The sequence below is a fragment of the Falco punctatus genome (genome assembly GCF_963210335.1).
Source record: "Falco punctatus genome assembly, chromosome: 10".
In the NCBI taxonomy this organism is placed as follows: domain Eukaryota; kingdom Metazoa; phylum Chordata; class Aves; order Falconiformes; family Falconidae; genus Falco; species Falco punctatus.
In genome coordinates, this window is record NC_137590.1 from 2,294,964 (window position 1) to 2,399,561 (window position 104,598).

Genomic DNA, 104,598 nt, shown 5'->3' on the forward strand with positions numbered 1-104,598 from the left:
CTATTACCAGTTTATCCACTTTTGCCAACAAGCCCGCTCCTCTCCTTTGCCATCAAACATCAGCTGATGGTTTTCTTACTAGAAACACGAGAGCCACAACCCAGCCCCGAGCCCATCCGAGGTGAAAGCCAGGCAGTTATGTAAAGTAAGGCACGCTGGGGCACAGCACAGCAGGCTTTGTTAAGCTCCCTACTCAGAAGGGCAAGGAGGGACAGGAGAAGCTCCCTGCATCCCCAAATCGCAGCTGGATCCACCCAGCTCATAAAGTACCTGCACAGGATTTATTCCGCAGACCAGAGTTTGCACCATGGGACTGCTTGCACCACGGGACTGCTTGCACCACAGCCTCTTCATAGCCCTCCTGCCTTCTGGGGGGCATAAATTGTACTGCCATTGCCAGCGTGGGAGAGAAAAGCTTTGGACTGTGACTTCCCTGCAATAAATAACCACGTTTAAAATTTTATCTCCATGTCATTGCTGGTCAGGTAGAGCCGAGACCTGACCCTCCCTGGCACGGGTGACCGCAGGAGCTGGGAAAGGTTGCACCAAACCCCAGAGCATCGCCCTGGTGTGGTACCCTGACAGGCTGGGGAGGCAAAGAGCAGCTGCTCAGGCTGGAGGATGGCTCTGCAAAGGAGGGATTGCACGGCTCAGCCTCACAAATGGCTCTTGCACCTTGGAGGTGATAAAGCTGATGGGGGAAGGACAGGAGGAACGTGGACACCCTTGGCCAAGTGCCCCAAAAGCTGCCGGCCCTGGCCAGGAGAGGCCCCAGGTGAGACTGCAGAGACTTCAGGGCAGCAGCCACGCAGCCATCAGCCAAGTTCCTGCCAACAACCCCCTTCGAAACAGGAGCCGTTAATAAATGGTGACATGTCTCACCAGCAGCTGATCTCACGTGTTCATTCAGCCCCGCAGGGGGCTGAGCTCGGCAGTGGGGACCTGCCCAGGGCTTTGCTCCCTGACGGCCAAGGGAAAAGACTGAGGACAGTTCACCCCAGCTGTTTTCATACCAGTGAGCAGTCTTCTGATTCCAGCCCCAAACGCCAGAGCCAGTAACACTTTCTCCATAATTGATGCCAGAGGAGGTGTCCAATTTATAATGAAGACAGGGTGTATTTTATTTATGATTAAACTGGTCTCCTTGTTCTGATTTTTTTTTTTTGAAGAACAAGGCAAAGTTCTTCCCTGGAAGCCAAAGAAGTGCAATCTTGGAAAATGCAAAGCAGGAGCACAGCTGGGGTCTCCTGGTTTGGGGACAAAGCTGTGCTTACGGCAGCCTTCAGAACAGCAGCTTTCCTGGCAGGGTGAAATAAAAGATGTGAGTGTAGAGAGCTGATCCGCTGAGCTGATCCCTGCTTCTGCAGGGAACGGCTGCAGGATGATGAACGCCTCTGCGGTGTCCAGAGCAGCATTGCTCTCTAGCTGCAGGCTCGGATCGCCTCCTCCTTCAGCTGGCTGCAAATTTTCTCCAGCTCTTGTTCTGTTAATAGAGACTAAAGAGACCACTGCGTGCTGCTGCTTCATGAAGCAACAGCGCAAGGCAAAGCAAGGATGCCAAAGCATCAGTGGCCCCTGGGAAGGTGCCGCATCTCTGGCTGGGTGCCCGTGTCGGTGCCCGGGAGCTGCAGCCGGCCCTGCAAGGGATGGAGGTGGTTGTGCTGCCAAAACCTTACCGGTCCAGAAGAAGAAAACATCCATGCTCCCTGAACCCAATGCTGCTGTCACTGGATGTGACTCTGTCACCTCCAGAGGTGACCAGAGCAGGAAAACTCAAGTTGCTTTTCCAGCATACCTTGGTGGGAGAGAGCGGGATCTCTGGAGCCGCAGAGGACGCTGTGATCCAGGCTGAGCAAGGGACACCTGGCGAGCTGCAGGTGCAGTTACTTGAAAAAGAGCATTCAACTTTTTCGCAGGATCTGATACATCCCTGCACAGCCAAGCCGCCACGTTACTGCCCATCAGATGAGCCACAAGAATAAGTCGTGCAACCATCCAGGCACCCTGGGCTTCCCTGGTTATGGTAACGATATTCTAGTCTTCAAGTTCCTACTTCCACCCTATTACATCCAGCTGCTGCTTTTTAGGGGGTTTTGTGCAAAAGTGCTCCATGCCACGTGTGTTTGGTGTAACCCCACTGCATTTTGCCTTGTAATCAGATTTTCCCCTTCCCCTACTATGCTCACAAGCAACTCAGCTCCCACCAGCCCCACACACATCCCACCTGTGTGAGCACAAGCACTCCTTGCCTCCCCAGTTGGCATCGGCATCGAGGGGAGCAGCAGCATTTGTCACTGCCTGCTGGAAGGATGCCATTGTCTGGTGCACACCCCCTGCTAGGATGCCTGCAGCCACGCAAAGCCAAAGCCCATGTTTCTCCCTGTTCTCCGGAGGGTTTGAAGAGCGCTGTGAGTTGCCTCCCGACTGCTCTGCCTTGCCCTCAGGGGAACGGGCCAGCAGCAAGGCCCAAGCTTCGAAAGCATTCGGAACATTCAGCATCACCCAGGGGTTGGCCCACCCTGATCCAGTGGCCATGGCCCACGATGGCCCTGCATGGGCAGGGGGCAGGTGGGACGGGCAGGTGCTGGGCAGTCCTGAGCCGCCTGTCCCAGCAAGAAGGTGCCCACCTGCCTGCTCAGGGACCTTGAAAGGGCCAGGGGGGCTGCGGTCCCAGCATCCAGAACCTCCCCGCCTTGCTGGACCAGCTGCGGTTTAACACCTACTGAAATCTGCAGCGGCACTGCCCTCTGCTGGCAATCCCGCCCGCACGGCCCTTCCCGCACCGCGTCTCCCCCAGATACCTCGGGGAGCAGCTCGGCTGCCTCTGGCTGCTCCTCTGGGCACCCACAGCATCCCCAGGGCCGAATCCCGGTGGCACCACTGGCCTCAGCTGGAGGGACTGGGCGAGGAAGACCTTCCTCCAAGGCTGGGCTGCGGGCTCCGGCAGGCTGCTGTGTGCCCAGGAAAGCAGCCGAGGGACTGGAAAAGGGGACTGGTGCCTTCCAGGGGCTGTGCTTCACCCTTGGGGAAACAAGGAGCTGAAAATTAAGGTGGGGGGAAAAAAACAGTTTTCATTAACAGTTGGCAGCTAGTGACCCTGTCGCAACATTAAAATGACGATCTCTAGAAGTTTAACACAGATCAGGAGAGAGACACAGAAATTATTTTATGGTGGGAAACCTCGTTGGGAGATGCTTTCCAGAGGAGAGGGACACCTGGCTGACGGGCCACTGCTGCTTTTGGTGCTGGGGTGCCGCTGGCAGGGTGCAGGTGATGCTGCTGAGGGCACCCTGCCACCTCCTGCCCCAAATCTCAAGTGAAGAGCCAGGAAGGGTCGGCAGGATCCCCCCGCCCTGCCCCCCGGCTGTGCCAGCAGCCCGGCCCCGGGGCCGCACAGCGCAGCGCCCTGTCAGCGACTGTCCAGAAATGCAGTTTTGCCTCCAAGTGTCCAAGCAGGATATTGCACAGGGCCCTCGCCCCCTGCACAGCCTGCAAGCTGCGTTTGCGTCGTCTCTGCATGAGGCTGAACCGATGTGGAGAAGGGGGGTGCGTGTGCACACACGTGTGTGCATGTGCATGTGCAGGCACAGCAGAGCGGCGGGACAATCCAGGGCAGCAGGACAAGATTTTTGGTTGTGGCTCTGTGCTTGATAGCCCAGACCAAACCCCACCAGTGCCTGGGACATGTGAGATCCTCAAGCTGGGGTGCTGCCTACCCAGGACCCCAAAAAGCTCTACAAGTCTCAATTCCACCTAACCCCAAAGCCACCTTCTCCCTCCCCTGGGACCAGCTGCCCCCAGCTGGGGACAGAAACTGGGAAGTTAGCTGATTTTAGAGAACTCCTGGTGGCAGATCTGTCCGAGGCATTTGGCCCTGCACATCGTGCGAGCTTCCACGCGTCAGCTGAGCAGGCAACAAGAACAGGGGCAGGGGTGCAGGCAAACAGCCGAGCAAATAGCAAAAGGCCAGAGAAACCCCAAGAACAGCAGGAGGTGATGTGAGCAGGCCAGAAGGGCAGCACGAGCTGGCCCCAGACCCAGCTGGCCCCAGCCAACCATCCCCCCTTCACACCCATGGGATGGTGGCACCGGATGGTCCCAGCCACAGCTTTGAGATGACATGAAAGGGAACATCACCTAGTTCCCATAGTGCAGGCAAGACAAGGGGAAACCTCCAATAATGCCCTAAAACGTGACCTAAAATCCTGCCAGCTGACCAGCCCAGGAGATGTCCCACAGGGAGCCAGGGGACGGAGGGATAGGCTGCCAAGAGCCGCAAGATCTAGAGAGCATCACTTTGATTTAATGGATCTTGATGTTTGGAAATTAAGTCAAGAGAGCTCTTTTATTTGCCACAGTGCTGAGGATAAGCTGAATGCAAGCAGGATTTAGAGGGGGGAGAGCTTTCCAGATGAGCAAAGTGCAATTTTGTCAAAGGCGCCAAAATAATGACAAAAATAACTAGCAGGGGAGAAAGGGAGTGTTAAGCGTGGCATACAAATGTCAAACTCCGGATGCTCTCAGCAGAGCCATAATAAGAGGGTTTAAGCTATTATATCGATTAGCAGTATTACACCTCTTGAGTGAGAAGAAACTCATTCTTACAGGCAGGCCCGTTTCATAAATATGCTGCATTCGGAGGCTTCAACAGGCTGATTGGTTTCAATGGAAGAGCGGGGATTTAAATATGTCTGCAAAAGGGATCAGAGTTGCAACTGGTGATGGCATCTCCAGGGATGAAGCCACACTGCCATAGTAACCCAAAGGCTGTCACAGCCAGGGGTACCTGCAGAGGCGCGGAGAAGCCCACGTGCTTCCCAGGGCACCAGCACCCCAGGGGAGCCACGCAGGGCCGGGCTGCCCAGGGAGACACCCCGCAGCCACGCAGCCCTGGTGCAGCCCTCCAGCCCGCTCCGCTTTTCAACTGCCCCGTGCTGTTAAACGCTCACCTGGCACCAGCGATGCACGGGATGATGGAGGTGGCCTCGGACCCCGGCAGGTGATGTCCCACAGGGATTGTGCCTGGGGATGCAGCAACTGCAGCATCACTGGAGCATCCGATGGGTTTCCATGGTGGGGTTTAACAGAGGATGTAGGCAGGGTAGGTCCAAGGTAGAGAAGAGGAGGAAGAATGGAGAAGCACAAGTGGCTCAGCCCAGGCTGTGACCTCCAGGCCAGAGGACAGCAATTCTTCAGTGCCAAAGGAGAGCTGCAGCCCCAGCCTCCCCCCAGAGCACGGCCGGGGCTCCCAGCTGTAGCCCAGCGCACACCTCATAGCACCCACATCGGCTGCTCCCAAGGGGCCCGGCCTGGTGGCACCCATCCGCCCCACGAGAAAGCCCAGCAGCGAGACATGCACAGGAGTCCAGGGCTTGAGGGTCAAGTTTAGGGCTGGGAAAACTGGGTGCAGAAGCAATGAGACAATTGACAACATGGGGCAAAGACAGAGCCAGGGAATTGTGACATGTTGCTGTGAGAACTGGAAACAGGGTTTATTTGGCAGTGAAGTACAGTCAGTGGTCCCCAGATCAGGACCAGGTCCCCACAGGGGATCCAGCTCTACAGGCAAAGTACGATGCCGTGGGAAGGGGGAGTGCGACAGAGGTAGGGGGGCGGCCAGCAGCAGACAGGGAAAAGGAAGTCCCCAGGCAAGCGTGGCAGCTGATTTATGCCACTAAGTGACAGCCATGAGCTCTCACTCCTAAATGAAATGCCATGCCCTGTGCACGCACAGGGTGCACCAGCTCCTGAAGAGCTAGGGAAGCATCCCTGCTCCCTCCCATCGCAGCACCCACAAACATGGCCAAGATGGCACCTCCGCCCCTTTGTAAAAGGTCTCCTGCCTCCCACCGCTTCCATGTTCACCTTCTTAAGCTGAGGACGCAGGTTCTCCACGTCTGCAATCTCCATCCACCGCTGAAGCAACCACACTAACAAACTGGCACCCCAAGGGCGCTGCTCTGAGTTCAGCCTTGCCCACGCTGTGAAAGTGAACCACAGCCACACGCAGGCACTTGACTGCTGACCTCCACTGGTGCTGAGCACGGGCAGAGCCAGGCTCTGGCACAACTGCAGGAACCAGCACCCAGACCCGTATGCCCCTTTTCCACCCCTGTGGCTGGCGTTGAAGGCGCACCTGACCCACCACTACAGACAGTGGCCATGCACGGCAGGAACTTCCCCAGACACAGCTTTGCCAGTCAATGCGCAGCACTTCATGCATGCTGGAGGTGAAACACTCCAACCGCAGCAGGTGGAGAAAACAAACAGAACTTCCTTCTCTCAGCACTGGAGCCATTTTCCTCGCTGACACAAAGTAGGCCATTTAGCCATGAGCAGTAAAAGAAGACCTATGAATGCAAGAACCGCTGCAGCATAGCCAGCACCAAAGCCTTGGTCCACAGGAGGTCCATTAGGGACAGCCAGCCAGGGTACAGCACTCACTCCTGGGGAGCAAAGACACCACTCCGATGACTTTTTCTGGAGAAGTCACACTTTCGCTCGAGTGTTTCAGGCACCAAAAAACAGTGAGCACAGTGCCCCCCCCCCCCAACCCAAGACGGCTCCTGCTGTGCTGGGCACCCAACTGCTCCCACACGACGCGCTGCTCTGCTCCTGCTGCACCTGGACCTGTGTGTGAGGCTGAAGGCTCCCAGCGAGCTCCTCTCACTCACGCCAGGGAAGTCCCATGAAGTGCCTGCCAAGAGCCTGTTACTAATGCGCGTTAACTAACAAGCAAAGTTGCTTATGACTCATCAGTTAAAGCAACTGGAGAGTGCTTTGCCACACCAGTGGCTAATGGAGCCCCTCATATTTCCTGCCCATGTAACAACACACTAAAAGTTCTCACAGTTAAACGTCCCTGTCTTAAAACGGTCCCAGAAAGAGCATCTCTTGGCAAAAAGACCAGGAAAGGCACACAGAAAAGCCCTTTATACATCTGGAAAGGTAAAGATACAACAACACTGAAGATCTATTTCATAGAAAGCAGTACTGGGCAGAGTTACGGATTTCCATCATTCCTGGTAGGGAACGACCCCCCCACCTGCTGAAACATACAAGTGCTCTCCAGCCCCAGGGCACGACATCTGCTGAAGTTTACAATCAGCAGCACTGGAAGCAAGACCATCTCAGTCACTCTCTAGTACAGACTTCGCAAGTGCTCTTTGTGCAATCACCCCGTTCTAAAGGTACAAAAGCAGACACTTGCTGTGAGTGAAATCCTGAGCCTTTGAGCAGCCACCATGCAGCGACCTGTCCCCTGACTCCCCCAACCCAAATGTCCAGCATAAATACAAAACGCTTCCCTGCCACTCCTGGCAAAAGCATTGTGCTCCCCTAGGGTCAAACTACAAATGCAATGTCCTGGTTTCTCCACCTGCACAGCAGAGTAAAAGACTGAAAGCTTTCTAAGGGAAAAGCAGTAATGAGGTCCATCAGCCCAGACTATATTTTTGTCCTGCTTTAAATGTGTCTGTCTATACATGCATGCAACATCGACAATCATTTTCACTCTCCCTGTAGGAAAACCACAAACTGGAAATACCTGGATCCCAGTTTTCTGCTTGCCTCCTTCAACATATAACAGCAGCTCTACAAGAAAATGCTGACGCAGCTGCAAATTAGGTTGCCCAATGACAGCAAGTTAATCGAGAAGATTCTCCTAGCAGGAACTAGACTGCCTTTCCTACAAAAGGGAAATCCTGGGCGTTGAGTGCACAGCTACACAAAGCCTGCTGGCAGGTGATAGCTGCTGCCTTTCACACTGCATCTTGGTGCTCTTTACAGGTAACTTCTGCCCACAGAATGAGTCTGAGCAAGACAGAAAAGCGTTTTACTCTAAGCACTTTAGCTATTCACCAATATTATGCAATATATAGAGGAATTCAGTGCTATTAAAAGCCAAAAGGTGATCAGTTCTCAGACATACTACTGAATTGTAGGATTAAAAAACCATCCCATCATTTATTAAAATAATCAAGAAGAAATAGGTGGTAAGAAACAAGGTTGTCCTAGCCGTCTGGCTAAAAGTAAACAGGAATCATGACACACACGCTCATTATTGCATTTTCTTCTTGCTGTGCAGACTAGGTTCTTCCTTTAGTTAAAGCAATTGGCTAAATGAACAGGAAAGAAAACATAACCCAGGAAACAGCTGGGTTGCCAGGTGGTGCCTCTGTCACTTACAGTTTCTGAGTTTCTACATCAGTAACCTTAAAAGCATTAACAGCACTTATGGGATTTCTTTTTTCTCTCCCAGCTACACCTGAACACTTCTATTAAGACACTCCACTGCACTTGAGATACTCACCCATAACTCCTATAATACTACTGCTGTAAAAGACATTATTTGTTAGCACAGTGTACAACAGATATCACTTCTATGACAACAAATATAAAGCCAAGGCTCCCAAGTCTGTCCCTAAACTTGCTGCTGCTGCTGTTAATTCAACTTTGATTTCCCCTTTAGTGTGGCGATTTCGACACGGTGGACCAGAGTATCATTGCAATAAGAAAACAGCTACAGCAGCCCTCCAGCAATTTTGCTTAGCCAAGACTGTAGTTTTATACAACTAAGCTGCAGTCATACAACCAAAGTTCAGCTAACTTTAAGCTGTATGTCACCCATGCAGAAAGAGGCCAAACTGCATGTCAGTCATAGCCAGATTACTTAAACATCACAAAAAACTGACAACAGTAGCCACAGATGAAAATTAATCAAGATATTTAATACAGTGCAATCCATAGTAGTTTCCTAATTAAAATAATTGTGTGCATGTACCTGAATGGGTTATCAATTATCACAAAAAAGCAATAACCATTGTAGTGCTATGTAGAAAAACATACAACTGAAATTTAAATCTTCCCTACTTCCAAGATGGCAGCTGTCAATTGCAAATCATTATCACCAATTAAAATGGGAACAGTGACTATGTTGTTGCGGTGACAAACACGAGGCTGGCCACACAGCAGTCAAGGGATATAAATAGAACTTGCGAAGAACTAAAAACCTAAAGCATTCTTGCACCTAAACACAATAAGAAGCCGATGGTGGCTTACGACTCTTCCTGTTTTTTAAATGCTTTACAAGACTTCTAGACACACTTAAACTGACTTATTAAAATTACAGAGTGTTTTTCAGCCTGTTTCAATTCAATATGGCCCAAACTTTGAAAATGAAGATCCAGCAGTGGCAGTCGCACAGTCCAAAAGCTGAATGTTTGATTTTGCAAATACCTTTTTACAGAAATTCAATCGTATGAACTGCAGGCAATTCCCCCTGCTCCCCTCTCTTTCCTTGTACAGACCATGCTATGCAGAAAAGAGCAATGCAGTTCCCACTGCCTTGGGTTAAAATTAAAGATAAAGACATTTTGCTTATGCTTTCTCCTCAACACAACACATTTGCACCCATAATAGGTAATCAGAGTCTTTTTCCAGCCAGTTACTGCTGTGGTTACATGGTTCCTGCCCAAGCTTCCAGCTCTTTCATGTCATCATCCTCTTCTTCCTCTTTCTTCTTGGCTGCAAAATATTAAAGAAAACAAATGAGGGGGAATCTTGACAGGACCTCGCCTCAATTCTTTGCAAGGGAAAAGCCTCTGTGTGTCACTGACTAAACCAACAGATGAAGCAACAAATATCACTAAAGGAAAAAAACCAAACCTTTTAGAACTGAAGTAAAAGGTGCCTTCTGAAAAAGCCAGCAGGGCTAAACTTCCTGGTATTACCACTTCAAGTGGAAAAGACAGTTACTCACATGGGAAGAATGCAAAGGTGCACGAAGGTTAAGATGTGTGCACCAGTGGTGTTTTGTCATTTTCCATCATCACCAAGCCTCCAAGCAGAAGACCCCAAGCCTTTGGCTTCTGAGCCTCTCTGAGAGACATATTCTTACAGAAATTCGTCAGGCATCTCCAGTACTACAGCCTCTCTCCCATAGAAAAATAAATTCCTTATTCCATCATTAAGTCCTCAAAGTGCAATAAATGAGGCTGTTGTGTTTTGGTCTAGCCAGGTACAGAATTTGGAGATCTCCAACTCTTGTGTCTGTCTGAGCTCTTCCAGAGGCTGAAGAGCTAACTAGCACTGGGTACATGCTGCTCCCCTCCTCTTGCCACGCTCACTAGTAATTGGTTGGATGTGGACATTAAGCAGCAGGCTACACACTGCCTTGTTATTATTTTTGGTCCTTCCAGAGGAGTAAATGGTGCTATTTGTCATAATGTGACAAGTCCAGTTTCTGGAGTTGAAAACCATTAACTCAGCAAAAGGTTTTAACACAAAAATAGCTGCAATAATTTTGGAAAACATCAGAAAAAGATGTCATTTCCTCAGACAGTGTTTTGCTTCAAAGGAAGAAAGAAAAAAAAAAAAAAAAAAAAAAAAAAGAGTCAAATAATTCATACTCAAAATGGTTTGTGTCAATGAAATGTTTCCAAATGAAACATTTACGTAACAGAGAATTGAGTCAGCTTTAAGTCAAACTCAAGACCTATTATTTGTACAAGTCTGGAATTTGTTTTTCTATATTAAGCTCTTCCGGTCTCCATCAAAAAAGAACAGCTTTTGCCTGAATTTCTCGTGACAGCAACTTAGCTGACAGGCAACAGCAAAAAATTCTTACTCAGACTGATTAAGTCAAAATCCAGACAGCTCCTAAGAACTGGAAAAGCAGGAAAGCTCACAGTCATTTTCCATTCAGTGAATAAAGAGGAAGTAATAAAGCAGCTCTACCACAGAAGACACATTAGTTATTTCCAAAGACACATTAAGCATGTACCTGCATTGTTAGGTAAAGCAGTCCCTTCGAAAGTCTGACCCATGATGACCAGAAGGAAACTTTTAATCCCAGTGTGTATTAAATCAATTTTAAGTAAAAAACAATTTAGGTTAAAAAAAAAAAAAAAAAAAAAAAAACAGAAACAAAGAACACCACAAAAACCCCACACACCACCACCCCAGAAACCCAAGGTTTCCCAAATGCTGGTCTTGGAGGCAGTTTTATTTAAATAAAAGGTAGCACGCCATTTGAATACATCAATGGAATTCTAATTTCTATCCAAAAGCAGCTTAACATAAATCCTATAAAACAGTGAGTTTTATACTCACAGTTTTTACTACAAAAACATTCATGATTTTTATTATTTGGGAAGTGCTACGTCTATAGAAGTCTTATGCTGTGCTGTATAGTTACTTAAATATGTGCACAATTACAATGCCTTTTACTAGTGCATTATATATACCTAATATAATGCAAAAAGTATATTTGGGTCCAAGCCAGTATGTTTTAACATCCATACCCAAAGAATATTTAGAGAACAGACCTTCTTAAATCAGCTAGAAAATAAAAAGATAATGTACACGCTTATTTAATGTATTTCTCCTGCTGTTGGACCTGAATCTAGATAAAGTCTCAAATTTAAGACACTTCCATAGAACTCACTCCCTTCTCATCAACACCTGTCAGCAATTCTGCCTAGCAAAACAGCACTAGAAAAACACAAAATCAGTTACGTCAAAATAGAAGAACTGTAACGCACAAGGAGCAAACTTCATAGCGTGCCACCTAAAACAGACTTGTTGTTTGGCAGTATCTGCTACTTCCCCAGTCATTTTAAGCCTGGAAAGGCAGCAACATAATTATAGACAGACCGACCAACTGGGACTATTTTCATCCACTAGCATTTTTTCCTAAGTAAGCACATGAAATAGAGCCGCAAAGTCTACAAATTACTCATAACAGATTAAGGCAGATTCAGCAAAATTGGCTAGTAAAGCTTCACACCCCATTAATGCATGCCAGAGGTATTCCAACTCAACTATATTTCATGAGGTATCACTTCTATCTATCACAGAAGACTGATCAGTTCAGATTTAACAGCAGCTCTGAATTGTCTGTGTAAATAAGACTATTTCTTGCCTGTTCTCCACATAAAATCACCACACTAACTAAAATTTCCTGGATGTATGTGCTCTAAACCTGGGATGACCATAAGTCTGGTACTGTCTGGCTTGAGTACGTGCAGACCTCAGAGGAGGCAACAGCTGTCCCCAAAGAGGGGACTATGAGGTTAGTTCCTCCCAAAAGCCGGAAAAGCAGGGATCAAGTTAGAAAACACAGCAGCAGGGAGCATGGTCCAGTGCGGGACTCTGAACCAGCCTGGACTAATTCCAAGAGCAAATTTACTCTCCACTCCCTTTTACAGCCTTGGTATGTTTGCCAAGATAACTTCCCTGTTAGGCCAGCAGCACCTAGTAGAAGGCTTCCTTTGTCCACATCTCCACTCTACCCTGAGCGTCATCCACACTGTAGATAAACCGGTAGCACTAGAATAGATAATAACTGTTCCTGTGATCGCTATTAATTTTTGTGTTTCTTACAAAAGGCAGGCTACCCCCATGGAGAAACGGCACCTAGATTTAATTTGTGATTCATTAAACAATTTCAAGCAAAATGTCCGTGTTGCCTGCAGCTAGATCTCTCAACAATGAGGAGCTGGCCATTAAATAAGCACACTTTTTAACAATCCAAGATGTTTCTGGTAAAGGTCCACACATACCTGGCTTTGATGGTATTGATATTGAGGGCACATTTGGTAGTGGTACTGTCTCGGGACCACTTATTTCCAGCAAGTTTTTGTCTAGTTCTTCTTGTTCTAGTTCCTCTAGTTCTGCCATGAGTTCATCCTAGGTTTTAAAGGAGAAAAATAAAAAGTAAGGAACTTTTAAGTCATGTTTATTATCAAGTAGCTGATCATCTTATGAAAGAGAAAACCATCTCAGAGCAAACTGAGGAGATGAGGAATCTGATTCTTCATCTGAATTCCTGTACATGATATCTCTTGGAGGGTGAGGAGGGTGAGGAAAGCAGTGAAGAGAAGAAATTAAGTGAAAACATTCTCGGATCAGGCCATCCAGACCATTCCTAGCATTGTCAGGGTCACAGCTGCTGCATGCATTGGTAGCAACAGCTAGTAACAAGTTTTAGGAGAGACTTTATACCCTAGTAGTGCACCTAGACACATGACATATGCAGATCTTAAAAAGAAAGATCTTTTATGAGTCAGCATGCCTGGAGGTATTTAAAAGACAGGTAGACATGGTTTAGTGGTGAACTTGGTAGTGTTCGGTAACAGGTGGACTCAATGATCTTAAGGCTCATTTCCAACATAAATGATTCTATGATTTTATGACATAAACAGAGGCAAATTTAAAGCATACCTCATCAAATTCCTCCCCAAATCCTACTGGCTTTGAGATGGCTGTTGAAATCTCATCTGCCAGCTCCTGCTGTTCTGCAATGTCCTGCATTAATTCATCTACTTTATCAATATCCCTGTAAAAGAAAGGAAGGAGTTCAATATAATCAGGCACTTTCCCAACGAACGCTTAAGACTGTATTTCATGTTTTTGTAGAAATGCCACGCCAGTGACATTTACAAGGTCCTTTCCCAAAATATACTTTGCATGCAAATCTGAATTTTATCCCCCTGGTCTCAACAAAATTATGCACGTGTTTTTTTACTTTTCCCTAAGAGTTAGCTCACAGCAGTTATACACTGGGACTTCATATGAAGAGGTTTTGTTCTGCACTGCTGGTATTAATAATAATTTGCTCTGCTCCCTGATCCAGCATTATTACATCTACAGTATTTGCTTTTAGAGCAAGTACAACATTCCCATAATGCAGTTTACCTTTAATTATTGCTACATACACAAACTCCACTGCACAGAAAAGAAGTTTAAGTCTTCCCCTGAGGCTTAAAATTCTTGCTGCTACTAGGTGGATCTGTAACTGGTACACCTCCCATTTGCTTTAGACTACACTGGTGCCAGCCTCCTCCTTTTGGACAAAGGCAGCGGCTTTGTACCATATAAAATGCCAAACTAAGAAAGCATTCATACTTGCATATTTGTTCAATATGAAAGTATATCTAGTATTTTAGTTTAAGTTAGAGCCTTTTAAAAGAAGATTTTGCTACTCTAGCTCTACCTTTGGTTATGAAACACCAGGTATTTAGCAGATCAAACAAACGACAAACTAAAATTCCTATGGAAAGATGCAGAAAGGAATAACTTACATGTTGTCATGAGCAGCTTTCATCGCTTTGGCGGCAAAACCCATATTCTTAAGCACTTCAGTGTTAGTGTTGGCATTCTCAAGGGCTTCCCTCTGAAATTCAATCGTTGATAACGTGCCATCTATCTGTGCAAGCTGCTTCTCATACCTCTTCTTACGCTTCAGTGCCTGAAGAGCAGCTGAACAACAGAGAGGAGGGTAGAATTTGTGAGATTTATGTTCAAAACAGCCATTTGCTTTTTGTACCAAATACCACTCGGTACAGAGAAATATTTAGCATATTCTATTGTTTGTTGTCCACTTTTCTTCCTAGATAAACTAAGTTGCCTAACCCTTGTGTTCACCTCCTTCAACAAAATTGTTTACAGGTGGCCAGATGCCAACCATCCATCACCTGTCACACAAAGGACACAAGCTGAGAAGCAACTCAAGGATCTGTAGTCTGGTCACTCTTAACACACCATAGATCAGAGACTACGCTACAACAAACAGCACGCCTCAATATGCAAGCTGACTCACTTAAAAACATCTTTGCTCACCACCACCCCGATACATCAAGGCCCAGCTGTTGGTGTAGCTCCTGTCAGATGAGGTTATGATGCTGCTGCAGGTCCCCACCGGCCAGCTGAACTCCTGTCCAGCTGCTGGGAGAAGCAGCTCATCCAACTACAAAGCAAGCCAAATGCTTTTTCAGCTTTGTTACTCAAGGCTGTGAAATACATATGCACATATATAGAAATATTTATATATAAACAAACTTTGTGCACGTTTCATATTACTCCTACTACAAGGTACTATCCACACAACAGTCTCTACTGAGAGACGTGAGGAGATGCCACCACTTAAATCTGGTTTGAGCGATCTGCTGCTGGGAAGCACTTGTACAGTGCCTGCTCGTGCAAGCGGAGCCCACCCATGACCACACCATCACAGAGCTCCACACCCACAGGGATCAACAGACGCAGCATAAGGACTGGTCCAACTTGCTGCACAGCTCGGCTTCTCCAGCTCCTTGTGCAATGCCCAGCTCCACCCCAGCCAGCAGGTATGCACCCAGCAGGTGACAACAGTCAGCTCGCTCTTCCCGAGACACCCGCACAGACAACAGGTGCATGTCCAAACCCCAAAGACTGACAGCGAACACAAGCTAGTTACATATAGTAACCATGCCTGTATGTGGCTAAAACTTTTGATAGGACCTGCAGCATGGGCAAGACCCACTAAGCACTGTCAGATGACGAACAACCACCAAGTATCACGTGGAGTAAGACAGGAGTACAGCTTCCCTTCATGGCATTCCTGCTTCCCCTTCTGATATGAACAGACTTATCTGACACATGACAGACTTGGTCATATAATACACCCATGTACTTTAAAAACTCAGCTTGGACACAAGCTGCTGCCCTAACAGCCTTACTCCCAGTTTCTGAACTCAGCCACACACACCCCACATTTCTCCAGTGCTCTAATCTCCGTGAGACTCACAGCAGGAAACAGTCAACACGACACACAATCTGCTCTGCTAAAAATCAACATCCTGGACCTCACAGTAGCTCAGTCACATGCAGCAGGAATGGTGGCAAACAAAGGCTTTAAATCTTTAAATCTCTAAAAGACGTTATTTTAAACCTTTACAGGTTTTTTGGAGGGTAGTAGAAAACAAGGAGTAGGAAATCCTGAGAGCAGACAGCTTCCCTTATCTCCCCTATGGTAACTTTGTGACATGATGAGTGTGTTCCTCCAACAGACACAAAAAGTAGCTCCTCTCCTGTAAGGTGATTAAGCCTGCAGGCACCCACATTGTCAGATGTCATCTTGAGAAGCTTGACAGTCCTTAAAGATAACATCCTGGTACCCAGCAGCCCTACATATACCTTCAGTTCTACAAGAGGTTATGATAATGCTGTATTTGATTGCTTTCAAATTGCACTAATGCATTAAAGAATAAAAAAGCACTTTGTGAAGGTACAGCTAAGGTTGCCAAGCATGCAAAGTAGCACAGGTTGATTTTGTAGAAGCAATCAAAACCACAACGGCACATGTCAGGTTGGCTGTTCCAACAAAAGCCAGACCCCAAACAAGCACCTTCACTGACTTTTTCACGCCAATGACCAGTTAATCTCCCCACTGGTCTGGGGCCAGTCCAACATCCATTCCCATTTGCCAGGAGTGGGAACAGGACTGGGTTTTCATGTAACACAAAGGACAATGTTTGCTCTGCAGAACCAAGCACAACACAAATATCATCTGAAACATTCCAGTTTTATGCCAGATCATAAAGTGATGAACACCACATTACTGGTATATTTAGTCTAGTTAATTTTGTGCTAATGGTTTAATTAAGGATATAGAAAGTTTTCTTACTCAGAAAGATAAAACTGTTAATAGGCTGTGTTTATATAGCGACAGATGCTGGGGAAGTGTCAGATAGTGATAGGACATTCTTTATTGAGGATTTTGTGCATCATGGCGAATTATTGGCAAAACCAGAGACTTTATAACATTACACAAACGCAAGTAAAGTACTACAGTTTACGTACAGTTCCCCACTATAACTTTCTCTGAGAATAGCTACAGTTTATCTGCATTTCATGCTTATGTACTTTTAAAATAAGCTGTTCAGTCACCAAACATTGCAAGCATCATTGTAAAAGAGCTGGTGATGAGTTTTTATCAGGACTGTTGGGTAACCCTATCCCTCCCGTTCCCAAGCATGCCAGTTCAGTGTACCAGAACTGCACTCCCCAGCCTTCACCCCGTTTTATAAATCCTTTCCTTAACTAATTTCTCACTTGTATGTACAGATCAAGGCTCCCGCTTTTACAAAAGCATGATACATAACCTTTTAGCCTGCAGAACTGAGTTGGGATCCCCCCACAAGAACTGGAAGATGGCACATATCTCCCACTTGGGTGCAGGTCCCAGTCCTGCAACTTGCTGGGTTACTGCTGAACCTCTTCCAGTTCCTGCTGGTGTCTCAGCCAAGCACCAACCACGCTCAGATCCACTGTGGTCAAAAGCCTGGCACACAGACCCCTGCCTAGGAAAGGGAATATAAACATGCATGTTTTTTAAAACTTCCCTTGTTTCAAGTGAAAACTTAAAATGGATTTGTGGTATTTTCTAGAAACATTTACAATTCCTTCAGACCAGGAGTGACCAAGGAAGATATTTGTATTTTCCCCTCTCTTCCAGACAACCTATGCAAGGATGAAGCCTCCTATGGCCACAGTGCCCACCTGTACCTTCTCGAAGACTGACTGGTACAAATGCCTGTTTCAGCAGCCTAAAAGGAATGAAGACTGATACACAGCCCCAGCAATAAACACAGGGCCATGCATAAAGCTTCCATGTCTGGACAATTCAGCACAAATATTTAGCACAGGTCAATTAACATCAAAGTGATAAATGAGTTTCTGCAATGAAGAAAATCTTACTCAAGAGACTGCAATTTTTTTGCCACTAGAAGCCGTAAGGAATGCAGAACAAGGTATTTAGCAACTCAAATTAGATGATCGCAACTTCCTGCAACTTATTTTCTTCTGTGTTTCCTTGCTTAACTATCTTTTAATGTAAAGTCCTCGTCTATAACTAGAAGATTTTATTAGGCTGAGAAGTTAAGAAAACACCAAGTTAATTTGTCACTCGCATTCATTTCATCCTGCAAGTTTTAGCAATTAATTTCCCATATTCCTCCCCCCACAGAAGAGGATTTACATTTTACATTCAGGATTCTCCTTGCTGCAATTAGCAGCACAGTCCTTTCACAGTGCCTCTTTCACAAATGTCCCCAGGCACCAGCACCTGGGCACAAACGCAACTCAGAACACAACTCGGAAGGAATCTCTATGCCATGTTCCTGTGTGCCTGCCCTCTGCACAAGGTGGCAGAGGCTGCTGGGATCTGGTGTAGACCTTTCTAATCGCTATTGGTCTCAACTAGAAAACAGATCACTAAATGATCATTTCTCTGCATCTAATTTTATCAAAAAGCTAATAAAAATGCCTTTTCTACTGGAAAAATACTTACAATCATGTTTATTTGTTAAGACCATTACAGATAAATTGGTTTTCCATCTCTCAGGACTGATTTCCCAATTTTCAGGTATTTCTGGACAAGCACACCACATCCATACACACAGCTCAGAGCTCACAAGGAATTTCTAGAGTAAGGGTTCGTCTGGAGGCAAAAATGGGAGCCAAGGGGTTTACCCAACCAGGCACAGGCAAGGAAGAAGAGCCACAAACTCCTGCTTGAAATGCAGGACCAGCAGTAGTCTTTACTAGCATGAATAACCGGGCTGCAAACTTTCCATATGTTGTTATCATACGTTACAGAGTGGTGGTACCTGACAGAGGTATAGGTCCAAGGAGGTGATTCTGTTTTGATCTACAGCTGCTTTATCTTTACACTCCTATTTAAGCATCAGCTACTGAAAACTGATGAGCAGTTGTGCTGCTTTCTTCCTGCAGAAGTCTTTACCATCTGCATGAATACCTACCAAAATCTTAAGTACTGCCAGAGTAACACATTTTTATTGTCTTCATTTAAGTCAAAGCTATAAAAATCTGAAGGGAGTGACATCGGCTCTTTTTCTCACAAAAAAAAGTTTCCAGAATTTGAAATAAATATGAAACAGAAGACTACAAATATGTCCTCTAGCATTATACACATGAAAAAAAAAAATGGATGTGTGTTTGAAGTTGAAGTGTAACGTTGGGCAGCCGTGGAAGAAGCAGCCCACAGGACCCACACCCCTAATTATGCCTTTACTGCTTCCAAGATAGTAATCACATCGGCAGGCAAAGTAATTTAATACCCAGCTTTAACTGCTGTGGAACTGCTTCAGCAGGACCTGCAACCATATATTAAGTTTAAAGCATTTATTCCCTAGCCTAGCCAGACAAGAGTTTGCCTGTGACCAGAACCTGTTGCTAGAAAGATGACCAGCACATTTTTCTAGAAATGGCTGATCTAAGGTTTCCAGCAGTGCAACCATTTCCTTATCTTGGAGTAAAAAGCTGTAAGATTACAGATCGCTGCACCAGACTCACAGCAGCATCTGCAAAGTGCCTGATATTCAGAGGCTCAAAACAAGTTAAGGGCTGACGCTTAGCCTCACCATGTTGTGCCTGTGTATTTCTTAGCCTTTATATAGAATAAAGCACAGAAAGATCCCAACTACGATCTCTACATATTACTAATTACTTAAGCACAGCTGGTAAATCCAGTCTGTTGCAGGCAATGAGTACGGGGCAAGGCACAGTTCTTGCAGGATCGCTTGGCATGGCACTACTCTTGCTCAAAGCTGAAGGAAACAGTTCTGTATGAAAATTGTCCCCAGCTCCTCAGCATGGGACTTGCAACAAAGGATGCCAGGAACAGTCACAGAAGAATGACAGGCGGTGTCCCTGACCAGCTCCCACTGTCCCACGGGCAGCCTTCCCTCGGTAAGAAGTGACACTCCAGCGAAGTCACTCAGTAACACAAGTCCCACAACACCCTGCCTTTGGGTGTGGGTTAACTTACTCTTGAAATTTCCCTATTACATATAAAAAGAGGGGTACCAGTTCACATCACCAGCTGGTTTAGGAGGGGATTTTTTTCTTGCCCCACGCCCACACACCGCTTTTTTTTTATATTTTTAGCTGAAATCTCCCACAGGTTGCACGTCAGGAAAAGACAGTAGTTGCTGAACCATTTTACAACAGACAGATTACCCTCCTGACCTACAAAACAGCCATGGGTTAGATAAACTGATGCGAGAAAACTGTTGGTAGACTTAGAATTTACAATTACAAAAAAATATAATATTTAAGATAACTTTCACTTAATGAATCAACACAGACCCAATGACAGCAAAAATATTTGATCATTACATGGGAAGTTAAGTTTCCACCAGACCACAGCAAGAACTTGCCAATAAACACTCAGTAAGACAACCTTTACAATCCATATCTTACCCTTAACAGGCACAGTGTTATGAACTGCATGCACTTAAAAATATCCTCTAAAAAAAAAAAAAACCCAGCAGATAACAAAACTTAGTTGCACTTTATTTGAATTTTAGTGACTTTTTCAACAGAATACATAAAGAAGTATGCACTGAGGAAAAAGCAGTTATATCTATATTATTACAATTAAATTAAAGTTTTAAATGTATTACCTAACTGGGTGACTCCTGTCATCCATCAGGAGACGGTCAGCAGGCTCAAAATTATCTTCTCCATATGACATTTTGATATATTCATTGCCTTTAATATCAGCTACAACTGGGCCGTTGAAGCCAATTTTTATTCATAAAAATATCACCACAGAGCTCTGACCAGTTAAAATTGATATAAATAGTTTATGACCTCTTTTTCATTGGCAAAGTAATATAGTATGTCTCAGTGTTAATGAGCATCAGACTATAATCTCTCCAGCTCCTTTCTACACAGAAATTCTCACTAAGAGATCGGCTTCCAGAGAGGGGGGCAAGTCCAGTAAAACAGCAGCTGAGTCAAAAGCTGTTTGATCTGGACTGACTGCTTCAATTACTTGAACATAAAAACACGTACAAAAGTACATTTGAAGAACATCTCTCAGCCTTTTCAAGAACTCAGACTTTTTCATACAGAAAAAGCTATTCCCTCACCTGGGGTTGTTTGTTTGTGTTGGTTTGTTTGGTTTTTTGGTGGGGTATGCTTTTGTTGTTGGGGTTTTATTTATTTACAGTCTCCAACTGATTAGCTGCAAAATACTATTTTTTATTTCCTATTTATTTGCATTTCTGTGATAGCCACCCCCTAGAAATTCCAGCAGAAGTTTCTCACTTACTGTTTGACCACAGTGAATAACAAGAAGCCGAGGCTTTCATTATTATGCCTACCACGGCAGCACCCAGCTCCCCAGCACAACTGATAAGCAGGAACTCATGTTTCGGTATTCAGTCACAACTCCCAACTAACAAACACTCAAAAATGAAGGGTTGAGTCATTTAGCCAGATTATCCTCCTCTGTCAGCACTCACAGTCTGAAAAGCGTAACTGCTCACCCAAATAATTTTACTTTGTTCTCAAGAAATGTTCTCAAGAAATGCCATCTCTAAGAATTTAATTTTGTGTATTTTAAAAGTATTTCAACCTGTATATAAGCAAATTATTAACAGTAAGTCTTAAGACTTTCCTTGCAGTATTTACAGCAGTTTGTTAGTGAAATAAGAAAAATGTTCACTGTGGTAAGTTAGCAGGATAATAAAAATACAATGGTACTACATGGTACCACATTCAGAGAGGAAAAATTGACTATGAACACATCAGTGATTTCATTAAAAATCAACAGCCCTCCTGCAAGTACATACTGCTTATACACTTGTAAGACAAGTAATGTTAATGGAATATTTATGCATACAGCAAGTCTACTGAATTAATGCTTTTAAGTATCATTAGCAGAAAAGTATAGATTAGTAGATTAAAAACAAAGACTCAAGAATCTTTTTCTACATACTTGCAACTCCGTATTTTGCTAGCAAAAACACGTCTCAACTTGAAAGGAACAGGAGGACCAGGTACTTCAAAGAGTACTGAGAACAACTGAAAATGCAGTTCAAGAGTTCCATCAAATTCAAAGCCACACTTGTACCAAGGTCCAAGCATTTGTGAACCCAGAGAATGTGTCCCGACTGGTGGCTCACAACATGCATTTCCTGCCTATCCGACTCCTGCCTCTGCAAAAATCTGCTAAAAATTACATCAATACCTAGAATAGAAAAGGCTTCTCATCCAGACGAAGACACATGGGTTAATAGCTCTGATTGCTCCAACTAAGGGGAAAAAAAATAAGTTAATCTCACACCAAATTCTTACAGTCTGTCTAGCAAGCAGCAGACACACCACTGCAGGACACCAGCTGTATTAATATGGGATGCAAAAGTTCCGCAGCAGCCTCAAAAATAATGTACACCAAATTTCAACCACGCCAAAATAAATTGTGCAAGATAGCTGCAGAGGAGCTTCCCAAATGGGGGTCTCTTGGCCCCTCTAGCAGAAAGCTCAGACACTAGAGATGATTGAGATAATCAACTTAATATTGGGTGACTGTCTTGCACATTATACTGTGTATCCATCTATAATTTGCTCAACAAAAGAAGTGTCATTATTTTTGCTGCTTCTGAAAATACCATTCCATCTTCCTGGCCCTTGCCTCGGCAAATTTAATCACAAAGAACATCCTTGCTGTCCTTGAAATGGGACAAACAAGAGGCACCGATAGGTGTAAGTAATTGGCTGTCTTGCCTACAGTAGCATAGCTTAATCTTAGGCAGCAACTGGTCATCTCTCATTCCATTGAGAGTCAGCAAACTGCCTACAATACCTCAAAAAAAATCCTAAGAAGCAAAAAGGTAATTTAAAGCAATTCGCAAAATATCCTCCAATGCTACAAGCAGATAAAAATCTGTAGATATAAATCCCACTACAGTCTTACTACACTTCTTTCACACCATTGAGTCTAGCCTTGAAAAAATACCTTTCTACAGGGATTTTCTGGGTCAAGGAACAGTTAACTAGCAGAAGAATGTTTGTGTTGGTTCAAACCAAACCTGGCAAAAAAGCATCCAGGCTGTATCTTGCCACAACAGTCTGCAGTACCTACCAAGAAATGCTTGGCCCAGACCAGGCAAGTCTAACAAGATGCAGAAGCAGGTGACACTTAATTCTCTATTCAGGGTCCTAGAGATCAGATCTTTTCAGGGTGTTTCAAAAAATTTTCAGAGTATTTCCAAAACCATGTAACTCCTCTAGATATAACAGCTAGAAACCACCCTTGTCCTGCAAGCTTCTGCCTGAGTATTTTTGTTTTGGTGCTGTTTCCAGTTCTGGAAATATTTCCTACCCATCCCGTGCTCCAGCAGAGATTTGCCTACATCCTGCATGTTAGCGAGCTTTCTCTACATGAAAAGAAACGTAAAGCCTTTAGAGCCAGTAGCATAAAGGCTTCACACAAGGGGACTAAAGAAGAAGAAAGAAAGGATGGCTGTGAAACCGATACATAACCATATTCCTAACTGGTTTTCCATTAGATACCCAGGTACGCTAAGTCAAGCAGATGGCACAGCACAAAATGTCAAGAGGTCCAAGAAGTCAGGTTTGATTTTAAGCATCATGGTGTGAAAGCAAATGGGAGACAGAAGTACCAAAGCATGGTTAAAAATAAATGTACATCAACTCCAAGGCTAATACAGTGCAAAGCAGCACAACTTCCTCTCCCGTGAGGATCACCTACTGAGATCTGATGTCCAGAAGGTACCTACAGGCCTAGGAAGTCGCTTTATGCTGAATGCCTGGCCCCCAATGCAGGGCCTAATGTCTTCAGCATGGTTTCCAGAAAGCAGCTCACAAGTGCTTGTGGCAGCCTCCTGTGCCTTTCTTTTGGGGGATGCTGCGCTTTTAGCAGGGAATCATGAGCAGAGTTCAGTCTTGGTCCTCCACTTATCCTTCTGTGTCTGTCTACTAAACATCTAATAAAGTTCCCAAACCATATCCTCAAATGAAGGCAACTATTCCCAGCTCACAGATGAAGTGACTGATTATAACTACTCAAATAAAGCATAGAAACCCAGGCAGAGAATACAAGAAGGTTTCTGTCCTATCTGTATTTAAAAAACAAGGTTACAACTTCCCCTTGAGCAAAGCACTGCCAGAACATTTAGTCTCTCATGCAAGAGGTTAAACAATAAGCAGTCCTGGTCTAAGAAATATAAACACACAAAGGCAAAAAAAAAAAAAAAAAAAAAAAAAGATAATGAAGTATTGCGTACAACATCAAAGAGAGCATTAATACACACAATACCCAAACAGAACAGCAACCACCACCTTCAAGGCATCGCCAACCACAGCACTGCTCAGTGCTCCAGCAAGCATCGACTCAGTCTTTGTGCCAGTAGTTGCTGATGTTGTTCCACATCCCATAGCTGAGCCGTAAGGCAGCTATACTTGAAGCGTTAACACACTTCCTCGTCACACTCCCTTACGAGTGATTAGTCACAAGCAGCCATTTTCACAAGGAGTGCAGAAAGTGTGTTTCCAAAGGTCAGAATCCATGATTACAGTGCTCTTTATTCCTGAAACCACGAGTAATTCACACCAGCTGAAAGTTACAGATGGAAACATATTGCAGTGCTGGATGCAGAACCGGCATGCCGAGTAACCCCCACCAGGCCTGGCCACAACAGAGGTGGATAGTCCAGAAAGCAAGCACCATGGGCAACCCAACATGCATCTTCCAGCTCTGGGCAATTATTGTTAGAGTATTGCCAAGTCTAAGAATTTCGTCGAGGCTGTCATAATATTGACAATTTCTCTTAACATCTCATCTGGTGAAGTTACGCTATTTTGAGATGTGAAAAATTACTTTTTTCATGAATACTCAGATTCCAACAGTAACGACTAAGGGGGAAAAAGCTGAAAACATAAACCTTTAGAAACACAAAACTTAGCAAGCAAAATAAATTTATTTTAAAAAAGCTTTGTACTTCTTGAATCAACCACCAAACACTTAGCTGGTAACACTGCAGCACGCCTCTTGAGGCCAGAACCAAATTGCATTTCTTAATGGCAAGCCCACACTCTTAGGCAGTGACCAGCTCCAGGAGCCAGGTTTAGCAATAAGTAATTACTGCAGCCCTCACATCACAAGTTGATGGTGCTGCCAGGAAAACACTTACCAGAAGAGGCTTTCTACCACTCCGTTTCCCCCCAGGACATTGCACGTGCTGAGCATGGGGATGCTGGCAAGACATCTTATTACGGTACTACCTTCGGGGGAGATGCAATGACTGTGCACAGTTCCTATCTGGCCTGTTACGAAGTTTGTTTTAGATAAACTTACTTTCTTTCAAAACTCACAAAAATCACCTATAAGTTTCTGAATATCATCAGCTGATGTTCCTGTCACCCAGGCATCTGTTTCTTTTTAGTTCCACTACATCCAAGCAACCTCTGTGCAGACACCTGGAAGTAAACATGACATCCTTAAACCTGAACAAGCTCCTGCCAGGCCATGAACAGCACACACAATATGGATGTTTGGTAACACGTAACACACCACCACATCAGTGAAACAGCCAGCATAGCTGATCACAGCCTTATCAGGAAGGGAGACTCCAAAAGACAAGTTTCACAGTGAAAGACATTACAAGTCTTTGCATGCATGGAGTAACCTGGCAGCAGGTATTCAAATGAGCTTAAGATGCAACTACATGGGCAAATTGCAGTCACTATCACAGAACCCCAGAGGGGTCGGGGTGGGAAGGGACCCCTGGAGAGCACCCAGCCCAAGCCCTGCTGAAGCAGGGTCACCTCGGGCTGGCTGCACAGGCGCGTCCAGGCGCGTTTGGAATGTCCCAGGGAAGGAGACTCCGCAGCCCCTCCGGGCAGCCTGTCCCAGCGCTCTGGCACCCGCACATCAAGACGTTTTTCCTCGTATGCGGATGGAACCTCCTGTCCTGCAGCTTGTGCCCGTTGCCCCGTGTCCTGTCGCTGGGCACTGCTGAGAAGAGCCTGGCCCCGTCCTCTTGGCACTCGCCCTGAAGGGATCTGTAGGCATTGATAAGGTCTCCTTTCAGTCCTCCCCAGGCTGAACAGCTCCAGCTGTCTCAGCCTTTCCTCACAGGGGAGATGCTCCATCCCCTCATCATCTTTGTAGCCTCCACTGGCCCCTCTCCAGTAGCTCCCTCTGGAACTGGGGAGCCCAGCACCAGACACAGCACTCCAGATGCAGCCTCCCCAGGGCAGAGCAGAAGGGGAGGATCACCTCCCCCGACCTGCTGGCCACGCTCCTCCTCATGCACCCCAGGGTGCCACTGGCCCCTTGGCCACGAGGGCACACTGCTGGCCCATGGGCAACTTGCTGCCCACCAGCACTCCCAGTACCTTCTCCACAGAGCTGCCGCCCAGCAGGTCAGTCCATCCTGTGCCGGTGCGTGGGGCTTTCCCTCCCCAGGGACAGGACCCTGCACTTGCCTCTGTTGAACTCTGTGAGATTCCTCTCCAGCCTGTCCAGGCCTTGCTGAACGGCAGGTTTCCCTTCTGGCAGGGATTGACAGAGAACAGGAACAGAGGAAGGATGTATTGCATCAAATACAGTTACCCAACACATCTGGCAGAACCCCAGGTTTTTGCTTTTATTTATGCCACTTTATAAAGCTGTTTTAAAAGGTGTTTGTGAATCCCCTCCATCCCTCCCAAACTTCTATACTACAGCAATCTTGTCTCCAAGAGCCTCTGTTAAACACAGGGAGGGTAGAATTACAAACAGGAAGTTTCCTCTTGTTTTTAAACATTATTTTAAAAGAGTAATTATCACACTTTTCCCAAGCCAAATGATTAATTCTCAACTCATTAATCTCAGGTGAGACGAAGGACTCAGGCCAGTACTCCTATCAGTACTCTTGCACTGAAGTCATGGTTTACAGTTAAGCACCTGAAACTTAAAGATGCATTTTATATTAGACTATGACTTAAAACATTGAAAAGGGAGACAAGTACCACAAGAAGGGCTGGATAGTGTTTGCTGTAGGACTCGTGCTTCCCCTACATCAGCATCTTACAACCCACAGAAACAAAACCAGGCTCCTGTTACTTGGTTCTGTGAGCAGAGATCACTTTTCTTGTCAAATGTCAAGCAGGACCTTAAAAACACATTCACAAGCAACACATTAATGTCTAAGACCTGACACACAGAGTCACAGGTCATTTGAGTCTTTGCCCATACCCAGGCCTGAGGTTGCAGCTTTTCCTGCCTTGAATTCCAGATCATCACAACATTTTGAACAACTCAAACTTCTAAACAAAATTGTCTACGCCATCATGCAGGCATGCTTCCACTTTTTAATTAATGATCAACTGACTTCTTTGCTGGGAGACTGCACGTCACCCTCAGATTTTATCACAATTAGTACCTGTAAGCTGACCAAGCAGAGAGCTGTTGCCAGGAGAGGCAGAATTGCCCTCCTCCTCCCAGTCACACTCCTAACTCTCTCTCCTGCCAGCTCTAGCATTTCTGTGGTTAAGTGGGAAAAACAACCTTTTGTTTGTTTGTTTGGTAGTTTTTTGGGGGTTTGATGGGGTTTTTTTTATAACAGTTAGGTTTTGGCTGGATCAGCAAACTAATCCAATTCATGCACTCACACAAATGCTAACGCCAGCACAAGAGGTACAGGCCGAACAAGGCACTACCACTTCTGGCAGCCATATCACTTGAGATCAACTGGCACTTGAGTTCCACAGCCACATCACCCCACACCAGTTGTAGGTTTCAGCCAGGTTAACTAACCTGGTACTGAAAGAAGCAATTCTGTCTCTGTTCTGGTGCCAGACACAGTAACCCTCCAGCAACAAGCAAATCAGATCAGCAGACTGATGTGACATTAAGAAAAGGTAAGGTGACAGTAAACAGTTAATTTTCCACCAGATCAGCCAGCTGAACTGACTTACCTGTGGCAGCACTGTGATCTATTGCAAGCCGGAGGTGGGCACAAAATCATGACTTCTGGCTTCAGCCTACACCCAGCTTCCTTGTTCATTTGGTTTTGGTGTGAGGTGGAGAATAGGAGTGTGCTCTTTCCAGGAAAAGCCTGAATTACACAGCAGGAATATAGTTGTGGTTTTGCATCTATTTTGTGCACTTGGTCACCAGTGCTGAAAAAAACCCGCGTTATATTTATTTACAGTGAAAGCGAAATTTTGACATCAGAGGAGAAAAAACACCAGCTAACCAAAATCAGAGTTGATAGAAAATCCATGAAACGTCAGTCTCCTGCTAAAGTCTGAATGAATTTACTGTATATTGGCACAGTATTAGCTTTTCACCCACTATGGTGTCTGTGGACCTAGTGTTCATTCACAAGAAGGTAAAATCCAGTAGCAGGCAGGAACATAACTGCATTGATTCATCCTAGATCTAAACTCTAGAGTGGACTACTTATAGAAGTGGCACCCTAGGACAGCATCAGGTTTCTCTCCCTACTATAATCTTCACACTGAGACACAGCTTGAGCTTTGGGTTTCCACGAGAAACAGATTCTGGAATCATTATAACCATAGTAGTCAGAGATCAAGGAATTAACCCATTGCTTCTCTGTGTGTGCGTGCTATTTCTCTGGCAGCTTGGCTTTGCGTGACCAGACAACAGCCACAAAGAAAGGAATAAAACAGTAAGAATGGAGCAGCAGTAGGTGATTAAGATCAGCTTGAGCTATCCTGAAACTGAATAAAGTCCCAGAACTTCATAACCTTTGGCAAGATCTAGCAGTTTGGTTTGTTTCATCAAGTTTGAGTGCCTGATAAAACATCCCAGACTTGATGAAACAACTCTATATTGACAAACTGGAGTGGAATAAAAGGATGCAGCAGCAGCACAGTACTTACAAACTTTCAAGCTCACAGCTTCACACTTCTTTTGTTACAGCAAAATTTATTTTCAGGACAGACTTAAAATCCAGTAAGATACTGGCTGACTGGTGTTCAAACTACGCCATATTACTGCTGCTTCCATTAACTTCAGGGAGAGCAGTAAGTCTACTACTGATGAGCTAAAAGCAAAAGTTTTGAAGAGCCTCTACAGGGGAGGAGGGGAAAAAAAACCACCAGAACACACGCTATTTTCAAAACAGTAGGCTGAATGTTTCCATAAGAACACAAAACAAAACACAAGTATAACCCAAGTTCTTCCCAGAAGAAGGAATATTAGCTTGCACCTTTTCAAGAAACCCATCTAAAGATGATCAGTCTTCTAAGCAGTTCTTCACCCCATGGACAAAAAAAATGACATGCACATTAAAGCTGTAACTGCTGGTCTCCCTAACACGCTCTAGAAGCGGCACAGGTGCCTTCGCACCAACATAACACTTGAGACTGTTGCCTGCCCCCAGCAACTATTTTGATACTGTGGACTAATGAGAAGGAATTGGTAGAGTGAAAGCAAAAAAAAAAAAAAAATTACTAAAGTTACTACACTTGAGTTACTTCAGGAAGCACACTGATGATAAATCTGCCACGTCTGTGCAGCCAGAAAGGAACAAAAAGGCCCTGAAAAAAGGAACTTCTAATAAAAGTTGAAAGCCTCCCATGCCAATAAACAACAGATTAAAGAAATGTGTACCAGGTAGTTACTCATTTTAACTTCAAAATTTCATGAGGAGTTGTCTGATTATATAGCCTGGATATCCTAAATGCGTATTATGAAAAATATAGACTCACAGGAAGTTCCTAAATTAATAAAAACCTGCATGTGCTTGGGGCAGGCACAGGAACCAGGAGGCCTGTAAGTTTCTGGGCTTTTCTTAGACTCCAGAAGCGCCGTAGGAATTAGTCAATGAGCCTTTAGAAACCCCGCTCGCTTGGCACCGGAACAATCGCACAGTGTGCTGGAGAGCAGAGAACGTATCCTTTTGTTACCCCAAGTGTGCCAGACACCCATCTTTCCTCTGAGAAAACAAAAGCATCATTCCAGGTTTTCCAAGGTGGCTTTAAGCTTTCAGGTAAGCTCCCTGCCCCTGCTGCAGACACGTCTATTCTTCTGCCAGCTTTACCCCAACAGCTTCCATTAATGTCAGCACAACCGTCCAGCTGAGCATTACGCATATGTACCAGCCACAGTACGCTTCTCTATGAATAGCAGGGATATACAGACATCTCCAGAGTAAAATGCTTAGGTCTTGGAGGACTAAGAAAGCTTAAGGATTTATCAAGTTATATTTTTTAAAGTCAATCTAACACTTCAAAAGAAAAAATCTCTAGTTATGTAGCTTTCATTAGTTTTACGTAAAACATCTCAACTATATCAATGTATTTCCATTAAAAAAGACAGGCTTTCATATATAAAACCAACATATTTTTCTTTTCACTTAAATTATGGATTTAAGTGACTTTGCATCAAGATTATCTAACTTCTGGATTATAAAACCACCTGAGGTCAGAGAAGGAAAAATCCAAACAACCGCATATAATAAAAATGCAATTTGTTGGAGCTCAGCTGATGACTGGCATCTTGAACCCTGAACAAATGAGCAGTGCCTTAGCGTGTCCTGAGGGGAACTCACATCCCAGCAAGCTAATAGGTAATCAGCTGTCTTTATTAGCAGCCCAATAATAAAAGTTGGCCTCTTAGTTTCAAAAGTCCTCTGGAAAAAAAAAGGTTGTTGTCCATCAGAAAACCATCCCCAGCCCTTCTCCTTTTCACAGCTCCTTAATTACTCATCAGGATCCTGTCCTTCTTCAAGACCTCATTAGTCTGACCCAGAATCCTGCTAGTGAATGGGCAGGTTTTTCTCCTTCCTCCACCTCCAAAGAAATTTAATCCCTCCACTACCCAAAGCGCTCCAGAGCACACTGGAGGGCAGCAACAGAAAGGCACGGAGAGAAGTGGCATTACAGTAGAGCAAGACAAAGACCTGAACTGTCAGCGGCAGAAAGAGAAGTTTAGAAGTTAAACAGGAGTGCTGTGACCTGCAGAAGAGGAAGGCTAGAAAGAGATTTATTTTAGCTCTCCTTTTAAGCTTATTGCTAAAGTTGCCCAAAAACTGCACCAGAAACTCAACTTATTAAAACCGTTGCAATTAATTTGATTTAGAAACTTCATTAAGCCTGAAGTCACGCTCTGTTGAGGCCCTTCAGAAGACACCTGGGGCTGCAGAAGTGAGGCCTCTGCCACGCTGTCGCTGCCTACAAACCCCGTGAGCACTCGTGAGCTTGCTCCATTGGCACTATCACTCAAACACAGTGCCAAGTGAGAAGTTCTAATGCAGCACACTATTCTGAAGTTTGAAAGTAGGCTTAAAATGCTGACTAAAGCAGCTATAGGGAGCAGAAACTGTTATTAGTAATTACTGTAAATTAACCCCTTGCTACCTGGCCAACAGTCATGTGTTAGCAACTCTGGGTGCCAGAGGGGGCAGCGCCTCCTGCTTCAAACCCTGCAGTGCTGCTGTAACCCCGCACAAAATGAGCAGTGTCAACACAAAAATCGAAATATGCTTTCCTGAAAACACTGCTTTTAGTGACCACTGTAAAACAAGCAAGCTCATCAGAGTACCAAAATACATAAGCTGACAAGCCACTTCTCATCTTCAGGCTGACAGACCATTAACGCATATCAAGCGCTGCCTACAAGTATGTAGCTACACCTCCCCAGGGGGGGCAAGTTCCACCTGGTAAATAAACATGGATTGCTAATATCCATTTATAAGCCACCTATAGCTTTAGATACCCTGACAACAATAACAATATATTTAACCAAATCCTCAGATTAACCAGTGTGAAGAGTTTTGCTGGTTAGAAGAAAACCCACCAGCACAGCAAAGCAAGGCCTCACTCCAGGCTGATGAAGGAGCTTTTCCAGCTACTTCAAAGCTACCCCTGTACGCAGCCAGCTTCTGCTTTGCAACGTTTTACCAACCTCCGCCTAAAGCGTCACACAAACTGAACAGAGAGCAAGGCTCGCAGCGCCGTGACACCATCACGCGGGAGTGACGCGGCCCCCACGTCAGGCAGCGCCACAGACCACGGGCTGCCCTCCCGAGCGGGAGAAGCCTGCTCCAGCACCAGCCCCCGGGGGAAGGGCGACAGGCCCCGCAGGGAGGGCTGCGCGGCTCCCGCTACACCGGGCGGCAATAAGCTGCCCCAGGCAGCTCCACCGGGACGGCCGCGCTGCCCCCCGAGCACAGCCCGCGGCCTCACGGGCCGCCCCGGCGGCCCACGGCAGCCGGGCCTGGCCGACCTGTTGCCCGGGGCAGGGGCGGCCCGGTCCGGCCTCCCCCGGCCCGGCGGCTCACCGCGCTTGTTCTTGGTGCCGTGCTTGCGGGCGGCCGCCAGCTCCTGCTCGATCTTCTTCTCCAGGAACTCCTGCTTCTTACTGAGCATCTCCTCCGTGTCACGGAGCCGCTGGATCGCCTCCTGCGGGGACGGGCCCTTCCCGGCGGCCTTTCCTCCAGGGCCCGTCCCGAAAAGCTTCCCCAGGAGCCCCGACATGGCTGCGCCAGGCCGCCGAGGCCGCGGTGTGAGGCCGGGGGGGCGACGACAGCCGTGGAGCACCGGTACCGCTCCCCTCACTCCGCGCCCCCCGCACGGACCGTCCGTCGGGCCGCCGGAGCCGCTCAGACCGCCACTAGCTCGCTCCCTGCGCTCCCGCACCCCGCCCGGCCCGGCCCCGCCTCGGCCCGCCGCCCCCGCGCCGCGCACGGCTCCCGGCGTGCCCCGCGCTCCCGCGGGCTGCTGGGACACGTAGGCGCGGCCGGGCCGGGGCGCGGGGCACGCCGGGAGTGCGCGGCCGTCAGGCGTGGTGCGGGAGCGCAGCGGCTGGTCTGGCCTTGCCGCAGCCTGGCGGGCTCTGGGGAGGGAGAGCCGCCGCCTCGGCCTCCCCCGCGGGTCTGCCCGGACCCCAGGGGCATTCGGGCCCGTGTGCTGCTCTGGCGGGGAACGCGGGAGGAGTGTGACGAGATGGGGAAGGTGGCGCTGAAGGCGCGGCCTAGCGCTCTGCAGAAACCGGGCACACGGGGCCGCGGTTGAAGAAATTGCCGTGGGAGCCTGCCCTGCACGCTGCGGGGCGGTAACAGAGCCCCCTGGGCCTGGCCGCGGCCCGGCGTGCCGCCGGCTCCTCGCACTAGTGCCCACGGCATGGCATGGCATGGGCACAGCACCGCGTGGTATGGTACGGCGTGCTGCAGAGCGGTACAGCCCTTAATGAGCCGCTTGAACCCTGCCACTTGCCCACAGCCCACCGCGGTGTCGAGATAATGTGAATTTCTTGTTTTAAACTTTCTCAACTTGCCAACTTTACAAAATCAAGTATTTAAAGCCAGAGCCACGGTTGCCCAGTCGGTGGTGAGTAGTTGCCACTGACCTGAGGCACACATTCTGGTTCACGGAGGCAGTATGGGCCTAATTCCATGCTGTGTGATCACGGTACCTACATACAGCATCCAAAGTCCAATAAAGAAATGACGCTTTAAGTGCCTCAGCCTGATACCAACCTTTATGGGTACTTTCGATTCTTTGTGCTTGGCCTCTAACGTGTAAAAGTAATAAACACCCCCCTCTCCAGTCACAGTGGTGTTGTAAAAACAAGTTAATTAATAACAGACTCGGACAATAATAGTGTTTACCACTGGAAATCACCCCAAAAAATTAATCATTGCTTTTGAGCAGGGCTGGGCTAGTTTGTGCTCTTTAAAGCAGCCTGGGATATACCCACTAAATGGCCAAGAGGAAAAATGAGCCAAACAACTGCTTATTGAGCAAGAGAGCTTTTTCATGCCCTCAGCAAGTGGGAAAGCACACTGCACTGGTAATACAAAGACAGCCTCCTTAGGTACAAGGTGGGAGTTAGGCAACGAAGCTGTATAATGGATCCTGCCGCATTGTACCTTGCTAATGTCGTAGCAGCAGATAACGTAACAAAGGCAAAATACAGAAGAAAAATCCACTGAGGCTTACAGAAATTACTCACTCCCAGGGCAGGAAAGCTTCCCAGCTGACAACACTGGGAATCTGTACTGAGATCTGCATGTAACTCACACTGTCTCAGTGACAGCATTTAGCTTTCTAACTGAATTCTCTTTTCCACAGTATTTATCTCTATGACAAGCTTTAATCTGCAGGCAGTATGGCTACAGTGGAGAGGGTGTTTGTTTTAAATAACCGTATTATTTTTCCTTTCCACACAAAGGGCAGCGAGGCACCAGGAGCACCCACCCGGCTCTGCAGGGGCTGCCAGGACCTGCTGTTGCTCCTGTGCAGCCAGCCCAGCTGGGAAGCAGGGGTCAGGGGCCACCACACTTGCAGGCAGTCACCCATCCCTTTACTCTGCCAGTGCCCCTGGGGCTGCAATATCTGTCAGACATGCATAGGACTCGCATCCACAGAGTCTCCAAAGGCAAGAGCCACACAACCATCCAGCCCAGCTTTGCTTCTGATCAGGGACCTCTGTTACACTATCTTACACACAGTTGCTCTGAGGTTTACTTTGAAACAACAATCATTATGCTCATGATAAAACTTGTTCCAGCTCAACACTACCATGCACGCAAATGGCTATCAAGCAAACAAGGTGGCATCTTTCATCCCTCGTGCCCCACAGTCACATACAAGGCTGTTTTGCGGCTCTGCTTCCACTCCTTGAATTACACTCAGCGTTAGCCAGTGGAAACCAGCTTCCAACATCTCGCTCAGACTGACCGGCCTGTGCATAGAGCTGGTGGAAACTGGGGACAGGAAGGAAAGGCCAGGCCTGCAGACAGTGCCTCTGAGCTGCACCCACACATCGTTGTCTCAAAACAGACCTGACTGCAGCACCGCAGCAGGCACCAGAGACCACATAATGACACTGTACAGTGGGGTATGGAGGGGAGGAAAACAGGAAAAGTATGTTTAGCAAACTACTTCCCGATACCGTTCCCCTCCTGTGAGAGCTAAGTATTTAAAATAAACATTGTGGGCAAATAAACTCTGCCCTTCAAACCAGACAAGACATTTCACAGAAGCACATAGGTAGGAAGGGCCACCTGGACGTCTCCAGCCCAGCCACCTCCTCTCAAGCTCATCCACTCAGAGCAGGGTGCTCTGTCAAATTCAGTACTGACTTAGGGCCTCTCTGCAGCCTCATTACTTTGACTACCCTCTTGGCAGAATTTTCTTTGTATGGAGTCAGAAGTTGCCATGTTCCAGCACGTTCCTGTTGCCTGTCATCCCATCCCTGTGCACCTCTGAAGAGCCTGGCTTCACCTTCTCCACTCCTCCTGTTAGGCAGCTGTAGGCAGCAGCAAGACCTCTCCTTAACCTTTTCTAAAGCCCAAACAACACCCCTTCTCCCAGCCTCCCCTTGTAAGCCCTGTACTCCATTTCCTAACACCTGCCAACAGCAGGAGGTACAGAAGCATCACAAAAAAAGGAAAAGGGCAAAAAGTGGGTTAGGGAAGTGAGTAAGCAAAGCAAACTGGTGGTGGCACCCATCCTGACAGGAACCATATGAGAGTCCTCCAGGGGTGACAGGGTAATCCATTGTTAAATCAGGTGCCGTCTAGGAGCACATGCCACTAGGAGGAGACACCACAACGCATATGGCACAAACACGCTGTCTCTGCAAGCTACTATTTTTAAGGTTTTAAGATTTTTAAGATTTGAGCAAGGAGCCAGGAAGAACACCACAAAGTCAAGCAATGGGCTGGAGTTCAGGCAGGCTGCAGGCAGGCATCAGCCTCAGGCCGGTCAGATCAGTAACGCTGCGCTGACTGCTCCAGTGGCCAGAACACCCACCACTTCCCAGACAGCAAGGCAGGGGACTCCGCAGCCAGAATTTTGGTACCCAGGACTGACTGAACCCACCTCTGCTCTGGACCACCTCCAGAGAAACAGGCTGGAAATACAGCATTTTGCATCTACACACAACTTAGCAGCTCATCACACAAATTTACCAGGGAAAGCTCAGCTCGGCTCACCTACACATGGAACAGGAAGAAAGTACGGGAGAGTAGCACAAGGGGACAGCATGTCTCAGGAGGAGCTGGAGGCAGCAGTGACGTTGTTTAGGTCTGAGTCAAGTTCCCTTTCCCAATGGCCAGGGCATCCTGTGGCAGCATAAAACCAGAGGCTGGGCACAGTACAGGAAGGAAGATGAAGCCTGGCAGGGCAGTGGGGAAGGGAACAGCACGCTTGCCTGCTCTTCTACCTACGCTGGGCTCCAGACCTGCTCGAGCAGCTCCTTTACCAACACTGCACAATGGGAATTTTCAGTTCCTGGGTTTGGTGTTCCCATGTTGGCTTTGGGACTCTACTTAGGAAATCAGAGAGGAGAAGCCAAGTGGACAACAGAAATTGTCCCAGTCACCTAACCCCACCAACTCCCCACCTGCCAGTGACCCACTGAAACTACTAACAACTGGCCCACAGAACTGAGCTAAAGGAATGCACAGGCTGGGAAGCAGCTGACAGAGAAGTACACAGAAGTACCCTGCAGCTCCTACTCCAAAGCTGATACTAGAAAACTGGCTTGCAGATGCATCACAAGTTTCCTGTGTGACCTGGGGGACATATCACTTCAGCCAGGCCTTAGTCTCCCCTGCTGTACACAAAAGGTGTCACATTTAACTGTCACAAGGATTGACTCGTTGATGTCTAAGGCACTTGGAGATCCTTGGATATGGAGAAAAACCATGAAAAGAACAAACACTGTGGAGAGAATACCAACCAGAGAACAGCCAACACACACACATGCTCCCACCCACTGACTCCTCACAGCAAATGAGGTCCATGGTGTTTATAACACATGTAGTACAGACAAGGTGATCTTTCTACTGATAGAGACAGAGAGGAGAAAGATACCAGAGATAAGTCTATCAGGGTATTTCTGAACAGTGTTCCCAAAGGATCTCAGGATGAACTTGCTTCCACTAGGAAGGATCAATTGTTTGCTCTCGGAAAGGCCACCCAAATACTGGGCAATACAGCTTTTAGGCCAGAAAAACCACAGATGGGACAGGCTGTGATTTGCAAAGCCACCTGATTTCAGCAGCTGTTTGTTGCAAGTTTGCATGCTCCTTCTTCTTACCCTGATTCAGGGATCTTAGTCTTTCTTGCCCTAGGCTGACCAGTGATGCAGAGGGACAAGAAATAACGGAGCCATTCTCTTCAGTGCCTTGTAGCCATCGGTGGCTTCCAAGCAGGCCTCTGCCCAAGGATGGGAAGAACAAGTGGAGATGGAAGGCATTCTCTCCCATATCCATCTACCTCCCCGCAAGACCTTTGGTCTTTTCCAATGGGATACATTTCAGCACTGAGTCTGACAGCCCCAGCAGCAGCCCTCAGCCACACAGTGGCTCTAACGTTATCACTCTGTCGTTTGGATGTAAACAGGGACAGCCAGCATGGTGCAGGGGCCGTCTGAGGCAGTCTGCAGTTCTGCCAGGGCCAAATTGGATGTGAGGCTGTTGGGCTGGCCAGGAACGACGAGGTCTGAGTCAGCAGCTCCTGACCCACCAACCACAATGGACAGGACTGCATCCGACTCCTGGAACGGTTCTTTGTTAGGGCCACCTTCAGGGGGGCTTTCCCCAGCAGCACTGTCCTTCAGCTCTGCCAGACCCAGCTGGTTGGGGAGGGAAAGGCCAGCCTTGCGCCCCCGTGCCACCCGCTTCTTCTGGGGCTTCCTGAGCTGCAGGTCTTTGTCCTTGGGTGAGCCCAGCCGGCACTTGTGGTCCTTCATGTACTTGTGGCGCGTGAAACCTTTGCTACAGGTGGGGCAGCGGTATTTGTAGTTACCGGTGTGCGAGCGCTGATGCTCTATCATGTGGGCTCGTCGGCTGAAGGACTTGTTACAGTACTGGCACTTGTGGATCTTCATCCCTGCAGAGAGCATAGGAGGAGAGAGAGCTCCGTTAGAGACCCTGCATCCCAATGCAGATCTTCAGGAAAATCTGCACCGCACCAAGGGAGCACATGACAACTTCACCTCCTCTTCCAAGCAGATGTTCCCTGATACAAGGGAGGAGACATTGTGCCAGGCAAATCTGCAGTCAGAAAAGGGTGAGTGCCTACAACTTGAATGTCTGTGTTTATAAAGGGCTAAAACAATAACTCTTGCCTCAAATAACACAATTAGAATATCACCAGAAAAAAATGTCAGGTTCTTGTGATGAAAATGCAAAACGTTGGGGTTTTTTTTCAAGTGTATTTGATAAAGTAAAGACATTTTCACTTTTTATTTTTTCCTCCCAAGTATGGGAGTGTGCAGTCTGAAACAAACCATCCACAGCCCTGTCAGCCCAGGCCCATCTGATCACACTCTGCAGGGCTTTGGACATGACAGGCACAAGACTTGCAGTTTCACCCCAAAAGACAAAAGTCTGAACATTCCCTAGGCCATAGGAATAAATTATCTCTATTAGGAGTGGGAGCATTATTTTTGGAACACAGAGAGAAGGGAATCAAAACCCAAGAGATCTCCTTTTGAATGTGAAATGATATTGGGGAGCAGCAGACAGAGCAGTCTGGATATTCATTTGATAGTAAACATTCTGAGTAACCCAGCTCTGCTTCTAAGTCTTGCCAGCAGGCCCTGCCTTCAGATTTATACTGCCTTAGAAAACAGCCCAAAGCTTAGACACAGCTCTAAATGCAAGCTCAGTTAAACAGGTCTGCAGCAACAAAGAAAAAAATCTAAACCTAATAAATTATATTAAGAATTTAGGCCTATATCTGGGAAACACTGTACCACACACAGTGGAAAATTCTCCCACAAGAAACCACACTGTAGCTGTGTTAGTTGAGCGGTGGGTGGAGGGACACCATAGAGAACCTCCTATGCTTCTGAGGGTATAAAGCAGAAGCACTTTCACAATTTGTTTTCTCTTATTTCTCAGGTTTACCCCTTCTGTAATGTGCTCCCACAGCACTGCAGTGAATCCCAGCCACTTCATTCCCAACCACTGGCAGCATGGGCAGAGCTGCACTTACCCGAATGGGACAGTATGTGAGCCTTCAGCTTGTCAGGCCTGTTGAACTCTTTATTGCAGCCTGTGTGGCTTCTGTAACAATAACAAATGCTGGTGAGCAGCATGAATCAACTGAGGATCAAAGTATAAACAGAACCTGGACCATAAGGAGATCCGCAACCCTTCACCTTAGCAGCACCCGGATGAGTCCCTCGGTGCAGTCTCAGTAGGAGCTCCACTATTTCAGCCCTTTTGGAGAGGGGCAAGAAATAAACAGGCTGCTACAGGGACATGTGGCTTCTGCTAGATGACACATGGTCTGTGTCTCACTATGAATGCTCCTAAAAGCCACAGGTTCAAGATCCCAGCTGGAGACAGAAGTATTTTGGAAGGAGCTACAAGGTGGTTGGAGCAGAGAGAAGCCAGTCAGTCTTGGCTATCTCAGAAGGCCCAAGGCTGTGCCATGGATTTGGGGATGCACCTTCTAAAGCTGCATTTCTCTGGCTCATACATTAGCTTCTACATTGCCACGTGCTTTTTGAGACATGGCAGTCAGGGAGAGCCCATCATTCAGGCAACCTTACGCTTTGTGGTCCAATAATATGCCTTCTCTTCCCCCGTGCTTCCCAGATGCAACCCTCCAAGCCTCCCATGAAGGCAGGCATTATTTTACAGGGCTTGATGAACTGAGATGAAATTACGTGGCCACACAGGAAGTCAATAACAAAGGACTGGGACTTTTGGGTTCCCAGTTCAACAGCACACAGCATTCCTACCTCCCCAAGAAGCAGTAGATTGGTAGATGCCACACATGTACCCTAGGGTACATGCAGGAGATGTTCCTTCCATCCTAAACCCCATCCCAATCCCATTAAGACATGCTGCCATGCCAGAGAGACGCACTACGTACGAGAAGGGACATTTATATTTCTTAAAAGGCTCATGGATCAGCATATGTCGCTTGAGTTTGTCTTTCCGATTGAAAGCTGCATCACACACTGAGCACTTAAAGGGCTTTTCACCTGGAAAAAAAGAAGAAACCGAGAGTCAGGGAAAGTCCAGTCACACAGGGCTGCTCTAGTCACGTACAGGATTCACTATAGCAGCTGTACCGCTTTGCCTCTCTATAAACTTCCCCAAGCTTCACTACCCTGCCTGATGAGTAAATGGATGGATACAATCCACACTGTGCCCTGCGCTCCTGCTCTCCAGGGCCGGCTTCCTTAGCTTCTGCAACCACAGGCAGTAGGGTAGCCACCTCTGTGCCCCACTTCTAACTGGTGCAGTACTGGGCATGAGGCTGAACCAGTACCGTACCCCAAACCCATGTTACTAAAAATGACTTGTACAGTCAGCTGTGTTACTCTGGTTGTCAGGAAAATAGCCAGGGTATGAGAGGGGGCAGCACGGACTACAGTATAGAGATATAATGAGCACTGCAGTGCCGTGGGAGCCCATACCCGAGTGGATGTGGGCGTGCAGCTTGAGGTAGTGCTCCCGGCGAAAGAACTTCTTGCAGATCTGGCACTTGAACTTGCTGCCCCCACCGTGCGTGGGGATGTGGCGGCGCAGGTACCTCTCACAGGGGAACACCTGTTAATACACAAAAACAAGGCTAAGAGCTGGCAGCACACAAGGGACATCACTGAGCCTGCATGGGCATGGGAGGTGTAGCCTGTGCAGAAAGCCTAAGCAGCTCATGGTGACTGCTTTCTCAGACAGGACACACTGAGAAAACCTTCAGGTTTGTATAAGGAAAATACAGATAGAGCTTTAAAAAAATACAACAAACCTACAACGTAAGCTTCTTATCCTTAAGAAATGAGTAAGCTGAAACCTGGCTGCTAAATTTTGTAACAGTGTTAACTTCAGTTTCTACTTCCCAGTAATGGATGAGTGGTTCCTTTGGCTAATGGGGATTCTGGAAATACCCAGGCTAAGTGAATTTCTAATGAGCATGCTGCAGGCACACACCTGAGGGGGGCACAGGAGAGCCAATAGTTCTGGTACCCAGGGCTGTGCTCTCGTTTCTCCAGAAAACAGCAATATTAGTAAGAATACAAACAAAAGTAAAAAATATCGCTGTGGATAATGGGCTTTCAAATTGCTATGCTGCAGGCTGAAAGTCCCACACAGGCTCAGAAGGGCATCTGTCAGCTGGTGGGGGAAGTGGAGAGAAGACAGGTAAGAAAGATGGGTTACTAACCATGGCAAGAGTGCATTTCCCCTTCCTGAGCTACCTCAGTACAGAGTGGTCACTCCTTTGAGATTGTCCCTGCCCTCATTGCAGGATTTTCATTTCCTTTGCTATAAACAGAGGAGCAAGGGTCCAAATTTTAGTCTGGATTTTAAAAAATAATTTATTAGAATTAAAACCCCACAAAATTCTGCCCCTCAAACCCCCTCAGGGGCTGTGCTGAAGAGAGTATTTCCAGCCAAAACCTACCCAGGCATTGTTCCAGTCCTAGTCACATCACTCAAGACAGGTTTCTCTTTGCCAAGGACACAAAGCACTCATCCAAAAGAGAGGAATGAGGGGGAACCTAGAGACTTCTGCTGCAACAGGAGATAAGGACAGCAATGGAGGTGTACAAGCTTCTGTAGGGCCCAGGGCTTTCCATGCCCAACCCTTCCAGCCAGAGGTAGCAGTCAAAGGCACTCTTAAGACTTCCCAAAACCAGCCTCACTCCTCCTGGTATACTTGCTTTAAGAAATAAGGACAGCAGCCTGGTGTGCAGTCCTGTGCTGTCATGGGAATAAGGGACCTCCCCTGACAAATTCTGCTCAGCAAACAGGTCCAGGAGAAAAGCCAGCACTGCAGGGAGGAACATACTCTGCATGAGAGGCCAGAGAGCTGGAGGCCAGGGATGCAATCTCTGAAAAGTATCTCATGAGCCTGCCAGTCTGTACTGAGGTAGGAAGGGAGAGGAAAGGGAGCTGAAGGGTTCCTGTCCCCCTCAGAGCCCTAGCTATGAGTCCAGGACCGGCTCAGGCAGTGGTCACCCACCCACCTTCTGGCAGTGAGGGCAGGGAAAGTTGTGCGTTGCTGTCTGCAGATGGTGCTCCAGGGCTTCCGGGGTGGAGTACTTATTTACACACTTCACACATCTGAATGTAGAGAGAAAGGACAGAGCCTGTGATCAAGGCTACCACCAGCAAACCCCACGCTGCAAGCAGACCCCAGCCAGGACTGCCCAGCCCATTCACCAGCCACCTTCCAGGGTGATTTCTGACAGGGTCGGCTTGATACAGACAATAACAAAACCACCCAGGTGCCCTGAAACCTCGGCAACCCACATAGCCAAATCACACTCACGTTCAGCATCCTTCTTCACAAGGGGAAGATGCTAGAAAATTGGGTGAAGAAGCCTTTAAACTGCTAGTGCTCTTCCACGCAGACTCCCATAGGAGCACTCAGACCTGAGCACATACTTCCACACTGCTTCCTCATGGAGGAAAGCCCTAAGTAATGATTTCACATTATTTAAAACACTTTCCATCCTCAATACACAAATACAGCAGCTCCCAATGAAGTAGCTGAGAGTGGGGTCACAGCATGACAGCACTGTTACCCATGGCCAGGACAGCCACAAAGCAACACGCTTCCATGTGGGGTCTCTGGCATCTAACAACACTGGCTTACACTGCCACCTCTCCGAAACCACCTGAGCCCTCTCCACCTATCTCAACCGTTCTCACATATCCATATTTCTGCCAGAGACCTCTGCCAAAGCTGACTGCTGACAATGGGCAATGGGGGCATGCATCACCGACAATAAATACAGAGGCACTCACGCTGTATCTGCTGTGTAACTATTTCTCCGTAGATCAGACTAAAGCCTCCTCAAACATAAGCAGGGCCCTGATCTCAAAGATCCCCGCTAGCAAGCTGCAGGATGAAGCTCCACAGTGCAAAGATAACTAGAAATCATGGTCTGTGTAAGAAGCAGCAGACATTTATTCCATGAAGCTCCTAGGTGACTTCAGTATCTTCTGGGCTTCCTGCTCTTCATGTATATCTCTACAGGCATTTCAAAAGCTCCAGAGAGCTCTTCGTGGAACTCCTCACCCCTTCTCTCTGCACTAGTAGAAAGGCCTTCCCAGGTAATAGACCCTTTTGCAGCAAAAGGATATGAGATTTTTTCTGGGTACAGCTTCACAGCCCACACTCCCTTTGCTGCAGTTGTTTAATCACAGAAAACAGGCTGGGAAGGGGCTTCCCTGGGTCTCTGACTGAGCTCTGTGCATGTTCAGCTGTGCCCACCTCACTCTTTACTGGCGATAAGAGGACTTGCAGTGAGATCTTCCCACGTAACTGATCTCAGCCTTTCACTGTCCTTCCAAAAGGTTCCTTGCATTCAAAGTGCTTGGCCCTAGCAGCCTGGTGGAGGGGCCCCACATTTGCCACCTGGGTGCCCAAAAGAACCACAGGCACCAAACATGCAGCCCCCTCTTCCCTCTAATGTCTGCACCGCTCTCAGCCAAACACTCTGCACCCACTCACTCCTACAAGCCTTGTGAGCACTGATTGCTACTGTACTTGTACACGGCCACATCCTTCTTGGGGCTGTGCTGGGGCAGCAGGCTGTGGGAGTACTGGTGGACGCCCAGCTCGTACAGGGAGGGGAAGTCCTTGCTGCAGAGGTGGCAGCGATAACTCAGCTCCTCCTGGTGGTTCTTGATGTGCTCAAGGAAGGACTCCAGCTTCTGGAAGGTCTGAGCACAGGTTTTCACCACACATTTGTACACCTGGGAGAAGGGAGAGCAACTGGAGTGGCACACCATGGAAACAGACGGGGAAAATCCTCTGCCAAGAGAGTGGCCTTCCTTTTTGGAAATCATAACCACTGAGTCATTTACAGAAAGGGACCACTGCCCCTTGACCCACTGTGCTGGAAAGCAACTGAGCTGATGTTAGCAAAGCAGCACCGTGGTTTCCAGAGTATCCCACCACACCCACATTCAGTCAGCACACAGCAATGAAACCCTGCCCTGCACTGCAGCAGGACATAATGTGGTGGTAAAACATCCCCTTCCTCTGCTGTCTTCCTCAGAGGAAGGGTCTTTAAAGAAAAGTGCAGAGCAGCTCAGCATCAAAATGTGGCTGACGGTTCCAGGTGAATGGCAGAACCTGCTGGGAGCTGAATGTTCTGCAAAGACAGACCATCAGGGCACTCCCCTATGAAAGCAAGGTGGGAGAAAGGTGCGTTGGTGTGAGTGCCTGAAACCACTTGTGTGGTTGAGACCACAACACCCCAGCAGTGACTGTCCCACAACCTGAGAGCTGCCACCTACATCAAATACTTCGGACTGCGCTTCTTTGCTGCTTCTTTAGCCATCCAAACCTGCTTGGCTGACTTCTCAATCAGCAGGGTGGAGGCAGTGGAGCTTTTCAAAGCCACCAAGACCACACACCTGCAACCCAGATGTGCAGAGAGCTAAGCTGCATGGGAAGCACTGGCAGCTTTACAGAGCAAGAGGCTCAGGACAGACCCTGGAAGCTGGCGCACTATATGAAGCCCACCCCAATCTCACCACCAACACAGGGCACCCTCTGTCCCTACCTGCTCATTCTTGTGCTGTGTCATGTGTGATTTCAGCTGGAAATAGGTGTTGAATTTGCTGGGGCAGAACTGGCACTGGTAAGAGCTATCGATCAAGACAACCTGCTTGGCTTCCAGTTTGTTTGCCTCGCTCTCATCCAAGGGGCTCATGTCTTGGGGCGGTGGTACAGGGTTCCCTGAGGCCTGAGTCAAACCTGGAGAATGGGAGAGAGAAAGTCACAGCCTGCCATGAGACAGCTCTGAAAGCTGCTCTGCCAGCACCACGGTGCCGAGACATACCAGGCCTGGCTATGGGTCCAGGCTCTTGCTTCCTTTCAAAGACAGATTCTTTTGATCAGACAAATCTTACTCCCTAACAGCATAGTTTTAATTTTTTCTAGAGATTATTAAGGGATCTGACTACTCCATCTTCCTCTCCTTAACCCATTTTCTTTTTCCAGGGGTGTAACTGTGCTCTGTGGAGCAGTCAGCAGAGCAGGCCGTCTGTGAACCAGAGCCATATTTACTCCCACCTCTGGCGGGAGACAAGAGGCAAGATCCAGCCAGTAGCTCACAGTCCATGAAGTCTGCAGAGAGCAGCTCCAGCAGGCCCTTGTCCTAGACATGACATTGTCACTGCATTCTCTCCCCTCCTACTAGGACTGAGGTCACCAGCAGAAAAACTGGTGACCAGTCACCATCTGCCAGCAAGGAGCTCTTCTCTGCCTCAAGTATTTTCCGTTGGTTGCTGGGACCAGACCCAGCCCAGGCATGACTTGCACATTGCAAACAAGTCAGAGCACTGCGCTGTGCTAAACCACTGGCTTGTCTGGCCACTAGACCAGAGCTGTCAAGTGTGGCTCATGTACTGCCAAAGCTGCACCTGCCAGGGAGAAGGGGGAAGACACCTCACCCTGTCTGCACGTGCATACTTGCACAGACTCTGGAGTCGCTGTCTCCAGCAGCACCTGAATCCCACCGTAGCTGGAGGTACAAAAGGATGCGGCTGCCAGCTGGAGTCCAGCAAATGTGACTCGTTTCTCTGGTGTGTGCTGCAGGAATGCAAACAGTGCACACAGCTCCTGTCTCCCCTCCCTCCCTGTGTGGAGATGCAGGGATGTGCAGACTCCCCACATCACTGCTCTGCCCCATGCACAGGCTATCCCCAGGCAGCAAACCTGTGTTCTCTTCGTCCTCTGGCTGGTTGGGATTCAAGGCCATGACCTGCACTGTGATGGAGTTGCGGGAGATAGTGCACCCCAGCCCTGGAGGCCACACTTTATGGGTTTGCATGTGCTTCTTCACATTGGACTTCTGGGCAAAGGCTCGGCCACACACGATGCACTGGAAGGGCTTCTCGCCTGTGTGACTGAAGGCAGAGAGCACCATATCAGCAGCCAGCAGAGAGGAGACAGCCCCCAGGCATGGACCACGTGGGGTGGCTGCTGCAGGGCTGCGCTAGGCACCCTGCTTGGCAGATCAGCACCTGGACCAGCCAAACACCGGCTCTGAGACCTCATTAACCTGAGTAAGTTGATAGCGAGAGGCCTGGAGAAACAAGCCTGGCACACAGACAAAACACTCGTGGTCTCGGGATGACAAGGGATCAAAGGAAGCAGTGGGACAGAAAAAGAGCTCTGCAGCAACATCGGGGCATTCGTTGTCAGGGTCTCTGCAGGGACATTGGGGACCCCATCACTTTCTCAGGGGTAAAACCCTTTTATTACCTATCACACCACCCTACCCTGCACACATGCCTATTCTAGCTTGCAGCCCCTGGATCTCCCAGAATTTGCTCTCTCCTGTCCACAGCAGAAAGGTCTTTCTACTCTGCCCTTCTGCTTCCAAAGAGCAGACTCTCTAACACATGAAGTACATCACATGAACAGTCCAGACTGTGAAGGGGGGCAAACACCACTTGTTCCTACTCATCTGAGTCCAGAAGATTCTGCTGGGGGAAACACTGAAGATTTCAACTGCCTCCTGACGGAGAAAAGCTCTCTTATATGAGCTCCCTACATAGACACTGAGCTTGGCTGACAGTTTGCTAGCACCAGAAAACACGAAGGCTCCAGCTTAGTAGGGAGGGAGAGTAGAGGAAAGGACAGAGGCAAGCAGTGGAGATGCTGCTGCTCCAGTGATAAGGTGACAACAGGTTTGGCTTTCAAAGTCTCATCAGCAAGGAAAACAAGTCTATAGTCCCAAGCCATAATCAGCAAGAAGATTACGTCCATGATGCAGCCTTCACCCCAGCCCCTGGGGAGAAGGTGTCCTGCAGTGAGTGGGATAAAGATCACCTCCCAGTGCAGCACAGATTCTGGGATGTGACAAACGCAAGGTCTACTGGGCTGTGCAGACTCCCTCAGCGGAGCTGTGCCCACCTCCACCCTACCCACTCTGCTGTGTCTGAGTTAGCAGCACCATTACCTTCTGATGTGCTGCTGCAGGTCAAAGTTCTTGGTAAAGGCCTTGTCACAGTAAGTACATTTCAGCTTGGGGGACTTGGGTTTGCCTGAAAGAGCAAAAGCACACACAGGAATGAGATCACACAGCACAGCTCTGTCCCCCCTGCACCACAGGGCCCTCACCCCAAGGCATGTCTATTCAGGACCAAAAATAAAGGGCTTATGAAAGGATAAGATCTGCCTGGCCAGAGTGGGGAGAGGTTATGGGCACAAGCGTATATTTAATGTAGCCTGAGCCAACTCTACAAGTGCGAGGAGGGTAGTAGCGGAGGAAGCAGGGCATCCCCTTGAGGCATTAACCACTCCAGGAACCCTTGCAGCTGTGCTACAAAGCACCTACTTTAAAGGCATGTTGGGCATTGGGAAAAGACACAGGATTAGTGAAAGGAAGGGCCCCAGTTCTGGCTCTCTCCTATGAACTCACCAAGGTCAGACATCAGTCACAGCACATGCATATTTCTCCCATCCAGAAGATCAGTCAGTCACATCTTCTGTCTACTATGATGGGGTATAAACCAATGGAGAACAGCAGAACTGTGGGCTGCTCTAGGAAATTCTGAACTGAGAGCTGCAGCCTGCATGATCATTCACACCTCTGCAAATATGGTTAAACCCTAGCATCCGTATGGTCGTAACTCCAGAGGCCCAACCTTCCTGGGGAGGAAGGCCACGTGGCTTTCCTCCACACCACGTCTGGGACCTTCCCTCTCACTCAGGTAGGTGTGCTTGCACCACACCAGCAATGGGCAGGCTTGGCCAGCGGAGGATCTGATGCTCCTCCATCCTGTAATGGGGCATGCCCCTGTCCTGCCTGACCTGGGGACAGGCGTGCTTTCTTCACAGACATTGAAACACACAGCAGGGACAGGTCTGCTGAGCCCCTGGGAAGAGTCTCCAGGGCGAGGCCGTAACTAGCACACCGGCCTGGCGACTGGGCAGTCTTCCTTGGGTTAAAACGGACCAAGCTCTAACACCTTACTCTGCAAAATGTCCCCATTTCAGGTGTGATCCAATAAGCATGTAGCTGCAGAGACTTAGCACAAGCTGGCCCACGCAGCAGCACAGTGACAATCCTTTCATGTGCACTCAGAGGTGACAGACAAGAAGTATGTCCACACTTTCACCTACTCTTGATAGCTTCATGTAGGACACTGTGCTCCTCCTCTAGAGCTGCATGCACAGCCAGTGCCACCCTACAGGGCCTGGAGAGCCTGTGGCTCAACAGTCCACAACACAATAAGCGTGCTGGCCTACAGGTAGTACAGGGCAAATGCTATAAGGGCATTTACCTTCCTGCAGCCCGCTCTCATTTTTGCAGCGCCGGCTTTTGGGAGCAGAGGTGGAATCAAAACCAACCACACTGCCGCCTCCTGTGCTGGTCAAAGGTGTGGGAGCGCTGGAGCTCTCAGACTTGAATCCCTGCTTCCCAGGGCTGTACACAGGAGAAGGGTACACGGGGCTTTCCACACACTGGCTTGGTACCTGCAAGAGTGCAATTTATCAGTGGAAACAGGTTTGCTGCACAGAGTTATACTCTGCCCTAACCTCCATCCTCAGCAACACTCGCCAACTGGGCTATGGTCTGGCTGAGTTTTCTGCCTCCTGCCAAACTGGGTCACATTTCTGGTTCACCAGTCCAACAATGTGTCTCTACAACCTGCACAGTGTCTCTACAACCTGCTGAACATCACAAAGCATCCAGCAGTTATTACAGCAGGAACAGGACAGCAAAGAAACACTGAAGGAGCCATCTAATCCCTCATGTATGTCTTATGCCTAGAAGAGTTTCTTATCCCTCCAGAGCAGGTTACCAAAATGATCACCACTGACCCTGTGAGTTCACACCAGCCCTGAAGGGTGGGATCTCCAGGCCCTGCTGCCTGTCCTGGCAGGACTGCAGAAGGGAAGCACAAGAAAACTCCAGGTGGCAAAGCACAGCTGTTTACCTCAGCACCAACACTAGAAAAAGACAGAGGCATCAGTCTGGGGTGATATGGTTTGAGGGAGTTTCTATAGCCCACCGTGGTAAATTAACACAGACCACTATGTATCCAACATCCCCAACCATTTCTGACCACTGGCAGTTCCAGATCAGATGCCAGCTACAAAGATAAGGCTGACAAACCTGTTACACCCAGTAGTTTCTGTTGTGAATGGCAACGCTAACATAGAGGCTGCGAACAGCTGACCCACTGGTAAATCCACCCCTGCCTGTGCCTCTTTAGGAAAAGCTGCCCTGTCAAACTCTGATATTTAGAGTGAATTCTTCTCTCTGGTGGAGCCTCTAGTGCACAGCATGAGGCTCTGTACCTCTCTGGGAGGTAAGCCCCTCTCCTCACCTCCCTCTCGCTCCCAACACCTGCAGGTATCCCTCGACCACAGCAGACATTCAGATCTCCTAAGCCTGTGCCAGCCAAGTCCTCCATCCCTCTTAACTGTTTCTCTTGTTCTGAGAATCCCCATCATCTTGCCAACATACTTCTGTTCAGTACATTCTCCCAGAGGAAATAATCATTGTTAAATAACCTAACGCACCTTCCCAGACTCCAATTCCACATTTCCAGTCCAGGCAGCTCTCAAGCAGCCTTGTTAGAGAAGAGGCCCAGGAGGACAGAGCCCCTGCAGACAGCCCCTGGCCTTACCTCCATGGGCGGATAGGGCTGCATCCCCAGCGTCTGGATCTCCACTGCGCTGTTTGCTGCCATAGGAGCAGGCGCACTGTACACTTCGACCACCCCGCTGCCGCCGGCACTGGGCTGCCCTGGAGCCCCCATGTTCGGGGGGGGAGGCGGTGGAGGCTGAGGAGGGGGTGGTGGTGGGGGAGGTGGAGGTGGCGGGGGCTGGGAGAGGTAGCCAGCCCCAGCGTGCATACTCAAGCTGCTCTAAAACCAGAACAGGGAGAGACAGACAAGACCTTGAAAATGCTGCAGCAATGAGTTAGAGGGGCTGCGCCCTCACACACGTTCTCAGTCCCAATTCAAAACAACACCCACAGGAACAGCAGCGATGTCTTGACACAACGCAGCACTGTCCAACTGCCCAGTTGGACCAGACTGCTGGCTTGCAGAGGCTTGGCATGACATTCCAGTAGACATTGCCTCCTTCAAAACCCAAGTGATCAAGCCCCACTGATTTTGTTACTTTGTTTTTAAAGCTTTTAATCCTTCTGGTTACAAAGAACATTTTCAGAGCATGGAGAATGTATACAGGCTGGCTAGCTCTGGGAAGAGCCCAGAACAACCATCCCAGGTGGAAGAGGGATCCATGGAGCAAACAGACAAGAGCTCTGGAAGCCAGCCATTACACAGGGGCTCAACAAAAAGCTGGAGAGACCACATTACAATGATTTGACCATCCAGCAACAAGGACGCAAGGAGAGATCAAATGCTGGAGCTATCCTGTAATCTATCCATTGCTCCTTCCCGAGCCTGGCTGTCACGTTGGGAAGGTGCCCAGGATTCAGCACCAAAGCAGATCTCTGGAGTCCAATTGACTGACAGGGCTCCTGCTGTGCAAACATAACCCCATGCAGCGGGACTCCCCAGGCCCACACATGCCCCTTACCTGCACTGGGGGCTGCACTGTTGGCATGGGCTGGTCCAAGGATGTAAAAGCAGACATGGCTGACATCAGCACCTCATCGCTGACTAAGATGTTGCCCTGCACCAGGGTCTGAATCAAAGGTGATGGGGGAACTGTGATGTACGTAGAAATTTGCTGAAAGAAAACAAGGATGCATTGTTGACCAGCAACAGGACAAAACAGTAAACAAAAAATGGTGACGCTGCTTTTTAGTGAAACTTGGGAGTCTCTGCTTTCACAGCCTCTGGTCAGCAGACGAGCCACAGTATCTACAGCTTCCTGCTGAGTCCATGGTAATTTCTAGTCCTTAACAATAAGGCAGCTCCAGAAAAACTGTTCAGAAAAGGAGGTAAAAAGGTTCAGGAAAGTGGCCACTAGCCACAATTCAAATCAAGGGTTATTAAAGAAGATCTGCAGGACAAACTGGTCGCACACAAGTTCAAGCCTTTCCTGAGTGCTTCCCTTCCCCTAGCTAGGGAAGGTAGAGAACTGAGAAGCTACTCTGGCTGCAGAGGGTGAACATCAGGCCCATCTCTTCAGACTAGAGTCGGATTATAGGAGGGGAGAGAGGCTGTCCTATTTCCTGGGTGGAAACAACCTGTGTTTGCAGCCCTGGGCAGCACCATCCACTAGCACTATGTTAACTTGAAAAAAACAGCTGGTTTGAAAGCACTTTGAAAACCACCACGACTGCAGGCACAGTGCATGTCATACACAAAGGACTTGCTCCCAAGAAGTCTGTTGGGAGGGAGAGTTACTCCAGAGAGGATAACCCCTTAATGCTCATCACACCACATAATGTGGGCTTATTTGCAGGAAACTGAGAGCAGGGATGCTGGGATGAAGCTGCCAGACATTGCCCTCCTCTTCTGCCCATGAGCCAGACCATGGCCCAGCAGACAGAAAATGCCACTCCACCTTGAGCACTGTGCAGTGTGTACCCATGCAAATGCCCGGCCTGCCAGGCTGTGACACTGGGGCTCTTCAGTAGAACCAAAGTCTGGCTGTAGCACAGACACAATATGAAACCTCTTCTGTCCTCATAAAAGGGCTACCGGACACTTTTGCTGGAGGACACCCCACTGCAAAGGACCAGGCAGCTTTAACCATGAGGTCAAAAGCCAACAGAACCACAGCTGAGCCTCTTAGAAAAGAGGTCAGTCATGAGGCACCACTGGATCTAAAAGCATCACCCAGAGGCCCCCCCAGCTCCCAGAACCACAGCAACAGAGCAGTAAAACCTCTGCCTGCAGCACAGTACCTGCCGGCCGGCGCTCGGAGCCTGCTGCACCGATGTGATGGAGGGGGTATACACACTGTTGGTGGCCAGCGAGACTGTGGAGAGGGAAGGAGCATTTCCCTGGCACTGCTCTCTCTTGTGGGTCATGAAGGCAGGCAGTGAGTTGAACTGCTTCTTACACTTCCCACAGAGGAAAACATCTTCATCATCTGCAATTAAGAGGACCAGATCACTGTTCCAGGCTTTCTTCTGCATTCCCCAGTGCTATACCTAACAACCAAAGCTGTAGGAAAATAGATGCCTTTTGGATCTTAGCACCTCAAAGCTATCACATTCAGGAGGGATCAAATTGTCCCTTTCCCCAGTCCCAGGCTCTCCCTAAAGCTAACTGATGTGATTGAGCCCACCTCAACTCCACTCCCATATACAAAACCCACCACCTCCCCGTGACAAACTGAATCCCATTGTCTGTCTTCTCATCCCAAAGATGTGAACAACCAGCCCAGCCTTGCTCCTGTAGCACCTTCTGCTTTTAGTCAAAACAGCTTCTTCCAAAGCACCTACTTTATGCTGGCTGAGGCAGATTTTATTACTCAGGTTGCACAAAGGAAGAGAAGTAACTTGGATCAGGGCACAGAGTCATTGGGAGCCTGTGTCTGAAAGCCACCCCCCTGCAAGACTGCTGGTCTTTCACACCTCTGCTTCACATTAAAAGCAGAAAGAAGACAAGCCCGTTACATTGTCCTAGATGAAATTTGCAGTGTTAGCAAACCACACAAGCACACACCATTTGCACTTGATCCAGTTGGACTCACAAGGCTGTACCTCCTGTCTGACTCACAGCCTGAAGCAGAACATTTCTGGGGACACAGACTGTAACTCCTCCAGGAGGTAACTCGGTATCCACCCAGAGAGTCCTAGTCAAGCACTTGAATGTTCATGTGCACATAAATGACCAGTTCCTGTATTCATTCACACAGATGAGATACTCAATGACTGGAGTAGTTGTACAACCCCATAAGATAAGGAATAGCTCATTAAAAAAAAATGTGAACAGTAACAAGCACTAGGGGCAGGGAGAGCAGATTCTCCCTCCCTTCACGTCTTTATTGGGAATGCACAGTCAAGTCTATTGTCATGACCATCTCCAAAAGCATCTCTGCTTGCTTGGGCACTTGCTTCCTTCCTCCTGCTCTGCCCAGTCCCACTGAGGGCTCACAATGTTCATGGCAGCACCCAGCATGTACAGCTGTTGTGCCAGCTGTTCCAACAGTCATGAGTGCACACTGCAGGAAGAGGTCTGCAGCCCTCCTGCCTCTTGTCTCGCTCTCCTGGTGCTACCAGGACTCACCCATCGACTGGATGGCAGTGGAGGCGTTGACATTTTGAGCAGATGGATCCGTCACACCTCCTTGACCATCCAATAAGGACTGCACAGCCAGCACCGTCTGATTATCCATTCCTGAAAGGAGACACAAGCATGGATAGTAAATCAAGCTCGGCCTGAACATGGAGCCCTCAGGCACTGGGATCTTGCTCATGAGTCATGGAGGGAAGCTGCTTGCCAGCTACTGCTGTCTTCTCCCACAGAGCCACTCCCACCTCCTCATTCCCCTCTACTCCACAGCATTAACTATCACACTAAAGCGAGGCTCCCACTTGTCTCCATACATTCCTTTGATACAAGAAGAAAAGGGAAGAAGGGCAAGGAAAGCCAAAAGAGGGCTTGGTTTCAGGCATTTTCTGGAGAGAAGAAGGATGCTTACAAACAGTGGGTATAAAAAGAGCTAAGAAGTAGCTGTAGCTATCTGGGATGTCATGGGCCAGGTGGGGTAGCAGCCCGGGTAGATCTGCCTGGGGACATGGCATGATGCGGCACAGACAAGCACTGAGCTTGGTGAAGACAAAACCCTGGGTGTGCACAACTCTGCCTCAGCAGCAGTGTTAGAAATGCCTCCCTGATTTCAAGACCAGCATTCCCAGATCTGATCAGACACAGGGCTATGAACTACAGGAGGATTTAGATACAGTTTTAAGAAGGAAATATTAAGTATGGGTTCCTGGGAGAGATGCTCTGGGGGGACCAACTTTGTCACCAGCTGCCACCCCAGTTCTGGGACATGCAGGAGAGCAGGACCCCGTGGTCCCCCAACTCCCAGGACTGTGCCCCTCTACAGGCTCCTCTCAAGCAAGAGCTGCGAGTTGCTCTCTCCGATTTTTATTTCTCTCAGGACTCCATGAAAACACACATACCCAGCCAGATTTGTTGTCAGAATCGGCTCACTTGCTTTGGCACAAATATTTTTTGCTACAGCTAAAATGTTCTAAAATATTCCAAATAAATGCAGGAGAAGGGGACTGCTTATGTAGGGAGACAAATTGGCCAGTGGCATGCGACCAGCAGATTAAGCCCATCACACTTTCCTTTTAGAAATCAGATGTAAAGACACATAGAACAATCTGATTATGGGAGAAAAATAGAGAGAAGAGGTGATTTTTATGCAGCACTCTTCCTACCATTCCTTTATGAGAAGGAAGTCACAACAAAACAGATAGCATACCAAGGTCATATGTTAAACCTTGTGAATTAAGGGAGAAAAGAAAGGTGGGGGGATCTTACTTTGCTTTTCACTTTCCTTCAAGATCTTTGCAAAACAAAATTGTAAAGCTCTGAACTCAGAATTATGTGCCAAAATAAAAAGAAAATCTATCAGTCTGATCATTTCCAAGTAGTTCAGGTAAGGTCAGCTCCTGATGAGAGGTCGCTCAGCAAACAGCACCAGCAAGGACAGCAAAATGCAGTAACAGATCACAGCATATATTATAGGAAAAGGGCAGCAGAAGCAACCGCCACTGCACATTCCTCTTGTAATTCTAAATTTTCTCCTGGACAATCAGGATGTTAGCGTCCTGATGGTGAGTACCCATATAATCCACAGCATTTTAAAGACACCCTAAGTACTCATTTCTCCTGTATCTCCAGTGGGAAGCAAGTAACGTTAAGACTCTGTGAACACCTTTTTCATCATTTCACTAAGAAGAGGTCACAAACACTGCACGTGTCAATGGGAAAGAGGAGAGTACCCCTCTCCAGCTGCTGGGGAGCAGAGGGCACAAGCAGCTACTGGAAAGCAGCAGATCACGATACTCCACATGCTACCATAAAATTACCACTGCACCTATGGGAACCCTTTCACATAAATCACACGGAGGCACAGCAAAGCTGCAGGTCCAGTTCTGCAAGCCTTCACCTGCACAGAGAGCTGCAACCAGCCCTGCAGGACAGCCACACTGGCAGAAGGCTCCTGCAGCACTCCTGCGTGGATCTTCTCACACCAGTCAAAGCCCTTCTTTAAAATAGACCTCCTCCTGTACAAATAACTTCCTGGTCAACTGCAAAGGCAGCACAGGCTCTTGTTGGCACATCCAAACCAGACAGTGAAATGGAACAGCCCTTCTTCAGCAGAAGTAAGCTACCAGAAGACAAAAGAAAGAGGGGGATCAAAAATTCAGATTAAGTATATTATGGGGACAATTAAGAACAGTTTGCATCAAGAACGCTACTCTTTATGTGCCTGGCAATGGACAACTGGGCTTCCTTCTGGCACATAGCCAGATCTTCCAAGTAAAAAAGCCAGATGATTGCCTCTGTCCCACTAGCAGGAAGAAGCCTGAGGAGAGGCCAAGATCTGAGGACAGGCGACAACAATGCAGCAACACTGTCGGTGTTGCATTCAGCCTTCTGCCAGAGAAAAGTTACCCAAGACAACAGAACTATGTTGATCTTCATTCGTTTGGCAATTTGCACAAATGCCCACAGAGTCCCTAGAGTTTCACAGGGTAAATGCACAATGCCACACTTAACGCAGAGGGAAATCACCAAATTCAAGGTTTAGTAACTCATGAAGACAAGCAGGCAGTTACTTGGTTACACGGATACTGTTCACTGCCATCTGTGCACCCCAGGGAAAGCTTTGGATTGATCCTGCACTGATTACAGCCAGCACGCATGTACGGTGATGAAACCTAAAAAAAAATAGCCAACTCTTCTCTCCTGGCAGCAGCAGGCTTTCCCCAGAGCCTGACAAAAACAAAGTGATTTGGGGAAGCCAGGATAAAAGTACAAGAGTACTGATTTGTGCTTTTTTTCCTTCCACATTTCTCTCAGAGATGAAACAAGAATGTCCGTTTCACCCAGGTACTACTGAATTTCAGATACTGAGTCTTTTTTCTGCCAATAAGAGCACCAGGTGCTTTAGCAACAGGCAAAAATGCACCTCTGCCCCACAGCACCCACTGAGAACACGGGTGCTCTCAGCACTGCACATGAATGCCAAGTCACCATCGACTTGTAATCGAATCAACAAGGCAACACAAACAAGCTCAACTACTAAAAGCTGCCAATTGTGGTGGGCTTAGAAAAAACCACAAAACACCACATTCTTTTCATAATTTGCTAAAATGTTTTGCTCTCCTGAATTCTGCAAGGAAACCCATACAATGAGGAGCTGATTGCAAAGAGGAAATAGAGAACCTGATTATACAGAGTGCTGTCAAATGCACCAAGTAACCTAACAGAATAGAAATATTTATTCTTTGCTCCTCTTTCTGCTGCTGCAATCACAGGTGCTATTTGCAAAGCATAGGGCGACAATCCTGATGCAAGGCCTTTCAGTCAGTGGCATCCCCCCCCGTAAAGGAAAATACATGCGTAATTCAATTTAGGAAATAAATGCCTTATGAAATAGCTTTTTCTCCAAACGGGCGGACCCTGAGCTCAGCGTCAGACTGCCACAGCTTGGCACGTCCAACAGTTCCCCTCAGATGGCATCTGCCTGTAAAACAGTGTCCCAACACAAAATTCGCATGAGTGCGAGCGTGACCCACACACTCAGAGTGCAGAGAAGCTGGGCACTGCCCTGGCTGTGCCAGAGAACGTGGACCCACACACACATGCAGGGGCCAGCACCCACCTCAGGGACCATCCCCAGGACAGGCAGGGAGCGTGAGCCCTGGGGGGTGGAGGGGGTGCACCCCAGCATGCAGGGCAGGAGGGTGCCCAGCTGCACGGTGGTGTCCCAGCCTGCCGGGCACAGGGGTGAGGAGTGATGGGAGGGCAAGGGGCACATGAGTGACGCGGGGGTCCTGGGGTTGGTGATCTTGTTTGCTGGGCACAGAAATGAGGGTGACGGGAGTGCCCCAATGAGCACAAGGCAACGAGCAGGGAGGCAATGGGGGTACTGGGCACAATGAGGGAGGCGATGGGGGGCACTGGGCACAGGGGCAGGGAGGCGATCGGTTGCCCCCGGGCACAGGGCTAGCCGGGGCTGCCCGGGGCACAGGGCACTGGGATGGGCGGTGCGGGGACGCCCGGACTCACGCGGGGGGGATGGCACAGGGCCGAGAGGTGACAGGGGGGCCCCAAGGAACCGGGGCCGGCGCGGCGAGCCCCGGGCAGCCGGCGGGGGATGCCCGCTGCGGTCCCGCCCCGCCCCCGCCGCCGCGCGGGGCCGCTCGCGCCGCCCGCATGCCCCGGGGCCGCGCCGGTGCGCGCCGCCGCCGGGGAAGGGGGAGCAGAGGGGGGACGCCCCCGAGCTGCCGGGAGCCCCCCGCGCCGCGCCGGGCCAGGCCTCACAGGGCGGCCCCTGCTGCGGCCTTTCGTCCCGCACGGCGGCGGGGGCGGCGGAGCTGGGGCGGGGGAAGCGAGGAGAGGCGCGGCCCGCTGTGAGCCCGGCGCGGCCCGGCTGGGCCCGGCGCGGCGGCCCCGTTACCTTCCAGCGCTTCGAAGATCGCCTGCGCCATCTTGGAGCCGGGGCGGCCGCGACCCGCCAGCCGGAGCGGGCACCGGGAGCAGCGCCGCCGCCCGCCGCCAGGGGGCGCTCTCCGCCCGCGCCGGGGCCGGGGCCCGGCCCCCTGCTCTGGGCAGCGACACCCTGGGGCGTGCGGCCGGGCCTGGCGGGGGAGGGAGAGGGCTCGCGTTTAACTTGAACCGCGGCGGAGCGGCGCCTCTAGCAGCGCCTCAGGGATCCGCGGAGGCCGGGCCCCACCGAGAGGGGCGGGAACCGCCCGGCGGCCGCACCTGCCCCGCTCGGGCTGCCGGCGCGGCACCTGCGAGGGCCCGCGGAGCCCCCACGCCGCGCCTCTACCGCCGGAGGACCGCGCCATGACCCGCCCAGGGCCGGGCCGCCCCGCGGGGCCGACAGCGGCGAGCGCTGCCGCGGCGTCACCCTCAGTGGGAGAGGATGGGCGGGACCCCCGCGCGTCTCCCATTGGCCACACAGCAGACCCTTCCCACCAATGAGCAGTTAAGATGGCATCGCTTATTAGTCAAGAGTGCTGATGGACAGCCGAAAGGGCCTATGCGCGCGGTGGGCGGGCCCAGCTCCCGGAAGTGTGCGCGCCGTGGGCAGCCTGGGCTGGCGGGGGACGCGCCATGGCCGGTCGAGGGGACCCGCTCAGCGCCCTGCTCCGCGCCGCTAATGCCCTCCTGCAGCAGCGCCGCTACCGTGCCGCGCTCGCCGTCCTCAAGGGCTTCCGCAATGGGGCCGTGTGAGTGCGGCAGGGGCGGCTGGGGGCGGGGGCGCCGGGCCCAGTGTGTTGCGAGTCGAGGGGGGTGTCTCGGTTCCCTCAGGGTCCGGCCGCCCCGAGGCGGCGGGAAGACGGTTCTGTGCCCTTCTGGCCTGCCCGGAGACCGGGGCTGTTGCGGTGGGGGTTCGGGAGAGGCATTTCCATCTCCCTCAGCGGTAGGCGGGGCTTTTACTGGTGTTGGGGTCGCCTTCGGGCCTGGTTTGTCGGGGTGCGTGTTCTCTAGAGCCTGAGGTCTGGGCTCCTGCTTGGTGTGCTGCTGCTGCTCCCGGGCCGACTTAAAAGTGCGATGTAGTTGCTCTAGGTAGCATCTTTGGCTGTTACTAGAATAGAAATAACAGTCGTTTCATAGTGCAATACAGAAACTCTGAAATATTTATTCACTTTTGCAGTTATGGAGCAAAAATTCGTGCCCCGCATGCCCTCGTGATGACTTTCCTATTCAAGAGTGGAAGGTACAAACCCTCGTTCTGTATTTCTGTGTTACTACTTAGAATGTTTTCATTCAAGCATTCAGTTTTTCATGTTTCTGGAGGGCTTAAAAAAAAAAAAGGCGCAGAGAAATTAGCAGATGCAAACACCAGTGCTCTGCTTTCCTTCAAATAACAGAAGCCAAAGTATGGGAGTGCACGTTGTGGCTTTCCCCGCTTATGCCAGAGGTTCGCACTTAGGGCTTAGGCAAAAATTTTTTAAAAAGGCTGCTTGTCTTGTCATAGAATTAGACAGAAGCACAGTCTGCTGTCTGAGATGGGCTGTTAAATGAGCCAGAGGTGGAAAGGTTTCTTCTCCCTCACAAGATGTTCTGTGGGGTGCCCAAGCTGTTGGTCTAGATGGGCAGGTCAGAGGGGCGTAGTGTCCAGGCTGAGTGAGTGCAGTAGTCCTGCCTTTTTGCTCTCCTAATTGTCTGTTTCTTTTCTTCAGTTTAAGAGAGAAATTGAAATCGATTGCTCAGGCTACGTACACACATTCCCGGAACTTGGCGTATTTTGTGTTCACCTACAAGGGACTGATGGCGTTGCAGTCCCGACTACAGGGGAAAAAAATTCCATTTCATTCTTTCTTTGCAGCCTGCATTGGGGGTTGGCTGGTGTTTGGTGAGAACAATCCCATCAACAGCCAGGTAAATGTGTTTTTTGGAAGCTTCTTTGACAAAAAACCCCAACATGTCCCAGAAAGTGGTTGGTATAGCCTGGTGTGTTTCTGGTGGTTCTTACCATGTAGCGTTACTCTTTCACCATATTCGTCTTCACACAAGTTCTTGTTTTGGCTGCTCCGCACTCAAATCCTAAGGTGGTTGGGTGCCTCCGTGAATGTTGTGTGCAGTTCTGGTGCTAAAAGCCCAGGTTTACCCCCAGAGCTGCCACTTGTATACTTAGGAAGGCAGGCAGTTAGGCAATTCAAAGTCATTAGGTTACCCCAGATGCCTTCTGAGCTGTGGTCACTGTGTGCACTGCTAGTCTGCCTGCTCACAGGGTTAAACCCTTTAGCTTGAATGTTGTGAGTGTAGAGCACCATCAGCTACTGTGCTACACTTAACTGGTTAAACTGACAAAAGCTGCTCAGGGGACATTTGATTTATGGCTGGTTGTTAACGCACAGTCACAGATTAATCAGTCCCTAAAATACACAGATGCTGATTAATCAAAAGCGTTCTTATGCAATGACCTGCAAGAGCATACAGTCAGTCTGGTTTTAGGATGTGTCCAGCCTACCGAGTTTGTGTCTGCTTCGCAGGTTAGCAGGGCTGCTCCATTAGTGTTCTCTTAGCAGCAACATCTGAGGCAGCGTTAACTAGACAAAGACAAAAGTTCTGCAGCTGCAAAAATGTGATGTATTAAGTATGACTTGTTGATTACTAAATTGGAGCACCAGCAGAGAAGCAGGATTTTGAGGACACAGGGAAGACACAAACATGTCCAGTTGTAAGACTGCTTACTACATGAACCTACAACCTGTTTGCTTTTAAGTTGGGTAAATTGTTTCCACCCCTCTTGCCTGGCTTATCACTTCTAAATCACTTAACCTGGCTAGTATGTCTGGTCAGGTTATTTACTTAACGTTCTTTGGGTTTTCTCTTCACGCAGATCATTATGTACCTGCTGTCTCGTATCCTGTTCGGCTTGTCTCGGCTGGCAGTGGAAAAGGGCTATGTCCCACAGCCAAAGCAGGATCCTTTTCCACTTGTCGCTGCTTTGATATGGGGGACAGTTCTCTGGCTCTTTGAATACCACCGGCAAACTCTGCAGCCTTCTCTGCAGTCCTCCATGACCTACCTGTACGATGATAGTAATGTATGGCATGACATTTCTGACTTCCTCATTTATAACAAAAGGACAGACAGCAAGTAGATGGTTCATTGTAAAACACCTTTGAATGGGATGGTATCTTCCAGCAGCTAAGGGAAAAGGTTATTCTGTTGCTCTTGACTGGTGATGGTTTTTTTTAAATTAACATCTGTCAAGCAGAGTTGCCTCTTGTGTCCCAGCCAAAACATTCTGATTAGTCTTCTCTTGGCTCTGTTTAGAGCAAGCAAATACCCCCCAGAAACCTGTTGCAGTCTTTTTTAAAAAGAGGCCTTATTTTCCCTGCAAGTATGGCTTTGGGGTTTTTGGGATTTTGTTTTTCAAGAAACTAAATATGCTTACAAAATGACAGCCTGACAGTAAGTGGAGAGCATGTCTAATCATGAAAAAATATTCTAGGGATTGTCTGAATGCTCTCAAGACAGAACCATTTTTCTGTGCTGCTGTGTTCGCTGTAGTATGACAGAAGTGGGGAACCTGCTCAGGTCTAAAAACAGGGACATCACTTCTTGATTTCTGCGGACAACAGAAAATCTGGTTTAAACTGTTACAAAGACAGTCGTGTGCTCCTTAAGAGAGTTTTTCTGCAGTTTTCCCTCAGGCATTAAGGTGTTTGATAATAAAACTGTTAAGATTGTCTGGTACAAGCCTGGTAAATCAGGCTTGGAAGGACTATTTTTACGTGGCTCCTTTCATGCACTTGGGCTGAATCTGTCCCTCTGCAGAGTGCACTAATTAATACCCTGTAATTATTTTAAACTTACTTGTAAAGTTTTTTAAAGCTGCTTGAATTAAATACGAAAACCAGTTATGCAACCTAGACTCCTTTGAAAACAGGCTGAGGCGCATTGCACGCCCTCAGATATCACACTGGGTACTTTATGTGTAGAAGCGAGCAACACTTTCAACAAGCACTTTTATTTTGGTGGGAGATAACCACATGGGTTTCTCTTAGGTCCAGAATCTACCCTCCACAGTGGTGGCATGTGCTAGCTGTAATCAGGCTTGAATGTACCTGTAGTTTCTGCAGGCTTCTGGCTGAGCCAGGTTGAGGCCACAGATGAAGTGGCTACTTCTGTAAGCGAATATTCCTCTTAAGAATACACTGCTGAGCGCCGGGAACAGGGCAGCACGCACTGGGCTTTAACAGAAGATGGTCTAGATAGCTGAGAAAGAACAAAAACTGTTTTAAATTTAATAAATTCAAACTGTTAATAGTGGCAAAGCACTTAGGCTGCCATATAACACTATACCATTCACTTAATGATGTACATTAAAATAATTCCTGATGCACTGGTTTTATGTGGTGATATTTACAAGAAAGTCATTAAGTTCCCTGCACTATTCCCTTTTAGCTCAGTCGGGACTATTTTGTTTTCTCTCCCTGTGCCCATCCACTTTTCTTTTCTGACTTGACCATGTCATTTCATATTCCCATTGATGCTGCTGTTCATCATGTTTTGTAGTCTCTTTACACCCCAGGCTCTAGCAATTTGTCATAGTCAGTGGTATGACTGAAACAGTGTTCGGGTAGCTTCTGAGTAGTAAAAAATTCTCAGTTTCTTAAGTCATTTTTCCTTGTCCTCCTAAGCTCTTTTATTGCCATTACACATTCTGAGTGCTGCTTTGCTCTTTTATTTTTCCACTCTCTGCATCAGCAAGAGGGAGAGTGAAATGTTCCCCTCCCCGTAGTCTGTCTGGTGCTGCAGTGTTTGGCATTAAGTTGCATCCTGAGTGGCTCAGGTGGAGCAGGAGGAATAGTCTGCTGGCTCTTGAACTGAATCTAGTGCCGAGTCCAACTATATTCACTGTGAGATCTTACAGTGCAGAGACAGGAGCTTCTCTGTGCTCATGCCATGCAAGTCCATGGCGGACTCATGTCTGGTTCCCAGAAGACAACGTACTGCTTTGCTAAAGTAACAGTCCATGGGATCTTTTAACTTCAGCTGCTGTTATAGTCTGTATTGAGTACTTGAATTTGAACACCAAACAGCGTTTTGTCAGACCCTGGGAAAGCTGTAGAAGTTAGGAATTGGGTTTGTTTCTTTGTAGTCAAATATTTTGCTTCGTGTAGATAAGCGTAAATACTCAAGTACAGAAAAAATACTAAATCTACAGGTGTGGTCTGGTTTCTTTATAAACATTGTGTCTTTATTTGCACCGCTGCTGGCTATTTGAAGAAGCGTAAGTGCAGCACTCTTACGTCAGAAGCCTCAATATCATTCCAAATAAGAATGTTAGTATCCTGCTAATGTTGCTGAATTCCTACAAACTTTGATGGGATTTCAGAAAATGCTTCCACAATCTGACAGCTATGACTTGATAACTTCTCCCTAAAACTATTAGATTCATAAATCCTTGACCGTGTATAATTATTGTAGCAAAATGGTACAAGCTGGTTATGTGAGCCATGTGTCTAGAAGTTTTTAACCTTTTTAATTTATAGCTGGCATTCCTTTTCTCTGAGAAAAGCTGGTGATTCCCTTAGGGACGAAATAATTTTCTTCTGCTGGTAGTTCTACTGCTGCAACTATGTGGCTGCTTGTGCAGCAATTCTCTGGCCTCGTGAAGGGCAAGTGACCTGTTCTGTCCTTTTTACACTACCATAGTATCTCTGTCCTCTCTAGATGGTAAACCCAAGCTGTTAAGTTTCTAGTATCAACCTGACAGCAGTGGCCATCAGTCGTCCTTGGTTCAAAATGCCCTTTTTTCTCTTGGGAATCTGTATTGCCAACCTCACTTTCAAAGCAAATTGTGTCTGAGCCTCCAGCCATCTGTACTTCTGACCCAGGAACCAGCTGCTGTCCCTGGAAGACAAAACTGCAGCTCATCCCCAGAGCGGGTCCCTTACAGCAGCAGCCATTAGCCGCACGTTTGCGGACGGTTGGTTTTCCTGCTGTGTTGGGGCAGGATGTTAAGCTGCAAGTCACTTCTTTCCCCAGGGAAGTAATTGGAACAGTTCTTTAATGGTATTAGTCTACATTGCTGTTTCTGTGACCAGATAGCTGGGGATGAACCCCTTATGCTACCAAGGTGTTGGAACAATGCAGGCGTGTAGTAAGGAACTCAACTAGAAGTAATTTGTCTGAGTCAGACTTTTCGGATACGTAAGTTACACTCCCTGCCCTCCCCCAGTGCATTGTGTAGGGAATTGAGTCCCCTGTTAGTGTTCTTTTTTATTAGCATTAAAACCAAAAGAAGTAAATAGACAGTTGGGAAGCCACCTGCGAATCAGCCAAATACTTAAGAATCACAAAGAAGTGCCATTTCCCACCCCCCTGCCCCCAGCTCTGATCTGTTTTGAATTTTAAGATGAATGTGGGTTGGTTTGTCTACATCAACTGTATTTTCTCTTGTTATTTCTTCCTCGACACTTGACTGTGAGATGCTGAGTGGTTCTGAAGAGGAGCAGAATATCTCAATGCTTAGCTCAGTTTGTCAAAAAATAGGATTACTGGGTAACATTGAAGTGTTCATTTTAAAATGATGCTTCTCCTTCAGATCTGAAGCCTCTTTTAGAGACAGTTTTAAAGGTTAATCAATCAAACTGATCAAAAGTTTTCAGCAAGCCTTGAATAGCAGACTGACTATACTGAGCTATTAATCATTTATTTTATGAAGGAACGAAGCAGGCTCAGGGTTATTTACTGCCGCTGCATGCTGCCCTAGCATACCGACTGTGCTTCACTTCTCTTTGGAGGACAGCTTGTATGCTAGTGCTGGCTGTCAGGATTGCTGAAGAACTGTTTCCGGGACAATTGCATTATTTAACAAAGGTGAAAATTAAGTGGGTGCGTGACATTTGGTTTAGCTAAGGTTTTCTGTACTGCATTTGATCCTTCCACTTAAGGGGAGGATATTTCTGAAAGAAAAACCTGTGTTTGTCCAATTAGTGCTGCAGAAGAGTGCTTACAGGGGTCGCAGCCGCTGGAAGGTGTGAACCTGTGTTCACAGCGTGTCGGTGTGCTTTGCCCCAGCCGTCATCCCTGTGTCTGGGCAATAACCACCCCAGCTCGGGACAGTTGGATCAGCGTGGAGAGGCTGCGCAAGAGCTTTGGTATCGGTGCCATGAGACTTTCTCCCCCTGGTAGAGTAGTTCAAGCTGTGCTTTAAACCGAGCTGGATGGAGAGTAAGGGTGCAGGGATGATCTCTGGCTGCTGAAGTAGACCAAAATCAGGTGTCTGTGGGGACACCTGTGACTGCAGTGTCCTCTGTGCACGCTGAGCTCTACGGCCAGCTGGGAGCCATCGGGGCTGGCTGGTGCTCATGGAGTGACCAGAACCCCATGCAGATACCCTCACAAAGGAGAAACTGCTGTGACTTAAACTCATTTTCACTGCATCAGCACAAATAGAACCTTTGGATTATACCCTGAGCCGTACAGTGTTTCCTGTTTGTCAGGTTATATTTGTCTTCCTGGAGCATGCCAACCTGAGCAGAATGTTTTCAGTTTCAGATGCTGGTTTTGAAATCCAGCAGATAAGGGAGAAGAGAAAATAAGACATAATGCTATCCAGCGTAATGTCTGTCTGCCACTGTTAATATTTTAGGGGTGCTAATCTTGAATTTTCAACCTGTGTGTTCACACCAGATTGTTGGAGGAGGTAACTTTTTTTTTTTTACTTAGAATAATTTTCATCTGTCATTTACTTATGAAACTGGTGATGATGATGAGGAAAAACAAATTAAATGCTCTATAATACAAGTATTATTACCTCTGCTTTTGATATATATTTTGTATTCATAATTGCCATGTAATCCAGGCCCTGATTTTCTGACAGCGTAGAATAAGGTTAGGAACATAAACTCAGGTAGCTTGTAATTACGCTGATCAGAATGCTTGTTGGAATATCTCAGGTTTTGGTTTTAAAATGCGTGAAAGAGTGGGCAGCGGGTTCTTGGAGTAGCTGTGTCCACTATGAAACTGATTTCTTGTGCAGTTGTAGTACATCAGCCCCAGACTTTCTGCCAAACTCATTTGCAGATTATTTCTGTATAATCACTCTATTATAACACTGTGCTTTCTATAATAATAATAAAAACCTAAATTTTTTGTCTTGTCATTATTAAGCTAAAATATATGAAGTAATGCTTAATTATTGCACAATACTAGTCCTATATGTAGAAGAGTCATGCATGTAGTACATTTTTGGCATTGGTTGTGCCCTCGTGTTACCAGCCTGGAAGCAGCAGCCAGTGCTACTTTGACCGCCCCATTACTGCGGCACTGGCTAGCTCGGGTAAGGATCCTAGCTGCAAAGACAGATTGGGGTGGCTGTTGGTTTTTTTTGTTTGTTTTGTTTTTTTTTTTAATGAAGCATGAACTTTCCTCTACTATAGCTGTTCAGATCACTTAGCGTGGCTGTATCTTCAGACCAAGTGAGTCAAATTGGAGCTAGGTGAGGAGGTTCGTAGCATGTACAAAGTGGACACACTCAAAATGCAGTGTTGGTGGGAGAGTGTGACCAGCTCTTGCGTTGCAGCTAGCAGAGTCCATCTGTCCTGTTAGGTTTTCCTGAGATGACATGGTTACAGGGCAGGCTACCCCTTGGTGCCTTGTGGTCAGCCAGGAATGGACTTGAGTGATAGCAGAGAGCGTGCAAAGTGTTCAGAGAGAAGTCAGCTGGAGGAAGCTCTGCTGGTGATTGCCTGGTTCACACATGGAGTCCTGACTGTAGTCTACTGCCTGGTCTTTGCGCAAATACTCCTCTTCAGGGCAGACAGCTTGTGGCAGGACCATCTGCCAGAGCAGGGCACAGGTACAAGGCTCTGGACACAAGGCTGAAACTGCTTTGCACATTAGCTAAACAAAATAAGTATGCATATAGATGGTTTTGCTGCCTCTTCCAAGCTAAGCGCTACAAAAACCATATGCTGTAGAGGTAACAGCTGTGGCAGTGGAGATAAAGCAGTCCCTGTGTGAGGATCTCCCTACAGCACAGGTGGGCAAGAGAGGTCCTGATCCCAAGCAGAAGAAGGTCTCTCTGCAAGGAGAGCGCTGAGCACCTGTAAGGCAAAACCTGCTTTGTAGCTGCTGTAATGCTGGAGTGTCCAGCCTGGGCCCATGAGAAGCCAAATGAACACCTCCAAACTGATGTCAGTCCTATCTTAAAGCGTTTTTTTTCCCCCCTGTCAAAGCATCATACTGTACCTGAGCCCTTCTTCCATTCCAAGCAAAGCTCTGAGTGAGCTATAGGTTTTGCTCTGGCACTTTACCTGCCTTTTGGGTTGACAGTACCAAAGACCATGCTCTGAACCTGCTGGGAAATGAACTTTGGACCAGCTGGAGTTGCTAAGTCCAGCTAAAAGCTAAAGCACAGAAGGCAACATCAAAGGGCTTATTCCCAAATGCACTCGTTGACTCCCAGGGTATTTGCACAACATACTGCTCTGCAAGGAAACACTTCGGGCTCCCCATTCCTCTGCAGGCCTTGAGTGAAGGAGGTCGAACCTCGTCAGAGTGGCTTATAGCAACCAGCGTGGGAAGCTGGTGTTTGTACTGTTCTGTCTTAGAGAGGCTGGAACAAGATTGCCCTGTTTGGCTGTCAAGAGCAGAGCAGGGGTTGAGCAGGCTCTGTGCCCCTGTCACTTCTGCTGAAAGGCTGCGGATTGATGTGAGCTTGAATAATGGATGCCATCATTATGAGCGAAGGAAATAACACTGATGAATCTGTTGTGTCCAGCATCGAAGAGAGCAGCTGACCTGCTGTCTTGGGAGCAGTGCTGGTGTAGTCTTCTGTAACCAGATGCAAGGGAACAGGCAGTTCCTAGCTTTTGGGACCGGGATCTGAGAGCAGACACCTAAACCAGCGATGCTCTCCTCCTGCCACAAGCAAGCTTTAGTTAATGTATTGGTGCTGTTGGAACATCGTTTTGGTTCTCGTAGGAAAAAGGCAATGGCTGTGGTGACAGAGGTGGAGGGTAGTAAGGTCAGGATAGCAGGACTGTGAGGCTCTGGGCTTTCCCCAGCTGCCTGTCCCTTCCACAGGTCCTCTTGCAGCAGGAGTATGCCATGCTGTCAGCTCGCCGTCATCCGAACCAAAGTGCTGGGAACAGGAACACTGGCAAGAGAGCCCGGGGAGAAGTCATGTTTCCCTTTGCGCGATGCAGTCATTCCAAGCGACAGCTCAGCGTAGCCCGTATGGGAACTGCTGAAAGCAGGACCATGCTACGGATGACAAGAACAGTAAATGTGCTTCTGACACCTATGTGCTAAGGAAGGCTAACTGAGCACAGGGATGCAAGTTTGCATCCTGCCAGTTCTCCTCCTGCCTGCTCCCACTGCTGGGAGATGGTTTTGCAGCATTGATACCAGTTCCTGCTCCATCTACAGCCCCAGTCTGTGCTTTTCCTTTGGAGCAGGGACCAGCAGACACCTCCTGACCTGAGTCTGTCCCGATGTGCAAGGCAGCCAAAACCCACCCGAGCTCGGTGACTGCTGTGGGGTAAATCTGGCTGGGATACAAAACATATGAATAGCCTTCCTGACCCTCTCTGTGACCAAGTGGGGATGTGGAGACAGGACTTTATCTTTGTGCAGCACCTGCCAGACAGCTAATCTTGGGAGCTGGTCTCCACTCCTTAGCAGGGCTGACGTGGCTGGGAAGAGGCTGCAGCTGTGCAGGAGACAGGATTCATCTGCTTTCCCTCATATGCATGCAAGAAAAGCCCCTGCTCTTCCTTCTCCCACCAGCATTTGCCTTTCATTTGTCCTCACAACCGCCCTTTTTCAGTGCCACCCACACTAAAAGCCTCAGAGAAGTTGCAGCACAGCAGCTCAGGGGAGAGGGGGGCGCAGCACAGCCTGCTCCCCTGGAATAAGCTCCCGCATGAATTAAGGGAGGGGGGAACCAGCCTTTGTGAGAGGAGCAGGAGCAGCTGGTGCAGCAACTGTGTCCCAAACCCTGCATCGCGCCAGGAAGCATCCGGCCAAGGCTCCCTTGGGACAGGGAGAGCACCACCAGCCATGTGCTCCAGCCCAGCTGTTGGGGTTGCCTTTTCCCCCACTCCCCAGATGGAAGAAGCATTAACTGTGTGCAAACATCTGGTCTAACTGTTGCGTGTGCTTCACAGTAATGATGATATTGCAGTGCAAGGGCTCTGGAGAGTGGGCCCTTGAATATTAGAAGGGCCAAGCGTTAATTAACTGTATTAATTTCCTTTAAGCAAGGCAGCATTTCCATTTGCTCTTTGCTGATGAAGAAATGAGGCATGGAGAGGTGATACAATTGGTCATGGACATGCAATATGTTCCTGGCATATGTAAGGATGTAGGGATCTGGGGAAATCACGGCACTGCTTCGTGCTGGCTGTCCTGCAGGGGAATTGCAGCCACTGCCAAAATATCCAGCATAAAATCCTTTAAAGCCTAAAACCTGTTAGGCCAGAGCAGGGGCACTGCGTGTCAGGATCTGCTTCACAGCAGAGTTAACTCATCGCTGTTAATGCCTCCTGCATCCCACGCACTGGTGGAAAAAACACCCTGTCTCCTGCGTCCCAGGCAGGTCGGGGCCAGGGCAGGAACCAGTGCTGGCCCACAGCCCTGCCTGGCAGCAGCAAGAGACTGGGGGCTACCATCCTCAACCGTGAGGCCCTCGGGGCCATGATGTTGGAGGCACAGAGGGATTAAAGCCTGGGCTTGGCTCAGAGCAGTTTGGGGGCCTGGCAGAGACCCACACTCCTGTGAGCTTCAGCATCTCTGGGCCCTGGGAAAGGCCTAGTTTTTAAATGCGGGGGGGGAGGGTCATTAGAAGGATGTTTGGGGTTTTTTTCCTTTTTAATTTTGCCTTCTCATGCAGCGGAAGTGTTATCAGTATCCTGCACGCAGGAGATGCTGATGGTGGGAGCCGCCTGTGCCATGTCTCATGAGTAGACTATCATCTCTCTTGGTGTGGTGGGGCCACTCCCAGCTCCAGCTGCCATCTCCTGTGCCCCTGCCTTGCCCCTGTCTGTGCAGTCCCACTGCCAAAGAGAGCTGCCGGCATGGTCAAGTGCAGATTTTGCTAACAGCAGAGCTTCTTCTCTGTGCTGCCCTGCAAGGAGTTATCAACTAGTGCTGAAGAAGCTGCAGAGATCCACAGCTGTTCTGTGTTTGGAAACACAAAATGCCATGAATCATCCAGCAAACGGACAGAGCACATTGCAGCATCCCAGTCTTTGTGTGAGCTGGACCCCTCAAGCAGTATCAGAGCCCAAACCCGCAAAACTTGCCCAACAGCCGCGTCCACTGTCTCGGGGCTGTTTTGCAACAAGACGGGACAACCCTGGCCTCATCCCTTCACCCCTCCATCAGTTATACAGACCCAGACTGTTGCCCCACAGCACAGCAGACCTCCCACTCGAAGGCTGCACCCCAGCACAGCTGAGCACCCCTTGATGCCCACCAGTTCTTGACAAGCAGGGCATTGCAGCAGGGCTGCGGCAAGGGGATGCTACAAACCTGGGCAAGGATGGGGTTACCATGGCCCCCCTGGGCAAGGGGCTGATCCAGGGGTGCAAAGGTGGGGTTACCGTGGCCCCCCTGGGCAAGGGGCAAGGCTGGGGGTGTGAGGCTGGGGTTACCATCTCCCCCTGGGGAAGGGGCAAGGCTGGGGTTACCATTGCCCCCAGGGGAAGGGGCTCAGCCGAGACATCCCACAGCCCCCATACCCACCCTTTTCTCTACCAGTGCCTCATCCGGGCCTCACGGGCGGGCGGAGTGGGCGGGATATGAACTTTGCTCGTGGGTTTGTGTCCTCCTCCGCCGCCCAGAGAGCAGCTCCGCCCGGAGCTGGAAGCCCGTCACCCCGCCGGGACAAGACCCGGAGCCGTCCGTGCACGCCGCTGTGGCGTGGGCAGCTTTTCCCCAGGCTTATAATAAAACACGGGTGGGCAAGGCATGACCCGGGGAGGGAATGCCGGGGGCGGCGGGGCTGGCGGAGTGTGTGGGGGGGGGGGGGAAGGACGGCGGCGACCGCCGCCTCTCCTCCCGCCCCACCGCCCCGTTCTCCGCCGCGCTCCGCACCCACGCCGCGTCCCCGAGCCGCCCCGCGATTGGCCGCCTGTCAGAGCGTCATACGCCGCCACCCGCGGGCCAATAAACTAGCGGCACCGCCCGTCGTTTCGGCGGCGGTAACCAATAGGAAGATGCTTCCACTGCCCCGCCTCGGCGCCCGGCGGAGGGCGCAGCCAATGGGCGGGTGGCGGGGAGGCTCGCGCCGCTTTCGCGGCAAAAAGGATTTGGCGCGCAAAGGCGCGGCGGGGCTGGCGCGCCGAACAATACGGCGGCGGGCGCGGAACCCAGCGGAGCGGAGCGGCCCCCGCACCCGGCATGGGCCGCGCTCCTGCCCGCGCCCTGCCCGGCGCACCGCCCGCCGCCCCGGCCCCGGCGGCCATGTGAGCCATGGCGGCGGCGGCGGGCGGTGCGGCGGGGCTGGCGGCGCTGCTGGGCAGCGCCTCTCCGCACCTCCTTATCGTCTCCGCCGCTGAAGAGCCCGCGGGGGGAGGCAACAACGACGCTGACCTCCTGCTCTTCGCCACGCCGCAGCCCGCCCGGCCCGGTGCCGCGCCGAGACGGCCTACGCTGGGCCGCCCGCCGGTAAAGCCCCGGGAGCGGGACGGGGAGGGGGCGGCGCGGGGGCGGGGGCTGCGGAGCCGCGGACCCTGCGGGGGCCGGTGGGGCCGGGCTATATATATCGAGCTGTGCTATACAGGGCCGCGCTATACACCGGCCTGGGCTGTGTGTATCGAGCCGTGCAATACCAGGCCGGGCTATATATATATCGAGCCGTGCCATGCTGAGCTGCGCTGTACACTGGGCCAGGCTATATACTGTGCCACGCCGTGCTGTGCTGCTCCCTGCTCTGCACCGTGCTGTGCCGTGACCTGCTGTACCGTGCTAGGCTGTGCCGTGCTGTGCCGTGCCACGCAGCACACCTGCCGCGCACAGCCCCGCTCCGGAAGCCGCACGCCCGGGCGCTGGGCCATGCTTCGCCGCCCCTTCCTGCGGCCCACGCCTGCTTTAGGGCGCTCCCCGCAGCGTGGCAGGGCCCCCCCGTGGCTGGGCCAGTCCCCTGTCCCCGCTGGCCTGGGTGGCAGCTGGGGAGCTGCTCCCATCGACCCGTTCCTGCCAGGAGCAGGGGCTTCCGTACCCCATGGTGCTGTGCCCCTTGGGGGGATCCCTCGTGGGCAGTGCTGGGGGGGCAGTGGGGCCGTGGCAGGGCCTGTCCTTCTGATGAGCCCCATCCCTTGCAGGTGAAAAGGAAGCTGAATTTGGAGACGGATCACCAGTACATAGCAGAGAGCCTGCCAGTGGGCCGGGGCAAGGCCAGGAACCCTGCTAAAGGTACCAGCGCTGCTCCCCCTGGCCCCCCACAGCCAGCCCAGCCCAGAGCAGGGGGTCTGACAGCCCCACTCTGCTGCCCACAGGCTGGGCTGCACCTTCGGGCTCATCCCTGGCAGCTTCTTCTTGTCCCTTAGTGTTGGTTTGGGGAGGCTGTTTCTGGGGCTGGACTTCTGGCTGCTCTCTCCAGCCCGTGCTGCTGTCCCCTGGGCTGTTGGCACAGTTGGCCTGTCTGTCTGCTGGGCACCACACTGGCTCCATCCCTTCCCGTGGGATGGAGCTGCAGCAGCTGGCATGGTGTCAGTATAGCATCCCAGGTTGGACCTCCATCATCTCCCTGCTGAGCCCTGTGTGGAACCTGGGTGTCACAATCGAGCTTGCAGTCACAACTGAGCATGGGTGTTGGAGCCTGCCAGGTCCTGCGGCATCCTTCCTGTGGAAGATGTGGGGAGCTCACCTTGTTGCCCTGAGAGAGCAGATGGGTTTTGGGGTGCCAGTCCATGAGCCATCTGCAAGTGTGGCAGGGTGTTTTGGGACCTCTCAGCTCCAGCACTGGGTTCCTCTTGTGGGTAAATTGCACTTGTCTTTGGTGGCTGGCAGGGGTAAAGTCTCCTGGGGAGAAGTCTCGCTACGAAACCTCACTGAACCTTACCACCAAGCGCTTCCTGGAGCTGTTGAGCCAGTCGCCTGATGGTGTGGTGGACCTCAACTGGGCAGCTGAGGTCCTGAAAGTGCAGAAGAGGCGCATCTACGACATCACCAACGTCTTGGAGGGCATCCAGCTCATCACCAAGAAGTCCAAGAACAACATCCAGTGGCTGTACGTCCATGGGCTGGGCTTGTGGGGCTGTGCCTGCCTGTCCCCTGGGATGGGAGAGGGCCAGGCTCAGGGTGAAGCAGGGTCTTACTGGGATGGAGAAGCTCAGAGTGGTGTCACTGGAGCATCTGCTCAGGGGTTGAGTGATGGCTCCCCCTTCATGTGGTCCACAACCCTGGACAAGGGTTGTGCTCAATTGCAGGTGGCTCCTGAGTAGTGTTGGTATTTCTGTTGGCTGCAAGTCCCCCTTGGGCTCTCCAAGCCAGCCTGGACAATGGAGGGTTACATCCAGGCTCAGGGAGGGACCGCAGGGCTGTGCTCTACTGGGAAATCCATACAAGGGTGATTCCCTGGGTATGGGGTGGGATTTAGCCTGGCACAGGCAGGGACAGTGCATGGGGACAGTCATGGTGTGGGGCAGAAGGAGCGATGGAGTTTGGCTCCTGATGGCCACGGTGCTCCCTAGGGGTAGCCAGGCCACTGTGGGGGCCCCTGGCCGGCACCGGCTGCTGGAGAAGGAGCTGCGGGAGCTGCAGGCGGCCGAGCGGCAGCTGGATGACCTCATCCAGACGTGCACAGTGCAGCTGCGCCTGCTTACTGAGGACCCTGCCAACCAGCAATATCCTTTGGTGTGGGGCTGGGATGGGGCTGGCTGGGGGGGGACCACACGGTCGAGCCCCGGGGTGAGCCCGACCACATTGCAGGCAGGGTGTTTCACAGCCCACCCTGCTGCTGCATGAAACCATCCCCTTGTCTGTTCCTTGACCCACCACACCGCAGCCTATGTGACCTGCCAGGATCTCCGCAGCATTGTGGACCCCTCGGAGCAGATGGTGATGGTTATCAAAGCCCCCCCGGAGACTCAGCTGCAGGTCTCTGACCCGACGGAGGTGAGCTGGGGCCACCCTCTGCTCCCCATGTCTGCACAGCCTGCAGCAAAGCCCAGCTCAGGCTCCCTGGGCATCCTTCTGCCTCCTCATCTCACTCCTCTCCTTTCCCTAGGCTTTCCAGGTGTCTGTGCGAAGCACTCAGGGCCCCATCGATGTCTTCCTCTGCCCTGAGGACAGCTCGGGGGTCTGTAGCCCTGTCAAGAGCCCCTTCAAAGCCCCTGCAGAGGAGTCATCTCCCAGCCATTCACAGCCCAGAGCCTCCCCGCTCCTGCATTCCACCCAGGATGTGAACATGCCGCTGCTGCCTGGAGAGCAAGGTGGGCAGCTGGGGCTGGGGGCAGCAAGGAGCTGGGGACTGGGGATGGAGGTGATGGTACAGTGGCTCTGCCGCGGGGGGCTCTTGCTGTGTTTGCAGCGGTGAGCTCCTCTGCTGTTGGCACGAGCAAGGTGCTAGGGTGTTGCTCGGGCACCTCAGCAAGACAGAGGTGGGAAGGCAGGTTCTGCATAGCCAAAGCCTGCTTTTTTGGGGTTTTTGGCAAGTATTGGATTTATAGCTGCTTCCCATCCCCACAGAAACACTGCTGCCGGGGACGAGCACGCTGCCCAGCAAGTGCCCAGCAGAGGAGGTGAGCCTTTCACCACTGGCCTCCATGGACGCCCTCCTGGAGCAGAGCAGGGAGGATTTTTCAGGTTTTCTGGCGGACGAGTTCATCAACCTGTCACCGCCACAGGCACAGGACTACCACTTTGGCCTGGAGGAGGGTGAGGGCATCAGTGAGCTTTTTGACTGCGACTTTGGGGACTTCACGCCCTTGGACTTCTGAGGCTCTGCCTGGGTGCTCGCAGGGGAGCTGCCAGGCGGGAGTGGGGGCACCCCTGGGCTCCTGCCCTCGCGGGCAGGGCAGGCAGCCCCTCCTGCTGCACCACCTGCAGCTCTTCTCCCCATCCCTTTTTGCAATATTTTCTTCTTACCCCTCCAGCCCCCCCAGCCCGGGTGGGGGACCGGCAGCATCCCCAGCTCCAGCCTCACAAGGGGGATGCTAAGGTGGGGGTCCTATCTGAAGGGACTCCCTGCAGGGCCTTGATCGGGGAGGGGGCTGCCCAGGTTAGAGCCGCTCCCCCCCCAGGTGCCCGTTACAGAGCTTTAAGCAGTCCTGTGTATAGATGTGGTTAATTTATTATTGTCCCCTGGGGACAGCGTTTAATTTCCATGGGTGTTTTTTTGGGGGGGTGGGCCATGCAGCAGAGTGGGAGCGCCAAGAAGTTTTGTTGTGTTGGGAAGGGGGTGGTGGAGTTGCAGGGGGGGTGCTGGGTCAGGGCTGTCAACCTCTGTGTGGGGGGCTGCCCGCAGCCCAGCTGAGCGTTGGGTATTTATTTATTATTTATGGCATGTGGGAGCTCTCCTGGGACACAGGGGGGGCAGGATGGAGTTGGGGGACGATGCTGGTGGGGCGGGACATAAAGGGTCCCACCAGGGGCTCACCAGCACGTCCTGGCTTTGCTGGTGGCCACAGTGGGGCTGCCAGCGAGGCCACTGTGGTGGCAGGTAGCTGTGGGAGCGGGGCTGGGGCTGCTGGCCCCGGTACTGTGTGCATGCCCCCGCCGGGGGGTGCAGAGGTGGCCGGGGTGGGGGGGATGCATCTCTGCAGGCAAGGTCCCAGTGCTGTCTCCAGGCTTTTATTCCCCTCCCCATGCAGCCGTTCAGCCTTTCAGCTTTGTCTCCCACTCTCTGGCCCACTGAGGCCGGGGGGGGGGTGGGGTGGGGGGGGTGGGGGGGTGGGGAGGAGAGGGGGCTCCCAGGGCTCCCTGGGGCCAGGCTGGAGACGCACTTTCACTTTTACTGCCTTTTAACAAGCTTGTGTTCCTCTGAGCTTCGTGTTTAATAAAGGTTTCTACTGACTCTGGCCATCAGTGCAGGGCTGCATACTGGGGACATTGGGGTGGTGGGGACCTCAACCTGTGAAACCAAGGGGGGTTGGGTTATTTGGAGGGGGGGTGGGGGGGTCCATTTTGAGCTTGAAATGCACAGCAGGTGTGTCATTGCCTGGGGGTGCGGGAAGGGCTTTGGTCCCTGGGTTGGTTTTTTTTCTCCCCTGCAGCTGCACACCCTCCAAGGTGTGGGATGGGAGCTGGGCCTGGTCCTGCCACCCTCTGCTCCTCCAAAAAGTCTGGGCCCCTGTGGACAGGGCCATGGGTCTGGATGGAGATCGCTTCTCCTTTTGGTAACCACGTTCTCCAGCAGCCCCTGCCCCCACTCAGCAACTCTCCTGCCTGGCCCCCTCCCCTGCCTTCCCCCCTGTTTTGGGGCAGTGTTTGCATGGGGGCACCCACAGCTGCAGCTGCTGTGCAGGGAGGAGGAAGGCAGAATGGGGCCGATGTGAAACCAGCCCGTGCAGCCACAGCACCAGCAGGCTCCCAGGGGCTTCCCAGCTTCCTTGTTTGTCCCAGCACATTGGTCCTGCCTGAAGGCAGCTGCTGGCACCAGCTTGTGGCCCAGAGTTGGAGGTCCCTGTGTCTAGGTGAGCTGGGGACGAGCTGGCTGACCCTGAAAGCCTCAACCTGCTCTGTGGCACACTGTCCCCTTCCTGGGGAGTGAGGAACGTCGGGAACGCTCCAGGAGGGCTGCTTGAAGACTGTGGGGGTCCCCTGGCCACCTGGAGTGGGGCCATGCCCCCACCCCAGTGGCAGGTGGGGACATGCCACTTCCCGTGTCTGTGTGCTTCCCTCCCCTCCTCTGCCCAGCTGCCTGCCTGATTCTTCTTTAAACAGCCTGATAAATATTTCACCCTCCATCATGTTGCTCCTGCGCCAGCTTTTTTAGGGAACAGGAGCTGGGGTTCTGGCTGCTGGCATCTGCTGGGGTGGACAGTGAGCCCATCACTGCTGCCTAGCCTCATGCCTCCATCTCCACAGCCGAGCACGGTTCCCCAGCTCGTTGTGCTGTCACAGGCTTGTTCTTACTGCAGGACACGCGTGGATAGCGGTGTGCCAGCGTAGGGTGGCAAACCCCACGGCTCAGCCCTGTCTGTGGTGCCAAGTCCCCTCTCCCCTCCCTGCAGCCCCCTGGGACTGACCGTCCCAAAACCCAGTGGCACACACAGGCACACGCAGCCTGTCTGTCCCCTGTGTTTGAGTGGGATGAGCCAGTGGCTTGCTGTCGCACTGTCACCCCATTTAATTTTTCAGACAAACTGAAAAAGCTCCCTGCTGCTCTGGTCCTTGGGGCTCCTGCCCCACAGAGCCAGGGAGAAGAGGATGGGAGACCAGGGTGGGTGGGCATGGCCCCCGGTCCCCTGCCTGCTGCCTCCTTTAAAAGGTCAATGTTTGTCACCTGAGGTGACAGAGGTGTTGAAGCTTTTATAATTTACAGCAGGGTGCCCAGCCCAGCCGTATGCCAGCACATCCTCTCCCCCTTTTAGTTTCGTTTTGGTGGAGGGTGATGGTGTGCAATGCTGCCCAAGGCAGTGAGACCCTGGAGAGGGGGAGGTGGCCACTGGCTTTCATGTGAGCCAGCAGCCGCAGGGAGCAGGGAGAGGGCTCGTGCCAACGTCCTGAGCTCTGCAGGGCTGTCCCCCCAAGCGAGCTAACCCCCAGTAGCAGCACAGATTTTCCCTTTTCCCCTGAGCACAGGCAAACCTCTCCAATGGCATTCGCCATCACATTCCCCTAATAGGGAGCCTCATAGGATGATGGGCCCTTGGGAATCCCCGTCCCCATGAAAGCAGCCCCCTGGGCAGGGGCAGCACCTTGTCCCCTGCTGCGGCAGTGCAGCCCATCTCTGGGGGAACGTGTTGGCAGCTCCATGCAAGGCAGAGCACCATAAAAATAACCACTCTGCCTCCCAGGGATGATTCACGATGCAGCTGAAGGGCTTCCCTCCTGCTATTTCGAGTCGCTGGAGCAAGAGCTGATGATAGCTTGTGCAGGGGCTCTCGATTCTGTAGAGCACATGGCGGCTTTGAGAAGCGGCCCCCGGCGCTGCCTGGTTCTCTGAGCGATCTGCATCACCAATGCTTTTCTTCTTTGGGTGAAGAGATGGGCACCCTGCATGCATCCTGCAAGCCCCATGGGTCCTTGGCTCCTGTTAGCTCCCACCTCCCACTCCCCAGCAGCCACCTGCAGGGACCGTGCCCTTCCAGCGCTGGGGTGCAGGGTGCCATCAGGCTGCGGTGACGGCTGCACTGGCACTGGCGAAGGCTGCAATGAGCGGGCGGATGTGGACATGGTGCTGAGCCCAGGCAGCCATGGGGTCTCCTGTCCCCACGCTGCGAGGTTTGGACTCGAAGGAGTCAAGGGAGCCCAGCGGTGGGGTGAGCTCTGGGACAGGCTGTGGCTGGCAGAGGGGATCAGCGTTAGATGCTGACACAGCATGAAGTTTGCCAGAATTTATACCTTTAATCTAATCCCCTTGGAAAGTCCAGGCAGGTTTTGGGGTCTCTATAGGCTCCTGTGGTACGTCTGGCCTGGGATGCTGTGTCCCTGCCAGTGCTGCCTGCCTTGCTTTTGCATCCCACCCCATGCTTCAATATTTCCACTTCCAAAACCTGCTCAAGTTTCTTCCACAAGGAAGAAACCCATGGAGGTGAAGCGCAGCATCCTGTTTCATGAAACCCCAGTAAGTGAGTGCTTTGGTTTCATTCATGCCCAGTTGTAGTCCTGTGCCACCCCAACCAGGGGAGCAGGGCAGAGCCCTGGTGTCCCACCCACGGCTGTGCCCCCCTACCCTGCCAGTGGCTCTTGGGGTGCACTTTGGAAGCACCCATGGAAGGAGATGGGGGCACCCACTGCCTCCTGCTGCCAGCAGTTTTGCCCTGGACTTCACCCTCACTGTCCTGCTGCTCCTTCCCATGCTGAAACGCATGCTGACCCCAGGCATCCCAGTACTGACCCAGTGTGGATTTTAGCAGCACAGGAGTGTGGAAAGCCCCCCCCCGCCCCGGGCTTTGCTTTGATCCAGCACAGAGCCCTGCCACCACCCAAGCCCCTTCCCATGCTCCCTGGCAAGGTGATCCTCAGTCCCCACTGCCACAGGCCCTCCTCTGAACGTTTCCCTAGGACCTGCCTCCATTTTAGTCTGATTTGATGATGGCTGTGCTCAACAGCTCCAGCTCTTGGACCTCCTTCTGCCTCCCCTGGGGGTAGGGGACGGCCCCGTGCCGCGTGGGCCGGGCACACGTGTACCCCAGAGCCCTCGGATACCCCTGCCAGGTCCCAGGTGCACTTTTTCCGCCTCTTTTCCCATGCACACACCCGAAACACCCGGGAGTTGGTAAAAATAACTGTGATGCATCCTTGCAACTGCTCCGGGCTGAGCTGGCAGCCGGCTGTCCCCGGGGGAGGACGGTGAGAGCTACACGTGCCGTGGCTGGGCCGTGGCTGGGGCGCGCTGGGCTGGGGATGCCCCTTGGGTGCGAGAGCTGGGCTGAGGGGAGCCGAGCTCAGCAGAACGGGCGGCCACGGGAGGGCTGTGAAGGGAGAGGTGGTGCAGGGGGAGGCAAGCCTGGCCGGGATTTTGCATCCCAGCAAAACTGGTGCGTGTGCCCCTTTCTGTAAGTAAAATCTCCGGATGCTCCAAGAGAGATGGGAAGAATCCCACCACCCCAAGAAGTTACCATACCGCATGTACCCCAGGAGCAGTGAGCAGCTTTGCCCAGGCATGGCTTTATCTAGCTTATTTATCTAATTATCTGTTTCTTCTCTGTGAAAACCTTTGAGGACAGGCCGGGGTACGGGCCTGGGCGTCCCTCCTATTCCTCCCCACGGAGACAGGCCTCTGGGTGCCTGTGTGGGGCAGGGATGGAGGCAGCTCCTGCCTCCCCCCCCAGCCAGCCCACCCCCACTCCACAGCCCCTCATGTGGGGTGGAAAGGGGGTTTTACAGCTGCTGGATGCACTGGGGGCCCAGCGCTGGCAGTACAGCCCCCTCGTGCTCGGCATGCAGCACTGGGCGGCAGCAGCACTGAGCGAAGGCTGCCCGGTGCCATGGGCATAGAGCTGGCACCGCTGGGAAGTCATTTGAAACCAGCCTGGGTGGCAGGGGACCACCACGGGGGGACCACCCATGGCCAAACTGGGGTTGCTTCAGGGCCAACTGGGGCAACCAGGGCTACCCCAGGGCCAACTACAACCATGCTGAGACCACTCATGGCCACGCTGGGACATACTGGGCCAACCAGGGGGTCAACAGCGACCATACTAAGGCCACCCATGGCCACACTGGGATCAACTGGGCCAACAAAGGCTACCATGGGGCCAACTGCAATCACACTGAGACCACCCATGGCCAAAGTGGGACAACCAGGGCTACCCTGGGGCCAACAGTGACCACACTGGGACCATCTGTAGCCAAACTGGGATCAACTGGCCGCACCGGGACCACCGTGGGCTGCCTTGGAGGCAACTAGGACGGGCCCGGGAGACCCCCAGGCCCTGAGGGGCCCAGACACCAGCGACAGCCCCCGCCACCGAGCGCCATCGCCCCGCCCTTTTTCCCTCCGCCAATAACGAGCACGGCGTTGAGGTGCCAATCATCGGCCGCGACCAACCGAAGCGCCGCGGGGGCGGGCCCTTAGCGGAGGCAAAGTTGCCTGGCGGCTGCGGAGCCGCTCGGTTGAGTCCGGTTCAGCGCCGCGCTCCTTACGGCACCGCACCGCACCGCACCGCACCGCGCCGCGCTCCTTACAGCACTGCGCCCTACGGCACCGCGCCCGGCCGGGCCATGATGGCATGTGCCGAGCTGCTGGCCGTCTGCCTGCTGTCCGCCGACCGCGGCCCTGCGCCCCGCCGCCAGCCGCTCCCTATCTTCCACGACGTGAGTACCGCGGGGCGGGCCCCCGGCGAGGTCGCGGCCCCAGCCCGGGAGCCGTGGTGGGGCTGTGTGTGTGGGCGGCGGGGTGAGCGCCCTGCCCGCCTGCCCCGGCTGAGGAGCCGAGCCCCAGGGATGCGGGAGCGGGCCCTGCTGGTGCTCCAGGCCTGAGCTGTGAATCAAGGCGTGGGTCGTGATGGCTTAAATAATACTCAGTGTCTGAATTATGAGCCTCTGAGCGGCTAGAAATAGCCCACTCCTTATCGAGAGCTGGTTGTCGTGACTGCCGGAGCGGGAGCTCCGTGTGTGGCAGGCAGGCTGCAGAAGGTACCGTGTTAGCTGCTAAAAGCCGTGGGATCCCACAGGCAGAGCATGTCCGTTGCCCACCGCAGCCCCCATCCCTGCCCACTCCTAACGTGCTCTGAGCTGTGGAAGGAGGATGCTTTTTGCACAGGTTGGAGGTCGGCTGGGCATCTCGCCGGCTGTGGGTGGCCTGGGGGAGTTGAAGATGTGGGTAGTGGCCATCTTCGTTTTCACAAGATGGGCCCTGGCACAGTGCCTCCCGTCACACTGCGTCCCCCCGAGCCCCATGGCGAGGGTGCCCCTGTCGAGAGGCAGCTGTACGAGCTGGGGCTGGGGCTCAGGGGGAGGCAGGGCCTCTGTGGCACCCAGCAGGGTGGGCAGGTGGCTGCATGGCTGGCCATCTCCTAGGTAAGTGGCACAGCCTGGGTCAAAGCCCACCTCCCCTGCTGGAACATGTCAGAGGGGCTCAGTTCTGCTCCTGGCTGTCTTTTATGAGCTGCAGGGTGCCTGAGTCAGGTGGGCAGCACCTGAATCTCCCTGGTAGGCCGCCAGCCCTTGCATTCCCTTGTGTCTGGCACCGCTGGGCTCTGAGGCACCCTGTGGAGCCAAGGCAAAGTGTGAGCAGAGCTGCTGCCCCTGCCCTGCTGCAGGGATAGGGGAGAGGAAAGCAAAGCAGGGGTTAAGAGCGAGGGTTGGTTTGGTACCCAGCACCTGGGCAGCCCAGGGTGGTGCCAGCTGTCATCTCTGTCCTGTCCTAGTCCAGGTGGTGCCACCCCCCATTGTGCCCTTTCATCCTGGGAGAGGGGAGCAGGAGATCTTGGGCAGCACTTTGGGAAAGTGAATGCCATGCCTGGTCCAGTCCTCCATCTAGGAGACCTCCTGTCATTACTAGGGAGCAGCTGGAAAGTGTGGCTCCCTCGGCTGCACTGGTGCTTACTGCTTCCAGCTGGGGGTCAGGGTCTCTCTCCTGCCGTGGGGGCATTTCAGACTGCAGGGCTCTCCAGCCAGCATCATTAACTGCACTAATTACTTGGCTGATGGAAGATGGGCTGGAGGGGGGTTGGTGGTGGCAGCTGTATTCCTGCTCAGCTCCTTCAGGCACTTGCTGAGTCCCACATCTACCCCTCAGGGCGTCGTTAAAGCAATTAAAATAGGAAGTGTTAACAGCACTAGTGGCTGCTTTCTGGTTCCTGGTGGCTTCCCTTCCTCTTCCCTGTGGTTCCCTTTGCTCCTGTCTCAGCTCTGGAGCTTGGCAGGGTGAGTTTAATATCTCTGGGTTTGGGGCTGGGTAGTTGGCTGGTCTCCAGCTGCCCTCCCAGGCTTGTCAAGGCAAGCTGCCACCCTGCCGCAGCAGGGCAGGATCCTAGCCTGCCCCTCGGGCAGTGGGAAGGCAGGGCTGCCCGCCACAGACCCCGGGTGGCAGCTGCTGCTTCTTCTGGGACTGGAACTGCCATCTCCCTGCCTGCAGATTGCCTGCCTTCAGGAGAGGTGAGGAGGAGGAGGGCTTTGCCTGAGACGCTTCGCTGCAGGCACGGTATGAACTGCAGTGCTGCCATCGCAGTTGTTTCTCTGTGCAGACATCACAAGCCTCTGGGAGATTCATCGCCCAGGCTGGCGCTCAGGGCTTGCTTACTCCCCTCTCCATGTATGAAAGGTTCAGAAAAGCCTCTTGGACATCCCACCTTTTATCACTGGCTGCTTGCTGCAGCCTGCATTAAGTCTGCAGTGGGTCAATGAGCACAGTGTCCCCAGGGCAGCTGTCCCCTCCCCAGCAGCCAGCGTGTCCCTAGCTGTGTGTCCAGCAGCTGTGGCTGCTTCCAGCCCTGCAGGCAGGGAGAAGCCCTATAACGTCCCCATGCTCCTGCCTTCCTGAGATGTGTGTGGAGGTTCAGCCTTCAAATAAATGCCAGTTCAGTGCTTCTTCCATCAGTCCCAGTGTGTCCACTGCTGCAGGCACTGAGCAGGGCTGCAGCTGCTTGGACACAAGCCCAGGAGCTGGAGGCTGAGGTAAGTGTCGCAGGTTTGAGGCAGCGTCCCTGTGTTTCTGAGACTGCCAGCCCCCTGAGTGTAAGCTGGGGATTGCCTGTAGGGCCTCTCCAGCAGCCAGTGCAGACCTGATCCCACTCCCAGCCTGGCTTTGCATTGCTTTTCCTTGTCTTTGTCCTAGGGCTGCTGTCCTCATCACACAGGGCTCTGCCTGGAGAGCAGCCCTTACCTGCCATTGCCATGCATGTGCCTGTGCCCTGCACGGGGGTGGGGGCAGGGATCACCCCTAGGAGTGTGGAAGTGGCTCTGTGCTGTTTTTGTGTGGCTGGAGTCGGATCCTACCTCATGCATAGGTAGGATCATCAGTGTTTTCTGGTGCATGCAGTGCTCACCGAGGCACCCCTCTGCAGCCGGGGTTGGCTGAGGATGGGCTCGTTGGAAGGGGCAAGGAGCCCCGCCATCCTTGGGGGATGTGGAGCAGATGTGGCATTGCCTTGCAGGGCTCTTGCAGCTCTACTACTTGTGCCACGTTTGTTTATTTTGAGCTTCAGGCAGCTGTCATGTGCGCTGGCAGTGCTTTTCTAACGCACTGCTGGAGCAGAGGATCCCATGTGCAAGGGAGAAGCATCAGCTGTTTGCTGAGCTTCATGCTGAATCCAGGATGGGCTCACCTTGGGTTAAAGACCTTCTCAGTCCTGTGAGACCCCCCCCAGAATTGTGCTTTCCCTCTTAGCCCACAGATGGACCCTGCTGAGCAAGGCCAGCCTGTGAGTGGGAAATGTTTGGAGTCACTTGAACCTGCGTTTAAGTGCCTGGGTGACACTTGACTGTCTTTGGGATGAGCTAGCTGGCCCTGGTGACATTTGGACTCATAGAGATGTTGTTGCGTGAGCCATGTGTCCCTCGGATGATGGAGCTCTGTAGGATTAAGCTTTTGCCTGGACAGAAGGTGGCATGCCCGAGGTTGGGAGGTGGCAGAGTGGCACAGGCATGTGGGACACACTGGTGCTGCCCCTGCCTGCAGGCAGAGCTGCCCCTGCAGCCGGGGAGCCCTGGCATGTGTAACCCCACAGCTGTGAGACGCTTGGCGGGCAGGTGAACCCTTTAACCCGGAGAAAGTTTTTTGCTTTAAAACCCAGAGAAATCCTCAGTGTGTGGGAACTGCAGGTTCCTGTCTCAGCTGGTCAAGGTAAAGCTCCAGAGCTCATGCAGCGAGTCCCGTGGGGCGTCAGAGAGTGCCTGCCCTGCTTTCCTGCAAGGGAGGCAGCCTGAGCGGCTGGAAGCCCACATCCTGGAGGGACAGTTACCTAACACTGGTCGGCTCAGGGCAGCCTCCATTCCCTGCAGCAGCTCCCAGTCAGGAGGAGCTTGCCTTTCTTAGAAGAGAATCCTCTGAGGAGATGTCCCTGCTCCTGGTTTCAGTTGTGAGGAAGCGCCAGGGAGCTCCCTGCTGGGACCAGCATCAGAAAAGCCTCTGCCCAGTGGTAAGCCAGTGGCTTCCTCAGGAGCAAGCAGCAGAAGTTTCTCTGGGTAACTGTTTCTGTACCTCAAAGTTATTTTTTCAGGGACGTTTCAGTGGCTAGGTATGGGCTTGTGCCCTCAAAGCGTGCAGCAAAGCTGTCGGTGAGCAGTGCAGAGGTGAGCTGCCGGTGGAGGGGGCAACTGGCAGCAACACGTTTTCCTGCAGCAGCGCGCAGAGCTGGTCTGGGGGTGGTTTTATCAGCCATCTCTGCTTTGCAGGTGTGTGGAAAAGAATATAACAAAGTCTGCCTTCTCCTTTTCTTGCCCTTTTTCATGCCTGATCTTTCTTCAGATCTTTAGATTTCTTTATCAACCAGGGTGGCTAAGAAGGACGATTAAAAAGAAGAAAGTGGCCACACGCAGAGCTTTCTGTCATTGGCTCTATTAGGATGTGCTGGCTAAAACCTTGTACTGTTCAATCTGGCAAGATGTTCCTAGACTTTGGAAATTATGCTGTTCCTCACCGGAGTCAGCCCCAGACCTTCTGATAATTATTGGTGAAAGAGGAGCCAGGCGGGTACAAGAAGCCCCAGCTTTCTTCTGGATTGTGGGCAGAAGTCTCGTGGTTGGGAGCCAGAGTTGAGATCCTGAACTGGAGCAGCTCTCCAGCTGTGCTCTGTGGCAGAATTAGTTACAGATTAATTAATAATAATGAATTAATTAATTACAATGTGTGTGTGAAGGTGTTGCAGGAATGATTGTTGTGAAGGGTGATTACAAAGCACAGGACAAACTGCTCCTTGGTGCAGACAGTTGAAGTGTCAGCAGTGATGCACAAAGTGCTTCTGTTATGGAATGGTTTTATGCTTAATGTTCTTTCATTTAAAAGGTCTGAAAAATTAAACACGTTCCATCACAAGGGTGTAGCAAAGCCCTTTCTACTTCATCTCCCTTTGTGTTCTTTAGAAGAAGCTCAGTGTGAGTGCTGGGCTTGCTCGGGTGGCGGCGGCTGTGCAGAGAGCTTTGTGCATTGGAGACGAGAAATAGTTTTAATCATTTGCAAAGCGGAATTTCCCTGGAACAGCCTGTGCAGACCAGACAGCAGGGGTTTCTCTGTGGCTCCCTGAGCTCCAGGAGGTGGTTTTCCCATGGTGGTGGGTACTGCCTGGCTCACCATTCAGCTGCACTGCTGTCCCTGCTGCCTCACCAAATAAACCCTGTTGTATTTTCTCTTGCAGATTTTCCGGCGAGCCGACAAGAACGGTGAGTGCTTTGTTCTTGCTTCCCCCTCCATGCCCGGGTCTGGGTGAAGCAGCACAGCCTGTCCCTGATAGAAGGTTTGGCTGAAAGAGTGAAGGAGAATAAGGGCAAGCAGCACTCTGGCTGCAAGAAAAATGCTTTTCTGCTTTGCTCAGAGCAAGAGGCAGTGGAGCAAAGGGCCTGGCGGGGGGCTGGGGAAGTGGGCTCCCTCGGTTCACCATTTGTGTGCCACACAGGACAGAGCGCTTTCCAAGCCCTTCTCCTGCCTGCGTGCACATGATCTCTCCTCTGTGCTGCCAGCAGTGAGAAGGGAAGGCAAAGCAAGCTGTGCAGCAGGCAGCCCAGGGGCCGTCAGGCTTTTGCTCCATCCCTTGCAGGATTGATTCAGTCTCTGTGCTCAGTTCAGGGTTTTACAGTTGCCCCTGGTTGGGTGGCCCTGTTTCTGGATGCCCACTGGGGAGCCCTTGGCATTTGAAAATTGGGCTCTGCTACCTGATTTTTAATCTGGCACCCATAAACCAAGAGGTCTGAAATCACAAGTCATTGTGATTTTGCCTCTGAGCCTTCCCACCCTCTCTTGGCCTCTTCCGCATGGTAGCTTGCAGGCTTCAGGAGCTCCTTCTGTTGCAGATCAAAACACAGCCCAGGAGCTGCAGTCCTCCATAGAAAGGAGAGAAAAAGCTCTTGAGTCAATGGAGAGATTTTTCTTTCTATAAAGACCTGACGCTGTCCTCAATGTGCTGTTTGAAATGGACTCTGTACTTAGACGGTCATCTAAGTAGAGTGTGTCTGCATGCATTTCTGAAAACGTTACAATGGGGTCTTCTGGAAGGGGCTGAAATTCCCACCTGAAATTCCAGCAGCAGTGGCCGTGCTTGCCAGTGCTCCTGGATTTTTGATGGAGACTGGCAGGAGATGCTTTCAATGAGATATCTACTCTAATTATTATGCACAACACGCCCAACTGTCCCACGCTCCTGGTAGAGGCTGCTGGGAGGATCGCTGGGGCCCGTATGCTTCTTTCTGCAGGTATATAATTATTCTTCCCTTTTATTTAAATGCAGATGATGGGAAGCTGTCATTTGAGGAGTTCAAGAACTATTTTGCTGATGGGATCCTGAGCTCAGAGGAGCTGTGGGAGTTGTTTAGTGGCATTGACAGGCGTCATTCAGAGTAAGTACCATGGTGGCACATAGGAGAGGAGATGAAGGAGAATATAAAACTGTTTGACTGTAGATGGAGGACATTTGGAGGCGGGTGCGATAAATAGTCAGGGTGAGATAAACCTCTCTGTTGTAACACGCAGATGTTAAACCCCATTGAACACCAGCTACAAGAATTGGTGATGAGAGAAGCCAGACGTTTTGAAAACAGTCGTTATCAGATGTACTGCGGTTCCATAAAAGCAAGCATTCATTTAAAATTACGTTACGTTAGTTTGAAAAATGTATTCCAGAAATACACAGCTCTAGAGCAGGTTGTGTGTCTGTAAGAGGAGCATGTGGTGCTGTGAGGACGATGCACAGACTGTGCAAAGTTGCAGACTTTGCCACTGCTGACACAGGGAATTGCTTTTCACTTACGTAAGAGCTGTTTTCCACCAGAAGTGGGCCTTATGAGTGTAACTGTGAATTTAGGCCAGCTACTTTTAAAAAAAGAAACCCCCAAAGAACAGAAGTAATTGCACTTAGCCCTGGTCTCCTCTTGACTGGTGCTATCTGGAGGAGTCTGTTGGTCTCAGCGGGGTTTCTCATCCCAGCCTTTCGGATACCAGAGTGGCCTTGCTGGGGTCCTGCTGCCCTGCCAGCTGCTGTGAGCGAGCGTGTTTTGGCACTGGGAGAAACTGGCCGTTGATAAATTGCATGTCTGAGGGCTGCCTGTTCAGACGGAGGGGTGCTGCTGCGGGGGAAGGTGGCTGCAGCTTCCTCCCAGTCTTGGGCAGCAAGCTCAGCTCTGGCTTCTGCCACTTCCTTGGCCCCCCAGGAAGCATCTCCTGCACCTCTCTGATGCCCTTGGCCAGGGCAGTGTCTGAGAAGGTCACTGTTAGGGAGAGGTAACTCAGAGCTGCGTTAGCTGCACACGCTGGTTCCAGGGCTTTGCGAGGAGCCAGGGCAGCTCCGTGGAGGGCCCGTGCCATGCCAAGATGCCGACAGCCACTGAATGCCATGGAGTCACTGATGGAGGGTACCCAGCAGTCCCTTGCTCCAAGCCCCCATATCATCCACCCAGGACTGGGGGAGAGGGGGTGATTGTCTCCTGCCAAGTGGTGGTGGGTTTAGCTGATGCTCCCACTTCACTGACGGGGCGCAGAGGTGGGCTGGTGTTCGCAGCCCCTGGTGCCGCTTTCTTGTAAGCCTGACTGCCCACTGCTGCCTGTCCTGCCAGTTGGGTTTGCTGGATGTGGGCAGCAGGAGATGTCTCATGAAAATGCCTCTGTCTCTTTGGGCTGTGATCCCAGGGAGTTGGCAGTGAGCTGTTCCCTTTCCTCCCCACCATTTTGGGGTGACCTTGGAGTCACTCCCATATGATACCACTGGAAAACACAGGTTGCAGCAAAGCAGGGAGTTTTACCTGTGCCCTTAACTGAACGGTGAAGATCTCCTGGTTTGCCATAGCTTTCAGGTTGGGCTTCCTCTGTGTCCAGAGCAGATGAACAGGACTGGCTGAAGGGGCCCATGTGAGCAGGCTGTCTGAGAGCCACGCACGGCCCTCCCTGCGGCGGTGCTCTCTATAACTCATTACCCGTAATGACGGTGCGGTAGCTATGACAACATGGCAGTTGCGGCGTTGAGCTGGTGACATCTGTTAGCAGGGCATGACCGTTGGGTCTTTGATCCCTTTCTGCCATGAAGCGCAGAAGGGCCCCTGCGGGCAGAGCTGATTTCCAAATTCCTGCATTCGGTGACTTCAAGCAAATGTAGGAGATTCCGTCCCTCCAGCCCTGCGAGGGTGCCCTCACTTCTGCAGGAGCAGACGGGGAAGTCCAGCCCTGAGGCCGTTGCAGGTGTAGGTCTTGTTTCTGTCCCTGGTTGGGATGTGGCCCACGAGCGTGTGCGCAGGGTCAGTGCGTGTGATGGCTGATGGCTTCGGTATGAGCAGGTGGGAGTGGGATGAAACACGGGAGGTGGCAGCAGGGAGCTGTACGTGATTCCTTCAGCTTCATCCCCAGCTGGAGGAGGAGGAGGAGGTGGGACCTCCCAGAGAGGGAACCTGGTGCTTCAGCTTATTGTCTGATAAGAGGCATCCTGCCCCCTGCGAACACCATGGGCTAGCGCTGCCTCTGCCAGAGTGCTCTGATCCTGACCCAGTGCCGCATGCCTGCTGCCGTGAGGGACTTGGAGAGACAGGCTTGTCCCCAGGGAGGCATGACCCTGTCTGTCCTCAGGGGCTGCCCGGGGACTGCTTGCCCACTGTGCAGCAGCAGTGTTTAGTGTGCTGGGCTTGGCAGGCGTCTCTGTGACTGTGTGTAGAGCTGGACTTTCTGGCATTTGTTTTTGGGGTGTGCGGGGGCACTTGCTCCTTTGTACAACTTCTGGTGCCTTGTAAGGGCTGTACCGGTGCCCTGCTGTCCCCTTGATGGTGGAGCTGGACAGCCCCTCTCCTCCAGGCTGCCTGCTTGGCTCGCACTTGCAAGAACTTAATATTTTTGAGAGCTGGCTGAAATTTGCTGCCAGATTCAAGAGTTATTACCTGAGGTAATACTCAAAGTATTACAAAGCTGGAAAGTAACTACAAGCTCTACAAGCGTATCTAGCCTGCTTCTTTCATGTCCTGTAGCTTTTCTGATGATGGGAAAGTTTCAGCCTTAATCCCATGGGTGGATTTGGCCACAAGGATGCTGTGTTCATCAGCTCTAGGCTAGAACTTGTGTTTCTTTGTCAGTGCCAGCCTGACCGAAGGAGAGGCGTAGCTGAGACCTTCGTACCCGGGCACACTCTGTCTCTGGGTAATGGAGCACTGCCCAGACATGTCCTGACCCTCACCCATCACTGCAAACCTGGAGCTGCTCCCCTGGCTCCCAAAGCTGACATCTGGGAAGATGAGTATTTCAGAGGTCTCGCACATTGCTTGTTCTCCCACAGCACACACTTTCCTTTTCTCCTCCTCCTTCCTATCCAATCTTCGCTCCACCTCCCATCCACCTGGTGCTCAAGTGGGATGCTGCGGCCTGCAGGCACTTCTGTTAGGTTCAGTTCAGATTTTATGTTTCCCTGTGAGGCTTTTTTTGTTCTGCATTCCTGAAAAATGTTCCATTTTGGCTTTAAAATATCTCCTTATTCTAATTATTTGACACTTTAAAAGTTATGTTGAAACTGAATTCAACTCTCTTTGCAAATTGGTTACAACACTAGGTCCACCATTTCATTTAGCGTGTCAGAAAGCTCCGCATCAGCTCTGGCACTGGTGCAGAGCAGGAAGATTCATATTCCTGGAAAAGTGCATTTTCATCCACTGAAACGTCTGGGTGAGAAGAGACAAATATGTTTGAAGGGGTGAAAAATCTCCATTGCTGCAGAAGCATCTTGGGAGGCGCACAGTGCGGCTTGTGCTCTGAGGAGCCACGAGTCCATCTGCAGCCCAGGCAGGTGGGATGGGAGCAGATCCCAGGGTTTTGTGGGGACAGCTTAACAGAGAGTCGGTTACAAAGGGCCTTGGACTGAAGGTTGTAGTGTTGCATAGGTTGCATACCTACTGCTCTTTGCAGGGGGCTATGAAACTAGGGAAGAGTCATGTGGGCCTCACCTGTCCTTCTCTTGGGAAATTTTAGAAAAATAGGGTCTGGCAAATCCTCTGTTGTATGAGAGCATCAGATAGTGGTGGCAGGAATTGGGCACAGACTGCCCAGAGCCTGTGCCTCTGACCTTGAGCCACAAGTGAAAGGGATAGGAGCACTGAACTGGTGGTTTCTAAAAACTCTTAGTGGATATAACCTCAAGCCTCTGGTTCTGTGGAAGAAGGGACTTGTGTGAACTTTCCTCCCCTCTCTTTAGTCAGACACTTGGAGCTGCAGTGCCTGCCAGTCTCTGAATGATGGAGAGTGACCAAAACACTCTGGGTCACACTGGAAAGGTTTGGAAACCAGATCTGTGATGGCAGCAGAGGTTCCCAAAATGATAAATGGTAAAAAAAATACCCATCTGCTTTGTTATAGCTGATTGCTGTTTTCCTGCATAAATTCCAGGCACATCCTGACAAAATCCCAACAGCATAATACTGACAAGATCCTTCATCGTCAGTTCAAGCTTAATTACAGTTAATCAGTGGTTTGAGCACAGTCAAAATACAGCTATGTGGAAATGTGGAGAGTCTCAGGATGAGTGCTTTGGAGGCAGAGGATGGCTCTTCACTTGGAGTGGGAGAGGGGTTGGCAGAGAGAGGAGTGGAGCAAAGCCTGCTGCCTTGTCGCAGCCCTGCAAAATGGGTCGGGATTTGACGTGCAGGTTCTTCACGTGAGCTGCTGTTTTCTGGGATGAAGTAGTTTCTGATAGCATGAAAATGGCACCATTGGTCCTGTGATTTGCTTGCCGTGCTCTGTTCTGCCCCTGACTGTGCCCTGGGGGCTGCCGCAGGTGGCCGTGCGGGGTTGCTGACGAGCTGGCTGCGTGGGGAAGGGAGCAGGCTTTACAACAGACAACTCCCGGAGGGCTGACTTTTTGCCATGAGACCTTGGTGACTGGTTCTACGCTTAGCTGTTTAGGGCTTTAGTGATTGAGTGGCTGTTTGACTTTAAGCAGCAAGCAGAAAGACGGAGAGTTATTAATAATCTCTGGCCTCTCCTTGGAAGCCACAGGGTTGGTGCTGATCGTGGGTCTTTGTCACACGGGCGCTTGCTGCAGTCGAGGTGGGGAACTGGGCAGTGGGTTGAGCGGCTGGCTCCTTCTTCCTGGTGAAACCAGTCCCAGGCCCTCACTGGAGACAGACTCAAATGCCTGGGTAACATATGCATTAGGTGTTTATATGTGTATTCTGTTATCTCATCTCCATGTCCTCTCTTTCGTGATTTTTACCCATCTCTTGGGTGGGAGCTAGAGGCTGAAGTTGTTACTCTGGGGCACAGGTCTAACAGCCAGTGCCGTGGATGCTGCGGTGCCAAGTCTCCTGTGGCAGTGCAGCAGTGGTGGCTCTGCAGGCTCCAGGCAGCTTTCAGAAGTAAGTGGAAAAATTAAGAAGGAGCAAGACACTTTTCCAATTTAAATCTGTGCTTCAAACTCCAGTCACTCTATCTAGCAGAGCTGTGGTTGGGTGCATGGAGCTACTCGGAGAAGGATGGATCAGCAAAGTTTGATGGAGTGGAGTCGGCAGAAGAAGGGGCTGTGGTTTTGCCGATTGTCTGTATTGCGTCTCAAGGGAAACACTTTTTTTTTTTTTTTAATCCATTTTAAAAACTGTCTGCAGTGCCAGGACAGTGCGCCAGAGCCCTGCCTTAATCAGCTTCTGCGGTAGGTGTTTAAAATAGATGAACCAGATCACATCCTAAAACTGCCCGTCTCCCTTGCCTAAGAAGGCGCCTGATGCAATTAGCTAAACAGGGGGGTCTGCAGTCCTGATGCTGCAAGTCTGCGGTAACATCTCACACCAAAATATTTTCATGGTTTGCAGCACTGCCTGATATTGAAGTGGAATATTCTAAGTGGAAGCCTAGCAGAAAGAGACTCAGAAACCAGTTTTTTATGCTTGGGGAAAAGTTGTAGGAAGATTTTTCTTAAATTATTGCACCCATTCTTGGTGTGGCATTTTGGTCACTTCACATACTCTCTTCTAATTTTGTCTCTGGGGTGTTTTTGCCCGGTGAGCAGTGTCGGAGTGGGGACAGGGTGATGCAGCTATGGTTTGACTTCCCCCCCCTGGGCAGGCAGCGCTGCAGCCATACTTGCACTTGGAGCCCAGCAAACTCAGGGTATCACTAGTTCCTCCATGCGTGACAGCACTTAAAACACTTAAACTCTTTCGTGCTCTCTTCTACTTTCCCAATCAGGATTTAAAATGGTTGTAATCATTTAGGGGATTTTGAGACAGCAGAATTTCTTGAGCGGAGGATGATTTGAATAAATGATATCCTGGGGCATTTCCCTACAGACTGCAGGTGATGCCAGGCATCCCGAGCAGCTCTGCCTCAGGCTTTGGCCACCTGAGCTGATCAGACAGCTTCATGTGAACCCATGGTTCTGCTTGACATCCTGTCCTGAAAACATGCGGCTGTTTCTGGATATTTCCTCCTCCCTCTACACCCCAGCAGCATCTTTATCAGCAATGGGAGGGACCTGTCCAAGCCCTGCAGGGATGCCAGCACTTAATCTCTGGTGCAGTGCTCTCAGTTACTGAAAAGGAGTGGGAGGCAGGCCCGCACCTCCAGGTTTTTGGACCCACGTCCCCTGCTTTAATGGCCTTCACGTCAGGAGTGACCCCTCTCGTGGGCTGTGAAGCCATCCAGCTCCCTGCCCTGGGAGCCTGAAGGCAGCCCCACACTGCCTGGGCTCTGAAGGCGGGGGAGAGAAGGGGCACCCGTGGGGCAGAGGGGAGAGGAGAGGGGCTGGTGCCATGGGGGCAACCACGAAGGAGGACCTGGGCTGAAGTCAAGGGGCACACGAGGAGGGAGTCCTGGCTGAGTGCTTCGCACCTTTAGGGGAAGAGGTTGGGTTGAAGAAGCAGTTTCTGGGGCTTGTCAGCATTGGCGCTCAGAAATGGGGCTGCCAGCCCAGCTGGCCAGCCCGGAGGTGTGGGATGCTGCCTGCTCCCCAGACCTCTGTCCCAGCCCATCCTGCTGTCACAGGTGCTTTCCCAGCACGCTTCAGCTCCAGGAGATGTTGGTGGAGCAGCTTTGCTTGCTCCTTCAGGCCCCCGCAGCGGAAGTGATGCTCTGTAGCCCTGCCTGGGTGCTGCAGGTGCTGGGCATGGCTCCTGAGTTGCTGGCTCTAAACTTGTGCAGATTTTTATTTTCTAACACAGCTTTTGAAAAATCTGTGGGAGGAGCAGTAAATCCACTGGGGGCTCAAGGCAAGCCCTCAAGACCCTGCCCACTGTAACTGTTTCTCCCAAACCAGCCCCACCATCTAACAAGAGCTTGTTCTTCTGTTTCTTGCAGTAACGTGGACACAGAGAAATTGTGTGGTAAGTAGGGTTGTATTCCTGCCTTGGAGGGGGATTTCTGTTGAGCGTTTGTGGTGAGGCTTTGGGCACATCTGACTTGGGCAGGAATGGGGGAGTCAAGTGGCAGTAACAGTCCCTGTGCCTGAATCCCAGCACAGAAGGCATCCCTGCTTTGCTCAAGGAGACGGGACGTTTTTTCTGTGTGGATAGGAGAGGACTTTTCAGTCTGTGGGAGCGTGACTTTGGAGAGGGACTCGAATGCCCCCCTGCAGTGCCGGGCTGTGTGTGGGAAGCAGCGGGTGCAGGGCAGGCAGAGATGGGAAGCTCACCATGGCCTTCTCTCCTGCTTCAGATTATTTCTCGGCGTATCTCGGAGAATACAGGAACGTGCTTTCTGCCCTGGAAGCCCTCAACTCTGCAGTCCTGGCAGCCATGGACAAAACCAAGCTGGTAAGGATGGGACTGTGGGAGGGCAGCAGGGCAGGCAGGTGTGTAACAGAAGCCGTGGTGATGTTGGCTGCTTGCTTAGCATTGAACTTCGGTGTCAGGGGCAGCAAATGGACCTCCCAGATCAACGGGGCTGTCTTTGTGCAGTGAGCACCGCAGCCGCACAGCCTGCAGCGTGCCTGGAGGAGGGGGAGCTGTGCCAGAGCAGAAGGGTAGAGCTAGTGCTTTTATGCTCTGGAGATGTCTTCTTCCTTGCAGGGTTCTGGCAGCAGTTGTTTCAACAGCTCCTGGCGTACCACTTGCAGTGTCCTGCCTGGGGATACTGTTTCTGGGAGTATCGCTGATAATCTGTGTGTTGCATCTCTGAGCCAAAGTAAGGTCTTTTCCAGAAGCAAGGTGGCATGAAATGGGGACTCCAGGGTTGAGCCTGCTCTGGACTGGCCCCAGCAGCTTGTGCTCAGCACAGCCTGTGCTCACAGCAACAAAAATTTGCTGCCTGATAGGGGACAGAAGCCACTGCAGCAGGAGGGCTGCTTTGGGAAACAGCCAGGCACTAGGGAGAAGGTAGAAAATGGTGAAATTCGTTGACTCCCACTTTTTGCCAAGCTCATCCCCGCAGTGAATGCTCTCCCTCTCCCTGGAGCTTGTACTGATGGGAGGCAGATTGGAGGCTGCTAATTAGGGCAAGCAGCCTTCTGCTTTGTGAGTCCCCCTGCCTCTGCGTCAGAGAGCAGAGGTCTGCAGTGCGCAGCACTGTGGGCTGAATACAGCTGTGAGAAAGCCGTGGCCAGTACTTGGAAGGGACCAGCAGCCCCCTTTGCATTTGAAATGTATTAAATGGTTTAGCCGTGTGCTTGGGACTGATGCTGTTTTCCAGCTGCGGGAAGGGCCAGCCCTTCATTCCTCTTCGATGTGGTGGTTTGATGCTTGGTAGGAAGCAGATGAAGGGCATCACCCACGTGCACACTGTCCACTGACATCCTGATCAGGCAGAGAAGTGAAGGGGGACCGGTCCCCACTGTCAGCCCTGCAGAGTCATCGAAGTGGTGTTTGTGCCTCTGGAGTGTCAGTCATGATCTCTTTGAGTTTTCCTCTGGCGAGGTACCCCCTCATTGTTTCCCTGTGTGTTGGGAAATTTCACACCAGGAGAGGGGTTCACTTGAAAATGCTTTTTCTCTTTGGTTCAGCTGCTCGGCCCCCTTCACAGGTATTAAATGTGAGTCCAGAGGGAGTGAATGAATCCTCTTCAGAGAGCTATGCTTTATTTCTGTTCTTTTCTGGTTTGTGTTTTTAAAATTATTTCTGTAATGAATTTTGTATATTCATGTACTTCTCCAAAGGACAGCTCAATTAGTGTCTGCTTCGCAGTATTGGCACGATGCGTTCATTCACTTAATAGTTTCTGCTGCCACAGGGTTTCCCTGGAAAAAGAGAAGCAGGTTTTCCCTGTTGAAACAGATTTTTGCGGACTTGCTTTTCCACCCTTGTTTGGATCCAGCCAGAGCCAGGAGGCCAGGGCAGCCCACCGTTCACAGCACTGCTCTCCCCTGGGCGAGAGCTGTGCTGATGGGGTGCTCTGATCCCAGCCCTGAGCTCCTGGGTGCCGTGATGAAGATACCGATCCTCCTGGGAAGCATCTCCCTGTGCTTCCCTGGTCCGCTGGGCTCCGAGCCGGGGAGAAGGCAATGCTCCAACCCTGTGGTTAGGGCTCTTGCAGAGCTGTGGGAAATCTGCCACTGCTAGAGGCTGGCAGAGATGATAAATGCTGCATTCGTACCTGCTGTGACCTGAATATATTCCCATGTTTGTATTTCCAGAAGGGGACTCAATCTTGGGTTATTACGGGATTAGTGGGTTTATTAGGTTGGATTTTAGCCAAAGCTCACACCTTTCTCAGCCAGGGGAGGGGGAGAGAACAGAGATTTCCCATATTACACATCTGCCCCTCATTTCTGTTGGTTCAATCACCTCTAATGCCACTGTGGCTACGGACCGAGAGCCCATTTGACAGAGAGACCACCCTCCTGGAAGAGCTGAAAGAAACTTCATCCCAGGGAGTCACTTTTGCTGGAGATGCAGCCATGCTGTGTGCTGGGCAAACGGCAAGAGACCTGCCTGCTCCAGCAGCCCTCACCATAAAGCTCCGCTTCCACAGGTGGGCTGTGGAGTCAACAGATGCTGAAGGATCTGCAGTCCCTGCCTGTTTCTCCCAGGCTGTATTTAAGGGAGCTTTGCATGGTTCTGAGGAGGCAGGGATACCCAGGCTAGCTAGAAGAAGGAGGGGATCTCTGACTTGAGCTGGGTTTCACAGGTTTGAACCACAGCACCTTTTGGTTAGGGCATGCTCCTTCCCCTGTAGTTCCTTACTTCTGCTGCCACAGGATTGCTCACCCCTGCATTGTGCAGGTACTTGCCCCACAGCTGTAAATAGGCTCACCGTATGTAAATACCAGCCCACTTGACAAGCAGGAAAATCGAGAGCATTGGGCTGCTGCTTTAGCACAACAAAAGGCAGAGCCTGGGAGATGGTGCTGGGCTTGCTCAGACCGTGCCAGGGTGATGAGCTATGGGGAGGGGAGAGAAGGAAATAAGGAAACCAAAGCTCAGAAGGAATATGCCACAGCTCTGTGTCCGGCAGGTATGGTTTGCAGCAGTGCTGCCAAAAGCCTTTTTGGTGTTGAGGATTCCCACCTCTGCGCGGGTTGCTGCAGGCCAGAGTACCTGGCGTGGATCAGTGGTGTGCCTCGGCGGCTGTCTGCTGGGCGCAGGCTCCTCGATCTGCTGCCTGCTGGCACGTTGTCGACTGCAGGATAAACGCTGTGATAAAGCATGGGAAATGCGGGCTGGGGTTGTCCTCGCCGTGCAAGTGACTGCAGTTACTGTAGGAAATGGCGTGTGTGGGCAGCAAACCTGCTGGTGGTCTTTTTTATGGATCCACAGGTTGGCCGGAGGAAACCAGATTATGAGGGGTTCCTGTGCTCCCATCCTTCCTTGCTGGGTCGGTAGAAACACCGTAAAGAAAAGATGCCTTTTCCAGAAAAGAGGGTTTTTCTCCAATTCTGTCATTCCCACTTAACATTTTTAAAATATAACTTGATAGCTGTGCTGCAGTTTACTAATTAAAGCTTGTCTAGTGGCTAAGCTTTGCATTTGCAATATAATAGTGTCACAGTAAGAAGTGAACTGTGGCGATACCTTGGGAAACAGTCTGGTATTTCTCACAGGGGACCAGTATGCTAAGAATTTTCCATTTTCCAGTTTGCAGATGCTGCAAACTAGCCTATAAATACTTCTCCAAGTCAGGTGCTTTTACTTTTCCTTTGGCAGGAATTATGCGATCACCTATTCCATTCTGTCCCAAGCTTAACTGTCATCATAAGAAACTAATAAAACCTCTCAAAAGCAGAATTATAGCAGCTCTTGGCAACTTTGGGATTTTCATCTGGGTCAATGGAGCTGAAATACTAGTCCGTGACCAAAAAGCTTTGCCTCATACTTGCTGAATTATTTCCTCCATGACTCCTTTCCATGAATCTTTGCTACGAGCAGAAAATGCTGTGCTCGGTGAGACAGAGCACGTTTTTGTTAAGCCTCTATTTACAGAGGGGTTTCAACTGTGTGGTGCAACACCTGACAAGAGGGTTTTGCTTGTTTGCCCCAAAGTGAGGAGTGCAAAGGAGGCCAGGCAGCTGAACTAAAGGGAAGGTGCATTTTTCAATTGATTCACTCACTGGCATGAATTTTCCAAGTCGATGCAGAAGGGTGAAACAGCATCTGGGGCTCTCTTGAGAGATGGTTATTTCCATCCTCCTCTCTGGCACGTTCCCCTGGGCATGCTGTGTTCGATGAGGCGAGAGACTGGAAGCAGCTGGCTCATCGCGTGCAGTGCTCACCCAAAATACTGATGTGTCTGCGTGGGATCCTGTTTTGCCCTTGCAAGGTTGGATGGGGTGTGCTGGGACCAGGATGATGAGGAGCCTTCTGCACGGTGAGCTTCAGAGCTGAGTGCTTTCCAAGCACGATGTGGCCCAGGCTGGTAGTTGGGTTTTAGTGGTTGGCACCCCAGGCTACTGCCGGTGCCTGTGTATCTGGGGTGTAAGAACTGCACTGGGGCGAGCTGCAGGGCTCAAGGCAGGCTGAACATACACACTGTGCAGAAAGAGGGGTGACCTTGTTTGGATTTGAACCAGCTCCTGAAATGAAATGTGTCCAGCGCTGCAGTGGATGAATGATGTGTCCTTTCTGCTGTGTCCCAGTGGCGACTCAGTCGGTGTTCTGCACCTTTCTCAGGCTTGTCCGGGGCAGGTTTGAGGGTCGGTTGTTCCCCTGTGAGCAGGGGATGTGTGTCCGGGCTGGCAGAGGAGCAGCGCTGGCGGGGATTTTGGTCCTGCACCCCTTGGAAGTGAGGAGGTGAAGGAGTGGGCAGGAGGAGTAGCAGGGTCCCTGCCTGGGGTCCCCAGTCCCATGCTCTCCATCTTCTGGCACCATGGGGAAGAAAGTCTTGTGGGGCTCCCCTCAGCCTTGCCAGCCTTGCCCCAGGAGCCCCGATGCAAGCAGAGCCGTGTGTGTGAACCGCTGGGTGCAGCAAGGGGTGCCCTGCCTGCCCCAAAGCTCTCCCTGTTGCTGGGAGCTGTTTTTGCAAGTGGTGTTTTACCTTCCGGCTTGGGAGGTCCATCTGTGGTCCTTCACGGTTCCTGGGGGCTGTGGGTGCTGGGGCTGGGCTGGGAGGGTCATGCTGTGTATCACAGGCATGCACCCAGAGGATGCTTTTGTCCTACAGTGTCATTGTTTCCAAAAGCAACTAAAAATTTGATCGGAATCCATCCCATTGGATATATTTAAGGGCCAACTGCTTCCAGATGCTGCTCTGCTTCCCCCGTGCAGAGCTGGAGGCATCTTGACACATCGTCTCCCCTTCCCTGCAGAGGTATGAGACCTCCTCGAAGATGGAGCAGTTCCTGACCCGTTTCCTGCTACGGGAAACCATGCACCAGCTGCAGTCCCTGCAGGCCTCGCTTGAGTGTGCCGTGGACACCGTGGAGGAGCAGGCGGGACGGGAGAGGTAATGAGGTGGGAGATGCTGGTCCTCCCCTTCTCCACACCACTGCTCATGGGGGGATGCGGTATGGGGCAGGGCTCATGAGCCCCCCTGGGAGGGACATCTGGGAGCAGGATCTGCCCTTTTGAAGCCTGTTGTGAAGCTGACCCGTATAGTGAATGACTTTGACCCCTCCTTTTGCGTTTTATTCTTTCAGAAAGGACATAAAGAAACCTGAGGCCTCAGTTGGCCTGAGGTCAGGGAGACGATGCGGGCGCAGAGGACAGAAGAACGTCTGTCTGTCTCCGACAGACCCCTATTCTGGGATGCTAACGACAGGTATCTGCAGCCTGGCCGTCCCTCGGGTTGGTGTCTCTGCCCCGCCGGAGGCTGGAGTGGGTGTGGGAGCAGCAGCATGGGACAGCGGGGGCTGGACCATGTCACCCAGATGCCAGCTGGAGCTTCTGTGGGATGTTGTATCTCTTGAGCAGTGGAAGAAGTTTAAGGACTAAAACAAATTTTTTTTGGTTTAAATCAGAAATTTAGACATTTTTGCAGTTTTCTGGGTCTTGAGCAAGCTTTCGCAATGACAAAAGCAAGCTTTTTTGGTGACGTCTCTCTGCCCTTCCCTGTGCAGGTGTTTGTGTTGAAGACAACAGCCAGTGGATGGCACAGATCAACAGGCTCCAGCAGCTCATCGAGAAGCTAGAGTGCAAGGTGTGTGGCAGAGGGGAGACGGGCTGGGGGCTGCCCCGCACCTCGGTGCTGACCAGGTTGGTGCTGGGACCTTTCCCCACGCCAATGACCCTGGTATTTGGTCCTGGCATTGTTACGGAGCTGCACCCATTCACTACACCTGGACTTGCAAAGCTGCTCATCTCCTGCTGTCTCCAAAGCCCCTGCTTCTCCCCTCGACGCTGCTGACCCTCCCTTGCCTTCTCCATCATCCACGCTGATCTGACAAGTCAGTCTGAACCCACCAAGCCCCACAGATGTGTAGGTCACATCCCTGTTCTCCCCAGGTACTCAGAGGAACGTCCCCAGAGCCTGTCACACTGAGCTGGGCTGGGCTGTGGGTTACTGTCACGTTTTATCTTGTTGCACCGTTCTTCCAGTAACAGTGATTTTTCCTGTGGACTTAAATGCAGAGCCCACGCCTGGAGCCACTGAAGGAGGAAGCGATGTGCAAAGGGAGAGATGCAGTAAGTCCTCGTCCTGCCACTTGTGGTTTGCAGGTATCCCCGTAGCGAGCACGGATCCCCTTTCTTACACACACACGTGTTCTCGCAGCCCCTGTGCCCTGTCACCTGGGTGAGCTGCTGGCTGTGGTCTGGCAGAGGGGCAGCAATGTGGCAGGCTGTGAGCTGGGCATGGGACCATCCACAGGACAAATGCAGCTCCATCAGGTCCATGAAAGCCCCAGGTAGTGCCCGCAGCCAGCCCAGAGGAAGGCAGCGTTTTGTGAGTGCCCAAATCCCTCAGGTTTGCTCCAAGCGCCCACGGCCCATGCAGAGCCCCAGTGGAGGGGTCTTGAGGCCCCTTTCTGCTGGGGGAAGGGCACAGGGGGCTGCAGCAGCCCCAGAGCAGGACCTTGCCATCTGGGGGATGGAGCATCTGTTGGTGCAGTCCTCATTGTCAAGGCAACCTGCCCAGGTGGAAAGAAGCCGTTTCATGTTGGCGTTGGCCCCAGCATTGTGGCGCCAGCCCCTTGTGGCTTCCTCTGCGGTGCTGTGCTTGCTGGGCACTGCCTTGTCCTGCAGCGGGGAGGGCAGGAGACAGATTAGTCCCTGATGCCATCCTCTGCTGTCCCTCACAGCACATCCTGGTGGCAAAGAGGCAGATCTCGGTGGCAACGAGCGGCATTGAGGAGTTCCGCCAGGCATTCCGCTCCTACACGGAGGTCACCGCCGGGCAGAGCAGCTGCCTGCAGTAAGTGTGGCGGGCGGCGCGGTTGTTCGTGGCGTGGCTCGCCGAGAAGTAGGGCCTTTTAACATTGCACCCTTGAGGGACAAAAGGGGGTTTTTTTGGTGGATTTTATGTGCTGGGCAGTGCAAGGATGGGCTTGGTGTGCAGAGGGTTGACCTTGCAGAGAGGACGGTGTCACAGCTGCAGCAGTGTCTGCCGGCAGTATCGTCCCATCTCCTCCCAGCAAGAACCACTTGTCAGCATCTGGCGAGGAGGGGATGGGTTTTATGCCAGCAGGAATGGCTGTGGCACGCACATGTGAGTGAATGCATGCGTTCCTCCAGCACTGAGGGACTTGAAAATAATGGGGGGAAAATCAAGGGAAGAGTTCGTGTCGGGGTATTGCTTTATATAAAGCGCGTGTAGGGCTGGCAGGAAGCGGCCGTGAACACCTGAAGCTAAACCCCCGTGGGAGCCCGAGGCTCTGCCCCCAGCAGCGCTCTGGAGCTCCAGACAGAGCTGAGGACAGAGCCCAGGGCTGACTTGAGTGACACACCACTGCCAGCGTGTCCCTGGAGATGGCACAGCTGCTCTTTGAGAGGCACTTTCCTTCTCCCACGGGAGATTTCAAGCCGCTTTCAGTGGGAAATGTTCGTGCTGTTCCCATTTAAAGTGTCATTTTTCAGCTCTTCAGTTCCAACAGCATAAAATTGCGTTTTCAGTCCAAACAAAAGGAAGATACTTGTTTTGACACATGTGGCAGAGAGAATGGTATCTTTTTTCTTTGGAATTGATGGGCTTTTCTGTCATGAGAACTATTAGTGTAGACAACTGGGTAGTGTTGCATGGGCAGCCTCTCCATGTGAGTGGAGAGCTGGAGCAAAGCCCAGGGAGACTCCACTGTCCTGGTTCATGCCAGAGAATTGCAAAGCTCATTGCGGCCCCTGCGCAGGGGGACACAGCCTCTGAGCTGCTGAGTGACTTGCTTTGCTCTCCCTCCCCAGGGCTTGGTCCCTTCCTGCAGCCTTTAGTGGCAGCTGGAGGAAACGTTCATCCTCAGCTGGAATGAATGATGCTGCAGCTGAGCACAGCTGGTTCCCCAGGCCCTGCACCCTGAGCCTTGCTCTCTCACCTCCCTGCTGCTTCCCCCTCCCATCTTCCCATGGACTGCAGAAAGCCCCAGCCTGTTCGTCCGGCAGGAGGGAGCAGGGGAAGCATCGCCTGGTGAAACAGCATCGCTTCAGGGGGCAGCGAGCTGTGGTCTTACGCTGTGATCTCAGCTCCTTGTGCTTGTGCCTCAGTTTCTGTCCATGTGAAGGGTGAGGGATGACATACACCTCCTCCAAAGGGCTGGAGGGATGAGCTGCTTCATCAGGCCCTGTGCTGCAGTGCTAGGGACGTGCTAATACTTATAAAACATTGGCAGGCGTGTTTCTGGGCAGCAGCAAGGACCGGTTTAATGGCTGTAAAGCTCCTCTGCTGCTTGGCCGCAGGAAATGCGGAGCATGAAGGATTTGGGTTTGGGATCCCCTGGAGCCACATGCTGGCCCCAGCAGCCACAAATCGTGGATGAATCCAAACTGCTTTCTGAAAGCCTGGTGGTGAGGCTCACGTGTGCCCCTCGCTCCCGGCCTGGCAGGACCGATGCGGCCACACTGTGCCAGCTTGCCAGGCCCCGTCTCAGGGTCACTCCTGTCCCCACAGCGTGTCCGCCTGCAAGCTGACGGACGAGGCCTGCTTCATCCTTTATGAGTTCTGGCAGGATGTGACTTCGTGGAGAAGGTTGGAGGCTTTCCTTGTGGGGGGCTGGCTCGGTATGCTTGGGGGCTGAAAGGGGTTTCCTCTCAGGACCCCACTGCTCCCCCTCCTCGCGCAGCCTGTCCTGCTGCTGCTCGGCCCGGTGCACGCCCAGGGCCCCTTGCGGGGGAGGGGGGTGAAGACCCTGATGAAGGGTTCGAGGGGCAGGGCAGGAGTGGATGTCGGGCTCTGGGTGGTGCAGAAGCAGCCCCGTCCCCCGTGCGTGTGGGCAGGGGTCCCGGCCTGCTCCCCTGCAGCCACGAGACGTGCACGTCCCTGCACCCTCCTGACCCCACGCGCTGTTTCACAGCCACTTGCAGTCCAGCTGCAGCAAGGCTTTCCAGCGGTCCATCATCAGCCTGCTGGAGTCCCCGGAGCTGCTGACCACCATGCTCTTCCCAGGTGAGGCGGTGTCCCACGCTGCTGCTCCCCGCGTTCAGCACAGGCCTCCCTCCAGAGCAGACTGACTCGAGGGTGACCTAAATTGTGTTTTTTTTCTCTGCCACCCCTAGTCCCCCTCCCCTGTTTAACAGTGCACACCCCTGACCCCTTCCCCTCTCTCTCCCCAGCATCCTGGTGGATCATGAACAACAACTGACCCTGGGCAGCCTTTTCCAGGACGCCGTCAGCATGCAGAAGGGCGCGGAGCCCTCGGCACAGCCCTCGCCTTCCCTTGCTTTCGTCACCTCCCTGTCCCTCCTTCCCTCCTGCGGTCTGGTGGGGGCTGCCTGCCCATCGTCCCTGGCAGTGTTTTACCCTTTTGGTCTTTTCATGTCGATTTATTTATTCCCCCATCTGAAGAGAGTCTCCGTGCTGCCTGGGGGAGCAGGGCCCTCCCAGCAGCACTATGGGAGCCCCATTTGGGGTGGCAGCCTTGCCCTTGGGGGGAGCACTGGTCTGGTTTCTGCAGCCCTCAGCCCCTCTCACACCGCAGCTCCTCTTCCTCCTGGCTCTGAGGACAGGCCAAGGCTCCACAGGGGGCTGGGACAGGCTGGGGTACATGGCTCTGGCCAGCTGTGGCTCTGTGGGCTGCCTTCTATGGATTGTGAATAGTGTTTTATAGAAAAAAAAAATATTTCTAGCCAGGTGTGCCGGATCTGGCTGTGGCCACCCTGGCAGCCTGTGCAATGGCTTTGAGCTGGATGTGTGCTCCCCTCGCTTGTGCGCGTCCCCCCAGTAAACCACTGCACCTCCCAGGCAGGGCGAGCATTGCTAATAGCTCTGTTGCTTCATCCTGCGGCTCCTTTAACACAAACCAGAGTTAGTGCTGGTTCCGGTGCTGCCGGAAAGGCTGAAGCTGAATTAACGGTGAGAGGGGCAGTGGTGGGTGGCAGGGGGCGAGTGAAGAAGGCGCTGTGGCCCAGGGGTTGCACGCTCAGGGTTTCTGTGTTGGCACCGCAGAAGCAGAGCCGTGGCTGAGCTGGGGTACGATGTGCTGTTGCAAACAGCGTGGAGTGAGCAGTACCGAGGGTCAGCAGGGCTGGGCATGGTGGGCAGGGGCCAGCAGGGCAGCAAATGCCTGCAAGGAAGGGCCTCCTGGTGTGGAGAATAGCGCTGTCCTTGCACCCTGTCCCTGACACCCGGTGTGCTTCACCACGGGTACCCTGGACCCCCAACCCTCACTTATCTGGGTGCCTGCCCCCCACCTCCCCCTCCCCATGGGCACCATTCCCCAACAGCACCCCCAGAAACATTAATATGACTGTTCTTCCCCAGGTGCAGTAATTAAAATGCAGTTAGTCTGTGGTTGAAAGGGTGGTGGCTACAGCTCCAGCCTGCGGACACCGTACAGGCTGTACTGGGTGTCTCTGGCATGGTGTCACCCCCCTGCCCTGGTACTGTGGGGCCACAGTGTGGAGGGACACTGGGTTTGGGGTGCAGGGAGGGTGACCCAGCTGCTGCCAGAAGTGATCTGCAGAGATGGGCTCAGGGAAGCTCCTCAGAGTAGGGGGAATAGCAGCTGCTGATGCCAGCTCAGACCCAGTCCCCATCTAGGACCTACCCTCCCAGCACCCAGTTATTATTGATAACTGCTCAGTTCCCTGGCCAAAGCCACAATTTGCCATGATGGAGCCAGGCCCAGCCGGGGTGGTTGGAGATGGGCACCCACAAAGGGCAGGGCTGCAGCGGGCTCTGCCTCTCCTGAGCCGCCAGCTCGGCTAGCTGCAGGGCACTCCACCAGCCTCCCCGGACTAGCGTGGCGTTTGGCCCCCTTTT

The 104,598-nt window shown here is 51.3% G+C and overlaps 5 protein-coding genes and 1 long non-coding RNA gene across 9 annotated transcripts; 3 read left to right on the forward strand and 3 right to left on the reverse strand.

Moving 5' to 3' along the window:
- Window positions 1-8,708: 8,708 nt before the first annotated feature.
- On the reverse strand, window positions 8,709-32,290 carry CHMP4B (charged multivesicular body protein 4B). The gene is made up of 5 exons (XM_080403797.1): window positions 31,896-32,290; window positions 14,085-14,262; window positions 13,225-13,339; window positions 12,564-12,690; window positions 8,709-9,525 (listed from the first exon to the last, which is right to left on the reverse strand). Exons 1-5 carry the CDS (start codon window positions 32,089-32,091, stop codon window positions 9,458-9,460), a joined length of 684 nt encoding a protein of 227 aa, XP_080259923.1. The 5' UTR covers window positions 32,092-32,290; the 3' UTR covers window positions 8,709-9,457.
- On the reverse strand, window positions 20,119-31,889 carry LOC308070226. Its single transcript, XR_013930676.1, has 2 exons — window positions 25,996-31,889; window positions 20,119-25,659 (listed from the first exon to the last, which is right to left on the reverse strand). It is a non-coding gene; the product is annotated as an uncharacterized lncRNA (long non-coding RNA).
- Window positions 32,291-33,438: 1,148 nt separating the features above from the next.
- Window positions 33,439-57,276, reverse strand: ZNF341 (zinc finger protein 341). 2 transcript variants are annotated; one of them, XM_080403768.1, is made up of 15 exons: window positions 57,148-57,276; window positions 52,728-52,838; window positions 51,398-51,585; window positions 50,119-50,271; window positions 49,197-49,436; window positions 47,844-48,036; window positions 46,517-46,601; window positions 45,268-45,458; window positions 44,111-44,304; window positions 43,087-43,295; window positions 41,558-41,654; window positions 40,007-40,139; window positions 39,457-39,568; window positions 38,569-38,639; window positions 33,439-37,458 (listed from the first exon to the last, which is right to left on the reverse strand). In XM_080403768.1, exons 1-15 carry the CDS (start codon window positions 57,176-57,178, stop codon window positions 36,944-36,946), a joined length of 2,523 nt encoding a protein of 840 aa, XP_080259894.1. In that variant the 5' UTR covers window positions 57,179-57,276; the 3' UTR covers window positions 33,439-36,943. The 2 variants fall into 2 exon arrangements, with proteins under 2 accessions (XP_080259894.1, XP_080259893.1); XM_080403767.1 differs by lacking the exon at window positions 57,148-57,276 and having other exon boundaries at window positions 52,728-57,130.
- A 263-nt stretch (window positions 57,277-57,539) lies between these two features.
- Window positions 57,540-65,318, forward strand: PXMP4 (peroxisomal membrane protein 4; the record flags this gene model as incomplete). The annotated part of the gene is given in 6 exon segments (XM_080403802.1): window positions 57,540-57,619; window positions 57,621-57,772; window positions 57,775-57,925; window positions 58,354-58,416; window positions 58,883-59,081; window positions 60,046-65,318. Coding segments are annotated over 6 exon segments (909 nt in total). The 3' UTR covers window positions 60,310-65,318.
- A 4,895-nt stretch (window positions 65,319-70,213) lies between these two features.
- On the forward strand, window positions 70,214-75,198 carry E2F1 (E2F transcription factor 1). Of its 2 annotated transcripts, none has more exons than XM_080403798.1 (7): window positions 70,214-70,841; window positions 71,498-71,588; window positions 72,186-72,405; window positions 72,869-73,021; window positions 73,178-73,292; window positions 73,405-73,609; window positions 73,866-75,198. In XM_080403798.1, exons 1-7 carry the CDS (start codon window positions 70,647-70,649, stop codon window positions 74,114-74,116), a joined length of 1,230 nt encoding a protein of 409 aa, XP_080259924.1. In that variant the 5' UTR covers window positions 70,214-70,646; the 3' UTR covers window positions 74,117-75,198. The 2 variants fall into 2 exon arrangements, with proteins under 2 accessions (XP_080259924.1, XP_080259925.1); XM_080403799.1 differs by lacking the exon at window positions 70,214-70,841 and adding an exon at window positions 70,918-71,400.
- A 104-nt stretch (window positions 75,199-75,302) lies between these two features.
- NECAB3 (N-terminal EF-hand calcium binding protein 3) lies at window positions 75,303-104,074 on the forward strand. Of its 2 annotated transcripts, XM_080403800.1 has the most exons (14): window positions 75,303-80,102; window positions 85,085-85,109; window positions 86,171-86,279; window positions 93,190-93,215; window positions 93,547-93,644; window positions 98,567-98,703; window positions 98,897-99,018; window positions 99,317-99,396; window positions 99,828-99,914; window positions 100,066-100,140; window positions 100,496-100,608; window positions 102,289-102,366; window positions 102,692-102,783; window positions 102,951-104,074. In XM_080403800.1, the coding sequence occupies exons 1-14, from the start codon at window positions 80,010-80,012 to the stop codon at window positions 102,977-102,979; spliced, it is 1,164 nt and encodes a 387-aa protein (XP_080259926.1). In that variant the 5' UTR covers window positions 75,303-80,009; the 3' UTR covers window positions 102,980-104,074. The 2 variants fall into 2 exon arrangements, with proteins under 2 accessions (XP_080259926.1, XP_080259927.1); XM_080403801.1 differs by lacking the exon at window positions 100,066-100,140 and having other exon boundaries at window positions 99,828-99,881.
- The last annotated feature ends 524 nt before the right edge of the window (window positions 104,075-104,598 follow it).

Coding starts and splice junctions, on each gene's coding strand:
- NECAB3 (XM_080403800.1), top strand. CDS start 80,010: ATGATGGCATGTGCCGAGCTGCTGGCCGTCTGCCTGCTGTCCGCCGAC. Junction 86,280..93,189: donor ATTGACAGGCGTCATTCAGA/GTAAGTACCATG, acceptor TGTTTCTTGCAG/TAACGTGGACACAGAGAAAT. Junction 102,784..102,950: donor GACCACCATGCTCTTCCCAG/GTGAGGCGGTGT, acceptor CTCTCTCCCCAG/CATCCTGGTGGATCATGAAC.
- CHMP4B (XM_080403797.1), bottom strand. CDS start 32,091: ATGTCGGGGCTCCTGGGGAAGCTTTTCGGGACGGGCCCTGGAGGAAAG. Junction 13,340..14,084: donor AAAGCTGCTCATGACAACAT/GTAAGTTATTCC, acceptor TTTCTTTTACAG/GGATATTGATAAAGTAGATG. Junction 12,691..13,224: donor TTGGGGAGGAATTTGATGAG/GTATGCTTTAAA, acceptor TTTAAAACCTAG/GATGAACTCATGGCAGAACT.
- ZNF341 (XM_080403767.1), bottom strand. CDS start 52,917: ATGAGCAAGATCCCAGTGCCTGAGGGCTCCATGTTCAGGCCGAGCTTG. Junction 51,586..52,727: donor CACTGCCATCCAGTCGATGG/GTGAGTCCTGGT, acceptor TCTTAATTGCAG/ATGATGAAGATGTTTTCCTC. Junction 49,437..50,118: donor CAGTGCAGCCCCCAGTGCAG/GTAAGGGGCATG, acceptor TTCTGGTTTTAG/AGCAGCTTGAGTATGCACGC.
- E2F1 (XM_080403798.1), top strand. CDS start 70,647: ATGGCGGCGGCGGCGGGCGGTGCGGCGGGGCTGGCGGCGCTGCTGGGC. Junction 72,406..72,868: donor AAGAACAACATCCAGTGGCT/GTACGTCCATGG, acceptor GGTGCTCCCTAG/GGGTAGCCAGGCCACTGTGG. Junction 73,293..73,404: donor AGGTCTCTGACCCGACGGAG/GTGAGCTGGGGC, acceptor TCCTTTCCCTAG/GCTTTCCAGGTGTCTGTGCG.